Source organism: Equus quagga, chromosome 15 (genome assembly GCF_021613505.1).
Source record: "Equus quagga isolate Etosha38 chromosome 15, UCLA_HA_Equagga_1.0, whole genome shotgun sequence".
Classification (NCBI taxonomy): Eukaryota; Metazoa; Chordata; class Mammalia; order Perissodactyla; family Equidae; genus Equus; species Equus quagga.
Genome location: NC_060281.1, coordinates 73,814,568 through 73,936,236, shown reverse-complemented (window position 1 = coordinate 73,936,236; position 121,669 = coordinate 73,814,568). Strand labels below are relative to the sequence as shown.

At 50.3% G+C, this 121,669-nt stretch overlaps 2 protein-coding genes across 4 annotated transcripts; both read right to left on the bottom strand.

Moving 5' to 3' along the window:
- Window positions 1-6,105: 6,105 nt before the first annotated feature.
- On the bottom strand, window positions 6,106-20,875 carry LOC124227429 (2'-5'-oligoadenylate synthase 1-like). Of its 3 annotated transcripts, XM_046641440.1 has the most exons (7): window positions 20,415-20,868; window positions 19,285-19,573; window positions 18,529-18,618; window positions 11,956-12,140; window positions 8,553-8,785; window positions 7,724-7,877; window positions 6,106-6,599 (listed from the first exon to the last, which is right to left on the bottom strand). In XM_046641440.1, the coding sequence occupies exons 1-7, from the start codon at window positions 20,589-20,591 to the stop codon at window positions 6,441-6,443; spliced, it is 1,287 nt and encodes a 428-aa protein (XP_046497396.1). In that variant the 5' UTR covers window positions 20,592-20,868; the 3' UTR covers window positions 6,106-6,440. The 3 variants fall into 3 exon arrangements, with proteins under 3 accessions (XP_046497396.1, XP_046497398.1, XP_046497397.1); XM_046641442.1 differs by lacking the exon at window positions 18,529-18,618 and having other exon boundaries at window positions 20,415-20,875; XM_046641441.1 differs by lacking the exon at window positions 6,106-6,599 and having other exon boundaries at window positions 7,449-7,877; window positions 20,415-20,855.
- Window positions 20,876-27,035: 6,160 nt separating this feature from the next.
- Window positions 27,036-86,684, bottom strand: RPH3A (rabphilin 3A). The gene is made up of 20 exons (XM_046641282.1): window positions 86,614-86,684; window positions 82,521-82,532; window positions 73,709-73,855; window positions 57,619-57,748; window positions 56,262-56,348; window positions 55,629-55,794; window positions 53,199-53,237; window positions 52,949-53,101; window positions 47,430-47,516; window positions 45,438-45,500; window positions 44,167-44,406; window positions 41,921-42,000; window positions 38,894-38,968; window positions 37,370-37,479; window positions 35,359-35,485; window positions 33,156-33,212; window positions 32,291-32,445; window positions 30,999-31,080; window positions 27,964-28,060; window positions 27,036-27,166 (listed from the first exon to the last, which is right to left on the bottom strand). Exons 1-20 carry the CDS (start codon window positions 86,682-86,684, stop codon window positions 27,036-27,038), a joined length of 2,109 nt encoding a protein of 702 aa, XP_046497238.1.
- Window positions 86,685-121,669: the final 34,985 nt, after the last annotated feature.

The following is a 121,669-nucleotide window of genomic DNA, read 5'->3' as shown; positions in this document are numbered from 1 at the left end:
CCTTTACCCCTTTCGCCTTCTCCCCACCCCCCTCCTCTCTGATAAGCACCGCCTAAAGCAAGGTACAGATTCAGTGCAATCCCGGTCAGAATCCCAATGACATCCTTCCTGGAAACAGAACAAACGATCCTAAAATTGATGTGAAACAGAAGACCCCAAATAGCCAAAGCAATCCTGAGAAAAGGGAACAAAGCTGGAGGTATCACACTCCCTGAGTTCAAAATATACTGCAAAACTATCGTAACCAAAACAGCATGGTACTGGCAGAAAAACGGACACACGGATCAATGGAACAGAATCGAGAGCCCAGAAATAAAACTGCACTCGATTCTTACAGGAGCCAATTCTTCCTAAATAATTCATACATTTAATGCAATTCCCATAAAAATTCCATTTGTAAAACTTCAAGCAAATAAGAAAAGTCTGTCTATAAGAATAAAGAATTTTTTTAAAGAGGAGAAATGAGAAAGGAAAATGAGTTTAGAATGGCACCTCTCACAGCGTGTTCCATGTGTGGTTTTTAACCACCAGTGTGTGGTTATAAAGCCACGAGAGTGAAATCCTTTTGCGACTGGCACAAAGCTAGGCAGATAAGCTGCAGAGCAGAGCCTGCAATCTACACGGCAGTCCCTTGCTGTTTCTATCCTCATGGTCTGGCCTCTCCCTGTTGGGCTGCTTCCCTATTGTCCTGCACCCAGGCGATCAGAATCTGCACATCTGAGCTCTCTCCCAGGCCTGGCCCATGTCAGAGTCCATCCGCTCCTCCATATCTTACTCAAAAACTCATTAGTCTTTTGCTCCATCAGCTCAGGGATCCAGCATGTACTCCGTCTCTGAGTATATCTCAGGCGACACTTCATCTTAACAAGAACTTCCTGAAGTCTGCCTTAACCGAAAGGAAATAGGTGAGGTCAGAGGGTGAAGTTCAGAGGTCGTGGTGAGCTACAGGAGAGCTGGTGGACTGCCAGTGTGTACACCCAGTTTATATTTTGAGTAGTGAGTGCCACATCACTGGGGGTATTCAAGTATAAGAAGAAGACGATTTTGGAGGTTAGATGTTGTGGAGGGGATTCAAGTCAGGTGCCTTCAGCCGTAAAGCCGTGATTTCCTTGCTCGCCCACTAATCCCAGTCATCTTCTTGATTCACACGTCACTTTACAAATTTTCCATTTGAGTTGGCAGACTGAACATACCCTCAAGATCCTACTAAAATGACAACAAAGATAGGTTAAAAGTATCAGGCAACTCAACAGGTCGGAAATTGAGGAAGAGAAGCATCAGGGGAGCAGACATTTGAAGAATTTTTAGAAGGTAGAAAGCAGAAGGGTCAAGCTTGGGTCAAGATGGCGGACTGATCAGATGGTCAAGGCTTCAACTCCCACCCTAGACCTCTGGAAATACCAGGAAAGTGATGAGAAAATTAGTTAATGCTGCTGGATCCTAAGTGCAGGTGCCTTTGTTGAACTGGAGATTTATAATCCCCCTGAAAGAGATATGGGATTGGATGAAGGAGGAAATTACAGCCCAAAACACAGGAAGAAGAGGATACCTCTACCGGGGGGGAAGGGCTCTCAGGAGCTCTGGGGAGGGGCCCCGGCATCTCACAAAGGTGAGTGGTGCTCAAGGAGTGGGTTTGCGTGAGGAAGAGGAGGGGGTAGCTGGCAACGGTCGCCCAGGGCTTCCAAGATGGCAGTACATTAAAATTCACCCCCTCGTGGGGCTGGGGGCCCTCAGCATGGAGCTGAGCACCCTGGAGTTCCCCTCTCTTCCCTGAACCCAAACTGAACATCACACATGTTGCATATGCTTTGACAGCCGGGCAGCTGTGTTCTGACGTCTTCCAGAAGCTCCACCCCCATCTCTGCTGACTAAATAGGAGCTCGTCTAAGTTTCGTTTCCTCGGCAGGAAGTTGCCCAGAGTGGTGCATCATCACGAGCGACTCCAAAACTTATGACTTGGGTGCTTCAGCTTTCACACAGTAATTTCTATCATCCCTTACACACTTGCTTCTGTTTCCAAACCTCGTGAATTTGTCCTTGAACCAGCAGCTCCAAATACCGGCCCCCCAGAGCTTTCCATAACCTGGATCTTCTGGCTTAGCACAAATGATCAGAGCTTAGTTGAGAGAAATACTTATCAAAAAAAATTTGGGGGGGCCAGAAAAATTGCTTTATTATTTATTGTGGTCCTATAAATAATATGAGTTTACTGCAAAAAAATTAATAAAATCAGAAAATTCGGAAAAGTATAAAGGACATTCGTACCGTTGTAATCAGATATACCCACTGACAACACTTAGGTTTTCCAGGAACCTGTCTTTACCAAATGAAATTTAAGAAAACATGCCAAGTACAATGACATAGAAACAAATACCTAGGAATAATATGACAAAAGACACGAGAGACTTATGCAGGGAAAAATTGTGAAACTTTGTTCCAGAGTCATTAAAGAAGGCTAAAACTAATGGAGAGAAATTCCAGATTGATGCATTCTCAATACTGTACAGATGCCACTCTCCCTAAACTAATTTCTGTCATTCCAATCAAATACCTCCCCATATTCTGGGTGGAAGTTCACAAATTGAGTATAAGATTAATACAGAAATAGGGCCAAGAGAAGCCATGGATTTTGATAAAAAGAGGACAGAGTTCCTACAAGATATTAAGAATTATTCTAGGCCTATAGTAATTAAGACAAGGTAGTATTAAGGCAAGGATATGAAAATAGACCAAGGGAACAGAACAGAGCCCAGAAACAGACTCACACATAGATGGGCTCTGGGCACACGTCAGATGTGGCCTTGCAGAGCAGTGGGAAAGGACGGTCACTTCAACAAATGCTGCTGTAATAGCTGGGGCTCCACACAGAGGAATGGGTGCTGGACCCCTACCTCACACCATAGAGAAACAAATGCCCTTCGTTGCCTGTGTTTTGGGGTCGTATCCATGAAATCTTTGTCAAATCCAATGTCGTGAAGCTTCTCCCCTACGTTTTCTTCTAGGAGGTTTCCAGTTTCAGGTCTTATGCTTAAGTCCTTAGTCCATTTTGAGTCAATTTCTGTGTGTAGTGTAAGATAAGGGTCCAATTTCATTCTTTTTCATGTGGATATCCAATTTTCCCAACACATTTGTTGAGAGATATCCCCTCCGCATTGTGTATTCTTGGTGCCCTTGCCAAAGATCAGTTGACTGTATATGCAAAGCATGGGCAACGAAAGCAAAAATAGACAAGTGGGGCTCCATCAAGCTACAAAGTTTCTGCACAGCAAATGAAACTATCACTCAATTGAGTGAAAAGGCAATCGACAGAAAGAGAGAAAATATTTGCAAACCATAAATCTGATAAGCAGTTAATTCCCCAAGGAGCTCCTACAACTCTATAGCAAAAAAAAAAAAAAAAAAAAAAAACTAAGTCGATTAGAAAATGGGCTAAGGACTTGAATAGACATTTTTCCAGAGAAGACATACAAATGGCCAACACGTGTATGAAAAGATGCTCAACATCACTAATCATCAGGGAAATCCAAATCAGAGCCATGAGCTATCACCTCACACCTGTTAGAACGGCTATTATCAAACAGACGAAAGATGCAGGTGTTGGCAAGGATGTGGAGGAGCTGGAGGGGCCGTGCACCGTTGGTGGGAATGTAAATGGTGCAGCCACTGCACAGCAGTCTGGGAGTTCCTCCAAAAACTCAAAAGTACTACCATATGGTCTATGTGGCTTTTCAATTAAGCAACTAATTACCGATTCAATTAATCTACTGACGACTGTAACATTGTTGATGACCATGAAACACTCTCAGAAGACAATGCAGGTGGATTATCCTCATGGTGGAATGCAACGCAGCATTACCCGTGAGCCGGAATTTTTTTATCAGCATGGAGGGAGAAGTATGTAAATGTGACAGAGCAGGTAACAGAACCGGAGAAGGCGTAGGATCCCATTTTTAGAAAAACTCTACATGCACAGGGAGACAGGCGGAGTCAGAGAAAAGGGGCAGAGACAGGCCCCAAATTGGAACGGGTTGGAGGAAGGGACTGTGGGAGCGGTTTTTTTTTTTTTAATGATTTCTTTATTTTGCTGATGTTAAAGACAATAACCAAATATTGTCATGAAGGAGGAGGTTTATCCTCACAGATCCCTAGAAACAGAGGGCACAGCCCGGCCATGCAGGGCCACACGGGGAAGCACCCGTGTCCTTCGTGGGGCGGAGGGAGCCAGCTTGAAAACATGGGCTGGAGCTTTTATGTCGTTTCTGTGGGAAAGGCGGCGCAGGGTCAGCGGGCTTAGGATGGGCTGGTTTGAACAGTCTCAGTGGGCTCTGAGCATAGGGGCTGTCCTGGGCTGGCTAGTGCCTGGTCCTGGGGTGAGCAGGGGAGGTGGATTGCGGCTTGAGTTTAAGAATCCTGAGAAAGCGATAAAGGAGGTGGTTCGGAGCCCGGCTCTGGATTGGTTGGTTTGCCATGAAAAGCGAACTCTCAGGTGAGCTGTTTGCTATCTGCAGGAATCAGCCAGCCCTGGGAGGGGCAGTCTCTCCAGGATCAGCAAGGCCCCAGGTGTCAAAGCATCAGAAAACAGAGAACATAAGAAGGCAAGACCGATAGAGAATCACCGGCCGAGAGGCAGGAATGAGGTTTGAGAGGGGGTGGAGAGGCGGTGAAATGGCGGCTTCTTCCAGGAGCCCAGCTGCAGGCAGGGACAGCAACCGAGAAGAGGTAATGAGCTGGGCGCTTGCGCGCTGTGCTTCAGTTCTGCATCGCAGCCAGGAATCGCTGACCAGCACGCACCGACCTGAAGGTGGGGCAGAGGTGTCGTGCTGGTCTGGGCAACTCCAAGAAGCAGACGCCAATGCAGGATTATTGTGCAAGAGTGGCTGTGACATGAACGCGAGAGGACAAGGGTCCAGTTCCGACTCTGCTTCTCGCTAGCCAGGTGACCCCGAGCCAGTGCCCTAACCTCAATTCATTATTATGAGACTATTAATAAAACCATCTCGCAGCGATGCTGGGGGGTTCAAAGGAGAGATACAACAGGGACAAACCAAAGACTGTCTGCCAGCCACTCAGGTGACCAGTGGCTCAGGTGATAAGAGCATGCTCGGTCCTTTTGTGAGTAATTACAGTAGTTTTGATATTTTGGAGTCTTGTAGATGAAATGTCGTTTCTTGGTACCAAGGACAGTGTGACAGTCAGTAAAGCCTGTTCTTTAACCCCGTGATCCACCCTCTGGGGCAGAGCCAACAATAGAAACACAATGCAAGCCACAGGTGTGGTTTCACAGTTTCTAGCAGCCACGTTAAAAAAGTAAAAAGAAATAAGTGAAATTCATTTTGATTCAATCGATATCTCAAAAAATTGTCAGTTTAACATACGATCAATATAAAAAATGATCAGTTGTCAAGAATGTGATGTTCCTTTTTTCTTTATTGTACAAAGTCTTAGAAACCCAGTATATATCTTACAATTACAGCACATCTCAGTTTGGACCAGCTACATTTCAAGTGCTCAACAGCCCCACGCGACTGGTGACCACTGGGTGAGACAGGGCAGTTCTAGAATTTTCCCTGGATAAATGGTCAGAGATGTAGACAGAGGATGAACCAAAGATGCTTGCCTCAGAATTATTTGTAATTGAAAATTGGAAGAATCCTAAGCTATCCAATATTAAAACGTTCCCCACGAATGCCAGCTCCGCAGGCAGAGGTTTTGAGGATTTTTGTCTGTTTGGTTCTTTGTCGTGTTCCTAGTGCCCAGAACAAGGCTTGGCACATAGTATGTGTTCAATAAATTTTTATTTTATTTTTTTGAGGAAGACTGGCTCTGAGCTAACATCTGTGCCCATCTTCCTCTACTTTATATGTGGGACGCCTGCCACAGCATGGCTTGATGAGCGGTGTGTAGGTCCGCACCCAGGATCCGAACCTGGGGACCCTGGGCCACCAAAGTGAAAGTGTGAACTTAACCACTATGCCACCCGGCTGGCCCCTCAATAAATATTTTTAGTTGAATCAATGAATACACACACAAACACACACACACACACACACACATACTTCTTGGCACTGTGCCCTGAAGTTAATAAACACCCAACAAATGGTATCTGCTATTATTTTTATTGTTATTGATAATAAATTGGACCATAACCCTCTCACCAGGTACACAGAAGAAAGTCAAGGCTGAGTTTCCACTCTTTTGTCTAAACCTCAACTGTTGCCTCTCAGAGAATATTGTCAGAAAACAGGCTGTGGCGGGATGAAGCTGCGGGCAGCGCTACCTAGGGAGGGCGAGAAAGAGGGGAACAGCAGGAAGAGGGGTCAGGAGACCCGGATTCTGGTCCTAGCACTGATGCCAAGTCACAGCCGATAAGATCCCGCCCAGGAAATGAGGGGGCTGGCCCCCCCGACTCTGGAGTCCTCTCCTCCACGCTGCGCCGGCGCTCAGAGGATGGTGCAGGTCCAGTTCTCTTCCGCGTCGGGAGCGGATGCCCTCTGGCGCGTGCTGCCGGTCTGCGGGAATTCAGGGCGCCATCCGTCGTCGCACTGGTAATATGCGCGCTCAGCCCAGGTCAAAGTGTCGTCCTCGCTGTCTTCTTCAGGCTGAAGCAAGCGCACGATCACGTTGGAGAGCTGCCCTGGGTCTCAGCGAGCATTTATGGGGGACACTGTGACGTGCCACCTGCAGCCCCCTCAAGGAAGGACCAGCAAGCCCCGGCTGCCGGGGAGGCCGTGAGCGGACGGACTTCAGCGGCCGCCCCTTGGGGCTGCCTCAGTGGCAGGGCGCCCCGCGCTGAAGACCACGCCCCGCCTGAGCGCCCCGCCCGGTGACCCATCCACGGCGGGTATAAAGGCCTGGCCGCCTCGGTCTGCTAAAGGTCAGCTCCGAGGGCCAGGGCCGTTTGAGCTCCAGGGCTGAGACTGCCCCCGGGCTGCAACCCAGGTGGACTTCTCCCTGTGCCCGCCCGCTCCTGCTTCCTTCCCCTCCCTTCCGCAGGCCTTGATTCCAGTGGATCACCGCTAACATCGTGCGCTCTAAACTCCCAGGGAACCCACCTAGGACGTCATCACCCCCCACCCCCGCATGAGGAAGACCCCTACCCTGGGAGTGGAAAGATCCAAGTTCGAGTCCTTGTGCCCCACTTAGCTGTGTGACACACCCATGTCAGTCAGCTGCTCTGAGTCTCTCATTTGTCACGTTAAGTAGGGGGGGATGCAAGGCAGGCTGTTTAGCATAGTGGGTTGGGCACTGGCGTTGGAGTCCACCGAGTTGGAATCCCAGCTCTACCAGTCCCTAACTGAGTGTCCTCGAGCAGGTGACTTCACCTCTCTGAGCTTCCTTTTCTCATCTGCAAATGGGAGTAGAAAACATACCTCCCGGGGTGTTATGAGGATTTAATGAAACAACGTGTGTTAAAGGTCTGAGGACAGGACCCCAGCCCAAAGCGGATATTCAGTGAGCGGTGGGTATTTATTATTATTATGAGTAGGGTGCGCCAGCAGCAGCTGTTACAGAGTTACCCCAGGCAAGGCAACGTTAATTAAAGAACGAACTCTGGACAAGGGATGTGAAAATTCCAGGAACCCTCCAAACGGGGTCAAAATGACTGTAAAGTATGAAGCACAGCCTGAAACTCAATGAATGTGAGCAACCTCTAGCAAGAAGCAGGCCCCAAGCGGCAGGGAGGCGGGGGGAAGGTCGGCAAGGAGGAAGCAGAAGGTCTCACTCCCACGTCCCAGGAGCCCACTGGAGACTCATCCCAATTCTTAAAGCACGGGTAACTCAGCCAGGCTCTCGCCTCCTGTGCCAGCCGGGGCCAGCTGCATGGGTCTCCACCACCAACGTTTCCTGTGGGGTCAGCCGGGTCCAGAATCACAGGCCTGAAAAGCAATGTTTAGAGAGGGACAAGTGAAGAGGTGGGGCTGCGTCTGAGGAGTGTAGACGCTCCTGCAGAGCAAACGCCAGCCTGGGGCAGGCTGGGACTCGGGGCAGGAGGACCGGCCCAGTGGGGCACTGTTGCCTGGGGTGTGTCCTGAGTGCCCCACCCCACGGTGGGCAGTAAGCATGAGGAGAAGGAGCCTCACACTGGGGCCTGACAGACCTGGGGTTGAATCTCACCTGGGCCCTTTATTAGTGGTGTGCCCTTGGGCAGGTCACTTGACCGCACTAGCCTCAGTTTCCTCATCTGTGAAATGGGGAGAGCTGAACACACCGACCTCAAAGGATGTGGCATGAGGATTGAGACAAGGCGTGTGAAATGCTCAGCACATCTGTGTCAGCTGTTTCACTCACTTTCTCTTAAGGTTTGGACAAGCGCCTTACCTCTCAGAACCTCAGTTTACTCATCTAAACAGTGGTTGGCATGGTGCCTGCCTCACAGGGCTGGAGGTTGTTGTTAAAATCAGATGGTAGCACTAAAGTGTCCAGCTCAATGATTGGCAACAGAAGATGACCAGTAAATGTGGAGCCCTTCCACATCCTCCATTTCCAAGGGGCTGTGTCTGGCTCTGGGCGTTCATTGATGTGGAGAGCTGAGCCATGTGGGGACAGAGTACCTGGGTTTCTTGAGCTGCCTTTTCAGGTATTGTCCAATAACAGGGTCATCAAAGCTGTAATACTTTGTCCAGTAGATGCAAAGCTGCTGGTACTTCAGGACTAGTTCCAAGACAGTCTGAAATCCCTGAGCTGTGTTGAATTCTGTTTGTCTGCTTCCCTGTTCCCAAGCATAGACTGTCAGGAGCTCCAGGGCGTACTGTGCTGGCAGTGGTTTCCCAAGTTTCTCCTTGCACTGAGAAGAGGAAAAACAATTGGGAAAATGGGCTTGCCCAGCTTTTGTGTAAAGCACATTTCCCGTGGGCCAAATTCAGCCTGCCACCTGTTTTAGTAAATAAAGTTTTCTTGGAGCAAAGTCACGCCATTCATTTACGCATCGTCTATGGTGGTTTTCATGCTACAAAGACAGAGTTGAGTAGTTGTGACAGAGACCATGTGGCCCACAAAGTCTAAAATATTTACTTCCTAGCCCTTTATGGAAAAAGTTTACTGACCCCTGGGTAAGGGCTTGGGCTCTAGATTCTGACTGATGTGGGTTTGAATCCCGGCTCCACCATTGTCTGATTCTGAGCAGACAACTTAGACTCTTAGAGCCTCTTTTTTCTCATCTGCCAAGTGAATGGTAATAGCAGCACCTACCTCAGAAGGATACTCGGAGAATTAACCAAGACAAAGGACTTGTAGAGTTCCTAAGAGCTTACAGAAGCCAACAAATTTTTTTCCAAAGGAAGATATATAATCTAAAGCCTCAAACTATTTTCAAGTACAATGACCAGCATGTAAATAACCAGGCACACAAGGAAACAAAATAGCAAGAGCGATAACTAACAGAAAAGAGAGAAAATAGTAATAAACCCACAAAACTTTAAATATTGAAGGATCAAATACAGACTTTAAAATAACTAGGAATATTAAACGAAGAGCTTGAAATAGTAGGGACTCAGAAACCATAAGAAGTAATGTGGCAGATTTGGAAAAGAATGAAATAGAAATCCTAGAACAAAAAATTACAACTAACTGCAATTAATAATTCAACAGCAGATTAGACAGCTAAAATTAATGAATTGGAAGGTAGATTAGAAGAAACTATTCAGAATAAAACATGGAGAGACAAAAAGATGGAAAACATAGAAGAGAGTGTAGAGATATGGAAGATAGTGTGAGGAGGTCTAACGTACATTTACTTGGAGTTCCAGGAGGCAGGGAGAGAAAGATGCAGAGACCATATTTTAGGGGAATGGCTGAGAATTTCTGAAACTGATAAAAGACATCTCTCCACAGATTCAGGAATCCCAATGATGAACCCAATGAACCCCAAGCAGGACAAATGAAAAACAATCATCGTGAAGACACATCAGATTGAAACTAAACAAAATCAAAGACAAACGGAAAAATATAAATGCCCCCAGAGGAATAAGACAGATCACCTAAAAAGGAGCCACAGTTAGACTAACAATTGACTTCTCACTAGTGACACTGAAAGATGGAATGATATATCCATCTACTGAAGTGACCACAAACCCATCAATAATGAGGGTAAAGTCAAGACATTTTCGGAGAAACAAAAACGGAGAGCGTTTACTATTAAAAGACCGTCACCAAAGGAAATCTTAAAGGACACACTTCAGGAAGAAGGAAAGTGATCCTAGATGGGAGGCTAGAGATGTAGGAAAGAATTGATAGTGAAGAAAGATAAATGTGTGGGTAGATTAAATGAATATTGGCTCTGTAAAACAATCATAATGCATTGAGGCACTCGAAAATGGAGAGAGACGTGAAATACATAACCATAGCAGCGTGTCAGTCGGAGGTGGTCATGATGGTGGTTAGTGGAGTTAAAGTGTTGTAAGTTTCTTCTATTATTTTAGAGGATAGAAAGAAGAAAGGATGCAAGGAAGGAAGGAAGTGAGGGAGGGAGGAAAAGAGAAAGAAGGAGAGAAAGAGACAATTCTTTGCTGTGCAAGACTGTCTTGATCATTGTAAAATAACTAGTTTCTTGGTTTTTTTCCATTAATTATCTGTAGCATCCTTGTCCCCCGTCACCATGGTTACCACAACTGTCCTCATGAATGTTCAATATGTCCCTGGGGACAGTGTTGCTCTTGTCAAGAACCACTTTTGTAAGTACTATCATGCTTGGGCTCCCTCATCAAAATGCCTGGAACAGCAAACTGAGATGTCTAGCAAATACTGATTGTCTTGCTTTGCCTAAAGTACTGTTTTTAAAGCAGGAAGGTTATCCTTAATTACTCTCTTTCACTCACTCATTCATCCAAAAATATATAGAATGCTCATTATATATTAGGCAAACTCTTGAGTCAGAAGACCAAAATTAAAGCTTTTAATTTTGAAAGAGCCATCTCTTAGTTTCTCTTTCTGTAAAATGGGTTTAATAATAATACCTACCCTTACCCAGCTCACAGAATCACCATGAAGATTAGATAAGATATAGGACATTTAAAAGTAAACAGAAATGCATATCACACCCAGAAAAGATTAAATACAAATGTGGCACAAGCTAAGCACTCGATACGTGTTAGCTTTTATGATGTGTGCTCTTGTGGTGGCTCAGAGAAACCACATTTATTGGGACCAACATTTTCCCGGGCGCCATGTCATGTGGTTTATTTTGCAAGTGAGAGAACAGGAAGCATGAAGGGGTTAAGTTGCTTGCCCACGGTCAGACAACCAAGAAGTAGATAGAGGAGGATCTGAACACACGTCTGAAGCCCTGGTTTTCCTCTCTCCACCTTGTGAAGAGTGTGGTAGACTCTGTGAGTGAGTGTGTGTGCGTGTTTTGTGTTCGTTAATCCATTCAGCAATTGCTTATGGAGCACCTATTATGTGCCAGGCACTCTTCTAGGTTCTGGGGCTAGAGCAACGAACAATACATACAAATCCCTTCCTTCATGTACATTTTTAGTTAGGAGACAGACAATAAAAACCAAATAGGCAAATGCAAAGGGCTGGAGGCTGGAGCAGGGTTTTCCTCTTGGAGGAACAAGAAGGAGGACAGCGTGGCCTGGGGGGGTGGCCCGCTCAGAGAGGTCGGAGGGCAGAACCCTGTGAGTGGCACAAGGTGACTCAGAGCAGGGGGAGAGTGACAGAGGTGCTGACAATTGATGAATTATGGATCTATTTCAAATATAGGACCAACATCATTTGGTGACTGGTTTGATGGGGGTGTGTGTGAAAAAGTCAAGGAAGATGCATGGTTTTGGCCAGAGCAACTAGAAGGATGAAGTTGCCATTTCTCCTCCCCCTCCTCCCCCTCCTTCCTCTTCCCTGCCCACTCCTCCTTCTCTGCCTCTATCCCCCACCTCTTCCTCTTGTCCTCACTTTCTTCCTTCTCTCCCTCCTCCTCCTCTGCTCCCTCCCTCCCCTAGACTGGATGGAGGGCCATACCTTTTGGTACCAGTGCTTGACCAGGCGGATGAGGCTCTTGAGCTTGGTTGGCCGCTGCCTCAGGAAGGCTCGCTGCAGCTCCGTGAAGCAGGAGGAGAACTCTCCCTCCTTCCCCAGGGACTGGCATTCTTTGATGAGTCGGACATATATGTCAGGGTCAGGTCTGTACGATGTAGTCACCTGACCTGTTAGGGATGAATCCATAACTTTAAGATGCCAGCTCTTGAGAGTTGGTGTCAAGATGGCAGCACAGGTGGACTCTGAAGTCACCTCCTCCCACGGACACAACCAAGTTACAGCTATTCTTGGAACAATTACCCCTGAGAGAGAACTGGAAACTGGATAAAAAGAACCCGTGCAACAAAGGGCAGTCCTGACTGAAGTGGAAGAGGCAGAAATTCCTTTCTGGAGAGAAAAAAGCCACCTTCGCAAGCCAGAGAGATTCATGGCTGGCCAGGAGCAATCCTGAGGTATGCAGCCTTCCCTGGAGGAGCAGGGGAGCTGAGCAGGGAAGTGTTACTGCTATAAGCCTCCTTTGGACTCAGCACAACTGAGAAAGTCTCATAATATCTGGCTTTGCTGTCTATTAACTGCAATGGGGAATACCCCTAGAAAAGCTATTGGACATAAGCAGAAAAAAGCCAGCTCTTAAAGGGCCCAAGCACAAATTGACCCATTTCAGAATGCAAGCTAAAGTCAGCAGAAAGAAAAGTGCACACTTTGGTGAAAAGAGACTCAGCTGATAGGCTCTGGGTGCATCTCAGTGAGAGGTGACACCTCTCCAGGGTTTGAGACATTGGCAGCAGCCAATATTGTGACCTAGTAGAGGTGTAGTGACACAGATGCTGGCAGACACCATTGGAGTTCTTTCTCTGACCTGTTAGCCCAGGGTCTGCCCTGCGCACTAGAGCACTGATTTAATCCAGCTCAGCCAGGACAGGCAGCCCACCCTAGCGACTGGCCCCACCCCACAGGAAGCCCTCGGGCAACTTGTCAGCCTGCATAGACTGGGTGCCCGGATCCTCTGCAGGCAGGCGAGTAGGTCTGCCTCTGTGGGGCAGGGCGTGAGTGAGGAGTGGGTGGAGTGTGTGGGTGTTGGTGGAGTTTGTGGGGGCCTCTGCAGTGGGGCAACTGGGTCAGAATCAGTGGGCTGGGAAGTGTGCATGGGGTAGGACTGTGTTGACGGTGTGTGTGGGCCTGTGAGCTGTGGGGCTTGTCAGCTGCAGAAGACTTTATGCTTCTCAAATAGCCACATAGGGGATCGGCCCCACCTCCCAAAGTCTGAAAGAATTGGGTGCTCCTGTGCCTGGGGCCAGTCCCACTCAGCTGCAATCCTGAGAGAGCTGAAAACAGCCTTGCAGGTGGGAGCCCTTTAGCAATTGTAAGCCCCTGAGCCTAGCAACCAGCTTCGCTGGGGTCCTACTCACTTATCAGAAAAACTGCAACAGGAACTTACTATTAGACCTTGCAGCCACCTGTGCTGGGGCTCCCCACACCCAATAAAGTGACCGAAGGGTCCGTAGCACCCACATGCAGCTGAGCATTACAACCAGCCAGCCAGGTGGACAGCCTAGCCTTCCAGGGCACCTGCAGCAAGCGCAAACCTGTCACAACAGAAGGACACATGTAGCCCACACAGAGGTCACTCCTGGAACATTTGGAACTTGTCATGAGAGGGAAGCACGCTGCTGGGCCTTATAAGGCATTTGTTACATAAGGCCACCTCTCTAAGATCAGGAGATGTAGCTGACCTACCTAATACATAGATATATGCACAGAGAAAGAGGCAAAATGAGGAGACAAAGGAATATGTTCCAACCAAGGGAACAGGAAAAAAACCAGGAAAAAGAACTAAATGAAAGAGAAATAAACAATCTACCTGACAAAGAGTTCAAACAAAAAGTCATAAGGATGCTCACTGATCTTGGGAGAAGAAGGGATGAACTCAGTGAGAATGTCAAAAAAGAATTGGAAAATATATAAAAGAACCAATCAGAAATGAAGAATACAATACTGGGAATGAAAAATTCACTAGAGGGACTCAATGGCAGAGTACATGATACAGAAGAATGGATCAGCGAGCTAGACGAAAGACTAGAGGAAATCACCCGAGCTGAATGGATAAAAGAAAAAAGAACTAAAACAATGAGAGCAGTCTAAGGGAACTCTGGGACAACATCAAGCACACTAACATTCATATTATAGGTGTCCCAGCAGGAAAGGAGAGAGACAAGGGGGCAGACAGTCTATTTGAAGAAATAATAGCTGAAACCTTTCCCAACCTAAGGAAGGAAACAGACATCTAGGTACAGGAAGCACAGAGAGCACCAAACAAGATAAACCCAGAGAGGCCCACACCAAGACACACTATAATTAAAATGTCAAGAATTAAAGATACAGAGAGAATCCTACAAACCACAAGAGAAAGTCAACAAGTGACATACAAAGAAAACCCCATAAGGCTATTAGCTGACTTCTCAGCAGAAATGTTACAGGCTAGAAGGGAGGAACATGATATATTTAAAGTGTTGAAAGGAAAAAACCTATAGCTAAGAATACTCTACCCGGCAAGGTTATCATTCAGAATGGAAGGAGAGATAAAGAGTTTCCCAGAGAAGCAAAAATTGAAGGAGTTTATCACCAAGAAACCAGTTTTACAAGAAATGCTAAAGGGACTTATTTCAGTGGGAAAGAGAAGACCACATATAGGAATAAGAAAATTATTGAAAAAAACAGGGCAATAAAATTACTGGTAAAGGCAAAAATATAGTAAAAGTAGCAGATCAACCACCTATGAAGATAACATGAAGGTCAAAAGACAAATCACTAAAATTACCTATTTCCATGATAAGAAGGTAATGGATACACATACACACAAAATAAGAGGTCAGATATGATATAAAACATAAAATGTGGGAGGAGGGAAGTAAAAGAGTAGAGCTTTTAGAAAGAGGTCAAACTAAAGAGACTATTAACTCAATATAGATTGTTATCTACATAGGTTATTATATATGAACCTCATGGTAATCACAAACCAGAAACCTATAATAAACACACAAATAATTAAGAGAAAGGAACCCAAGCATAATACTAAAGAAAGCCATAAAACCACAACAGAAGAGAGCAAGAGAAGAAGAAAGGAACAGAGGAGAATATCAAAACACCCAGAAAAAAAGTAACAAAATGGCAAGAAGTATATGCTTATCAACAGCTACCTTAAACATCAGTGGGCTAAATGCTCCAATCAAAAGGCCAGTACGATAAAAAAACAAGACCCATATATATGTTGCCTACAAGAGACACATGTCAGGCATAAAGACATAAACTGAAAGTGAAGGGATGGAAAAAGATACTCCATGCAAATAGCAAAGAAAAGAAAGCTGGGGTAGCAACACTTATAGAACACTAATAGATATTAAAACAAAAACTATAACAAGAGACAAAGAAGGCCACTACGTAATGATAAAGGGAACAATCCAATAAGAGGATATAACACTGGTAAATATCTATGCATCCAACATGGGAGCACCTAAATATATAAAACAATTCTTAAGAGATGTAAAAGGAGAAATAGTGACAGACAATAGACACCTCAAAAATACAAACGATTGTAAGAGAATACTGTGAAAAGCTATACGCCAACAAAGTGGATAATCTAGAAGAAATGGATAAATTCTTAGACTTATACAACCTTCCAAAACTGAATCAAGAAGAAATGGAGAATTTGAATAGACCAATTGGCAGTAAAGAGGTCAAAACAGTAAACAAAAACTTCCCAAAAAATAAAAGTCCAGGACCAGATGGCTTCCCTGGTGAATTCTACCAAATGTTCAAAGAACACTTAATATCTATCCTTCTCAAAATCTTCTGAAAAGTTGAAGGCGGAGGGGAGCTTCCTAACTCATTCTAGAAACCCAACATTACCCTGATACAAAACCAGAGAAGGACAACACAAAGAAAATTACAGGCCAATATCACTGATGAACATTGATGCAAAAATCCTCAACAAAATACTAGCAAATCAGATACAACAATACGTTAAAAACACCGTACACTGTGATCAAGTGGGATTTATTCCAGGGATGCAGGGATGGTTCAACATCTGCAAATCTATCAACGTGATACACCACATTAACAAAATGAAGCATAAAAATCACATGATCATCTCAATAGATGCAGAGAAATCATTTGACAAGGTATAGCACCCATTTATGATAAAAACTCTGAATAAAATGGGTATGGAAGGAAAGTACCTCAACATAATAAAGCCCATAGACGACAAACCCACAGCTAATGTCATCCTCAATGGGAGAAAAACTGAAAGCTATCTGTCTAAGAACAGGAACCAGAGAAGCGTGCCTATTTTCTCCACTCTTATTTAACATAGTATTGGAAGTCCTAGCCAGAGCAATTAGGCAAGAAAAAGAAATCAAAAGGATCCAAATTGGAAAGGAAGAAGTGAAACTGTCACTATTTGCAGATGGCATGATTTTATACACAGAAACCCCTAAAGAATCTACTAAAAAAAATTTTAGAAATAATAAATGAATACAGTAAAGTTGCAGGATACAAAATCAATGTACAAAAATCAGTTGCATTTCTATACACTAACAACAAAGTAGCAAAAAGAGAAATTAAGAATACAATCCCATTTACAATTGCAACAAAAAGAACAAAATACCTAGAATAAACTTAACCAAAGAGGTGAAAGAGCTGTACCTGAAAACTATAAAACATTTTTGAAAAAAATTGAAGAAGACAAAGAAATGGACAGGTATTCCATGCTCTTGGATTGGAAGAATGAACATCGTTAAAATGGCCACACTTCCTAAAGCAATCCACAGAGTCAATGCAATCCCTATCAAAGTTCCAACAACATTTTTCATGGAAATAGAACAAAGGATCCTAAAATTTAGATGGAACAACAGAAGACCCCGAATAGCCAAGGAATCCTGAGAAAAAAGAACAAAGCTGGAGGTATCACACTCCCTGATTTCAAAATAGACTACAGAGCCATAGTAACCAAAACAGCATGGTACTGGACAAAAACAGACACACAGATCAATGGAACAGAATAGAGAGCCCAGAAATAAACCCAAACATCTATGGACAGCTAACATTCGACAAGGTAGCCAAGAACATACAATGGAGAAAGGAAAGTCTCTTCAATAAATGGTGTTGAGAAAACTGGACAGCCACATGCAAAAGAATGAAAGTAGACCATTATCTCACACCATACACAAAAATCAACTCAAAATGGATTAAAGACTTGAATGTAAGACCTGAAACCATGGAAATTCTAGAAGAAAACATAGGCAGTACGCTCTTCGACATCAGTCTTAGCAGCATATTTTCAAGTACCATGTCTGACCGGGCAAGGGAAACAATAGAAAAAATAAACAAATGGGACTACATCAAACTAAAAAGCTTTTGCACAGCAAAGGAAATCATTAACAAAACGAAAAGACAACCTAACAATTGGGAGAAGATGTCTGCAAACCACATATCTGATAAGGGGTTAGTATCCAACATATACAAAGAACTCATACATCTCAACAACAAAGAACTAACAACCCGTTTTAAAAATGGGCCAAAGATCTGAACAGAGATTTCTCCAAAGAAGATATACAGATGGCCAACAGGCATGTGAAAAGACGTTCATCATCAATAACTATCAGGGAAATGCAAATCGAAACTACAATGAGGTATCACCTCACTAGGGCCAGAATGGCTGTAATAACAGGACAGGAAACAACAAGTGTTGGAGAGGATGTGGAGAGAAGGGAACCCTTGTACACTGCTGGTGGGAGTGCAAACTGGAGCAGCCACTATGGAAAACAGTATGGAGATTCCTCAAAAAATTAAGAATAGATCTACCATATGATCCAGCTCTTCCACAGCTGGGTATTTATCCAAAGAACATGAAGACACCAATGCATAAAGACACATGCACCCCTGTGTTCATCATACCATTATTCACAGTAGCCAAGACTTGGAAGCAACCTAGGCGCCCATCAGAGACAAATGGATAAAGATGTGGCATATACACAATGGAATACTACTCAGCCATAAGAAACGATGACATCTGGCCATTTGTGACAACATGGATGGACCTTGAGGGTATTATGCTACATGAAATAAGTCACAGGGAGAAAGTCAAATGCTGTATGAAACAACACCAAATACATAGAGACAGATTGGATTGGTGGTCACCAGAGGGGAAGCGGGGATGGAGGAGGGCAGAGGGGGTGACTAGGCACACGTGTGTGGTGATGGATTGTAATTAGTCTTTGGCTGGTGAACCTAATGTACTCTACACAGAATTCAAAATATATTACGATGTACACCTGAAAGTTATATAATGTTATAAACCAATGTCACCGCAATTAAAAAAAAAAAATGTCAGCTCTTCTCTGAGGTTCTTTCAGTTGCTCTGGGGAGACAAGCTCACTGGCCATGGGTGTGGTGGAAAGGGCAGCAGGCTTAGAGCCAGGAAGCCTGAGGTCCATCCCCACTCCTCCCTTCTCCCATCTCCTCTGCCATCGCCCCGTCCCAGCCGCCCTCATCTCTCACCTGGACCACAGCAGAGCCTCCTGGCTGGTTCCTCCACAGCCCACGCAATAGTATTATTTTGCATGGCATCTGACAGATGTCGCTGCTTCCCTGAAAAAGATGGACACTCTGACCTGTGCACCACTGTGAGTTCACTGGGGTGTCCTGGGGTGCCTGGTGCACAGTGGGGGAACTCACATTTGTGAACACCTATAGGTACCGGGCCCCGTGTAAGGGCTTAATGTAGTTGACCATTTAATACTTAAAATAATAGTGTGACACAGGTAATGTAGTTTTATCAGTTTTCCTAATGTAGAAATTGAGCCTCTCAGAGGTTCTGCCTCCTGTCCAAGTGCTCCTGCAGATTACCTAGAGATCCGAACCCCCAACAGAAGTTTGAGGAGGTTTCTTCGTGTTTTGGGTGAAAGATGAAATCAACGTATTGACTTTATGCCAGAGCCGCGCTGCCTCACTTTAGAAAAATAAAATCCACACCCTTTGCCACACGTAGAGCTAGGCAGCCTGGCAGCTGTTCTATAGGAAACGTCTTGCCCCTACATTGTGCCAGTTTGCTGTTTACTGTCACTCCCGTGGCTGATTATAATCCTAGTCATTCTCGCCCCAGGAGAGAGACTAAGATCTCCTCCTCGTTTTGGAAGGATGCTCCGTTTTGGTGATACTCTCAAACTGTGGGAGATTTCTGCTAGAAATACGAAAAGAGAGAAAGGGGCCCCGACATAGGACAAAGGCTGGAGCCTCTGTGCCTGGAGGGCTCACCTAGGACATCAAAGGCAGGCAGGACATCAAATTCCACCCCCTCATTGAGCTGGGGCGACGTGAGCACGAAGCTGAGCGCGCGGGGCCTCGCCCACTGCTGCCCCTGGACCTCGAACTGCACGTCAAACCTCTTCTCTCTTTGACAGGCTTCCAGCTGCCTCCGAATCTCCTCGATGAACTCTGCTCGGCGCTCGAACTGCTCCCGGAAACTCTTGAAGGAGTCAAGGAAGACGACGAGGTCAGCATCGGATCGGCCTTTGAGGGTCGTGCCTTTGCCTGAGGAGCCACCCTAAAGCAGGTGAGAAGGAGAGCTCACCTTTACCGGGAAGAGCCCCCCCTCAGTAAAACGACCATCACCAGACAACAATCACTAACATTCTTGAGCGCCAGCCCCGGTCCGAGGGCATTTCCAGTCTTCACCCCTCTAGCGCCCACGAGGATTCTGCCATCGACCTACGGTTGTTGTGAGTTCCCGCTTTACAGACGAGGAAACATGCTCAGAGAGATCGTGTATTGGCCTGATCACACTGCGAGTAGAGGGGTAGAGATGCAATTTAAACCCTGGCTGCCTTGTTCTGGAGTCTGTGTTCTTTACTCCCTGTCTGCTACCACCTTATACTGTTATACACTGTAGACCAGCCCATGCTGGGTGGTTTCCCCACCTTGTTTTACTGAATCTGCACAATCTATAAGGTACTGGGAATTATGGACCAGGAAACGGAGGCACAGAGAGGTTAAGTGACTCGCTCAAAGTTTCACAGCCATAGGTGCTATCTCCTTTCAAAACTTATCCTCTTAACCAGTTCATGATCCTGTAGAAACAGTGACTCCCCAGCCTGGCTATTAATTAGCAGATGGTTGATCAGAGCTGAGCCTCAGTTTCCCCATCTCTGAAATGGGTGTGGCCTCAGACGGTGGTTTACAAACTTCACCCGGGCATTTGTTAAAAAATTGCAGATGTGGGCGCTCAGCCTGGAGGCTATTTTAACAGCTTGTGGTTCTGCTCTTCGTGTGCTTACATCAGACAGCCCCAGTCCTGCCCCGGACGTTTTGCTCTCTCCCTTCCTCTCTGGAAATTCTTGCCCCTGGAGCCAACCCCTCCCCAGGGAGGCGGGCGGCCCTGAGCTCACCTTCACCACTTTGGACACCTGCACAGGGTGGGCGGCACCTCGGAAACACCTCTCCTTCAGGAAACTGCAGATAATGTCGATGGCTTCTCGGACCTGCCTGCGGAACTGCGTGTCTGGCAAGAGATAGTCTTCAATGAACTTGTCCAGATTCCTGGCTGGGGTCTTTTGGAGCTCCATCGTGACGCCCGGGTGGGGACAGAGGAGCTGGTGGCTGCAGGACTGGCTCCCAGAAACTGTCAGCCTCTCTCTCTTACGTTGCCTGAGTCTGGGCTGCTGTTGGTTTCGTTTCCTTGGAAGCAGGAAGTCGTCTTCCGAGTCTGGGCTGCCGTTTGGTTTCGTTTCCTTTGCCTCTTCGCAAACCAAACATTGCTTTCACCTCTGAGCCGCGTCTGCCCTCCCAGCTCGTTCCTCCACTCCCTGAAATTCGCGGTTCTTTAACCAGCAGCCCGGAGCGTCGAGCCTTTCTTCAGACTGTCCTCGGAAAATGTTGCTTTGTCACCCTCATTAGGATCTCATCCAAGAGAAATCATAATTAAAAACGGATTTTTAAAATTTCCTTCCTTGTCTTTTTTTGTTGCTGACAAAATTGTTTTATAGTCTGCTATGATCTTTACAGCAGCGTGTGCATAAGAGAAAAAGAAAAAAGGCAGAAAAGTCAGGAAGCGTAAAGATCACCCACGATCCTCAAACCCGAAGATGACCACTGCAGACATCTTGGTACCGGCCTTCTCAGACGCGTTTCTAGGTTAAGACACACACACACACACAGAGTTCTCTCTTCTGTTTTATAAAAATGGCATCCCATTATGCTTTTTTTCCTTTTGATTATTAGACATTATTTCTTACAGCAGTTTTATGTTTACAGAAAAACTGAACAGAAAGTACAGACTCCCATATGCCCCCTCTCCTTCCACCCGTAATTTCTCCTGTCATTAACATTGGCGTGGTACATATTTTTACAACTGATGAATTGACATACAGTCATGCACTGAATAACGACGTTTCAGTCAGTGACAGACCATATACACGATGGCGCCCCCATAAGTGCCACACGGTCCAGATGTGTCGGAGGCTGTACCATCCAGGTTTGTGTAAGCAACGCTATGATGTTTGCACAACGACAAAATCACCTAATAAGGCATTTCTCAGAACGTATCCCCGTCGTTAAGCGGTACCTGACTGTAGATACATCATTATTAACTAAAGTTTCTAGTTCCCATTAGGGTTCTCTTTGTGGTGTTCATTCTGTGGGTTTGCCAAATGCATAATGTCATGTATCCACCATTATGAAATGACACGGAATAGTTTCACCACCCTAAAAATTCGTTTGTTCCACCTGTTCATCCCTCTCTGAGTTCAGATCTTCCTTTCTAATCTATGCGTTCAAAGCCAAAAATTTCCCTCAAGCACTGCTTTCACTGCATCTCACAAATTTTAATTGTTTTTTTTTCTGAGGAAGATTCACACTGGGCTAATATCTATGCCAATCTTCCTCTGTTTTTTAGTATGTTGGGCCGCCAGCTCAGCATGGCCACTAACAGAGCAGGGTAGGTCCGTGCTCAGGAACTGAACCCAGGCCGCCAAAGCAGAGCACACTGGACTTAACCACGAGGGCACCAGGGCTGGCCCAAATTGGTTGTTTTTTCTTTTTCTTTTTTTTGGAAGATTAGCCTTGAGCTAACTGCTGCCAATCCTCCTCTTTTTTGCTGAGGAAGACTGGCCCTGAGCTAACATCTGTGCCCATCTTCCTCTACTTTACCTGTGGGACGCCTACCACAGCATGGCTTGCCAAGCAGTGCCATGTCTGCACCCGGGATCCGAATTGGTGAACCCCGGGCCGCCGAAGCGGGACGTGTGAACTTAACCGCTGCGCCACTGGTCCAGCCCCTGTTTTTCCATTTTTATTGTGCAAAATATTTTTAAATTTCTCTTGAGACTTTTTGATCCATGTGTTAGTTAGAAGCGTGTTATTCAATCTCCAAATGTTTTGTAATTTTCCAGATATCTTTCTTTTATTGATTTCTTGTTTAATTCTATTGTAGACAGCATGCTTTGTACGATATCTATTCTTTTGAATTTTTGAGGGTGTGTTTCATGGCCCAGGATGTGGTCTGTCTTGGTGAATGTTGGATGTGAGCTTGAGAAGAATGTGTATTCTGCTGTTGTCGGATGAAGTAGTGTGTTAATGCCAATTAGCTGCCTTTCTGAATCACTCTTCTCTTAGCGAGCTCATCAATTAATTGACACTCCCCACTACTTCTGGATGACATGGTGACTTACGCCTCAAGCAAAATGTAACCACGAAGGGGGTGGGCATCCACCTATGGAACACCCATGGCTCACCAGATGGTGAGCAATATATCGAAGATTCTGTTTGCTCCTAAATGCCTTTATGGCAACTGTACTTATTAATGAAATGTGTACTTTTGACTGAATATATACAAACAGATCCAACATGAGTGCTAATGAGATCTCTCCTTAGAAAACCAACACTGAATTCTTTGGAAAGATGCAATAAAGACGAGTTTCATAAAATGTTGCGTAGAATTAGGGCCAAGCAAGACAACTGTAAAAGATGGAGGAGGTACTTGGAAAAATCCAGAATTATGCCCTCATGCCCCTGCAGGTAGCTTTAAGCTCATTAGAGAACCAGAAACAGGAAATAATCAACGGCTTATTCTTGTGCCGTCTTAGGCAAGACAGATAACACGGGACTCCAGTCAGGGGTCTGCCCTCAGCAGAAAGATCTAGGTATTTACTGAACGATTGGGAAATTAAGATATATTTGCGGCACCTGGAAGCCAAGTCAGAGAATCATGAAAGTCTGATGTCTTACCTACGGAGTCAAAGACCTACAGCGGGAGATGACTTGCTCAAGGCCACACAGCAAGTTTGGGCCAGAGCCAAGCAAAATATACCTCTTGCATGCATGCATGGAGATCTGTGTTTCTATGGTGTGCAGTGTATTATTTAACCTTATTAGGACAATGCCCCTGGCAAACCGCACTGAGCTAAGGAGGGGCCAGTGTTTCCTCCCCTTGGCGCTGTGCCCAGCTTGCATTGCTTTCCCCAGGAACCGCCAGCCGCTTGACCGTCCCCTTTCTGGGCCTCACCCTTGTCAGCCCTGATGGGAGACCAGACCTTGGCAACTGAGTCTCACCCCTTTGAAATATTTATTCTTGTCCCCATTTTCCAGATGAGGAAACTGGGCCTCAGTGCGGTCAGCGTCCACAGCTTGAAGGTGACAGTCAGACTTTGGATGATAGACTGAACGGATTAAAGAGCTGGTGTGCTTTCTCGGTCAGGGGCTCTCTACCACTCCACCGTGTCTCTTGCAAAGTGTTTTGTTTATTAGCCAAGTCGGGTGTACGAATATTTACGAGAACTTTCCTCATGTGTATTCATCGCAGCCTATTAGGCCTGTTCCCTTGCCCAGGGAAGGAGATCAACCATTACAGATGGAAATCAGGTTTCTTTTCAATTGCCCGTGACTGACAGCTGGTGGCTGCTGTGTAGAATGCGGTGTTGAGAAGGATTCAGAGGCTGCTAGTCGGCTCTGTGGGAAAGGTGCCATATTGATTAGTGATGTCTGCCGTGAGCACAGGGAGAGATTAGTGATGTCTGCCGTGAGCACAGGGAAAGAGAGTGGCAACAACTGTCTCCCGCCGTCCCTTGGAGCCTGGTGTGACCCTAACTGGTCCCTCTCTCCACCCGGTGGCAGCTGGCTAAACTGTAGGCAAAATGGATGGGCTTTAGGGCGGTGGTTTGCAAAGTCACGGTGAGGTGGAAGAATGGGGCACCAACCAGGAAGTATTTTCAAACAGACCCCTCGTCCACAGGGTGCAGCAGAATCCAAGGGGAGGAGAGGGGACAGGGAGAGCAATAGTATTTTGAAAAAAAGGTCTCCCCAGGTGATTCTAATCTGCCGACTTCTGCCCCTAACCTTGAGCATCACCCTTTTGGGGGTGAGAAAGAAAATTGTCTCAAACTTGGCTCAAAAGAGAAGTTTCTGTTGGTTGGAATGGAGGCTCCTTCTGGGAAGCAACCAATGTCCCTGGTAAATTGCCTCAACACTTTTGGGCTATGTTATAGATCACTTTCAGGACCGCTGAGAATCTCAAGTGACGGGCTATCCGTGAAGGCTCCTTACAGGACGGAAGATTCTAGAACACAAAGGAGCTGTTTGATGAGCTGTGTTACTGTTAATCAGCGTGTTAAGAGTGCTGCATGAGGAGTTCCACAATCTAGATTCTTTCCTGGCATCGCTGCCCTGAGACATCGGTGTGTCCGTCCCTTCTCCAGGCTTTGGGTTGCCCACCTGTCAGGTGAGTGAGTGGACGGAACTCTGGGGCCCCTTTCAGCCTTGGCTTGTTGCCCGCCGGCCCCAGGTGAGCTCCACGGGAAGACCAACTCCACGTGAGCCGTGAGCACATCTGCCTTGCTCGCCGCACTGTCCTCAGTGGCTGGAGCACAATGACGCTCACTGCATGTGACTCTCCAGACAGCACGTGTCCTGGTGGGGAGGGGGACCACCCAGAAACCAGAAAGGAAGAGCACAGGCCACCAGCGTTCTTGGGTATTCCTACTTTATTTTTGGCTACATCATCACAAAGAGAGGCGGGGTGGCTCTGCATGCACCGGAGGGCGTGTGTGTATTCTAGGCAGGAAGGTGGTTACATTTGTCAGAGGGGGAGAGGGGGCCAGGGCTGGGGGCGCTGTGAGCCTGCCGCATGCTGGTCCCAGCACCAACACCAGCGTCAGGCCTGGGCCACACAGCCAGTGTGCTGTCTCCCAGGGGCGAACGTGGAAAGGTGAGCTGAGGGTGGGCGCCAAGGGGCCCTGGACAGAGAGAGGGTCAGGAGGGAAGATGGCAGCCAGGAAGCTATTGGCCATCTTGGGGAAGGCAAAGAGCTAGATGCTTAGAAAATGGTTATTAAAGGCAACAAATCAGTAACTTCCAATGAATTGTGAAGGGAGCTGGCGGAGGAGGGCATTGAGAGGGCAGGTCAACAGGTGTGTGTTTGGAGAAAGTGAGCGTTTTAGTGTCCATCTGATGACTTCTCCAGACAATGGTGGGGTCTTGGGCACAGGGGGGTGATTTTCACTGGGAAAGACTTAACGGAAATTGGGAAAAACCAAGCCTTTCTCATAGGGCACTGAGGATTGCCTGGCCCCAACCTCAAATTCATACTGTTTGTCCTCCTTGCTTTTTCATCCTTTTTATTTTTTAGGAAGGAAGACTAAACAATTTGTGATGGAACCATAGCCTTTGGTGTCAGGACCTGTCCCTCTCTGAAGTTTTTGATCCACGATGCCATTTCATTCTCCCAACACACTTGGTGAAGAGGGTGTGAGAGAGAGAGAGACCGAGACAGAGAGAGATGAGGAGAGACAGAGAGACTGGAGGCAATTCTGAGTGAGAGACAGGAGGTGAGAGGGTCAGAGAAGCAGGGAATCAGAGTGCCAGGGCGGGGGCTCATTGAGTCATGTCACTAAGACCAGAGGGAGGAGCAAGGCTGGGGGCTTTGGCGAGGCCCCCTCGGACCCAGAACTCTGGTTTCTAAATGCCTTCTGGGCCCACTTGGGGAGGCTAGTGGCTGAGAAAGCCCCTCTGCGGGGCGTCTACACAGCTCGCGGGATGCTGCTATGCACCTGGGGCCGCGCCAGCAGCTGGCCCAGGCCTGAAGACCTCTGGCTCTGCCGGCAGGAGAAGTGGGTGGTCTTAAGGACCACGGGCCTAAGTGGAGCTTCAGGGTTTTGCCCGTTTCTCAGAGTTTGCTGGTCAGGCTGGCGAGAGAAGGCGAGGGGTGAGGCTGTGTTGGGATATTTTTTGCTTTTGCTATTTTACTCCCTTAGAGAGGGAGGGGAAAGGAAGGGAGAGGTTAAGGTGGTGCAAGGAGAAGGAGAGAGGAGGAGGAGGGAGCAGGAGGTGGGTAGAGACGGGGGTTATTTTTTGCTAGGAAGCAAATAGTGACATCCTGAAAGACGAGGGCTACCAAGGCCCTTTGTGTTTTCTGCGTGTCCACTTCTGGATGCATCTGGAGCCGGGGGGGTGTGTTCCTAGTCACCGGGGAGTTAAACACAGCTGTCTGTTCTCCTGGCCATTGGGGTGCATGTCACGGAGAGGCGGTGGGAGCCTGGGTGCTCTATTTCTGCCCCAATGCCCGTCCTCACAGTCTTGTCCGGGTCTGCGGACAACTGAGGACATACACAGACACGACACAGGAAATGCAAGTTGTGTGTGTGTGTGTGTGTGTGTGTGTGTCCAAGGCCAGGAGGGTCTAAAAACAGTCCCAAATGAAGAGGAACCTCTGTAATTTACCTGAACTGAGAGGTTAAGTTAGCAAGCTCCCTGTAAAAATCTCCCCAGCCCTATCCCAATTGCTCGTCCTGGAGCGACAAGAGAGGGGCAGCATTCAGAACCTGCATCGCAGCATCACGGAGCAAGGAGGAAGGTCTTTGGCAGCAGTGCCCAAGGTGAGGGGGAGACCTCACAGGCAGGCTCAGGGGTGGATGGGGGAGGGGAGGAGTAGGGCAGAGAGACCGGAGTACACGGGCGGCTGGGGTAGGCTGGGAGGTGACCTGGGCATGGGGCGGGGACCTGGGGACCTGGGCGCCATCCTAATCGCTCGACACGTGGTTCTCGTTCTGCAGCTGGTGCCAGCGCTCGATCTTCTTGTCCTTGTTTTTCAGACACTCGTACCAGTGTTTTAAGCGCTCTCCCTTCGCTGAGATCCCCAGCTGGCAGCCCCCTAGAGGACAAGATGGCAAGAGAGGGGCAGTGGTCAGAGTGGAGGGCCGTAGGGGACTCTCCTTCCGGACCCAACTGTCTCGTTGGAGAAAATCTGCCACCAAGGAGGGACGCCCTCCAAGCGACTTGGGATCCATTCTCTATGGAGGGTTGTTGTTATGATGCTATTCTGACTCCTGGCTTCTCTGCCTGCAGGACACCTAGGCGGGAACCTGCTGCAGCGCGAAGTCATAGCTGCACTGTCTGGTTTTAAAGACCTTCCGCCAATCACCACCCCTCTCACTGAAACTTTTCTCCCACTGCTTCTGGGTGCTCATTGTCTATTTCCAGTCGGTGCCATCACCCCGCTCCCTCCTGCCTCCATACCTTCGCCCATGCTGCGTCCCTTGCCTGGAGGTCCCTCCCTGCCCCATCTTTAATGACTATTCTTCCCCATCACCTGGAGGGGGACTGGGAAATCTAGAACCTTCATCCTGGACTTGCAAAGCGATTAAGACTTTGCTCCCTATTTTCTGCGGACACTGCACATCCGCATCTCCTGTGATTTCGTTATTCCCCTGGAAGGGATCTGGCAGCAAATAACCGATTACGACCCAATCTTCCCCGCTTTGTAAGCCCTTTCATAGACAGGCATTCCCAAATTGGACTCAAATCAGGACCACGGGTCCGGCCGTAGCATTTAGACAACGTGGTTGCCAGAATAAGGGCGTTTCCTCAACCCTGTGCAGGCCTGGGTGAGGCTCTCCTCTCCTGGGAGCACAGAGGACGGGGTTTTCTCTGGGAGCCGGGAGCACTCACCGATGTAATCGTTGGACTTGCCGATGTCATAGTCCCAGACCGAGATGTCCAGTGACTTCTTCGCCAGGTCACTATGTTTGATGTCATAGAAAAACTCCTGGATGCCGCAGAGGAAGACGTGTGAGTGAGAGGGGCCTCTGAGCCTTGGCATCAGGAGCTAAGATGCTGAGTCCTGGGGCTCATGGACCGAGGGGAGGCCTTTGAACTGGGCAGCCGGGAGCAAGGGGGCCTTCCGGCTCTGAGCCTTTCCCCCCAGGCCAACAATCCTCTTTCAACAAACACTCTGTATAACAAAGTCCCTCAACCCTGTAATTCTCTTTTCAGTGACTCTCTGCTTGAAATTGGGAAGGCTGGTGGGGTTTTTCTAAGAGCTGGTCCTGGTCAATTTCCTTGAAGCAGACAGCCATGAGCTCAGTCTTTCCATTCTGGTAGCTTCTGCAGTGGGCTTTCCCCTCTCCATCATTTAGAGATTAAAGGTAGTTGAGGCAGCTGAGACTGACACAAGGGGTCGCTGCTTATATTTCCCAACAATCTGATTTTTTAAAATAACTTCTCTGCCTAATTATAAAAATCATTCGTGTTCATTGTTAAAACAAACAAGGAAGAAAAAAGAACCCCAAAAAACTTGCAATCTAACTACCCAAGAATAACCACTGTCAACATTCCCAGGCGTGACCACATCAATGTACGTTTTTAAAAATTGATATGAATATTTTTGATTATATGAAATATAATATGAATATACTGTATTTTGGCCTTCTTTTTCCATTTTACACATAAGGTAAAAACCAGCTTGGCATGTTAGCAAGCATCACCATTCCGATGGCTTCATTTAATAACCGTGTGGCTATCTCAGAGCCTAATGCCCAACAGATGAGTATCTAGCTTGTTTCCAATGTTTTACTGCCATAAATGATATGATAAAAGGCACCCTTGTGGCTAAGTCATTGCGTCCATCCACGATGATTTATTTAGGATAAATTCCAAGAAGTGTTTTCCTGAGTTTGCAAAATTTTCAGGTGGAGAACAGTGGGTACATACTTTGATGCTATTTGTGTACAATAAGAAAGCCGGCCACACACATATTTGCTTTGTGTGTATTTATATAAATCCTGGAAATGGATAATATTGTGCTTCAGAAGCAAAGAAGTGGGTGCTGGAGGCTGGCAAAGGAGGGGATGTTAAGTGGATATCCTTTGGCGCATTTGGAATTTTTCAAATATGTGACTATATTACCTGTTGCCGAAATAAATGGAATTTAAATTAAAAAATTTTAAGGTTTTGAAGTGTTTTGACAAACTTCCCTTCAGAAGCTGGACCAGCTTGCTTCCTCACCCACAGTGTGTGCATTTCCCCACATGCTCAAAAACCTGGGGACCAACAGATTACAATATTTGTGCGCCAGACTGCTCTGAGATACGGTATCTGGTCTCAGTTCTTATTTTCTCCATTGCTAATGAGTTTCTTGGCTATGTGGAGTTCTGCTTTTGTGATGTGTTCCGACTCTAGGAGAGGGGAGGGCAGGACAGCAGGAAGTGGCTTCTTACTCAAATTCTTGAGTCAGAGTTAGGAAACCAGAGGTCCAGCTGAGAGATGGAGCTGGGAATCCGAGGGCTGCGCTGACCAGCCAGCGATTGCCAGCCAGCGACTGCTCTGGGCTCTGTTGACATAGTACCTTCCCCGCCTACGCACACGTGGGCGGATGTTGTTAAGAAATGAAACAACACCAACACACTGTATTGTAGCTTCCCTTTCTCACTTTGTAACATTTGCTGAAAACCAGTACTAGCTGGCTCTGACCCAACACAGATCTCTAAGGGCGGGGACCAAGAAGGGAGAATTCAGCGCTGGGATAGCGCCCAGGGCTGCTCCAGGGCAGGGCATGGAGATTAAAACATGGAAGAATGTCTGCCCTGGGCGTGGAGTGAGGCTGAGGGATGGGGTCCGGGCCAGGACTGGTGTCTTTCACGGTGCCTGTGTGCATTTCTTCTTTCTCTTTATTTTGGGATATTTGAGAAGGGAACCACGTATACGGGTTAGCTTAGAACTCATCTCTTTTTCCACACTTTCCTTTATTCGACCCTCTCTTAGTTCAACAGATATTTCTGGACCCCTAGTCTCTGACACGCTTGTCAACAGATAATTGAAATCCAGAGGGACCGCACAGGACGGAGGGACGCACAAAGCCTGGATGCACAGAGGAAGCGTATCGGCAGGGGTCAGCACCCACACGGAGTCTTGAGGGATGGCTAGGAGTTTGCTAGAGAGGAAAGGAGAGAGAGAGAAGCCCAGGAAAAAGGAGGAGCAGATGCAGAGGCTGAGAGGTGTGCCAAGGGCCTGCACTGAGTTTAGTGTGACTTGAGAAAGGGGTGCGTGTGACATGGGGCAGGGGTGGGAGGTGAGTTTGAAAGGGCTTGATTGTCACAAAGTTAGGGAGCCATTGTTGGATTAAGCAAAGGGGTGACAAATGCAGATGCATGATTTAGAAAGCTCCTGCTTCTGTAGAGGATGGATCAAGCACAGGGAAGTGACTCAGGAGTTTACTGCAATAGTCCAGGCGTGAAATGCCAGGATCCGAGCTAAAGCAGTAACAGTGAGAACACAGAGGAAGGGGCACATTCAGTGGGTATGTAGACAGTGTTAGCAGGACCTGATGCACTGGATAGACAAGGGGAGTAAGGAGAAGGACAGGACAGCGCTGAGTAGGGGTATGGTAAAGGGCACCACTGCCTTTATTTATTTTCTCAAATTCCAGTATTATAGACTACTAGAATTGGTAAAGATATCGGAGATGATTTAATTCCATCCCTCCCCAGAAGCAGCTTCCTCCTTATGACATTCTTAATCTGTTGGCTTTTGTCTTAGACTTGATTCCCTCTGGTGACAAGGAACTCATTACCTCTCCTTTAGATAATTCAAGGTGATCTATGAGAAAAAGTTCTTTCGATGTGCTTTATAACATTCTAGTAGGGAGTTTGTTCCTCTCTCACATACAGGAAATACCCCAAAGTATGACAAAAATGGGTCAGCCTTACCTCGTTAAATTCAGGATTCAAGGTTTTCTTCTTAATTTGAGTCTTGTGTTTGGCCTTCTTTCCCATGTCTGGTTTCAGCCAGCTGAGAGGAGACACAAGAGGCTTCTATGGATGGGGTTTAATGAGTAAGAACAGCCCCTTGATGACCCCAAAGGCTCCTTCCAGTGTCCTTCCAAACAAGTTGGAAAGCGAATCAACATCATAATGACCAGTGTGCATCAGAGCATCCACTTGATGCCAGGCGCTGCACTAAGCACCCTAGGTGTACTTAATCCTCAACAAACCCTAGATGGTAGAACCACCACCCATTTTACATACAAGGACTGAGGGTCCAGAGAAGTTGAGACACGTGCCTAAAGTCACACAGCTGGGACTGAACCCAGCTGTTGTCTCTGGAGTCTGTGCTCTTAGCCAGTGCTTTCTCACAATGGATCAAACTGAGAGCCTGGATGGCGGAGCCTGGCACTTCACCATCCATCACCCCTTAGGCTGCCCCCAACTCCTGGGGAGATGCCACGAGTGCAGACAAAAAGGAGAAGATGCAAATCTGATTACTGTCTCTCCTCTGGTGAAAATTATCCAGTAGCTTCCCTTTGACCTCAGGGTAAAGTTCAAAATCCTTGATGTGGCCTCTAGAGTGTGTTGGTTGGGTCCCTGCCTCAGTCTAGCCAAATCCTGTGTCATGCTCTTCACCCCGCTCCCTGCTCACTCTACTTTCAACCCCTGGGCCTTTGCACAATGCCTGGCACATAGTAGGTACTCAATCAATATCTTCTGGGCAAATAAATAAAGTGGGCTAAAAACTCCTAAGAGCTGGGACACTTGAATTCTGATTCAAGCTGTCACCTGCTATGCAACTTTGAACCTGAGCGTGAAACTGACGGACAAGCTGCTGGGCTTGTCTACGGTCTCGTCTTGGAGCATTTCCAGACTGAATCTGGAAAAAGCCAGACTGCCTCTTTCGTGGTGGCTCTGGACAGCTGGAGGGGTGTGTCGCTGATTCCAAATGGCTACAGATGGGGCTACTGCAACTTGCTGACCGCCCCTCTCCCACAGGAGGGACAGAGCCACAAAACTGCTCCTATGGGTGAGTGACACACCAGCCTGACTGTGCCCCATTCTCACCGTCCAGCCAGTCCTGGGCATCCATCTCACTGTGTGACCTTGGGCAGGTTCCTTTGTTTCTCTGGGCCTCAGTGTACAATGATCTTAGGGAAGTTCTCTGGTTGTCCCTTTGCAAGGGTCTAGGACCCTCTCTGGGGCCTGTTCATGGTCCCAAGGCATTGACTTACAGCTTGACGAATGGATCTGAGTAGCCATTGGCGTCCATGGCGGCCAGGTGCACACAGCGTATGATGCCCACGATGAGGCCTCCCTGCTGGGTGCTGTACATAAGGGACACCAGGATCTTGCCGCGTTCCTCTATGTCACCAATACGCTCCACCTGCTGCAGTAGAAGAGGGCGTGTGGGCCTAGGAAGGGGCGGGGACCCGGCAATGCGGATGGCGGGCACTGGGGAAGAGCCCGTGTGAGGTAGGAGGAGCTGGGCCAGCGCAGGCGCAACCAGAACCACGGACAGCAGCCTCCAGGGAGGAGCAGACGGTGGAAGCCAAGGGGACCGGCCCCAGGGACATGGGACCAGTGGCTTCACCTGACTTAGACGTGGACTGACTGGCTCTGATCACAGGTTGAGCTTGACCCTGGTTCCAGCCCGACTCTGAGTTCAGACTCCCGTGACCCAACCAGTCCTCTCAGAAGTGGGGTCGGACGAGGGACCCAGGCTGAGGGCGTGGATGTGCAGCCCAACCCCAGCCTCTGCCAGACACACAGCTCAAAGAGCATGCCCTGCATCCCCCACAGATGGAGTGTGGCCTTGCCCTGTTCCTGCAGAGCTGCCCGCAGAGGATCTGCCAACAAGGCCGAGAAACTCAAGGGTGTGTCCCGGGAGTGAGAGCGTGGGGCTTCCCCCACCCTGGGGGCTCCAGGTGTGAAGAGCACCCACCTGGTCTCATGTTCTAGGGCCTGGGGCAAGGGCATCTCTCCTGGTGAACCAACAGGAAGGTGGTTTGAGGAGAAAGAGTGGGGAAGGGGCCGGGGAGGGAGAGAAAAGGGAGATGGGCAGACCCCGACTGTGGCTTCAGCACCCTCAGTGCTCACCTCCTCCTCATAAAGGGCCATTCCTCGGGCTGCCCCGGTGGTCCCAGCACGCTTCATCTTAAAGGAGACAGAAAGGGAAGAGAACATTGTCTATGGGGCTCACCTCCCGACACAAGAAGGACCAGAAACCCTGCACGCCTCCATCAGCATCCAGAGCCATGAGGGTGGGTTCTCCAAGCTACTGAGGCTAGCTTTCTCCCTTACAGTGAAAATTTATATAACGCTAAACATTTGACAGACACTAACGCACAATAGCCTATGATGTATGCTGTATTACTATCTCTGTTTTACAGATGACGACACTGAGGGTCTGAGTGGTTAAGCCACTTGCCCAAGGTCACACAGCCAATAAGTTGCAAAGCATCCCCTACATAAAGCAGATAGGATTTCACCCACTCTGGTTGAAGTGATGCAGGGGTCTTGGGGTTTGGCCCACCAGCTGCTTTCCCCCCACCCCAATTATTTATTGATCCTGGTGTCCCTCATGTACAAGGTCCTTCTGTGGGACTCTAAGGCTCTGGGGGGACACAATGTGAAAACCACTGGTTAAATCCAGCTTCCCCACTTTAGAGATGAGGAAAACTGAGGTCTGGGGGGGAGGGGAGAGCTCTCACAAGACCCCTGACCTTGGCCGGGCATATGGGAGGAATCGGTGGTAGGAGGGTTAAAGGCAAAGAGCACAAGAAGATGACGAGCAGAGTTCTGCGGCCGCTGCCTGTCTGGCCATCTCCGTGCCTCTGGTGCTGGCTGCGTCCATCACAGCGAGAGGGGCAGACCGAGGAGCTGATGCTCCAGGGCGGGGCCTGGCCACTTCCTGACCAACTGGACTCTCTGAGTGAGGGAAGGAAGAAGGAGCCCGAGGAACCAGCTGCGGCAAAGACGCAGAGGAAACGCTTCCCTCCTAGGGTGTCTGCAATGATTTATTTGGAGCCTGGCATTCGGGGTAAATCCCTCCGTGCAGTTTTCCTTATGTGTCTCGTTCCTTCGCCTGTGCTATAAAAATATGGCGTGGCACACAGATAGTCCCTCCCCGGGCCGGCCATCTGCTGGGGGGATGCCGCAGGATTTCCCCTCCCGCTCCCCGTGGCTTCCCCGTGGGGAGCTGGCCCGATGGCCGGGGGGAGCAGGCGCACTGGTGGCTGCAGGAGAGCTGGGCTCTGGCTGGTGCCCAAGAGCATAGCCACGGACTCGTGGGGTGACCCTGGCGACCTGTTCCCCTCTCTGGGCCCAAGGTGGCCCATATGTAAAAAAGGGCAACTTAGATTATCTCTCAAATTGCAGAAGGCTGGTGCCCACCTACATCAACAATTTCAAGGAGAAATCTCCACAAATTGGAGTGTGGAAAGCTCTGATTTTAAAATCTCCAGTTGATTCTGAGGTGTAGGCCAATTGGAGAACCTCGATTTGGTCCTCGTTCTTTCTCAGAAGGCGAGTACCGCATCTAACAGGAACACTTCTAACGCTTTATATGCACTCACATTTAATCCTTAAAAGACCCCATCAGATCGGCACTACATTATCCCATTTTACAGATGAGAAAACAGAGGCCCAGAGAGGTTAAGTAATTTGCCTCAGGCTATACTGTATGTGGCAGAGCCAGGATTCAAACCCAGGGAGTCCGGCACCAGAGCCCATGCTCTTAAGCACCACACTATCCTGCCTCCTGTTCATCTGCGTGGGGCTCTGTGACCTCATGACTGACAGGTGGGTACGGCAGTATTCTTTCCCAGGAGAACAACGGTTAATTTTTGAGTGCTTATTATGTACTAGGTTCTGTGCTGATTATGTCTTGCACACAACCCTCCTATGAGGTGGGTACTATTATAACAGCCATTTTACAGACAAGCAAAACTGAGGCTCAGAATGGTTCAGTCCCTTGGCCAAGGCCAGGGAGCAGGGAAGTGGCCGAGTTGGACTCTGAACCCAGGCAGGCCACCCTGCCACACCACACTGCCTTTCCCAGTTTTACCAAAGAGGACCCTACATTCAGAGAAGTGATGCCAACACAGGGTTGGGAAGGGAAGGGCAGAGCCAGGATGCAGCCCCGATGTTCTGACCCAAAATCTCCACCCTCCCCTCGACAGCTACCGTCGTCCCTCTGCTGCTGCACCCTCCAGACCTATCTCCCCTTTGCAGGCCCAGAGAAGGCAGCACCTCCCAAACTCCTCTCCCGCCACGGAGCCCTCGGGGCAAAGCCATTCACCGGGATCACTCGCTCCAGACAGATGTTGAAATTCTTCCTCTGGTTGGGCTTCAGTTTCTTGAGCGAGAATCTGGTCTCACCAATAAACTCATTATGGCCAAATTTGTCCTCATCACAAACAGAGATCCTGTGGTCAACATAACAGATGGAGAGAGAAAGAAGAGCATTTATTAAGCTTCTACCATGTACCAAGAGCTGTGATTGATGCTGGCAAGGAATGTGGAATGTGAATAGGAGTATTTCAGTGTCCTATTATTGAGTACTGGCCAGGTACTTTTTATTTCCTCCTTGTTGAGGGATAATTTAGAAGCAGTAAGGTGCACAAATCTCAAGTTTATAGCCACTTAAATTTTTGCAAATTCATATACCCATGTAACCACAACCCGTCAAGATATAGAACATTCCAGCGTCCAGAAGACCCTCATGACCCCTCCTAGTCAATACCTCCCTCAAAGATAACCACTATCTTTGACCTCTGGCCCCATGGATCCATTGTCCTGTTTTTGACCTTCACATAAATGGAACTGGATGGTATACACTCTTTTACGTTTGGCTTATTTTGCTCAACATTATGTCTGTGAGACTCATCCACGTCTACAGTAATTTGTCCTTTTCACTGCTGTATAGTATTCCATTGCATCAAGAGACCATAATTATGCTACTGATGGGCATTTGGTTTTGACCTATTCCGAGTTTAGGGTTATTATAAATAAAGCTGCTATGGAACATTGATGTTCGCATCTTTTCTTATCCTCGTGCACATATTTCTACTGGGGATCTTCCCTGGAGTAGGATGTTGACTCACGGACTGTGCATAAGGTCAGCTTCAGTAGAAACTTCTAAATGTTTTTCCAAAGTGGTTCTGCAGGTTATACTCACACCAGCGGTTTACGCAAGTTCCGGTTGCTCTTCATTCTCCCTAAATTTGATTTAGCCAGCCTTTAGTCTTAGCCTTTCTGAGTGGCAATAGCATGTCCTTGAAGTGTTAATTTCCATTTCCCTGATGATTAGTGGAGTCTCCTTTTTATAAACTTTATGGCCATTTGAGCATCATCTTTTGCAAAACTGGTCTAGGAACTTACCTGACTTCTTCTCAATTAATTTTTCTTCCCCTAAAACATCTGAGTTTCCCACTTTATTTTTTTCAGATTGGTGCCAGAGCTAACATCTGTTGCCAATATTTCTTTATTTTTTTTCTTCTCCCCAAAGCCCCCCAGTACATAGTGTATATTCTAGTTGTGGGTCCCTCTAGTTGTGCTACGTGGGGTGCCATGTCAGCATAGCCTGATGAGTGGCGCCATGTCCGTGCCCAGGATCTGAACTGGCGAAACCCTGGGCTGCCACAACACAGCGCACGGACTTAACCACTCGGCCCCGGGGCTGGCCCCTGAGTTTCCCACTTTAGAGAGGAAGCTGGGGCCCAGAGAGGTTGAATAATTTTTCCCCAGTAAGAGGCAGAATAAGGATTTGGGTCCGGGTGTCCTTGAATCCTAAAACACCGTATTGTCCTTCGTCACTGACATTGCAGAGCACTGAGTAGACCAGAGGCAGACAGGGCAGGTCCCGAGAAAGGTCCCTCAGGAGGCCAGAAGGACCGGTCAAGGCACGACTGACCCTGACATATGCAAAGGGGAAGAAAGGACTTGTACCCCCAAGGCATGGGAGGCCGTCTGGGGGACTAATGGCACCTCACTCCTCAGCCATCAACATTTGTTGAACAATGGTGAAAGTTCCAGAAGGGCCAGAACACCCTTGGGGCTGAGCCCACCCTGCAGAGACTGGAGAAAGAAGTTGTCTGCACCCCACAGATGGGGGTGGAACCCACGCCGTCCTTCTGCAGGGCAAAGTGTCTCCAATGACTTAAGGATCATCACTGGTTTTGATATGGTAGTGATGCTTCTAGGATTAAATCTCAAAGACAGAGAACTTTTTCAAGGGTGGCCCCGGGAGCTGCGCGTGTCTCGGTCTGCCCGGCCTCAGTCCCCGCTCTGCCCAGCTGCCCTGTAGTTACCTAAGTGTCTTCCTCTGCATGTCCTCATCCGTGATGCCGTGATAGACGAGAGTCTCATTCCAGACAGGGTTCCGGGTGTTCCGCAGGGTTTTCGTACGAAGCTTGTTGGACTACAGCCAGAGAGACAGACGGACAGACACCCGCCTCGGTGGGGAGCCAGCCCTGCAGCCCTGTCTTTTGGGCTGATTTGGGGTAGATGGGTAAATTAGGGGTCCACTCCCCTCAGAAGTGTCCAGGGCTGAGTTTCTCCCAAATGCATGGTCTCAACAAGTGGGGGACACCCTCTAGGGTGACAGCTACTGCCATCACCAATGCAGGACACTGGGCCACCCCTCCCTCCACGCACTGGGCTCTCTCTCTGAACTTTCCACTAAGATTAGAAAGCAGAGCCATCTTCCTTTGAGAACAAAAATATCATTTACAGGCCAGGAAGGCAGAAATAAGAGCACCCACTCCTGGGCAGTGAAGGGACAATTTCTGGGGGTGTTGGGATGGTTCCTTCTGTTTCCCCAAATAGCATCCTCCATGCCTGAAATTCCTTAGAGGGGACCAAGTTTTTCATTTTACTCTAAGAGAGAATGCTAGAAATGCACTAGACTCAGAAGAGGTGGCCTGGTGACAAATCTAATTCATACTAACATGTAAATGACTCATTGGACTCTTTGACAAAGCAAGTTTGCATTTAGAGGGGAGCAAAGCAGAGAGTCTCAAGGAGAAGCAGACGGCACTGGGGATTTAGAAGGAGCCGTGGGCAAGCCCTTCAGTTTAGCCATGACCAGGCGAGGGCCTGTCTGCCCTCGATCCAAAGAAAGAAAGAAAGCGTGCATGCGCATGCACACACGGGTGTCCTCCTTCAGGGGGCACTTGATACTTGTAGAGATTTTTAACGGTGTTTTCCCGAGCTCACGGAACCAAGTGTGTGGTCACCCTTGTTTCTAAGACATTCACGTCCAGTTAACACAACGCAAAAAATAAAACCCAAAAAAGGCAGCTCCCTTCCCAGCTGTGTGCTCTGAGTGGGTCAATCCAGAGAGGAGAGTGAACCCCTCTTCCCCTCGTCCCCCTGCCCCCGAGCCCAGTGGTGATCTGCAGGCCAGCAGGAAGCAGAGGGAAAGGAGGGCGGGACGTGGGAACATTCTCTCTCAGTGACAGAACTTATCTCCAGCGCTCAGCCCTAAAGCCTGGAGAGAGCCCTTCGTTTCTACTGAGACACGAGGAGTGTCTGGTTGGGACGTAAACGGGGGGGAGGAGGACCGTGGTCAGCCCTGGGGAGCCACTGAGGGTATTTGAGCAGGTGGAGGATGCAATTAGGGCGATTGCCTCCCTCCTGCCTTTGGCAGCGGCCCAGATGTCAGTTTTCTGGGTTGGAGAAAGGAGCAGAGCCCCGGCCCCTTGACGGAGAACCACTCCTGGCCCACCCCGCACTCCACCTCCGCTCAGGGAGGAGGGGCTTGGGGGCAGATAGGGCTATTTTAGGCTCTGAGCTGGGAACCTTGCCTAGAGGCCATCCAGGCCATATGGTACCTTGCTGGCTCCCGGGAGGAGGTGCAGCTTGACATAGGGATCGGCCAAGCCGTTGGAATCCATAGGCTTCAGTCCCTGCAAGAGAAAAGGCAAGGGCATGAGGGCCCCGGGAGGGCCGGGTGCTCAGCTGTCACAGGCAAAGGGGCACAGCCCCTGGCACCTGTCCTGCTCATTGGGACACCCTCTGTGCTTCCTCCTCCAAAGAGAAGGGAAATGCAGTATTGTGCATCAGGCAGACAGGGTTTAAAGTCTGGCCATGTCACTTGCTGGCTGTGTGACCTTAGGTAAGTTTCTTCACCTCTCTGAGCCTCATGTTCCTCACCTGTCAAACGGGATGAGAACAGTACCCGCTTCGAGGAGTGGTGAGACTGAAACATGATTTCGCCTGTTAAGTGCGTGGCACAGTGCCTGGCTCAGAGCGAGCGCTCCATCAAGGTTGGACTGTCATTGCTGAGGTGGGAGGAGCTGCGTCAGAATAGGAAGGGTGGGAGAGGATGGGAGCCAAGGGAAAGGAGGCCTCACTCTGAGACCTCAGCGTCTCCATCTGTGTGATGGGGATCAGTCAGTTCCCGGCCCCTCAGATGGCTGAGATGAGCTCAAATGGACCCCGTAGGGGAGGGGAGTTTGTCCGGGGTGGGAGCTAAGTGGGGCTTGTTAACAGGAGCAACTCCAGAATTCCCGAGGCTCAGATATACCCTGCCCACCCCCTACGCCCCGGGCGAGGCAGGGGTCCCGCCTTGGGCTCCCACTGTCCCCTCTCACAGCGCTAATCCCGGATCCCACATGTTGTGTCCTGTGGCCGCTGGGGGCCTCAGTTTCCTCATCTGTTCAATGGGGCCCATGCAGCCCTGCTTCTTGGGGTTCTCGGAGGATTAAGCGAGATCGCAGCTGTGAAGGCTGAGCTCTGACCTGGCACAAGGAGAGTGAACGATGTTTCTACCGCTGGGCGGAAGAGGAGCCACAAGATGGGGGGCAAAGGAGGGAGCTGGCAGGGGAGGCTAGTGGGTAAGGGTACAGGCTTTTGAGTCGGACTATATGGGTTCAAGTCCCAGCTGCACCACTTCCTCGATGTGTGGTGCAGTCACTCAATGGCTCCGTGCCTCAGTTTCCCCATGTGTAAAATGGGAACGATGATAGAACCTTCCTCATAGGTTGTTGTGAAGATTAAATGGGACAAAATAGTCTGTAGAAAGTTCTAGAGGGTGTATAACAGTCAGGAAATGCTCCGGTCCCCAATTTCCCCAATGACAGTCCACGTGGGCAGGGCCTGCTCTGGCTCACGCTGCATCCCAGGGTCTGGGGTGGGGCCTTGGACGGACCAGGCATTGATAGATGGTTCTGGAATGAACGTTTGGATTGTGAGGTTGCCAATGGGCGGACACCGCGTCTTTACACATTTTGAATGTCCCTGGGCGGGGACCACTCGCTTGGTTTATCAGTTACTAGGACTCCCTAATGTCTCTCACCCAGCCCACTTTTCTGTCTCTGTTACCAGCCCCACCCGCGAGCACTGAGCTTTCCGTACCCTGTCCCCGGGGGCTAATGGGGTCCTTTCCCCTGTTCCTGGAGCTGGAGGAGGAGACCATGTGAAGGAGTGGTTAGCGCGCAGAGCGAGACTGTTCCACTGGACGCAGACCCAGCTCTCGCTCTCTGAGCCTCAGCTTTCCCCTCTGTACAGCGGAGCTAACAGTGACCCCGACCTCAGAGGGTCCCGTGAAGACGGCACAGGACAGCGTGTGGCCCACTCCCTGTGTTCTAGGGGGGCGGGAAATGCGTCTAAGCGCTCGCCACAGTGATACACACACACAGCAGGTGCACAATAAATGCTCACTGAAGAAGTGACGGGGCCAGGAGGTGTCTTGATCTGGGAGTTGTGTTACACATTTTACGCCTCATTTATCATCCAAACGGGGACATTTTATGAGTGGCAGGGGGAGCTCTTAATTATTCCAGCAAGGCAACAGGCACGGCTGGGGACTGTCCTGGGCAAGCTGGCACCTGGGGCCACCTCACTTTTAATACAGTCATCCTTGTGGGAGAGGCACTCTTATTATCCTCAGTTTACAAATGGGCATACTGAGGCACAGAGAGGTGAAGCAGCTTCCCCCAGGTCACACAGCTGGGAGCAGCGGAGCTGGTCTTTGAACCCAGGAAGTCTGGTTCCTGAGTCTTGGATGTTCTTCTACAGGGACCAGACTTGGGGTGTGGGGACTCCTAGTCCGTTACTTCCTGGGATTGCACTGGCATCATCCAGCTTTCCTGGGGGTCTGCAGTTGAGCCGGCTCAGTCCCCCGGAGGCTGCAGTGTGGAGACGCCCTTCCACCCGGGTGTGCCTTTCCCGCCCCTCGGACGCCCACGTTAGTGTCCCTGTGTCTGCAACAACAGGCCGCGCTCCGGCTCCACAGCCACATCAGCAGAAGGAGCCTTTCGGAGGGCATGTCGCTGTCAGTCAGGCTGTCACTGCCTCCCGGCGGCACCTCTGTGGTCCCCTCCAGAGGCCGTGGACGGGGCTGGGCAGATCCCGGCTCTTGAAGCTGGCTGTCTCCACTCTCGGGAGGCAGCTGCAGTTAAGTGAAACCCCTGTGGGACCATCCCCCAAGGAAGTCCCCCCACAAAGGAATCAGCCGTGGCTAATTTTTTTTTTGAGGAAGATTAGCCCTGAGTTAACTTCTGCCAATCCTCCTCTTTCTTGCTGAGGAAGACTGGCCCTGAGCTAACATCCGTGCCCATCTTCCTCTACTTTATACGTGGGACACCTACCACAGCATGGCTTGCCAAGCAGTGCCATGTCTGCACCCGGGATCTGAACCAGCGAACCCCGGGCCGCCGAAGCAGAACATGCGCACTTAACTGCTGCACCCCTGGGCTGGCCCCCCGTGGCTAATTTTTGCCCTCTTCTCATCACTGTCACTGTCACAGATGGATAAAGCAACAGACAGGAGCTAGGCCTAGTCCCCCATGCCCTCCCTGAGTCCCTTAGTCATGCCAGAGAGCCTGAGTGGTCCCCAGCTCGGCCCCCGCACCCACCTTGGCCTTTATGATGGTGCAGTGCAGGGAGCTGTTGTCCTGGTCATAGAGAAGGCTGAACTCCAGGGCACCCAGGGTGGCTGAAGGAACAAAGAGAACATTCATTCAGTCATTCAACAAACATTTCCTGAACACTTATTGTGTGTGTCTGGGCTAGGCGTTGAGCCTACGGAGGAGAAGAGACTCAGTCCCTGCCCTGGACACCTCCTCCTGGTAGACGCTCCTCTTCTTTGGAGCCCTTAGCACATCTGCCATCAGTTAATCATTTGTGCAGTTGCCTAGCTAATGACTTCCCATCCTGCCGGATTGAGGGCCCCACCAGGGCAAGGGCTGTGACTGTCTTATTCACTGCTGTGAACCACTGGGCACAGGACCGGGAACAGAGTCAGTATTTGCAGAAGGAAAAAATGAGTCTTTGCATTTGCTGCCTGGAATGCTCTCCTTCTCGATCCTCACGTGGCTGACACCTTCTCATTATCTATGTCTCAGCTTAAAGGTCACCTCCTCAGAGAAGCCGCCCTGATTGCTCCATCTAAAGCAGCCACCACCATGGTCAATCGCCCTATTTCACCTCCTTCGCGGTGCTCTATCTCTATTTGGAATGAACTCGTTGGCATGTTTCCTGTTTCTCTCCACCAGAATGGTGGTTCCATTAGATCAGCCACCCGGTGTGTCATTTTTCTGCCGTGGGATCCCCAGCCCGAAGACTAGTTTGGGCGCCTAGTAGACGCTCAGTAAATCCTTGTCAACTATAGAGATGAGTGAGTGAGTGAGGAGTAGAGAGTTGAACACGGAGGCGGCTTGTGATAAAGCACCGGGGACGGCTCATCACAGGGACAGACACGGGCCGGGGGGGTCATCCAGGCTTGGCAGGTCAGCAAAGACACTTAAGGCAGATGGAAGGAGCCATGGGTGCTGTTCCGGGTGGAAGGACCAGGATGCAGAAAGGCAGGACAGAGATGGTGCATTTCCAGAGCAGAAACAGCCCATGGCTGATGGCGGGGAGGACCCCTTAGGCTCCTCTCCCCGAGACTGCAGGCCCGGGACCCGTGAGGAGCACAGAGGACAGAGCGGACAGCTGTTCTCACCCGGGTCTGGCCTCTGATCTGCTACAGCCCCTCCACTCACTGGCCGTGCGAGCCTGGACAAGTTCCTGCGCCTCTCCGCGCCCCGCCTCCCTCTCTGTGACACCTGAATGCTAAAAGCAGTGAGCCCAGGCCCCCTGGGACGAATAAATGATCTCATGCACACGACACACTCAGAAAGGCACCCGGCACAAAATAAGTGCTCAACAAGCCCTGACTATTATGACTTCTGTTGTGCGCACCACATCTTCATAATTCCGCAGGCGTGTTTAGCACCATAGAGTAAGACAGATTTCCACGATTAATTATGACACACTTTACAGCGGTACCTCAATTTACCCTCCCCTCAGCCCTGCGTGAGAGGCCGGACTCGCTTCCCATTTTACAACGAGGAGAGGTGACAGGACGGGCCAAACTCATGCCACTGTTTACAGCCACTGGTTCATGTCTTCTGAGCGGGTCCAGTCTTTCTGCCTGACCAGGAGCTCCCGGAACGTCCCCCCAACCCCACAACACGCATCGGGTCCAGACACTTGCCCATCCCTGCTCCCTCCAGCTCATGAAGCCCCCCGAGCTGTCCCCTGCTGCCCCCAGCCACACCCAGGAGAAGAGCCACTGCTGTGTGTGTGCGTGCGCGTGTGTGTCCCTAGGACTCGGGGTCCCAGGGGAGGGGCACGAGCGGGCACTTTGTAAATCATTGAATTGATGGACACAAGAGGAAATGTCCAGGAATTTTTAAATCATGGTTAAAAAAATTACTTTCAGAAGATACATGTTAAAGAGTTTTGGAAATTATTAAAACACACATATGCATCCCTGAGAGTGGAATTGCTGGGTCATACGATAATTCCGTTTGACTTGTTGAGGAACCGCCAGAATGCACATGACGAATGTAGTTTTATCCTCTTTAAAATGATTTAAATGGTAGCTCTGATGTTTTGTGTATTTTACCACAATAAAAAAATATATACAGCACCTCATCTTCAGAGAGCTGATGTCCTTTGTGAATTTAGTAACACAGATTTGTATTTTAATAATTGGCTAATACATAGATAAGGTTTGGCATTTTGGGAGCCCCGGGGTGTACTGGCCTGTCCCCGAGCCACTCCTGATTTCCCGAGGTGGCTTTTCCCAGACACCCCTCCATGAAGCGCCACCTACTTGCTTCATCCGAATCGTAGCTGTCGGCTTCTTCCTCCTCCTCCTCCGGGGCTGGGGGCTGGCGGGCAGGGGATGCGGCGGGCTGGACGACAGCGGCAGACGCTTGGGAATAGGTGCCCGGTGGGTGGCCCGTCCGGTCCTCCCTGGTTGCAACTGCAGGGTAGCCGCCAGCTGCCCCCGTCCTCTCCTCCCGGGGTGGGGCAGGGGCCCCGGGATAGCCGGGGTCGCTCGGAGCCACCTCTGCAGGGGAGACGGGGAGAGGGCAGGAAAGCAGCAGCTGAGTCCCTGTGTCCTACTGCTACAGCACTACCCGAGTGATGAGAGCCTACTGTGTGCCAGGCTCCCATCGAGCCTTGCCCACAGCCCTGCAATGGAGGAGCGCCACTCCCAGGCGATGGGGGGGGGCCACGGCATGCCATCACTCTTCTCAGAATGTTGCCCTTGTCAAAGCCACCTAGGGAAGCTGGCAAAAATGCAGGCTCCCGGGGTTCCCCCCAGAACCAGTAGGCCGTGTGGTGGGGCCTTGGAATCTGTATTTTATAACAAGTCGCAAGAGCTGATCTGGATGCGGGCAAAACAGACCTCACGGTGGGAAGGATCGGTGGGGCCGGCTCTTCAGCCTGGCAGCCTGGGTCTGAGTCACAGCTGTGTGACCTGCGGCAAGTTAACGTCTGTGAGCTCAGTTTCCTCGTCTACAAAATGGGAATTCTGACACCTGAACATGCTCAAATACTAGTTCCATTACTTTTAAAATTATCTAGTATGTGTATCGCACTTACAACAGTGCCCCGTGTGTCAGAAAGCAACACACAGGTTGCAGCTTGGTGACTGCTGGTGATGGTACATATACATTCTGTGTAATACTCACTGTCACTTAGTGTGGACTGAATACGTTCCAGGCCATGTGCTAAGGTTTTGTACGTATTAGTTTGTTTAATCCTCCCAACAACCCTGAGAGGTAGGTTCTATATTATTCCCATTTTAAAGATAAGGAAACTGAGGTTCAGAGAGTGAAGTGACTGGCCCATGGTCACACAGCGAGGAAGTGAAGGAGCAGCGTGTGCTCCTAACTACTCCCCGTGTTGTGGTTTTCCAGCTCTCTGGTCTGGTATGGGCTATCCAGAGGTTTGGAATCAGAGGGGCCCCTGAGAGCTCATCACACAGGTCTCAGGGTGCAGACCGGGCGGAGGTCGGGCAGCCCCCCGCTCTGTCATGGGGAAGCAGGGGAGAGGCGGCCACTCAGGCAGGCATGCGGAGAAGTGTACGCTTGCCTGGTCTCTGGTCGGGAAGACGTCCTGCTGGCCCAGGGCTGGGTCTGCTGCCTCCTGGGGGCCCTGAGGGGGGAAGAGAGAGAAAGGAGGATGAAGCAGAGAAGGTGGCAGCATTTGGGGTTCGCCCTCACCCCCCCCCTTTCCTGGGCTTGAACACAGGCCTGGCACAGCAGGTGATGGGCAGAGGCATCCAGGGCTGCAGGAATGGCCCCACTGGGGAATTCTGGGGTCAGAAAGGCCCCAAAGCTTCCTTCCTGGGCCCCAGCTGCCTCCTGTGTGGAATGGGAGTGGTGGCCCCCGTTCTCTGTGTTTCACTGGCTGCCATGATGTTGATGAGCAAACAGAGTGAGACTTGCTTGCGAGGTGAGGGCAAGGTTACACTCTGAGTCCACCACTGCTGTAGGGTCATTACCTGTCCAGGGGATTCTCTACATTTCCCGAGGGGCGGGGCGTGGGGGAGAGCCACAGGGATGGGGCACGAACTAAGGTCAACGACACAGTGAGAAAGTCTCTCCCGTTCCCATTGCCTTTCAACACTGATTCCATCACGGAGAAAGTCTGTTAGCGCTACTTGGTCTGTAACAATTCTTTACTCTTTGTGACTTTCCCTTTTGAACAAAAGAGAACAGGCCTCCGGCTCAGAACCCTCAGGAGGCCAGAGTGCCCAGAAATTCACTGCATTGTTTTATTTCCATTACATTAATTTTTTTTTTTTTAAGATTTTATTTTTTCCTTTTTCTCCCCAAAGCCCCCCCGGTACATAGTTGTGTATTCTTTGTTGTGGGTTCTTCTAGTTGTGGCATGTGGGACGCTGCCTCAGCGTGGTCTGATGAGCAGTGCCATGTCCGCGCCCAGGATTCGAACTAACGAAACACTGGGCCGCCTGCAGCGGAGCGCGCGAACTTAACCACTCGGCCACGGGGCCAGCCCCTCCATTACATTAATTTTTATTATTACTCCTGCAACAGGCTGAATCGTGTTTCCCAAAAGATGTTCAGGTCCTAACCCCCAGCATCTGTAAATGTGACCTTGTTTGGAAAGCGGGTCTTTGCAGATGACCAAGTTAAGCTGAGGTCATTAGGGTGGGCCCTAATTCAATAGGACTATGTCCTTATATGAAAAGGGGAAATTGGGACACAGAGAGAGACCTGCGTGGAAGGAAGACGCTGTGAAGACACAGGGAGAATGCCATCCACAAGCCAAGGAGGGCCGGAGGCCCCCAGGAGCTGGGAGGGGCCTGGCGCAGCATCTCCGTCACGGCCTCAGAAGGAGCTGACCCTGCCCTGCTTTGATTTCGGGCTTTCTGCCTCCAGAACCGAGAGACTATACATTTCTGTTATTTTAAGCTGCCCAGTTTGTGGTACGTTGTCACTGCAGCTCCAGCAAATGAATTCACTCTCTCTTTACGGCATGGAATACTGGTTTCCCGTGTATACCACGACTATAGGTTTTTTAAAAAATATCACATTTTTGACTGCACCAATTAGGCACTATCTCTACTGTTTTACACAAGCCGTGTTTGTTTAGATTGTCCCACGTTACTCATCTCTTTGGCCCCCCCCCCCCTTCTTCTGGAACCCCACACACCCTCTGGGAGCATTTGCCTCTTTACTAAAGTCCCACGTCCTTAAAATTTCCCTGATGAGTTTGTGACAGCAACTTGTCTCAGTTATGGTTTGAAAGTGAGTCAATTTGAAGAAAGATATTCAGGAAATAAGAGGGCAGGTGGCAGGAGCGTGTGGTAAAAACTGTGACAGTGCGGTGACGATGCCTGAGCTGGGACACACTGGGGAAGGAAGCGTGGTCACTTCTCGCATTGCCCGCCCCGCCCGGCTGCCCAGCCCAGAGGGCTCCCCAGCGTCAGGGCCTCAGGAGAGCTTGGGGTGTGGTGGTGGCTGCAGCTCTGCGGAAACCCCAGGGGCTCTACAAGCACAGCCAGGTGGTGTCGGGGTCACAGCTGAGTGACGGCCCGGGCGGGTGGGTGGCAGGTACCTGGCTGCCCAGGCTGAGGGGGCGCTGGGCTCTGCGTCGAGGCGGGGGCAGGTCTGGAGGCCTGGACTGAGTTGGCCCGTCTCAAACCTGCAGGGGGAGGGAGAGGAAACAGCCCGTCATGTCGCACACACACACAGAGGGAGCAGGAAGAAGCAGGGGACCGCTCAGCCGGCAGCAGGCAGGGCCCTCTGGATTTGAACTGAATGCGCCCCCGACACTCCCAGCTCTGTGAGACCCTCTTCTCCTCCCCCCGTGCGTTCTCTCTCTCCAATACTCAGACCCTCCAGCAAGTCACAGCCACACGGGTGCTGAAAGCACAGGTTCATGTGATGTTGCTTCCACCTGTGTGACCTTGCACAAATGACCTACCCTCTCTGGGCCTCAGCCTCCTCATCTGTTCAGTGGGGATAATAGTCCCACCCTCACAGGGTGGTGGAGGAGACACAACATACAATACAGGCCAAGTGCTCAGAACAGCACCTGGTTGCAGTTAACACTCCACTCTGTCAGGTGTTGATATTACTGTACTGTTACTAAGAGCCTCTGGGCTCCAGCTGCACGGGGACCCAGCTTTGCATCCCAGCTTTTCTTTTATAAGCTGTGTGACTTTGGACTGGTCATTCACCCTCTCTGAACCTCAGACGCCTCTTGGAGGCAACAACTCTACTCACTTGATAATAATGAGTTAACATTTATTTAATCTTACGATGTGCCAGGGCCTTTACATATAAGAATCTATTTAATGTCTACACCCCCAGAGGTGGGCGCTTTATTATCTCCACTTTACAAATGGGGAAACTAGGGTACAGAGGGTATGAGGGGCTCACCTACTGCCCCTTGGCTGGTCAGTGGCTGAGGCAGGGTTTGAACTCAGGCATTTGGTGGAGTCGACCTGAGAGCACTGGGTGCCACCACCTCCTGCAGAGCTGCTAGGGGACTGATGGGATGATGCACACGGCAGTTCCTGGCACACAGAAGGTGTGACATTCCTGGAACGAGGCGCCACCCTCTCTCATCTCACTGGGATGGATCCCACCTTTCCTGAATCCAGCCTTTTTCCCTGGAGAGAGGCTTGAATGCTAAGGACAGACAGCGCTTTGCCACCTCTGGCTGGGGGCTTACCAATCCCCAGGTCCCATCCCAGGGTCCTGCAGTGGCACTACTGTTTGCTCATTTGGGTCCTTGCTCATTCACTCACTCATTCATTCAACAAGTATTCATTGAATGTCTACCAGGTGCCAGTCCCTGTGCAAAGATGGAGAAAACACCACCTTCGTTCCTCCAGGAACGCATGGCCTGTCACCCAGGGCCAGTTTAGAGAACAAGAATAGCTGACATCCGCTGAGCGCTTCAGACGCATTCGGCCCTGAGCATCAGCTCATGCAACTCTCACAACGTGATGTCGCCTGTGGTAGTACGGTGCCCATTTGGCAGTTGAGGGACTGCAGGTTAAGTGTGCTCAAGGTCACACAGCCAGGAAGCCGTTAGGACCTCTGTCCAGGTCTATCTGACTCCAGAAGCCACGTCCTTAGCGATTATCCTGCTCCAGGAGGTGGACAGAGAGTAGGCGGCACGCGGCCCCACCGTGCGCCAGGCTCTGCTGAGCCCTTTACCAGCATTGGTCGCTTAAACCTTTAGAGCAGCCCAAGGAGATAAGAATGCTTACTGCTCTTATTTCCATTTTACACATAAATGGAAGCCCGGTGCCTTGAACTGTCAAATGGGAACACGCGGCTGGTAAGCGGCAGAGGTTGGACCTGACCCCACAGTCTTTGTTCTGGTGTTTGCGCACTTAGCGTTGGACTGGAATGACCAGGTATGTAAATAAGTAACATCGCAGGGGATGGGGGCAGAAGAGGCGACCTCCAGCTGGCGGATGGGGACAGCTTCATGAGGAGGTGGCCTTTGTGCTCGTCCTGGAAGATGCACAGAGTTGGGGTGTGCCAAAGGGAAAGGGACATTGATGCAGAAAAGACCTCTTAGTGGCATAAAGAAAAGTCAGAACAATTCTGGTTTATGCTGCGGCCCTCATTCCAGGTCGCAGACCTTGGAGAAGGGGGCGCTGGGGGCATCGGGATACCAAGTGGAAAATGCAGAGCTGAGCTGATCCTTGTCAAGGGGCCAGGACTGGAGTGGGAAGCCATCCTTGGCACTCCCGACGGGACTCTGGCTCTATTCTGGCTCCCCACTGAGGGCTGCCGGCGTGACTGATATTCCACGGCAAGGGTGTCTGGACTCCAGTAGATCAGGAAGGGGTGCAATCACGCCTCCTCAGATGGCAGAAGAGGGTGGCAGAGACACGTGTCTTGGAGCACCAGGCCCCTTTGACCAACCTCAGTGCCACCAGGATCTGAATGCCTATTACATGGCCATCTGTGTGCTGAGTGAGTGATATAAAAATATAAGATGGTGGCCCCTCCTCTGCTCAAAATCCTTCTGTGGCTCCCTAGCACCCTCGGGAAAAAGTCCAAACTCATTAATCTGTCTTTTCAGGCTCTAAGCAGTGGTTCTCAAGCTTCAGCCTTCACTGAGATCAGTCGAGGAGCTTGTTTAAGGAATGAGGAGTCTGGAGCCCTAACCCCAGGAATTCTGATTTACACGGTCTGGAATGGGGCAGAGGAAGCAAGAGTTTTAACCCGCACTAAGGCACGTGGATCTGCTGCTCCCCTGTCTTCGTGTTCCTGACGTTCGACCAGGAGAGAGATGCAGGCTGCAAGCTGTTGGAGTTACAGTGAGAAATGCAGACTAGGGACATGTGCTGGGACCCTGGGAGCTCAGAGGAGGGAGCGATGAACTCGGCCCAGGGTGGGGCAGGCAGATGCTGGAAGCTTCACAGATGAGAGGAACATTTATGCTGACTCCCAAGGGACAGAGGATCCAAACCTGGCTTAGGAATGTCATTTGGCTGTCATTTCCTTCAGGAGGCAAAAATAATACAGAGTCTAAAAGCACAGGCTTTGCTCTCCAAAAATTAACTCAAAATGGATCAAAGATCTAAATGTAAGAGCTAAAACTAGAAAATGCTTAAAAGAAAATATAGAGGGGAAACTCCATGACGTTGGCTTTGGCATGATATGATATACCAAAAGCACAGAAAACAAGAGAAAAAATAGATAAACTGGACTTGATCAAAATTTAAAATGTCTGTGCATCAAAGGACACAATCAACAGAGTGAAGGGCAACAGAATAGGAGAAAATATTTGGAAATCATATATCTGATGAGGAATTAATATCCAGAATATATAAAGAACTCCTGTAACTCAACAAGAAAGAAAATGAACAACCCCATTTCAAAATGGGCCAAGGGCTCAAACAGATATCTCTCCAAAGAAGATATACAAATGGCCAGTCAGCACGTAAAAAGATGCTCAATATCACTAATCGTTCCAGAAATGCAAATCAAAACCACAACGAGACACAGCTTCACGTCCATTAGGATGGTTCTATACAGACAGACAGAAAAAAACAAGTGTTGGTGAAGGTGTGGAGAAACTGGAACCCTTGTGTGTTGCTGGTGAGAATGTGAAAATGGTGAAGCTGATGTGGTAAACAGCATGGTGGTTCCTCAAAAAATTAAGCATAGAATTATGTGATCCAGCTGTTTCACTCCTAGGTATATACCCAAAAGAATTGACAGCAGGAACTCAAGTAGATATTGGTACACCCATGTTCATGGCAGCACTATTCACAATAGCCGAAAGTGGAAAGAGCCCAAATGTCCATCAGTGGATGAATGGATAAACGAAATGTGGGCTATGCCTACAACGGAATGTTATTCAGCCTTAAAAGGAGTAAAATTCTGACACACACTACAACACGGCAGAACCTCAGAAACCGTATGCTAAGTGAAACAAGCCAGCCACAAAAGCCCACATACTGTGTGATTCCATTTACATGAAACGTCTAGAACAAGCAAACCCTTAGAGATGGAAAGTCGATTAGTTGCAGGGGTGAAGGGGAGGGAGGTGCGGGGAGTCAGTGCTTAATGGGGACAAAGTTTCACTCTGGGGTGACGAAAGAGCTCTGGAGATGGATGGTGGGGACGGTTGCCCAACGATGTGAACATACTCAACGCCACTAAATTGCACACTTAAAAAAAGCTAAATGGTAAATTTTGTATTGTGTATATTTAGTCACAATAAAAAAAGATTTAAAAAAAGCATTGCCAATAAAAACTTCACTTCTGGGGGCCGGCCCCGTGGCCGAGTGGTTAAGTTTGCGCGCTGCGCTTTGGTGGCCCAGGGTTTCGCCAGTTCGAATCCTGGGTGTGGACATGGCACCGCTCATGAAGCCATGCTGAGGCAGCGTCCCACATGCCACAGCTGGAAGGACCCACCACTAAAGATACACAACTATGTAGCGGGGGGCTTTGGGAAGAAAAAGGAAAAAAAAAAAATCTGAAACCCCCCCCCCCCAAAAAACCCACAAAACTTCACCTCTGGAAGAGAAAAACAAAAAGCACAGGCTTTAGTGTTGGACAGACATGGGTTTAATTTCCATTTTAACCAGCTGTCAGCTGTGTGGCCTAGAGCAAGTGGCATCACTTCTCTGGGCTCAGTTTCTCCATCTCTAAAATGGGAATAAGAAAAGTCTTCGTACCTGCATTTTGGGGCTGTGATAAGAATTAAATGAGATAACGCGTGAAGAGCTGGGAACAGCATCTGGCACATAGTAAGCACTCAGTAAACATTCTCTGATGTGGTGGATCTGAGAAATTCATCTTTCTTTGCCCACCTGAGTCTTAGGTTCGTTAGAGGGCCTGGGCTGTCAATTCAGCACAGAGCATGTGCCTAGCTCTCTTGCCAAGAAGAAAAGGAACTGAGGTGCTAAGCCACGAACCCACTATCAAGGAAGAGAAGGCCAGAGGTCAACATGGGACTGAAATAGTCAGCCCGTCTAACTCAGGTCCGGTCTCATGCCCTCACTACGAAGAAATGAAGCTGCTCTGAGATCTCCCAAAAGGGGTCAAGGAGCAGAGATCTGCCCCGTCTAGTAACATCTCTTTCAAAGTCCGGGATTGAAGGACTCCCACTGGTGGGCACTCTTGCCACACCAATGCACCGTGAGTGAGGCCAGAGGTGCTGGGCACCCAGGGAGATGGGAGCACCTGTGAGGGACATCTGGCCGTACTGACCCCACCATCTTCACAGACCAGCAGAGGCCGCTTGTCAAGGGAAGAAAGAACTTGGATGGAGCTGTGAGAGGGCAGTGTTTTTACTTCGCTCAAAGCCGAGGGGCATTTCCCCCAGAGCTTTTGAGGAGGAGGGCAAAAACGTCATGTTGTTCTTACACATGGCGTTGGAGCGAGAAAAGGATATAAGCAAAACTGTGAGACAGAATTGTTTCCGATCCTGGCTTTCCTCTACCATAGACTAGAACCAGTATCTAAAACAGAATGTGGCACACAGTTGGTGCTCAATAAATACTGAAGGAACAAATGAATAAAAACACTGTCCTCTCCATTCCCGTTGATTCTCCTCATCCAGGAAGCCTGTCTGGATTTGCCCATCTCTCTCACCTGCTGGGCTCCGGCTGGAGTCACCGGCAGCCCCGCCGTGGCCCTGGTCCCAGCTCTCTGAGTCGCGGCTAGAAGAGCTCATTCGCGCCTCGGAGGCCCTGCGCACGGGAGGCCCATAGCTTCCTCGCCCAGGAGCCGAGGCCAGGTCGGGGCCTGGAAGGGAAAGTGTGAATTGAGTGCAAGAAGGGTAGCGGGGGAATGGACGGAAGGGACTCCTGTCCCAAAGTAGAAGAGAGTCGGCAGGACCCACCTGTCTTCTGGCCTGGGCCCTTCCTGTCTTCAGTGTCACCTGGAGAGAGAGAAAATGGGTGAGGGGCACTGTTCAACGGTTTCTGGAAAGCCATTACTCAAGGAGCTCACAAAGGGGCCACCCACCAGCCCCAAGAACTTTTTATTAATTAAAATCTCCCCTCCCAACCCCCAGTTAATGGAGTCCCCATTTACAGGCTCATGGTATTTCCTTTCATGCACAAACACATATGAGCACACACAGCCCTAAGAAAGAACAAACTGGGGTTGTCGGCTACAAATGGTTCTAGAATCTGCTTTGTTTGCTTAATTTGCTTTCCCCAGGATTCACTGAGCCGGCTCCAGCCTCAAGCCCTTTGCACACGATACGGGCCCGCTCTACCACTCTAGTCAGAGGTCTCCCCAAAGATCCCCTCCCCGTCAGCCCTTCTCTGGCCATTCTATCCCACATGGAGCCTCCAGTCACCATCTGTCCCCTTTACCTGCTGCATTTTCCTCTGGGCGCGTATCACTATCTCATATTATATTGTATGGGTATTTGCTGTTTGCTGAGCATGATTCCTCTACTAGAATTTTGGCTGCATGAGGGCAGGGATCTTGTCTGTTCCATTGACCCCTGTATCCCTCGGGCATAGAGCAGACCCTGGAACTCAATTGGTGTCGGGTAAATGTTTGCTAAAAGAATATTGAAAGCACTTATCTTGGACGTAATTCCAAAACTAGAAAGTACGTTTACACCATTCCATTTTAAAAGATGCTTACTATAGTATGGTGTGGATATATCATAATCCATTCAACAATTCCTTTATTTCTGAATATTTAGGTTTTTCCAGTGTTTTTGCTACCACAAATAATGATGCGACAAATATACTTATGCATGTATCTTTTCATGTTGGTACTTGTACTGCTGTTAGATATAGTCCCAGAGAGGAATCGCTGGATCAAATGGTATATACACTTCAAATTTTAATAAATCTGCCATATTACTCTCCAAAAGGCTGGCGGTGACTTATTGTCCTCCCCACAGACACAGAGTCCCCACTTCTGCACACACTCGCCAGCACCGCATCTTACTACCAATAAGTTCTTAGGTGTCACCATGCCACAGTGGTGATGTTACTTCTTCCTTGTGAGGTGCATGGGTGTTACGTCAACTACATTTTCAGAGTCATTTGTTTTGTCCAGAGTTTATCCAATAAGCTAATTCATACTGTTTACATGTGCATCTTTATGAGTCTGTACATAGATGATTAACATTACATAATATTAGCCAACCCTTACTAAGTACTTCACTCTGCAGATCAGTTTACATGTAGTATCTCATTTAATCCTCAAAATAACCCTACGAGTTATTAACTCCATTTTATAATGAGGAATGAATCTCAGAGAGGTTAGGCTACTTGCCCGAGCTCACAGGGCTAGTCAATGGCACAGCTAGAATTCAAATTCAGGCCCTCCTGGCCTCAGATGTCCAAGCTCTTGACAGATATGCTGCGCAATCTTCTTAGCCTAGAGAGAGTAACTCTTAACCAGAAAGAAGGATGCTCCAGTGGTGGAACAGGGGGCTCCTCAGGGACGCAGTGTGTATTGACAATTTGACGATTCTCTGCAAGGAGCAGAAATTGCTCAAGCCCTCTCAGGAGGAAAGCATTTGCTGGATGCCTTCTGAGTGCCAGGCATTGCACTGGGTACCTTGAGAAGTTATCTTATGGGAAATATGGTTGGGCACTTCAATTTCTGAGACCTTCAACTCTGATCTTCCTTTCAGAAGCACTGCCTGCGCTCAATGCCAGAACTGTCATTCAGACCTGATGATTTATCACTTAGTGTTAACGGAAATTATTGCGAGGATCTTATCTGGTCAGTCCCCATTCAATTAAAATGTGTTTTTATTGTGGTTGCTTTTTTTCTTTTTACTCTTTTGCCTCTCCCTTTTTATGATAAATTTAATAATTAATAATGACACTTGGATAATAGTGATAATATCTACAGTAGTGGGAATTTTCTTTTACTAATTTCCTTTCTATTCATCTTTCACTTTTAATTAGTTCAATTTCAGATTTGTCCATGATTGATAGAAGAAACATCAGGGGCCCCTAATCTCTCGTGGGTTCCATGTGTATTTTGGTTGTAGGAGTCTCTATCAGTTCCTAATTCTAGTTTCCACCTCCTCTGTACCTCTAAATACTCCATCAGGGATGACAACAAAGCCTTTTGGCAGCCTGGCATTGCTGGCGAGTTCCCTGTGCTGCCCTCTTGATAATGATTCATGGTGAGTTGTGAAGGGGCCGGAGATGTCCTAGACCCCAGGCCAGAGGCTGGCTGTCCACCAACTGGGTAGAAAAACAGATCTGACGATGTCAGGACGTCCTCCAGGTAGACCAGTTACCAAGATCTGTCCTTGGTCCTGAAAGAAGCTGTTTTGTCTTACCTCGCGTTGGAGCGCGGGCTGTGTGCTTGGGCTCGGGGACAGGCTGCTCAGGAGCGGCGGGCTCGCTGACGGGCTGCTGGGGCTTGGTCTTCTTTATAGGCATAGGCTGTGGGAGGACCTGTTTGGGGAAGCCCTTGAAGAACCACGCCCCAGAACGCTTCCACACCTGGGGGTGGAGACGTAGAGGATGAAGACATGCAGCCAAGCACTGTTGCCCCTGCCTCCGTGACTGCGGACTTGGAATTGTGCTCCCTGCCCACAGCACACTGGCACAATAGCCAGGACACTTTTCTTACCACTACACTGTCTTTTACAATTTTTATTTGATTTACACAATATCCCTGAACACTCAAGAGAGAGGGCCTGAGTATACGCATTTTCTTGATGGAGAAAGTTGAATATCAGAAAGGTTATGAACTGGTATAAGGTGGCATGGCCAAATTCACTCAAAAACTCAGGGACTTTTTCTGCCAGGGTTCACAGCTGAACTGGTTCCCTTTATACCAACCCTTTAAGACACATACCTGACCAGGTTCCCCAGACCCCAACTGCCACCCTGTCTCCCTGGTCCCAGAGAGGAAGGGAGAACTTGACAAAGACTGGAGGGCCTCCAGATGGGGCCAGTGCACTCACCTCTCTCTGCTCGATGCAGATTTTGCAGAGCCACACGGAATGCGGGCGGTTGTTGGAGGTCTCCACCCCACACTTGGTGCAGACATTCTAGGGACAAAACATAGTCCAGTGCACACTCACATAGGCCAGGCTCTGAGCTGCCAGTGAGCAGGAAAAGTGGCCGGGAAGGGTAGCAATGGAGATACATTCTGTGTTGGTGGATGTAAAGAGCTAGAATTCTCCTTGTCTCACCTCCCTCCCATGACAAAGGCCGGTTGGAATAGTTACAATTTGGGTCTTAATTTTCAATAACAAGAACTGGAATGACCCCCAAGCACTGGATGAAGGAATTCTCCAAGAGTCCCCGTGGGGTCTGAGTTTTCAGCACCCATACAGGGGAGATCATTGTCACGATTTTTTTAAGAGGAGAGGCCATATATCCATTTTGTTTACTAATTTATTTTTCTTCCTTTCCCAAATGAATCTGAGACAACTCAGACTACAGGTTCAACTCTTCAAGGAGAAGGAAGTTATGTGAGTAAATGCCACGGCTGTGTGATGCAGCATCACACTTTTGGCTGAGTTCCTGGAGTCAAGGCAGATAGGAAAGCCTACTAGGTGACAAAATTCTCACTATCTGGGTGCAACAGACAAGTTTTTTAGGAATAAACTCTCCCCAGTATCTCATTCTAAATAGATAAACTTTCCCCAATATTGCATTCTAAATGCTTGGACCACAAGCAGGAATTGCCAAGTGATGTTATGGACGTCTCCAGCTGGGTTGTTCCCTGAATTCCTTTCCTGGGAATTAGACAGACCAAGGATAGTCGTATCTCTGTCCTAGAATTGTTGAGGGCAGACAGCCTGAGGAGAGGGTACAGGGTGGAGAAGTACAGGGAGGCCCCTTCACAAATGAAGGCTCAAGAAGCCCGGTGGTCCTCACATGGCTGGAGAAGGGTTTTCTAAGTCACTCGCACTATAACCCAGGGTAAGAGAATGCTGGGTAAGCCTTCCACATACACAGAGGTGTAGACGCATGCCCAGCATGCTCTTTAGCCTGAGGCATAACTTGCTAAGCCACACCCAGGAGGCTTGCATGCTCAACTGTAACTCATGTCCTACTTCAAGCTCCCAAGTGCATCCTGGATAGAGCTGAGCTCCAAGAGGACAGAAGGGTCACAGTGACTCCCAGGGGAGGAACCAGGATCAGGGTACCTCGGAAGACAGCCAGGCATGGCAGCATCCCAGAAGGAATCACATTCTGGCAACTACTCTTCAGGATCCAAGCACCATCCCCAAGACCCAGGGACCCTCAGGGCTCAAGCCCAGGCCTGGCCCTTCTGCACGTGATGAGCAGGGAAGAGGAGGGCGCTGGTACCTTCTTGCAGTCCTCACACACTACGCAGGCAGAGCCCAGCATCCCCAGCTGTTCTCCACACAGTATGCAGCGGTTCACCCCGTCCCCAGCCACATTCTTCCTCATGTTCTCCAGACGGTCCACCAGGCGCCTGGAAGCAAAGACAGGGTAATAAGCACCTTATTACCAGGAAGCACCAGCATCTCCCACAGGATCAGGCTGACGGTCTTACCCTTCTTTGAGTCACGGACTCTTGAGCATCTAATGATGACTGTTGGACCCCTGCCCAGAAAGAGGCACATGCACATGACATTCTGATGCATTTTCAGATCACAGAACCCATATCCCATATCTCCCACCTATTCTGTTGACTGCAGATTAAGAACCTTATCTAGTCCTCTCTATCTCCTGTCACCTCCTCCAAGGAAACTGCCTCCTGGGCTCCAGATCTCCTCATCTAATTGTCTACATGATGTCTTCCCTTCGATGTCTTCACAGGCGTATCAAACTTGTGCTTTCAACTGAACTCCATCTCGGCTGCTCCCCATCCTCTAATGTACCTCCTCCTGTTCTCAAGAAATGGCACCAACTTGCTCAAACCAGGAATCTGGGGGTCTTCCTTGACCCCCTCCTCCCCGATAATCAGTGATCCAACCAAATTCTATTGCATCTTCCTCCCTAACATGTCTAGAATCCACCCATTTCTCTCCATCTTCAAGTCACCGTCATCTCCCCTAGGGGACCGTAGTAACCTCTTAATAATCTCCCTGCTTTCATTCACCGCCTTCTGTGATCTGTTCTCCCCACCACAGCCACGGTGCTATTCCTAAAACATAAATCTGATTATGCCACTCCCACTCCACTCTCTAAAACCTTTAATTGGTTCCCATTTCACGAGGTTTCCACACCCTATGTGATCTGACCCCAAGTGAAACCTTAAACCTCTTCTCCCTCTTGGTCTTTTTTGAGGAAGATTAGCCCTGAGCTAACTACTGCCAGTCCTCCTCTTTTTTGCTGAGGAAGACTGGCCCTGAGCTAACATCCGTGTCCATCTTCCCGTGCTTTATATGTGGGACGCCTACCACAGCATGGCTTGACAAGCGGTGCCATGTCCACACCTGGAACCTGAACCAGTGAACCCCGGGCCGCTGAAGGGGAACATGCGAACTTAACCGCTGCGCCACTGGGCCAGCCCCCTCCCTCTTGGTCTTGCTTTCAACGCTCTCCTTCAATGGTTCTCTCAGTGTACTCACCAGACCGTCAGCATCAGGCTCACCTGGGAACGTGTTAGAAACACACATCTTTGGGCCCCTGCCCCAGACTAACCGGATCAGAGTTTCTGAGGGTGGAGCCCAACAATCTATTTTAACGAGGCCTCCTGTGGATCCTGATGCACACGCAAGATCGAGAACCATTGCTCTGGTTACTCAGGTCTTGGAGTTCCAGTTCTATCTGCCTCAGTACTTTTGCACATTCTGCTCCTTGTGCTTGGAATACAGTCTCCACCCCAACACACGTATTTGTGATCTCTCTCACACACACACACATACGTACTTTACTGGCCAAGATTCCCCTCATGCTTCAAAATTCCAGCTGAATTATCACTTCCTCTTGGAAGCCTCTCTGACCGTCCATTTTATTTCTTCTAATAACAACCCTGTACTTCCGCACAGCGCTTGTCACATGTATAAGTAACTGTGAGATTATCCGCATTGACTACTTAGTTAATTGTGAGTCCATCTCTGGCTGCCCCTTGAACTATGGGGTCCTGGGTCAGGGACCTCGTCTGTCCCATTCCTTGCTATGTCCCTTGGCCCAGAGCGAGTGTTCACACATGATGGTTGAACCAATGAGTGAATGAATGAATGAATGAGGGCAGCCCACTTTCCACATTTGTATCCAGCCAGCGCAGGCTGACCTGAGCATCAAGTGACTTATGATGACAGCTTGTACTTATACAGCACTTACGATACGCCTGGCAGGGTACGAAGTGCTTTGCCTCCCAACCCTAGGAGGTAGACACTGCTATTTTATGCGTGAGGAAAGCAAGGCACAGAGAAGTTAAATGACTTGCCCAAGGTCACACAGCTAGAAAGTGGCAGAGACAAAATTAGAAGCCGGTTTCATGTGCATCACATCAGGGCTTCTCAAACTTCACATGCACACAGATCACGTGGCCATCTTGTCAAAATGCAGATTCTGAAACTCCAGGTCTGGAGGAGGGCTGGGGTTTCTAGAAAGCTCCCAGGTTCCCAAGTGCTCCCGCATGATGCCACTGGTCCCTGGGCATACCCTAAATGGCAAGGCTGTATAACAAGCACAGCTGCAGGGCATCCTGGGCCAGTCTCAGGTGGTTTTTTTGACACTTCCCACCAGCTTGAAGTCACTTCCTTGCCCTTCCCTCCAACAAGATGTCACTATCCCCACTCCAGCCACAGCCAGAGGACACGGATGGAGCTGGCCCCTGCCCAGCCCTCCACGGCCTGGATCCCAGCTGAGGACACAGTGGGATAGCGTGAGAGCCACTGGGATGGGACACGGGCATCGCGGGTTCCCTCCCAGCACTGCCTGGCAGCTACATGATGCTCACTCTCTCCACAGGCCCCCCGTGCTCCTGCCCGCCCCTGAAAGCGCTCTGCTAGCGAGTTATAAACAGCAGCTTCTCCCTTCGTCTTCCATTCAGCACCCAAGGAAGAGCCAACAGCAGCCTGTGGGCTCCGGGGCCCCCGCTGTGACCAGATGGAACAGAGCTGCTCAGGGAGCAGGGGGTGCAGACCCGAGGGCAGCCCGCTCTTCCCTTTCTCCCCTCCCCCATGCCCTGACCCCCTCCCCCTGTTTTCCCTAGAAATCGCTTTCATAGGAGGATGGAGGCGGTAGCAACCAGGAGCGAGCCCCCATCCGAGGTCTCAGAACACCCAGAATAACAGTGGCCAACGTTTACCAAGCCCCTCACTGTGTGCCAGGCGTGGAGACAGGCACTCCATCTGGATTTTCTTAACGAGTCCCTCCAGCAGCACTATAAGATAAGGAACATTCTTGTCTCCATTTTCCAAGTGAGAAAACTGAGGCACAGGGAGGTTAAGAGGTTTACCCAAGTCACACAGCTGGGAGGTAGAGAAAGCTGGGGTTCAGAGCCAGGCAGCCTGGCTCCTGAGTCCCTGTCCTTCACTGCTCCACCTCGTGCCACCACCGCCGAGCAGAGCCACGGGAGCTTCTGGAGCAGTCCAGTCCTACTCTGCTCAGTGGCCCTGCCTTCCACACCCTAAGGGACCCTCCAGCACTGGGAGTACCATGTCACACACACACTGTCGCCCCAGACGGCTCTGCCCCACCCGCCTCTCGCTCCCTGAGGTTGGCACAATGCACCACCAGCTGAGCCATCATCTTGTTCTCCCAAGAATCCTCAAGATGGGTCGAGAAATCTGGATTTTACCCCCAGATTTTGCCTCTCTGGGCTTCAATTTCCTCATCTACGAAACAGAAGATGTTAGGCGAAACCAGCTGTTGTCAAACTGTGCTTGATGGCACCCCAGGGTTCCTTCGAGGCAGTTTAGGGGCCGCCCACTGTCGTGGTGTGTTAGGAAGGATTCTGAGGGGCCAGGAGACCCCATTTCAGCCAGAGCCTGTCTGCACTTGTCACTTTGGTTTGTTTGGGCTATTGAATTAGATTTCCTTTGGAAAGTTGGTTCCATGGTTTAAAGAAACAGTTGGAAGTTGTCTGGAACAGGTGAAATTCAGGATACCTTTCAATAAGACACTGAAGTGAGCTAACAGAAGCCGAGGATGGTAATTACGTGGTGACATTTTTCTTGTACACACCTACTTTCTTGCTCTCACCTCTTTTCTCCTTCCCCCACTGCCCTCATGAGGAAATGGTTAGAGTTTGTTCTTCCCACTCTATCATTAGGGGTCCCAAAGCACAGAGAGGGTGAGAGGCTTGCCTGAGGTCACTCAGCCAGGGCGGGAATCTACTTCTCTGCTTCAGTAAATCACCTTTCTTTCCACGACGCCCCCAGGGCCTCCTGCCTCAGGTCAAGCCTTGCCGACCCAGCTCGGGAAGAGAGAGTGGGACAAAAGATCCAGTTCTGAACTGTGGTGTGCTTTGCTTGGGAACTCAGAAGGCTCCCTGACTCCCCTCGGAAAATAAGGGTCCTGGATTCACCCACCACTTGCAAACCCCCATTCTAGCCTCTCTACCAAGATGCCCGCTCCTTCCACCATTCAATCCTAAATGGCGAAAAGCCCTATTAACACGCCTTGTACTGGGAGTGTCTCATTAGCTTCTATCAGTGGCAGCAAATGGCACGGAAAAACAACAGATTTAAGATCATTATTCAGATGTCTCAGCTCGGGCACCCTTGTTATTTGTGGATTCGGTACAGACCAAGAAAGAGAGAAGCGTGTGGGGGCCACGGGCAGCCCTTTCTCTGCTCGAAGACGGTGGTGAGCAGCCTGCCCCTTGCACACCTTCTCTGAAGCCCCAGACGCTGGGACCTCAACATGGAGGGCCCCAACCGCCAAGGAGTATAAACTTGGAAATAAACTTTGCAGGAAGCTAAATCGAAATGATGTTACGGGAGATCATGAGTCACAAATGGGTCTTTATCCTGGTGATAAGGCAGCTCAGCTTCTTTGCCCCAGAAGCCACGTTTGTTGTTCCCAGTCTTGGCAGGAGGGCCCTAAATGCATCACGGAAGATGCTCTCAATCCTCAATTCAAGTCAATCTCCCAGAGATCATTAAGAGAATATCAATGCATGGGGCCCCATCAAAACCCTCTCAGCCACGGGTACCAGCATTTCAGCCTGCAGCCCTGTTGAGATCTGCTGTGTGGAGGGATGTTGCCAAAATTTACGGTGTACTTCTAGATCACCTGGGGAGAGCATTCAACATTCAGACACTGATGCTGCGGGGCTGGGGTGAGGCCTGGGAGTCTGCGTTTGGGAGCGGCTCCCTGTAGGGTCCTGATGCTGGTGAATCCCTGGCCACACATGGAGAAATGCTGCAGGAAGGAGGTTGCGGGACAAATCACATGGAAAATGCTCTCCATATTATAAGTGGGGAAAAGACCCCAAACCCAGGATGCAGAGCTATGATCAGCGTGTGAGCATGGTTTGGACATGGTCATGTGGACATCCTCCTTGTGTGCACTGGACAAAATAAACAAACAAACAAATCAGGAAGGGAACACACTAAAATATTCAGAGTGATTACCACTGGTGGTGGGATTATAAGTAACTTCTATTTCCTTCTCTAATGCCTCTACCACCCCCTCTCCTTAATAACCCAATTAGCTGGACTTCCCTATACTTCCTTAACTTTCCACAGTGAATGTGTATTATCCTTACATTAGAAGATAAAGTGCTTGGGGTTTTTTTGGCTTTTTTGCTGAGGAAGATTCGCCCTGAGCTAACATCTGTGCCAGTCTTCCTCTATTATGTATGTGGGTCACTGCCACAGCATGGCCACCGACAAGCGGTGTAGGCCCGTGCCCAGGATCTGAACCCATGAACCTGGGCTGCCAAAGTGGAAAGTGCTGAACTTAACCAGTAAGCCTGGGGTTGGCCCCAAGAAAGTACATTTTTGAAGGAAGGGAAAACATAAGCCAATGGTTAGAGGACATGGGTTTGAATCCTACCTTTTATCCAGTTAATGACCTTGAAAAGTCTTTGTTCCCCGGGCGCCCTCTTTCTAGACTATAATGTGAGGGGTTCGATGAGATGCACCTCAAGTTTCCTCCTGGGGCAACATTCAGGGGTCCTCAGATTCTGAGGCCGAAACACCGAGAATTCCCCTTGTGCTTTGACATCGAGGGACCCTCAATGACTAAGAGAAGACCTGTCTGCACGGGTGGGCCGGTTTTGTCTGCCTGCCTCATGTTTCCACGTTAAGTGCCCAATTCCCTGGACACTGTAAGTGGCTGTCACTCTGCTTCTGTCTCTACATCCCGACTAGCTTTACACCTACGACCCTTGCCTCGCATCCAGGAAGCACACCCGTCACCGGGCTGTGTGCTTGGGGGGAGCTGTTGGTGACTCAGTGAAGTTGGGAGGGTACCTCCCATTCCCCACGATGCTCCCAAAGGAGCCAGAAAGGGTCTGTCCCCTCCTCTGGGCACCAGCAGATGACTCTGGAGGTGGTGGGAAGTGCATTCCCACCTCAGAGTGAGCTTGCTGTCCAAATGCACACAGACGGGCTCTTCATTCACTGGACAAACGTTTATGGAGCACCTGCCATGGGCAAGTAGACAGTGAGGACCCGACAGGGAGCACAACAGATGTGGTCCCTGCCCTCGTGGAGCTGGCCTTCTAGGGAGGGTCTCAGACATCATTTAAACAATCACATAGAGCATCATAATTACACTCCTAGTAAGTACCCTGAAGGACAAGGACAGGCAGCTGTGAGAACTCATAAGGGAGGGACATGAGCAGTCGGGAAGGGGCCTCAGAGGAAGCGACTATTAAGTTGAGACCCGAGGATAAAGACGAGCCGACCCACTAAAGAGGATGAGGAAAAGCACTGGGAGAAGAAGGCAAAGCATGTGCAAAGGACCTGCGAGATGTTCGGTGTGGCTGCTGGGCTGGATGGCAGGAGGTGAGGCTGGAGCGGTGGGAGGGGCCACTCCAAACAGGGTCTCGAGTCTGAGTGATGTGACGGCATTAGACGGCTTTGAGCCGCGGAGGCTCAGCTTCCCGCATTTTGAGACGACATGTGGACACGTGAATGGAGCCCTGGAGGCTCGGAGCAGGCAGTTTCCGATGCTGCCATGGTTCCAGTTAGAAGGAGGCAGGCAGGTCCTTGGGCTTTGTCCACACATGAGGTGGGACCAGGGCTCTTGAAACTACAAGACCGTCCCGAATGTGTCTAACTCAGTAGTGGTAAAGAGTATGCCGGGAGGGGGACCACAAAATGCCACTGCACTAGAGGCTTCAAGGAGCCAACCCCTGTGTCCGTTTCCTTTTGCTGCTGTAACAAATTACCACAAACTTAGTAGCTTAAGACAACACATATTTACTATCTGAACAGTTTGGAGATCAGACATCTGGCACAGGGCTCTCTGGGCCCAAGGCAAGCTGTTGGCAGGGCTGCGCTCCTTCTGGAAGCTCTAGGGGGAAATCCGTTCTCTTGCCTTTCCCAGTTTCTAGAAGCTGCTCGTATCCTTGGCTTGTGACCCCTTCCCTCCATCTTCAAAGCCAGCAGTTGCATTTTCCAATCTTGCTGGGCCTCTGACCCTCCTGCCTCCGGCTTACAAGGACCCAGGTGATGACATTGGGCCCAGTGGATCATCCAGGACAATCTCCCATCTCAAGATTCTTAACTTAATCGCATCTGCCAAGTCCCTTGGGCCATGTAAGGTCACGTACTCAGGGACTGGGATGTGGATGTATGGGGGGGCATGTTCTCCCCACCACACCCGCATTCCTGCCCCATCCGATTCCACCTCATTCAGGTGTGAATCAGGCTCCAGCCCTCCTCTCCAGGCCAGGTTTGGGCAATTCCTCCCTGCCTGGCTGGGACACCAGGAAAGCCAGGTTTTGGACACCACGAGGTTCAAGTCACCTTTTCCAGGTGCTCAACCCCAGCGAAGCCTAGACTCCCTACACACAAGCACACACCTGCACACATACACTTTCAGAATTTAGAAATAGGAGGCAGTTACGACGCAGGTGTCGAGTGCCAATTCTGGAGCGAGCTTGCCTGGGTCCGCATGCGGACGTTGCTACTTCTTAGCTCTGTGACCTCAAGAGAGTTACTCAACCTTTCTGAGCCTCCATTTTTCTCCTGTAAATTAGGGGAACAAAGTCTTTACCTCCTAGGATTTTTTTGCAAAGATAAAATGAGAGTGTTTGTAAAATGCCCAGAACATGGTACCTGCACAGTAATGGTTGCTGCTAATCATTTCTTCTGGAAATTTGTGGCTTTTATAACTCCCCTTACTCACATTTTTTCTATGTAACCAGAGTACTATAATTTGCCCATGAAATCCGTCTTTCTAAAGCTTTTAAAGTGGCTGCAGAGACTGGAAATTGACGAGATTCACGTGCCCATCTCAAAATACACACGGATGGCACGGCGACTCACACAGGCACGTGGTAGAGGCACATGTCCATGTGCACCTGCGAGTGCACACACACACACATGCACGTGTGTGCTCGGCACCTGCATACGGAATGCACGCAAGGCTGCCCGTCCTCCGCCCTTGCAGGGAGGCCAGCCCCGTTTGGCCACCTTCTGCAGACAAGGATATAAGCCAACGGCGGGCCTGACCGTGCCTGTTTGCTAAGCTCAGGCTCCCTGAAAAAGTCCCAGCTGGCCTCGGAAACATTCGGGCAACTGCTCTGAGTTTTCAAACAAACCAGTAGAGCCGCAGCATCCCGGTGAATGTCGACGGATCTACGATGGCGCCAGGAAGCAGGCTTAACGTGGCGCGCTGCAGAGCCGAGAGATAGCCTGTCAAGGTACGATGGGTTTGTGCACCGATGCCTGAGTCGGCGAGGGAAATGGCCAAACCCGGGCTTCCACCACTGACAGCATGGGGCCGGAGCAGCTGCCTTAGAGCAGCGGTCGACCACGGCTGCACGACTCATAAAAACACAGCAAAGCGGGAGAGAGGATGCCATGTTGTCTCTTTGTCTGTCTGACTCTCACACACACGTACACACACACACACTCCATCAATTCCAGAATCATGCTGCTTTTCTCCTCACCCTAATCGCTGGTGGGGGGGGGGGGGGGGGGATATTACCGTCAAGTTTATTAAACTTGGCACTCTCGGAAGTTCAGATCGGGCCACTCGCTGTGAACAGGGACACGGCTACTGTGGCGGGGGCTGGCTTGAGGCCCCAGTGCCAGGCTCTCTCAGGAGCCTGTCCTTAAGTGACCGAGCCGCTCTGTCATGAAGCGATGCAGCTGGCACGCAGGGGGCGTGCATCTCAGACTCATTAATTCTCGCTGTTGTTGGTTACTGCCGCCACCCGGGGAGCCGTAGATCCTAACCCCTCTCCTTGACGGATTGTGAATGGGATTGCTGCCTGGGCCTCCGCTCTGCAGGGAAGGGGGTCACCCAGCTCAGAGCTGGAAACGAGGGAACCAAGACAGAAAGACAGTTAGAGAAGTCAGCCGAGCCAAGGCAGTCAAGGCCAGGCAAGGTGCTGGCCATTACCAACCCAGAAATAGCAACGGTACCCAGGAACTATGCTAAGCACCCTACGCATATAGTTTCTTTAAGCCACCTACAACCTGTGAGATCAGTTCTATTATTCATCCTCTTTTTACAGATGGGGAAACCGAGGCACACAGAGGGGAAGTCACCTGCCCAAGGACACAGAGCCTGCGAGCAGCAGAGATGGGATTGGAGGCCAGGTCCAGCTGCCCAGATGCTGCCGCCAGCTGTAGGAGAACGAAGTCTGTATTTCATGGCAGTGCTTGCCACTGGGGCTCTTTCGAACCCTCCACTGGCCCTTTCCCGTTGTAGAAAGTGGAGTCGAGAGAGCATGGTGCTGAGCCGCGGGGCCCAAGGGTCATTGCAGGGGAGAGGGATGAACCATCCCACTGGAGGAGGAAGTGTGTAAGATGGCACAGTTAACCTGAGTGAATACCTCAGACACCCCGTAAATTACTGACCTCTGAAACCCCTGCAGGCGTCTGTCAGTTGCCTCCCTACCTGCACCCCAAAAGGCAACAGGATGAGGGGGAATGACACGTTCGAGTTCAGAGTCTGACTTGGCCGTGAAACAGCTGTGTGCCCCTGAGCGTGCGTCTTACCTCTCCAAGTCCTCTCGGCCATGAAGGAGAGACCACAGTCTGCCTCTCGGCAAGAACGTTATGAGGACTAAAGGAACGTGACATATTGGGAAGTTCCTAACAGTGCCTGCCATAAACGTTTGTCTCTCTCAAGCAGCAGAACAGGACTCTAACCCTGGAGCCCGCTGACCTGGGTTCGTAATCCCAATTCTGTTGCTTATTAACTGTGTGGCCCTGGGCAAGTAGCTTAAACTCTCTATGCCTCAGTTTCTTCATCTGTAAAGTGGGGATGATAATAACATGGCCTAATGCACAGCGTCGTTGTGAGGATTACATAAATGAATCTACCTAAGCTCTGAGTGCAGAGCCGGCACGTGGGGCTCTTGTTAAGAGTTCCCCAGAAGGTGAGTGTGGTTGCAGGAAAATTCTGGAGTTTGTTTCTTCTCCCTTTTTTGAACCACTCAACAAAAGGCTAGAGCAGTGGTTCTCAACAGGCGGTGATGTCGCTCCCTAGGAAGCAATGGGGATGTCTGGAGACATTTTGGGTTGTCATTGCTGGACGGGGGTTACTACAGGGACGCTGCTAAAAAATCCTATAATGCACAGGACAGTCCCACCACAAAGAATTATCTGTCCCCAAATGTAAATAGTGCTGAGTTGGAAAAACCCTGGGCTAAGAGTCTCAGAGACCACATGGTCCAGCCTCACCCCCTGAGGTCAGTGATCCCATGAGAGGCTCCGTCAGCTGGGTTTAGGGTTCACTCACCGTGAATTATTCATTCAACACATATTCATTTGTTCTCCAGGCACTGGGCTAATTAAGGAATTAAGCAGATTTCCATGATCATCTCGTCCGAGCCGATTCCATAAGGTACTAAGTCTGGAGGACATTAGAAAGCGTTGATCCAATCCCTGGGAAAACTGGGGTACTCAGGATTTCTGAACATTGGGGCGTTCCGAGTCTCCCCCAAACCTGATGAAATCTATGAATATTTCTTCTCAAAAAATGTACATAGGCACATGCATAAATGTGTCTATAATATCAGGAGGCTCGAGCAGCCCGGAACCCTATCCACAGAATGTCTAGGAATCCAGTTCAAAAAAGAAAAAAGTTGGGCGGTCCTTTAGAAAGAGGAGAGTGGCATCTGGCTTACTGTTGGCTTGTCGAACCACAGGAAAGACACCTGCCTAATGAGAAGCAGCAAGTTCCAAGCATTATTACTCACTTCTCCCTCTGGCCACATTTTGGAAAAATTCTGTGCCAACAATACAGAGGATGGTGGAACTGAGATGGGAGGTGCTAGGAGTCCAACAGATTCTGTCAATAACAGGTCTGCCCCTGTCTCTCTGACTTCCTCCTCCATCACAGCATCTGGACACCCAGGTTAATGACAAATCCTAATTACTTTTTTGGGCCCATCTGTTTAGAGAAGTTGACCTCGAATGGAAGCCACCTGGCTGCCTCTCCCTCTGCAGGCAGGATAGTGAGCAAACGCCTTTGAGAGGCTCTGGACAGAAGGAAATGTAATAAGGATGCAGGACCTACTATGGGAAAAACAAAAACAAAATCCGCAAACACAGATTTCCCCAGGCAAGGGTTTAATTCCAGACTTAATACATTCTAAAACTCCCCTGTCCACGCCATGGGTGTCTGCCCAAGTCACAGAGGCCCTCTGCAGACTCAGGACGAGCACTGCCAGCCGTGTGTGCACAGCCTGGCACCTCCGGCCACAGCTGATTGGATGAGGGGTGGGCACTCAGGGTGAGCTGGGCCAATCAGAGTTCTTCCCTGGGAACTTGGAATTAGGACTAAGAAAAGCTATGACAACTGGGGACATAGAATGGGTTAGGATTTTCTAACATGTGGGACGGGAAGCAGACCTTTCATGAGGCTAGGCTGTGTTCCCTTCTCGGATCCCTTGAGATATCTCTGTGGCCTGATATTAAATTCTCCTTTTTGCAGAAAGTGCTGGAGTCTGCAAAGGTGGTCACCGTAAATGCCTCCCTTCCCTGGACATGTAAGTCATTCTTCCCCGCAGGAGACGGGATCCATTCCCTCCTCCAACAGAACGTGGTGGAGCGCTGCCCTACCAGGTCTGTACCTAGCTGTTAAGAATCCTGGCAACTTCCATCTTTGCTCACTCGGGATCCAGCTGCCAGGTAAAGGAGCTGAGGCCAGGCTACTGAATCAGAAAAGATCCCATGGAGAGAGAGGACCACTTAGAGAGCAACGAAGCACAGACATGGGACCCAGGCACCAGCTGAATGCAGCCAAGTGCAGACCCCAGCTCATGCCACATGGATCAGAAAACCCACCCAGTGGAGCCCTGCCAGAATCCCCAACCCCCAGAATCATGAAAAGTAATACTCTATTGTGGCTTTCAGTCACTAAGTTTTGGGTGTTTTGTTAGGCAGCAGTAGGTGAAATAATTCAGCTGGATTAAATTCCTTTCTTGCAGGCGAAGTGTCCTAACTAATATAGAAAGTCTGCAGCAGGAAGGGCATGCAAAATAAACTCTGAGATCCCACTTAGCACTAGAACACAGAACACAGGGGCAAAATGAGGCTGTTTGATGAGTTTCCCTCTGGCCATCGTCTCTCCCTCCGGGGATGCTGGAGCGAGCAGAGCTGGGTTGAGGGCTGAGGGGAGAGTGCAGGTTTAGAGAACCCCTCGGGTAGAAGCAATGAGCCTCCAGGGAGAGAACCAGCTCGGGTCTGCTGCAGGGCCTGGTGCTCCCCGGGGCTGCCTGGGGTGGCTGACTCCTGCCGAGCTGCCCCAGGGAGGCAGCGCCCCCGGGAGGCCTGAGGGCCATTCTCCCCTCGCACTCTCAGAGCCCCAGGAGCCTGGAGACCAGTTCTGGTAGCTCTGGGGGTACAAACAGATTAATACCATCTGGAAGAAATCACTGGCCCAGCACAGAAGGGGTTCTAGATCCCCAAACGTCTCCTCCAAACCTGAGCTTTTAAAATTTCCAAGTTCTGCAGAGTCTAAGAGTTTGGGGCCAAGACTTCCGGAACGACACCTAATAGTTAAGAGCAATATTCTGAGGGTCAGCCAGACAGGGCTGTGTATCTTGGCCCTGTGTGACCTTGGGCGAGCGACCTAACCTCTCTCAGCCTCAGTTTGCTCACCTGCAAAATGGGGATAATAATGCCACCTACTTGATAAGGTTGAGAGGAGCAGTTACTGAGTTAGCCCATAGGAAGGTTTTAGGTTCAGAGGTTGGCACGCAGTAGGTGCTCAGTAAATGATACCCACTATGGTGATTATTTATTACGTTTATTAACAACGATTTCACACCTCTCCCAGGTGGCTTTCCCGTGTAATAGAAAAGAAGCTTCAGCCTCACAGAGCTGGTGTCTGGACCCAGAAGGGTCCCCAGATACATCTGCCATTTTAACAGTTAGAAGGAGCTCGTTTACTCTGAGAGGGGCAGCCAGCAACACAGTACGGGGTCCTCCCCCAGCCACCCCCAAATGCCACAGAGTCTGAGCAGGAAGGTCCTGAGAATCAGACTGACCGGCCTCATTGGATGGGTGGGGAAACTGAGGCCGCCAAGCCTCACTAACCGAGAGCCTCGGATTCTGAAGAGGGAGCCCTGACGGCATCCCGTTTGCAGCCTCGCTTCTTGTCTGATGCGTGGCTTTGCGTTCATCTGACTCTGCTCTGATCCCGCTCCAGGGAACCATGGGTAGAACAGAGTGAGGGCGGGTTGGCGCTTACAGGACACAAACAGCGCTGGGTTTGCCTCTGGCGATGCTGCCAGCGAGGGCTGGCTGCTGGAGGTGCAGGGAACCGGCCACAGCCAGAATCCCCCGGGAACGCCCTCCCCGCTCTAGCGGCAAGCACCCCATCTCAGCAGAGGGACACACTCTGTCACCAAGGCTTGGCCCTGCTTCCTTGGAAGCCTCTCAGATCCCTTGCCGCGGAAGCCAGGGGCTGCCAGAATTCCAGGGCTCGCCAAACAGGAGTCTCGGCGCATAATTCTAGAGCGGAGGCCTTGGCCAGGGGCAAAAACTGAGCTTCCTGAGCAAATGCACTGTTAGATGATTGCCACCACTCATTGACATGCGCTCTGTGCCAGGCACCACGATGATCCTTCATGTGCTAACTAAACACTCACCAAGAAGGACAGCTCATGCTATCCCTGTTATGCAGATGAGGAAACTGAGTCACAGAGAGGTAAAGTGGCTTACCTAAGGCCACACAGGGAGTAAGTGGCAGAGCTGGAATTTGAACCCAGGTCTCTCTGACTCTGGGGCCCCAGGTATCAACCACTGGCTATTCCACCATGTCATCAGGTTACTCGAGGCAATGTGGGAAGACATGGAAGACAAGGCAGAGACCCCACCTACTCTGTTCTAGAATGTTCAAGCTGGAATCTGCTCAGGCCACAGAGACCCCCTTAACTTTGCCCCCAGAGGCAGCCCAGTGGCTGTGTTTGTACAACACAGCCGGCACCCCTGGCCACAGCTCACTGGACGAGGGATAGCCCCTGACATCAGCCAGCCAATCAGAGTGCCTTCCCTGGGAACCTGGACTCTGGACTCTCCAGCCTCTTGGCCACAGGAAACGTAGAAAGAAATTGGGGGCAGCATCGTCCGCCATCGTCACTCATTGACTCAACAAATATTTTACTGCACACCTACTATGTGCCAGGCTCTGCGGATTCAGTGGTGAACAAAACAGGCAAAAATCTCTACCCTCAGGAATGCTATAATCTAACGGGGAGAGACATACAATAGTCAAACGAAATGTGTAAAACACAAAATGTGTTAGCTGGTGGCAAGTGCCATGCAGGAAAAAGGTGGAGGGGAGTTCTTGCTTCCAAGCGTTTACCCTTCACATCCATGTCCCTCCTTTCTGAGGCTGAGGCCCACTGTTGGGTGAAGTGAACACACACGCATACACACACACTCACACTCACACACATGTTCCAAGACCTCCAGCCTAGACAACTGCTCACTCCCGATATATCTTTTAAAAAGCAAAACAAAAGCTGAACCCTATAAGCAGGCCTCTCGAGATCCATCCCTTCAGCAAGTTCCTGAAGATGCTGACGGAGGGTCGAGCATGAAGCCGACAGGCTGTGGTGGGTGTTTGTCAACTGTCAACAGTGCCTTGGATCTCCCCAGCGCGCCCTGAGCAAAATTATCTGCAGAGGCTCAAAGCAAAGGGACTCACTTCCTGCATGTTCGCAGCATCATTTTCCACTCAAGAACCTTGTTAAGCCCTAGCTGACTGTGTGGGGAGAGAGATAAACGGGTACCTCGGGACCTAAATCAGTTGTAAGCAGTTGGCAAAGGCTGCCCCTGGCTGAAGGGCCTGGGTGGGAGGACGCACCCCAGACCCCCTCCATTTCCCAGTGGAGATCCAATCTCTGAGGACCACTCTAGGGGCCTGGCATGCGGGCAGCTGAAGTTCCCAACCCGGCCAGGAGCTCCCCTTACACACAGACGGCCTCTCCTCCCATCCCCTCTCACTCCTCCTCACTGATGATCACCCGACCCCCGCTCCTCGCTTCTCAAGCCCACCCACACGCCACTCCCTCTCTCTAGCACCGTCCTTGCTCACTGATGTCGTCACTCTCTGACACACATGTCACACATCCTTCTTACAGCCCTTGCTTCTCTCCTATACACATTTTTAAATGTCTACCCTCCAAACCCCATTTTTTCCTTCCTCTTACTATTTATTAAACATGACGTATTACCAGGACCTGGGCCAGGTTGCACACGCATCATTTCACTTACTGCTTACAACACCCCATGGGATAGTTACTGTTATTTCTCCCACTCTAGTAGTGGGCACACCAAGCTCAGAGAGACAACGCGGCAGGCTCAGAATGGACAGCGGGCAAGCGGGGAGCTGGACAGAACCCGGGTTCTTCGAGTCCAGACCCACCAGGTTAACCTCTGTGGCCCTCCTCCCATGCTGGCTCCCCTTTCCGGATTGATTTCTCCAGCTCTCTTATATAATTCATTTCAATGTGCCATTCTGCGCACTGTCCCTCAGACATGCACTCGCTCCTTCGGCTGCACGTTCCAGCATCCACATGGCCAACGTCTCTACAGCATATTTCTGTGTAGCTGAAATGGGCAAAGACACCCTGTGCTTGCACACACATCCAGCCTCCGATGACACTCTCCCATTTCCTCATCAGATGATGCCCCCTCCCCCAGGAAGGAAGCCCCCACCCAGGCCAGTCCCCAGCCCCCTTGTGCAACAAGGATTCCATTCTGCCTGGGTGGGTGGCCTGGCGTGTCACAGATGACAAGCCCCACTGGCAGCCCAGCCCCGCCCCAGCACAGCCCCTGAGCATCACGGCCTCGGGGCCTCTCGGAACGCCAGGAATGGCAGGCCTCACCCGATCCGCTCCTGCTCCATCTCTTCCATCTTCTCGGCGCGAGCGATCACCCTGTTGATGATCTCCTTCTCCTCATCTGTCAGCTCTTCCTGCTTCCTCTGTCTGTCGGGCTGGCCGCTGGGGTGGACGGACCAGCCTGTCTGGAGCCTGAAAGGTAATTTGGGAAGGAGTGAGGCTAGAGAGAAGCCCAGTAGGCAAGGTGGAGTAGTGGTTAGGCTGAAGCCCCTGGAGTCTGGTAAGTCAGTTCGAATCCCTCCTGGGGGACTCTGGGCAAAAGGCTCATGTCTCACAGAGCCTCAGTTTGCTCATCTGTACAACGGGACACACGTCCCCTCCTCACACGGTCCTAATGAGTTTATTTTTATTAAGGGTGTAGCACGTGGGAGACACCCCATAAGCGGCATTTGCAGGAAGCCCGTGGGAACCTGCAGGGTGACGGTGTTCTCAGGAAAAGAAGCCAGAACAGTAGACTTCACAGCTGGAGCGGAAGCAATTCTGGGAGGGCTGTCTGAAGCCCTGGGCCCCAGGTGGACCCCAGCCCCAGCCTGGCACAGACATTTTTTTGGACCACAGACATTTTTCTTAAATAGAAATTTAAACTAGTTGCCAATTAGGTTTATACCTCTCTTTTTTTTTTTTTTTTTTTTTAGGAAGATTAGCCCTGAGCTAACACCTGCTGCCAGTCCTCCTCTTTTTGATGAGGAAGACTGGCCCTGAGCTACCATCCGTGCCCGTCTTCCTCTACTTTATATGTGGGACGCCTACCACAGCATGGCTTGCCAAGCAGTGCCATGTCCACACCCAGGATCCAAACCGGCAAAACCCGGGCTGCTGAAGTGGAACGTGCGCACTTAACCACTGCGCCACCAGGCCGGCCCCTGGAAATCTCTCTTGACTTCACATAAACATCCAGATTTCCAGCCTCATTAGCTCCTGCAGCATTTTGAGTTCCATCCTGTGCTCTTATGGCTTTTCCTTTTTTTAAAGCAAACACTTACATAGCACCTACTGGATGCCCACATTACTGTATTTAGTCCTCACATCATCCCTACTGTGTGCACACATTACCTCATTATCCCTCACCTCATCCCTACTACGTGCCCGAATTTCCTCTTTTAACCCTCACAGCATCCCTACAGGCAGGGATTGTCATTGTCTACTTACTGGTGAGGAGAGTCAGAAGTGGAGAAATCAGACCTCTTGCCCGAGGTCACGTGGCCGGAAGCGCAGAGGCGGGCTTCAGCCCCAGGTAGGCTGTGTGCTGACCCTCCACAGCAGCAGAATGGGGCACCTGCCCGCAGAGCCCGTGATGGTGCCGGGACCAGAGGCTGCTGGGCAGAGGGTGAGGGCTGCGTGGAATCGCCTTTTGACACTCAAAGTTGGAAATGAAAGGCCCCATGCTCCCACCTTAGCTGGTCTGCTCTGAAAAGCAGGGAAGGAAGACGGTGGAAGCAGAGGGAGCAGATGCCTTGGGGCGAGTCTTGCTGTGAGAAAGTGAAGGAGGCAGCGGAAATGCTGGTGGAAACGCACCTCGCCCAGGAGCAGGGACCTCCGGAGATGAACAGATGCTAAAGATGCTCAACCCCCTTCTCAGAACCCTCCAGTGGCTTCTCATTGACTCAGAATAAAACCCAGAACTACACAGAGTGGTGGGTGCACAACATTGTGAATATGCGAAATGCCACTGAATTGCACACTCTAAAATGGCTAATTTATGTTATGTGAATCTGACCTTAATAAAAATAAAACCTAGTCTTCTCGCCTATCTGCAAAATCCTACCTGATCTGACCTTAACCTGCCTCTTCATCCTCTTTGCCCCCTGCTCTCCCTTCACTCCAGCCACACTGGCCTCCCTGCTCAATCTTGAACACTGAAACCTTGTTTTTGCCTCAGGGCCTTTGCACTTGCTGTGCCCCCTTCCAGGAACACTTATCCCCCCAGATCTCCCATGGCTGGCTCCTTCTCGTCATTCAGAGAGGCCTTCTCTGGTCTCCCATTGCCCAGGTTCACTTTCTGTACTGCAGCCATCACTAATTGAAATTATCTTTTTAAAGATTTTTGTAATTTACCCGTTTGTTGCCTCTCTTCCTCCACCAGAATGTAGGTTCCAGGAGGGCAGGTAGGGACGTGTCTGGGTCTGGGTCACTATTATGTCAATGGCATTTAGAATAGTGTCTGAGAGAAAGCACGTAGAGTTTTTGAATAAGATACGGTGCCTTGTGGCCAAAAGGTTTGTTAAACATCTAATTGTATGTGTGACCCATGGAGAGACCAAAGCAGTGAAAGTTACTTAGTCTAGGGGACCAAGGAACACTCCCTGAGGAGGTGACATCGCCTCTGAGACGCTGAACAGGATTTACTGTGATGCTGGCAAAGCTTAAATTCAGGAACTTTTGTGGGCACAGGCACCTTCCAAGACTGAGAAGGGCCCTAGTAATGGTCATGTGATCTGAAAAATTTGCAAAAGCAAGACATTTTGTCTTCTTTATCTTGAAGAGGGCCCTAAACTTTATAAGCTTCAGGCCCCACAAAGCTATGGCTGGCTCCTACAGAGACCTTGAAGATAAGCTGGAGCTGGCAAGGGAAAGCAGAGGAAGAGACTGGACCTGGCAGAGGGGGTCGTCTTCGCAAAGGCCTGGAGCTGAGAGAGTGGGCAGCGTGTCTGAGGAGGTGAAGGGAGATCGATAGGGAGGCAGCCTACAGGATCATCTCCAAGGATCTCTGCCTCCTGGCAGTCACACCCTCCCTGTGTGGTCCCCTCCCACACTGAATCCCAGCTGGTCCTGTGTGACCAACTAAATATGCTGAAAGTGGCTGTGTATGACCTCCAGGGCTGTGCCATAAAAGACATCATGGCTTCTGCCTTGGTCTCTCGGGTCATACACTCTGGGGACAGCCAGCTGCCGTATCATGAGGGCACTCAGACATCTCTGTGGAGAGGCCATGTGGAGAGGAACTGAGGCCCCCAGCCAACAGCCAACACCAACTTGAGTGGATCCTCCAGCCCAATGTCAAACCCTCGATGACGGCAGCCCCAGCTGACATATGACACAATTGCATGAGTCACTGTGTGCCAGAACCACCCAGCCAAGCCACTCTCAAATTCCTATCAATGGAAACTGAGATGCAATGAACGGTTTCTGTCGTTTTAAGCCACTAAGTCTGAGGTATTTGTCCTGGAGCGTGGATAACTGGAGAACCAGCCCAGCTGGAGGAGAGAGACTGGGGACATAGAGCCCCATCCACAGTGTCTGTCCTCATTTTCTATTGCTGCATCACAAATTATTACAAATGTAGGGCCTTCCCCCACACACGTCTATTATCTCACAGTTTATGCCAGGAGTCCAGGCCCCTATCTGGGTCCTCCGCTCAGCGTCTCACAAGACTGCAATCAGGTGTCGGCTGGGCTGCGTTCTCATCAGAGGCTTGACTGGAGAAGAATCGGCTTCCAGACAAATTTGGGTTAGTGGCAGAATTCATTTCCTTGCAGTGGTGTGGCTGAGGGCCTAGCTTTTTGCTAGCTGGTGGCAGGAGGCCACCCCAGGTGCTGGAGGCAGCCTGCAATTCCTAACCAAGTGGACTTTCCCAACTTCATCCCCTGGGCTGCTTCCTTCGTCAAGCCTGCAAGGTGAATCTCTAGCTCCTGTTGACAGAGACGGAGTCTTAGGTAACACAACGTAATCATGAGGGTGACCTCCCATCCTATTCACCGTGTTCTATAGCTTAGAAGCACATCCCAGGTCCTGCCCACACTTAAGGTGAGGGGATTACAAAGGCACGAACCCCAGGAGGTGGGGACCATTGGGAATCACCTGAAAGTCTATCTGCCGCAGCCTCCCTAGCAGGGGTCCTTCCAGCCTCGCTTGAATGCTCCCCACAATGGAGACCTCACTCTCTTATAAGGAGTCTGTGCTGTTCTGTTGGAAAGATCTCCCCTATGGTGCAGTAATATCCCTCTTATGTTTCTTTCTGTTATTTTGAAAGGATACCCCTGACTCCTGCATAATGAAGACCACTTGTCCTTCCCAAATTGCCTTGGCCATAACCTAACCCAGCCTCCTCCCCAGGTCCCTCTGGTTTCCAGGGAAATGGATGTCTCAGCTGCCCCTATTCTTCCTTCCTTCATTCCTACCTTTCTTCCTTCCTTCCCTTCTGACCCCCCTCCATTTATTTCCTGCCTTTGCAAAGCAGCTCAGTGACCAACACAGAGCACAGATGAGATGCTGGGCCTCATACCCAGCAGAGACCTCTCCAAGGGCCTGTTCCTGCAGCTCACAATCTGGTCATGGGCATGGTCAGCCATTGGCCAGACCTGAAGCCAATGCCCCTCACCCCACCACACAACTCACTGGGGTCAGCGCGTGCAGGAAACAGTGCTGCTGGATACACATGGCTCCAAAACCATAAGCAGGGATGGAGGTTCCCAAGACGGCCCGCCTAGGATAATTGCCTCCATCTGCAGACGAGCAGACCGTCTGCTGGAGGCTGCCGGCCCCGCTCCAAGCCCTTCCCCCATCCGCTGCTCCAAACACACAGTTGACAAACAGCTCATCCAGTGTTTGAAAATGTCGCCGACTGGTCTCAGTGGGGACTCACAAGCCTCCTGTGGATTTTCCTGTTTTAATTCCAAAAGCAAACAGAGGGAAACGAGATGGCTTTTCAAAGCAAAGCCTTTGCTCTCAAGGGAGAGAACGGGGCTGACCGCGCCTCCCCGGGACCGGGGAACACTGTGAGCCTGGGGCCTCGAGAATGTCCCTGTGACAGGACGGTGGCTCTCTCGCCAAAGGACTCTGGGCACAGGATTCCAGCTCCACGTCCTTAAGACCAGAATCCAGTGTTGGAACCTTGTCAAAGACCAAAGCTAGAGACCAAAGTATTGCTTCTTTGGACAAGTGACTCAGAGCATCGTGTCCAATCCAGAAAGCACCCAGAGAGCCTACTGTGGGTCCGCTTGAGCCCTCCTTGAGCCGGCGGAGTTCAAGATTGGAGCCCTGGACCTGCCAGCTACTAGCAGTGTGTACTGGGCTCTGCGCCACCCTGAATGTTGGTCTCCCAATCTGTTAAGTAGGAAAGATTTCATGTCTGTTTCCTGCTGGGACCCTCAGAGGCCACTCCTGACCCTCGAAGGCTGCAGAAGGAGAGACCCCTGGCTTACTGGCTGAGCCAGCTCAGGGCAAAGAGGGCTGGCTGTCTCCACTCTTACTCACACACTTAGGACAATGATTACTGGAGAAACACTGACAGGCAGCTGCCTCCTCTTCCCCACGACTCTCTACGCCACGGTTCTCAAACTGCTCTGCAGCTCCCCAGAGGGATCTCCCAGGGCTGCTGGGGAGCGGGGCAAAGAGGGACAGGGCGGGAGGGAACCAGGCCCTCCACCCTCGCTTCAGCCAGATGGCAATGCTGGCTTCGCAGCACTAGCAAGGCAAGGATGCCAGCAAAGAAAATAAACAGAAAAAATGTTAAATGATTTAATAGTTGATATTTAATAAAGGCATGATTTTTTGCATTGAAAACCTCAATGCTTCATCCTTCTAAGCATCCTTGTGCCTTCCCATGTGAATTTGAAATGGCTCCCAACAGAGGGTCAGAGTCTATTTCCCTACCCTTCAAATCCTTCCCAAACTGACGACCTGCTTGTCAATAAAATGCAGGGCAGTGGTGGTGTGCCCGTCCCAAGGCTAAGCCTGCCAAGGCCGAGTGCATCTCTGCTTGCTCTCTTATAGCCCTGCCATCACCATGGCAACAAGCCCAGGACAGCACGCCGCGGGGGCGAGAGGCATGTGGAGCAGAGCTGAGCCGTTCTAGTGACAGCCATCCTGGATCAGCTCTTTGACACGTGAGCAAGCCCAGCAAGATCAGCAGAGCCGCCAGCCAAGCCCAGATCCCTGAGAATAAACCACTGTTCTACGCCGCCGACTTTTAAGATGGTTTGTTACACAGCAAAAGCTAACTGATACAGTATCCACGATGGCAACAGCAACACAAGTGTGAAGCTTGTTTGACTCCCTGCGTTTATTTTACAGTTTGGTATTATTTTAAATCACAGTTGCATGAAGTTTACCATGACTTGTTCAATGCTTTCAACCACTAAAGGTCTTTAGCCAGTGCCACTTGTCTGTCTTATATATTTAGCTTCTGAATAAAATATTATTCAGAGGAAGAGTTTTGCTGCTAACAAAAAGTCTAAAGATAATCGTGGTTGACCTGCTCATTTTCCAGATGCCTGTGCTCAGAAGAGGGCAGGGGGTTGCAGAGAAACATGTGGTGGCAGCACAGTCAGAGGCTCGAAAAAGCAGCATTCTAGAAACGCTTCCACTCCCCCGTGCATGCACCTGCTTAGGTCATCCAGAGAGGGTCAGAAGCGGCCTCTCCTAAGGACATTGGTCCTGACTCCGGATTGAAGCCCCTCACAGATGTGTCTCCCTAAAATATCGCAAAGCACACCCTCCCAGCCCCTTTTGCCTCCCACCTCAATCCTTCATTTCACACGCACTATAGTCACGTAATAAATACCCAGCAGATGTCTCTATTAATCAGTGATAACTCCCACAGGAGCAGGAGGACGGAAGTGCTGTCGGGGCACGAAGACTCTGAAGCATTAAGCAGCAGTGGTGTGCGGAAAATTCATCCTTTTTCTTTCCTTTCTCCTCCTTCTCCCCTCCCTCCCCCGAGGATGCCCACAAGAGCAGGTGTCAGCAGGAAATCTCTTTACAGCTCAGTGAATGAGATTTTAATGAATCCTGAAGGAAAGGACGGGGAAGGAAGAGCAGCTGCACCACAAAATGTCTTACACACGCCTGCTGGGACAAAGGCCCTTTTGCCTGAAATCTACCCCTACCAGACTAAAGGGGGTGCAGGAGGGATGCTGTGGCCCCCACCCCTTTCAGAATGTTAAGGGAATCTTGCGTCCTGCTAATCTTTCAAGCCAGTCTGTGTTCCATCAGTTCTTCTAAAATTCCATGCTATCATCTTTGGACTTAGCACATGCTGTTCCCCTACCTGGAACTCCTCTGTCTTGTCTCCATCTTGCTTCTCCTTCACCTGGTCTCAGCTTACACATCACTTCTTCCAGGAAGCTCTCCCATCATGACCCCCAAGTCTGGGCTAGGTGCCTGTCCTTGTGCTCCCACAGCCCGCTGCTATTATAGCAACTTGCACACTGGAGTGTATTTGCTGGTGACTGGCTATTTATTTGTTTTTAGACCCCACTGGACACATACTTGTATTTTTGGCTATCTCTGTATCTTTGGAGCCTAGCACCGTGCTTGATACATAGTGGGAACTCGGTGAGTATTTGTTAATGAAGGAAGGAAGGAAGGAAGGAAGGATGAACATACACTCTACCTTTCAACTTTCAGCATTCAGGAAGCCTGCTAGAGCCTTGGGACCCTCTGGACCATGAACTTCTCTCTTCCCATGTTCATATTTATAATCTGACAACGTCTGGGTCTCTCTCCCTGGCATGTCTGAACAATAGACTCACGATATTCATAAGAAGCAGCTGTCGCCTGGCCAGAGTCTTCCCAGCCAACAACAGAGACTGCAGAACATTCAAATGGTCTTTAGCAATCAGCTTGTTCAAAGCTCCCATTTTACAGATGGAGAAACTGAGGCACAGAGCCTAGTTAAGTGTTTATCAGTGTTAAGAAAATCTTTAGAGGATTCTGGGCCCGATGATGTGGTCATTTGGGTCCAAAAAAGCTGGATGCATTATGTCAGTGCTATATGCATATACATACACACACACACACAATGTATACATATAAGGTATATATGTAAAACGTATGTATACAATGTATTTATATAATGTGTGTGTGTGTGTATATATATATCCACACACATACACACACACAATGTATATATATACAGAAGGGTAAGGCAAGGTTGTGATTCACACCTTCCTCTGGCTGTGTTTGGTGCTCTACAGTTAGCAAAGCTTTCCTGTGCATCTCGTTTGATCCTACCACCACCTGGCGAGGGAGGAAGGGCAGGGCCATCATACCCATTTTACAAAAGAGAGCACCAGAGCTCAAGGAGGTGAAGGGCAGTGCCCAAGGACGCACTGACACTGAACATCAGAGCAGGACTCAGACCTGGGGCTTCTGACGCCAGACCCAGGGCTCTGCTGTGGCTCTGAGGTAGGCTCTCCATCATGGGGAGGGTAAAAATGACTTTCCATAGTTTCTAAATGTGCACACGCAACCGAAGCCCAGTCTGCATTGCAGCCCGATTGTTCATTCATTGGACCCAGCGCCCAATCTGTCACGCATATTTAGGAAATGAATCCAATTTCAAACACAAAAGTTGTGAGCAAAGATAGGACCTCTGTGTGGAAGGCACCCCCCTGGGAGATCAGGCTGACTTCCCGAGGTGACAGAGACCATATGCACTGCTCATCACTTCCCATTAGCTCTGTTCTGTTCATCATCATCTTTTGTTAATGACAGCGGTTATCTGAGTTAACATTTTCTTCATCTAAAAACACTGTTACCACGCAAAATGCTGCAGAAACAGGGGCACAGAAAGTGGTCAATACACTTGCTGAAAACCACATATTACTAACAAGATTTAAATCGAGGGCTCTCCTAAGGAACACTTGCCATCCTTTTATCAAGATATTTTTCTGAAACTTCATAATTTTTTTCTCAAGAGGCATGTGTGTGTGTTTTTAATAGCTTGGAATTTTTTTAGATATGTAAAATTTGCTAGTTCCTTTTTTAACCATCTCTCCTTAGGGGCAAGCCATATTGATCAGAAAAGAGACAAAACTCAGCTCATAGAGAAATAAAAGTGTCATAAAATACTCACTGTTCTTTATCACTGAAGGAAGGCAAAGAAAAGAGAGAAAGAAAAAAGTGAATAAAGTTGGGAAAGAAATCTGATAACACCACCAATACTGTCTAGATGCAACAACCACACAGTTTAAATATGAAGACCTACTTCCAAATTTTTTGCTCATTATTATCTTATTCTAGCACATCTAAAACAAGGCTGCTCGAGTGTAGGGTTGTAAAATCCACAGCGTTGATTAAAATGACCAATTAGTTCAGTTCATTAATTAATCGAGCTGATCATTTACATATTTGAATAATGGGTTTGGCGCACCAAAGAGAAATCACTTCATGATAACACGGCCCACTTCAATCTTGGCTCCTGTTTTCAGACAATGGGGGACTAGAAGCCCTTTGAGGAGGGCAATGAGCCCTGAACGATAACTGGATTATCCAGAAGGAAAACTTGCAGTGCCCCAGTTTGGAGAAGCAAGTCCTTCCATTCTAGAAAGGGGACGAGCATCTCTATTCACCAGGTGCACAACCACAGACAGGTCACGTCTCCTCTTTCTGCCTCAGTTTCCACCTCCGATCTCTGGGACTCTCATGCTTGCAGACTTGCAAGCTATGGAAGAATCAACTTTCCAGTATTTCTCCCCATTTATTCCCATTATAAAGAGCTGAACCACTGCCCTACCCTTGCAAGAAGCAGACACATTCAGTTCTTTCTAACACAATCGCAATTGTGTTTCAAACACCGTGGTGGGATTCAAGGAGCTTGAGAGAGCAAGGCATTGGAAAATCACAAAAGCCTGAAGTGTATCTGGCTAGCCAGCAGTTAATTAAGACTCGGCTTCTTAATTTACTGGAGAAAGACATTAGAAGCGTCTGCATTCGCACATTACCCCTGCAGCAGACTAGAAATCATGTGCGATGACTATAATTCACCCATTAGCATTTATTGGAAAATAATTTTAATATCTGAAGAAAATGCAGTTGCAATCAAGCCGGTCGGATGAGTTCAGAATGCCAAGATGCATCACAGGGGCCCAGGAGCACCTTAATGAAGCGGCGTCCAGGCTGCTTGAATCATTCTAATTTAATTGTAAGGTAAATTGTTTGGCTTCATATTGACTAAAGTAAACTCCGATGGATGGGATTTTAATTAACTGACATTTCTGAAATAAGATAAATATTTTACCCTACACATCCTTCAGGCAACCGTTTATCTTACAAAGACATGCTTTTTGGCTGATAGAATATTCTCTGCAAAGAAGTTTGGCTCCAAGAGGACATCAAGGAAGGGGCTTGGGAAACTGGGCGTTTGCTTTTGAAAAGGAGACCCACAGAGTTCAACAGTGTCTTCAAAACTGTAAAACTCAGGACTGGAGGAGGTTTCAGGTCAAAGTAGGAAACAGCAGGGGTTCTTGCTTCAGAGAATGTGAGCATGCTGAATATTCAGAAAGACCTTCTCCAATATATAATTAGCTCCTTGATAAATCAAGGCGAACATTTTTTACTGCAGTTCTGGGATTTCTAGAAAGTAAGGGAATTCTCCAATACCCTTTTCAAAACCAAAAAATAGACTTCATCAAAATAAAAAATTGTTCCTGGGCCAGCCTGGTGGCACAGTGGTTAAGTCAGCTTCAGTGGCCCGGGGTTTGCCGGTTCAGATCCTGGGTGCGGGCATGGCACTGCTTGGTGCACCATGCTGTGGTAGGTGTCCCACATATAAAGTAGAGGAAGATGGGCACGGATGTTAGCTCAGGGCCAGTCTTCCTCAGCAAAAAGAGGAGGATTGGCAGCAGATGTTAGCTCAGGGCTGATCTTCCTCAAAAAAACCAAACCAAAACAACAAAACTATTCCTCTTTAAAAGACTCTGTTATAAAAAAGAAAAGACAAGTCATAGACTGAGAGAAAGTATATCCAACAAAGGACTTTTATCTATAACATATGAAGAAAACCTGTAAAACTTAATAATGAGAAGATAAAGGACCTGATTTAAAAATGGGCAAAAGTTTTAAACAGACACTTCAGCAAACATGTTGTATGAATGGCAAAACTACATAAGAAGATGATTGACATCATTAACCATTAGGGAAATGCAAATTAAAACCACAAAGAAATACCTCTATGCACGTACTAGAATGGTTACAATTGAAAACACTGATCGTATCAAGTGCTGGTGAGGAGGCAGAGAAGCTGGAACTCTCATACACTCGTGGTGGAAATCTAAAATGGTACAACCAATTCGGAAAACAGTTTGGCAGTTTCTTAAAAAGTTAAACACACACCTACATATAACCAAGACATTCTACTGCTAGGTGTTTACTGAAGAGAAATGGAAGCAGACATCTATACAAAGCTTTATTTGTACTCACTCAAAACGGTAAACACCCAAATGTCCATCAAAAGATGAATAAACAAATTGTGGTCTATCCACACAATGAAATACTATTTAGTAATGAAAAGAAACAAACTGTTAATGTGAAAATAATATGGATGGATGGTGAAATAATTATGCTGAGTGAAAGAAGAGAGGCCTCTCTCCCCAAAAAAGAGGACACACTGTACGATTCCACTTATACAAAATTCTAGAAAATGCAAACTACTTTGTAGTTACAGAAAGAAGGTTAGTGACTACCCGGGGATGCATGGAGAGAGGGGGGAGAAAGGGGCGCAAGGAAGCTTTTGGGTGAGTGACTTTATCCATGATGCAGATCGTGACAGTTTCATGAGTATATACATATGTCTTTAAATTACCAAATTGTACTCTAAATGCATTCTGTTGAAGGTACATTCATTATACCTTCAGAAGGCAATTTTTTAGAAAAGAAAATGAAAACCCAGCAAACTGAATCCAGAACCGGGAGCTGTGAGCCGTAAGCCCATGCAAACACCAGCACCACGTTCCAGAGTCCGACCCTGAGCTCCCAACCAGGCGTGGGAGCCGAGTCTGAGACCCCTGCAGTGAGCCGGGACCCTCCAAGGGAGCTGAGGTCCTCCTGGCTGAGCAGCACACCTGACTCCTGGCCAAGCAAGTGCAAATCTCTCTGCAGGAAACTATTCCCAAAGCAGATCCCCAGGAGCCTCAGATCGAGCTCACAATAAAAAATGACCAAGCGTCCAAAGAAACAAGTCCTTATGAGTGAAACTCTGCAGGAACAATAAACAACAGACTTAGATTGTCAAGGACTTCAGGCAGTGGTGTGCTGGCAGATTTTAACCATTGAATCTCTGGGGAAAAAGCCCCACTGTGGCTGATTTCACATACCAACAGGATGTCACCGAATGCAGAACTGGGAAGAAATATTCAGTAGCATGCCATTATATATAGTATTTTACCCTACACGTATAGCAGACATACTTAACATAGAGAATAATGAAATGCAGTAAAAGAATTAAGAAGTGATGAATTTTGAGTATTTATATCCTTCATATTTAATAGAATTTAATTGTAAAATTAGATAACTTAATTTTTAATAATGGCTGTGTTTAACCACTGGCTCGCAAAGTTCCTGAAAATTTGACATCAGCGTTCCTGAGCCACAATCATGCAGACCCAGCACGCCACTGATTCAAGTCTAGTAATTTCTTATAAATAAGAAATTATTTATAAGTAAATTCTTGATACAGAAATGGGAAGTTACTTTGACGTGAAATTTCCCAATTTTCAAACGATCGGGCCAAAAATCAAAAACATACTTCCATGAGTCAGAGTCAGCTGGAGGCCAGTGTGAACCTCTGATCTAGCCCAGTTTCCTTATTTGATTCATGGGGAAACTGAGGCCCAGAGAGGGGAAGAGATTCACCTGTGATCACACAGTAAATTAGCTCAGATCTAAAACCAGGGCCTAAAACCAGGTGGTTCTAACCACCGGGGTCAGCGGGCCCACCACTCCCCAGGCCACCTCTAATCTGGGGCATGGACCTCGAAATTTGATCTGGTTATTCCACCCTTGCAAAGCAGTAAGATCAGTGGAGAGGTTTCCAAGACAAAATTTCCACCAGCTTCCTTTTCCCCGACCCCTATTTCTTTCCTTGCCATTCCTTTTCTCCTTTAAGCGTAGATCTATCGGGACCTCAGGGGCCCCAAACAAGCCACTCCCCAAAAGACCCAGTGACTTACTTTGATTGAAGAGGTCGGTCACTGGGACACATCCAGCGGCTTGAGCTGCTGCTCAACACGGTGTCCGTCATGGCAGAAGTCAGGCGTTCCTGCAAAACAGCAACCCAGGCAGGATGTCACCCAGTCATTCAGCCACTCAGTATCTCTCAAGTCCCCGCTCTCTGCTGGGCGCTCAGGAGATCCAGAGAAGAAAGAGAACTTCACCCAGCGTCGCCACTTTCCGGATGGGGAATCTCAGGCCCCGAGCAGGAAAGTTCCTACTGGAACTCACAGCTCCCCAGTGGCAGAAAAGGGTCACCACGGAGAGTCCCGTCCCAAAGCCCTCAGCCACGTGTTGTGGGAAGCTGAATGGTTGAGAAGTTGGGAGGGGAATGGGGAGAGGACCCTTTCCCATCCTGCAGGCTTTGGAATTGCTCAATCTTCAGGTGGGTGAAGCTGGAGGGGGCTGATGGTGGACACGTGGGAGGGAGGCCCATCACTGACAAGCCTTTTCATCTGCTCCCGTGGGGCTAACATAACCTTCTCAGATTAATATGACCATTTCACCGTTTCCACTTCAAAATGAAAGGAGAGTGGCTCCCGTTGCGAAGGAAACCTGCTGAAAAGAACCGTAGCATCTCATTATTGCCTGCACCGAGAGCTGAGGAGGCGGCCCTGGGCCCTGGGTCCCCTGGCCCAGCTGGGCTCCGAGGGCCTCATTCCCTGCTAGCGAGCATCCCTGGCTGCCCCTGGTCTGCATGGCCGAACATTCATCCCAATGCCTCCCCTCGTGCTTTGCAGCAGAGATGAAACACAGCCCTTGGAGGACCTGGAAGGGAGGGAGGATGGAGGCAAGGGATCCACAGTGCCCTGGCAGGAACTCTGATCACCACATTCTGCTGCCCTCGAGGCGGAGCCTGGCCTGCTGCCAGTCCTGCGCACCAGAGTTCACTTCCTATTGAAAGTCCGCCTGCAAAGTCAAAACTCCCTGGCTGACCGCCCCATGGAAACCATCCATCTCTGTCCCTCCAGGCCAGGAGCCCCCCCGGACAGCACTGATTATTTCAGCTTTGGCCACTCAGGCCTCTCAAAGCACTTAACACCCAGGGCTGGCCTGGTCGAGCAGGCCTGGGCCAGGCGAGGGGACGCCTGAGTAATGGAGGCCATTTGGGCAACTGGAGGAGGAGGCCCAGAGAAAGGAGGTCGTGTGTGGACAGCAGACCCGGGCTGGGGTGGAGAGGCAGGTGGAGTGGAGGGGGCGTGGCAGACACTGCTGGTGCCCTTGACAGGTGGTGTGCCCACCCTCAGCCTCTAGGCATGTTAGTAGCTAAGGGCTCGCGGCAACACCATTTTCCAGAGAACTGCCCTCAGCAACAAGAGCAGCTGCCTTGCTCAGAGATACCCAGGAGCTACTCCTGCTGCAGGGAGCAGCCCAAAGCCGGTGACTGACTGACAAGGGGAGAACATAAAAGCGCAGCCCCCGTGTCTCCAGGCGGGACAGCTGTGTGGGGCCAGCACGCTCCAGAGTGCCCCGTGGGATCAGGCTGACGCCAGACTCCAGCTGAAGCCACATCCTTGCCTAGAGTCCTCCACTGCCCTGCCCTGCTTCCCCGAGTCCACCACCAGCACCAGAAACCTCACCTCACGTTCTGATTGTGGAGAACGTGACCGCATGCTGGAGTAGAAGGGAGACTGTTATGAAAGCAGGGCTCTGATCGCCCGGGCATTGTCACCCTGGGCAAGCCACCTCACCATTGTCCAATCTGACAGAGCGTGGCCCTAAGATTTCTCCTACCTGGCTGCAGACGACACTACGTGAAGTCTAGCCCAGATGTTGGATTTAGGGGGAGTTAAGAGAAATGGAGAAAGTCTCTGGCGTTTTCAGACCGTCCCTGCCTCTCCCATTGCCCACTGCAGAGAAACCATCGCCATCCTGGACAGGAGGCCTGAGGCCCAGGGAGGACCAGCAGAGGGAATCCAGCCACTGACAAAGGAGCAAGAGCAGAGATGTGTGTGGTCGGGTAAATAGTGCAGGATTCCAGCCCTAGACCATGGCAGGACATTGGTGTCACCGAGCCGATGAGTTTAAGCACCTGTCACGGACCCTGACACCCAGGAAGCACTTTGTAGAAAGGTAATTCCGTTTTCTTACTTCTCCTATGGTTTATCCAACAAGAGTAACTGATATTTCTTGAGCGCCTGCTTTGTGCCACATTCCATACCTTCGTTATGTACTTCAATCCTTCCAATCCTACTCCCAGGTTTGTAGTGTTATCCTCATTTTACAGGGGAGAAAGCTGAGGCTCAGAGTGATGAAGCCATCTGCTCAAAATCACACAGCTGCCAAGCAGCCAAGCCGGGACTCGAACACCACCTCCCAAGCCCGTCTGCCGTCCATCACTCTGTTCACACCCGCACTGCCTTCCTCCCTGGCTTCAGGTTGCTGGGTTCTGACGAGTGTCTGGTGACTGGTGGCCCCCCGGGCCGTATTCCCACCTCTCAGCCTCAGAAACAAGCAGAGCCCTGCCCACCCCGAGCCCCGCCCGGAGACGCTGCGAGATCACAGGCTTGGCTCGGTCAGGCCTGCAGGCCTGGCTTCAATGTGGTTCTACAGCTGCAACTTCAGGAAGCGTAAGCTAATGCCTGCCCTGGAAGCCAGAGGCTCCAGCTCTTTCCTGGGCTCAGGTACCCCCCAGTCCTGTGCAGGTTCCAAGGAACCATCAACTTTCAGAAACAAAAGCAACAGCGGCAACAATCGCCGGCTGGAATTTCACAGGTGTGCTACATGCTCAGCGCCTTTCAAATTTATCTCGTTCAATCCTCACAACAGCCTTACGTGGTAGATGTTCTCATCCCGTTTTACAGTTGAGCAACTGAGTCACAGAGAGGTTAAGTGGGTTCCCCAAGGTCCTGCTTAAAATCTTTCAATGAAGCAACCTAAACGCCTAATAACAAGCACTGGCCAGCTGCAGGATCAGGATGGTGCATTGTGTGGTGGAATATTACACAGCCGTGAAGAAGAACGCAACGCTTTATGATGGACATGCATTGCTCACCAAGATAAATTGTCTACAGAAAAGACCAAGATGTAGGACAAGGTTCTAAAACAACACTGTTGTGTGCATGAGGGAAAGTAAGATGTGTGTGTAATTTGGGGTTGTATATGCATAAAACATTTCTGCAAAGAATGCAGGAGGAACTGATAACGCTGCTTGCCTCTGGGGAGGGGAACCGGGTAGTGGGACTGAGATGGGAGGGAGACTCACAACATACCCCTTTGTGCCTACAACCGTGTGGATATGTTAGCTATTCAAAAACAAACATTTATTTTTATTTTATTTTATTTTTTTTGAGGAAGATTAGCCCTGAGCTAACATCTACTGCCAATCCTCCTCTTTTTGCTGAGGAAGGCTGGCCCTGATCTAACCTCCATGCCCATCTTCCTCTACGTTATATGTGGGACGCCTGCCACAGCATGGCTTTTTGCCGAGCAGTGCCATGTCCGCACCCGGGATCTGAACCAGCTATTTTTTAAAAACATATAATGTTAAGATAATGAAGTGCTTCAGAGGCTACCTGATACACGTAAGATTTAAGACCCTCTCTGTGACCTCAGAGAACCGTCGTGATCCCCTGCCTGCTACTCTCCCTGCGTCTCTGACCACGCTCCAGTCCCATTGGCCTTTCCAGCCATCAGGCCTTGGCCTCCGCTGTGCTCTCTGCCCCGATAGAGTCTTCTCTCACTCTTGCATGGCTGCTTCCTCCTCATGCTCTGCCCATCTCTGCTCAAACACCACCTCCTCCAAGACGCCCTCCCTGACTATACTCACTATACTCTCTAAATTACCGCCTCTCACCCTGTTACTTACTCTCACTGCATCTTGCTTGTTTCCTTTATAATATTTATCAGGATCTGCAATTATTATTTTTTGTGTGCTCTTTGTCCGTCCACCTATCCTGTAAGATTCCCTACAGCAGGGCCCGGGTCTGTATTTGTTCAACAGTTGCACCTCCAGCACACGCAGGGTTGGCTTCAGGGACCTGCCACCCAGGCAGAGAAGGACCCTGAGCTTAGGAGGACCCTGCCCTTGGCTTAATGCTGTCCTGTCACCGTCTTGAAATTCTTAATAATATTTGAACAAGAGGCCCTGCATTTTCACCTTGCAGCCAGTCCTGAGTGTGGTATACAGTAGGTGCTCAATAAATGTTCACATAAGTCATAGAGCTCAGGGGGTGCAGTGGGGACTCAATAAATCTGTGTAAGTGGCAGAGCGAGGCGTTGTTTCCCATCTGCCCACCTCCACAGCCTGCCACTAACCCTTAGGCAACCCTGCGTCTTAACCGCGGCGAAGACCCTGCCCTGGCTCCTGCGAGCACTGTTTGCTGAGGATCTGTGCCTCCACCCCCTGGAATCTCCAAGGCCTTCTGCTGGTTTGAGTTGAACTGAAAAAACAGCTCTTAAAGCCCATTTGGCTGCAGAGCTGCAGCAGGTGTCTAAGCGCGCCTGGGCGGGGCTGCGCTGGGCTGGCGGGGGCTGCACGCGCGCTTCAGGGCGCCGCAGGGAACCGGCGAGAGCGGCAGCTGTCTGCGCGGCGCTCGACGCCACGCTCGGCCTCCCGGCCCCGCAGTCATGGAATTAAACCAGGTGCTTCGCAGCGGAACCTGCAGCCATGATGGTGCCCAGTCCCTTCCATCTCCCCTGTTTCTTTTCCGGCCCCCTCCTCCTCCCCTGAGTCCAGTCCATCGCGGCCCAGTTGGGAATCTGGAAAAACTCTCAGACGATCTGATGGGGTGGGAGACACAATGGGCCTCAAACGGGGGTAGAGTGGGGGTGCTCGAACAGGATCCAGGCTGAAAAGATGTTTTCCTTGGCCCATGCAGTATTGTTTGAAAGTAAATTTAAGCCAATATTTTAAAAGCACAGGATTTAATTAAAAATACGGACTGCCAGCTTCTCTTGAGAAATGGGAAGAATCAAAGAATATTTACAGAACATCTGTTACTCTGGGCCACACACTGTTCTAGCATTAAAACAAACAAAAGAGGCGGAAAATCACTGTTGCCATGCTGCTTGCCTTCTGAGGGGAAGACAACAATAACCAAACAAGTCAAATATGAAATGTGTCAGCTGGTGATGAGCGCTTTAGAGAAAAATAAAACAGGGAAGGGGGATTGGTAGTTGAGAAGGAAGGTTGGTTTTAAATAGCCAGTCAGACGGGGCCTCACTGAGAGATGATATTTGAGCAAAGACATGGAGAGAGTAAAGGACGGAGCCATGTGGATAACTGAGGCAGAGCTTTCCAGGCAGAGGGGAAAGCAAGTGCAAAGGCCCTGGGGTGGGCATGTGCTTGGTAAGTTGGAGAAACAGCAAGGAGGGCAAAGTGGTTGGAGTGGAGTGAGCAAGGGGGAGATAGATGGGAGCTGAGATCAGAGTAGGGGTGGGGGTGAGGGCCTCAGCTCCTGAGACCCATTCAGACTTTCACACTGAATGATGTGGGAGCCACGGAAGGGCTTTGAGAAGTGACGTGAGTGGAATACGTTCTGTTCTGTCTCACCATGCATCCAGCTTTGACTGTGTGCCAGGCACGTAGGGTTCCTACACACCGCTTGCCAAGGCAGGGACACTGGACCAGCAGAGAAAGATGGCAGCCTCCCGCCCTGCCTAGTAGACTTGACGGAGCCGAGCGCCCCCCCCCCGCCTCGCCCCCCCCCCCCGTTGCCTGCACACCCTGCCATCCAGCCTGCTCGCTCAGAGCCCCAGCATCCCTTACACGTCCAGCTGCTCCCAGAGGGTGCAGGCTGCTGCTCGCTTCTCTTTGTTCCTAGAGGTTCCAGGACATCCCCAGCCCCCCTGAACCTGGGCTTCTTCCACGCTGAGCAGACTGGTGCCCGAGACAAGGACAGAGACAGGCCTGAGAGACGCTCCAGACAAAGGCACCTTTGTGTCCCTGACCTTGAAACAGAGCAAACTCAGTGTCACCTCCACGTGGTTCTCCCATCGCCATATAGCAGTAACAGATGGCTCCTGCCATGAGCCTTCAAAGAATCCCACAGGACAGTCCCCGTTTACAGGCGTTTAAGGCGGGCGGAGCCCCTCCCCCACTCCTCTGCCACTTACAATCTTCACGTCTTGGGCAAGGACTTCCCATCTGCGGGTCTGTTTCCTTGTTGCTAAAATGAGGATGGTAATCGCAGCTCTGCCCCCCACCCCCTCATCACGGCTGCTTAAGATGTGCCCGGTCCTGGGCTGAGCGCTTCCCATGGATGACCTCGTTTAACTCTCCCAACCCCCCGTTAAGGAGGGTTTAGTATTATTTCCATTTTGCAGGGGATACTGAGGCTCAGAAAGGTTAAGTGACTTGCCTACCCAGCTGGTGATTGGCAGAGCTGGAACTGGTACCCACAGGGTCTGACACGAGACCCTGCATGCTTAATCGCTTTACTATACTGTCTCTAAGAGCGTTGTGAAGAATAAGGTATGATAATGCAGGCAAGACACTCAACATGGTCTTTGGAACATAGTGTGTTCTCAGTGGATGCTAATTATTGTCACCACGATCATCATCAGCATTACCATCACCATCATCCTCATCCTCATCATTTCTTCTCTCTACTAGCAAAAGTGGACCATAACTCCCAGGACGTGCTTTGAAGGGCACCGAACGCCTCACAGCTACCCTGGTACTTCCACTTCCTCTGCCAGCATCACTCGCCAAAGGTGCGTCTTGCCCCACTCTTTCCCACCTAGCTCAGGAACTAGAGCATTAAGCTGATGTAGATGCGGTGGATTGATTGCAAAAAACAGCCCCAATTCGTCCCTACCTGCCTCCATGCTTCTTTCAGCTCCTCCCATTGAGAGGTGAAATCTATTTTTCTACCCTTTGAATCTGAGATGGCGATGAGGTTTTCTGTGGCTGACGGGACAGTAGGAAATGCGATGCAATCAGAGGCTTGAAAAGTGCCAGCAGTTTAGAGCTTGGCCTCCATTGCCACCCTGGGAACCCTGCAGTCACCGTAGGAAAAGCCCAGGCTGGCCTGCTGGAGGATGCGAGACCGTGTGGTGGGGACCCACGGCTGTCCTGGCTACTGCAGCTGACGCGGCACAAACCAGCCAGTCCCAGCCAACAGGCAAGCTGACCACAGACGTGAACAAGCCTAGCCAAGATCACCCAAGTGTGGGCTAGACCAGAAGAACCACCCAGCTGAGCTCAGCCCAGTCGCTGACCTAAACGACCATGAGATAAACAAATGGTGGTAGTTTTAGGCTACTAATCTGTGGGGTGCTTTGTTAGGCAGCAAAAGCTGACTGATAGAGCCACCTATTGTTATAGGACAATTGCCAGCCTTGAATCCAGAGTCTTGGGAACCAACCCTGGCTCCCCTATTCATTTCCTTTTCTGTGTGACTCTGGCAAGTCACTTAGTCATTCTGAGCCTCAGTTTTTGCATCTGTAAAATGAGGACGTAAATATTCCTCTCTTGGTTGTGCCTACCTTGCAGGGTTGTTGGGAAGAGTGGGTGAGTTAACAGTTGCACAGGGACCTTGGAATCTAAGAGCTTTTCAAATGTCGGGCAAGGAGGTCACTGTCACTGTGATTTGAGCGTGGGCCAGGGAGGAGAGCAAAGGTCTACATTCCAGGTGCTTGTCCAGGCCTGAGTGAGACGCCACAGTGGATATCTGCCGTGGGGATTTCTTGTTTTTGCCTGTCTGGTATTTATCTCCCCTTTTTTTGGTAACAGCACCCCAATTTTCCTTTGGGAGACCATCCCTCTCTGTGTCAATCTGTGTGGCTCAGGTGGGGCTCACCCAAACCTGGTCCCTAGAGGTGGGCCAGTGACCATTTCCTGGCCAATCAGTGTATCACACCCCGTGGGCTACAGTGACTGGTTCGGGGATAGGCACCAGACCCAATCTGGACCACTGAAGGCCTGCTCTAAGACTTTCGCTGGAACTCCATGGAAGGAAGCGTTCTCTTTCCACTGGGATTGCTCAGCTGGTAGAACTGAAGCCCGGAGCCACTATGGGCCACTTTTGCCACCACGTGGGAAAGGCCCGTCAAAGGACGAAAGTAGAGCTGAGAGATAGAGAAAGATTGATTCCTCATTATGCTGTTGGGATGCTGGATCCAGCCAGGCCTGAATCTATCCTGGCCTTTTTGACTATCATGAGCCAATATGTTCCTTATTTTTTTATCCTCAGGTCAAATACGAATTGAACTTGTACCATTGCAACCCTCCTGAGCTCTCTGTGTGTGTCTTCACAGACCAGCCTCCTTGAAGCACACAGGGATCTCAAAGGCAGCCAGCACTGGCTGAGGCCTGGAGGGAAACACACCGGCCTTCAGCCACCCCCTGGAACCTCCCCGTCCTCTGCTTCAGAGGCACTGCCACCTAAGCTCAGGCCTTGCAGGAGGATGGGAAACACCTGCAAAGCATCCCCACCAAGGCCTGCTGAGACCCTGCACTGACAATTAAAATTCAGCGAGAATAAAAAGCACTAAGGAAAAGCAAAACTAAGTACTTAATAAGACAAATGAGGCAGCAGTATTGAAAGTTGGCATGAGAGAGCTGGCATTAATTAAAAAGAAAGACTAATTCCTTGCCTCCTCCAAAAAGGCTGTGTGTGTGTGTTTCCAGAGAAGGCTTAGATTTGTGAATGTACGAAATGGCAGGGGAGCACACAGACTACGGGATTGGTTCTGCCTGGCGGTGGGGTTCTGCCCAGCGGGAGGAACCTTTGGGCTGGGCCTTGAAGGATGGGCTGGGGTGTGCAAGACATAAAGGATGGAGGAAAGGATGAGAGAACTGAGTGAGCAAAGGCTCAGAAACTCCCACGGACATGGACTGTTTGGGGAATGGACGAGTTCATGGGGATGGAGCCCGGGGTGACTGGAGAGCTGGGAGGAGGGGAACACAGGACTGAAAAGAGCGTGGGGCCCGATGGTGAACCCCCATTTCTGCGGGTCAGCAATGACAGTGCAGAGCATCTCCAGCGCACTCCACCCAGACAACCCTACTTCCATTTAAGGGTCCGGAGGCCGAGACCACGTGCCCTTGGCAAGGTAACTCAGGGCATGGGGCTGGGAGCCAAGCCCATTCTGCCATTTATGAGCCTGACAAGGGTATTCACCTTCCTGAAGCTCAGTTTCCTCATCTGTAGAGTGGGGCCAATAATAAGACCCATCTCAAAATAGAATTATAGTCATATGTCGCTTCACGATGGGGATATGTCCCGAGAAATGCGTTGTTAGGCAATTCCATCCTTGTGTGAACATCATAGAGTGCACTTACACAAACCTAGACGGTACAGCCCGCTACACAGCTAGGCAACATGGTACTCATCTTACGGGACCACCACCGCACATGTGCTCCATCATTGACCGAAATATCGTTATGCAGCACATGACCATATTGCGAGGATTAAATGAGATAATATATGTGAAGTCCTTCATCCAGGGCTTGGCACAAAACACCGCCTTGTCAAGTGGGAGCTATCATTAATTTATGTGGTTATTAATAATAATTATCTCAGTTATGTTTTCCTAAAGAGATGGGAGACCAGCTTCGGCACTAGAAGGAAATGTCTCAGGGTTTCGAAGCTGGAGTAAGTACATGAAGCATGACAGTGATGAATGATGGAAATAACAACAACGTGTATTACGTTGTGATAATAACAATATAATTGTACCAAAGCAAGGGTCATTTGTGGAGTGCTGTGGTTGTCCTTAAGGCTGATGACTAAATATTTCTGTCTTTCCACCACGTGACAGGACAGCCCCTCCCTCACCCTGGGAAGCTGGGAGTGACCCTATGACCTGTTTTGGCCAATGAGAGTCCCCAGGTGGAAACCCTGCAGCTGGTGTGTCCTCACCACGTTCCTCTTTACTTGTCATGACGGTCACGGATGTACGAAGATGGAATCCCCTCGGTCTGGGTCCCTGTGAGGACAAATACAGAGCAGACACCCTGCTGACCACCAGATCCAGGCAGCACGAGCCGGAAGCAAATCTCTGTTGTTCCAGCCACTGGCACTTTGGGCACTGCTTGCTGTTACAGCACAAACTGACCCATCCCGTCTGTGCTCCCTACGGGCCAGGAGCCATGCTAAGAGTTTCACAGGCAACAGCTCGTTTATCTTCATAAGGATCCCAGAAATAGTATCTTTCATTACCCGGCTTTACAGATGAGGAAACTGAAGTCCAGAGAGGTTAAGTCATTTGCCCAAGGACACACAGCCAGTAAGTCACAACAGGGTGTGCGTTCTAAATGAGGGCACGGAGGTAAACACATGACACGCGCTAAGGCAGGACAGAGCACCCAGAACAGATCTTCCTGGGGAGAGTGTCTCCTGCTGGACAGGGGTGTGCCAGACTTTTCCTTCCTCGCCTGAGTTTTGAATCCGTCTGAGCCCTGAGTCTACAAATCCAAATATCGACTGACGAAATGCAGCCGCAGACCCTGTGAACAGAATACTGTTTGGGGCTTATGACACAGTCTTATGGCCAGACCTGTCACCAACAGCTGAAAGGTATAGTGAGGGAGAGTCTGGATTAAGGGGAAAAACAGATTTCTAGCCATCAGAGGTATCAAAAGGAGAATGTGCTGCTTTGAGGGGTAATGAGTTCCTAGTCACTAGAAGTAATCAAGCAGAAACAGCAAGCCAAGTACTTGATTCCTTGATGAAGTGGAAACTTGCCTTTGCTGTGTTGCTACAAGCTTATCTCTGCTTCAGCTACAGCGTGGTGAGCGAGGACAGGGGGAAAAACTCGCACTGACTTCTGCATCTGCGCGTGCGCGCACAGACACACACGCTGCCCCAAACAGGAAAATGCGATTAGACAGGTCTGCGGAGGAAAACAAGCCATTTAGCCTAATGGCCCCTGGCCACCACTCAGGCCCGGGCTGCAATGAAGCTTCTTCTGGTTAAAACTCAGCTGGAACTGACTCTCTGCAGCCCTAACTCTCAAGATGCCAGGGAGACCACGGGCGTCGTCCTGATCCCTCCTGTGGCTCCGGGATGAGATCCTCAGAGCAGAGAGGGCCATTTATCACCTGAAAACAACGGCGGCAGGCCCCATCCTCGCATCAGAGGAGCATCTTCATAAACCACACGTGGTTGCCCTTGACCTTGCTGGTTTGCTCAAGTCTGTAAATAGCCTCTTCATTAAACTCTCCCCATTTACTCCTTTGGGTGTGTGACCAGTTTCTGAGGGCCTACCATATGCCAGGCGCTTTCCAGATACTTAACTCACCTAATCCTCACAATGACCCAATGAACGACGATTGTTCCCCTCTCACAGGTGAGGCACCTGGAGCACAGAGAGGTTGGGTAACTTCTCCCAAGTCACACAGCTAGTAAATGATGGGGCCCCACTTGGCATCCCAGTGGTCTAGCTCCAGAACCTGTGCCCTTGACTAGCTCACTATCCTGCCCTGAGGATCTGTCCTTAGCAAAGGTGGGGTGGCATAGAAATTAACAGCACCAGCCTGCAGATGGGCAATTTCCATATCCCACCTCATTCCATCTTCACCACCATCTTATGAGGCAGGCTCTGAAGTTATTCCTATTCCTAAGACTCAGAGGGGTGCATTAACTTGTCCAAGGTCACCAGCCAGGAATGGTGGAGCCAGCCAAGGCATAAACCCAGGAGGTCTCCCTTTAATACCAACTGTCTTAACCACTGCTCTGGACAACCACTCTTACGACACAGTCGCCTGGCCAGACCTGTCACCAACAGCTGAAAGGTATAGTGAGGGAGAGTCTGGATTAAGGGGAAAAACAGATTTCTAGCCATCAGAGGTATCAAAAAGAGGATGTGCTGCTTTGAGGGGTAATGAGTTCCTAGTCACTAGAAGTAATCAAGCACAAACAGCAAAACTACTTGTTGGGGCCGTTGTGAAGATGTGCTTTTCTGAAATGCCCTCTTTCTGCATTTGGAAAGGAATGGCTCAAGCTCACAGACTCCTCCCTCTCATGTGTGGGCAAGACTCCTTGACTTTGCTTAAGTCTCTCATCAAGCAGGCAGAGCCAGCCTCCGGTGACAGGAAAGGAAGATGAAGTACTCTGGCCTTAGATGCTCCCTGCCCTGGGAAAACGCATCATTCACTTCATCCTTGGGAAGAAGAGGCCATTAGGGCCCCCAGGAAGGGCTCCACGTGCCTTTTCTCCTTGCCATGACACGCACACACTTGGGCACACACATCCCCGCTCCACCGTCGCCCACACTCCTGCAGCCTCCACACCTCCCCGCCATCCACCTGCGCCTGCCCACTCACACCTGCCCACACCACACACCGTACTCACCCACCCCTCCTGAGAACAGGCTCCACACGCTTACTCCTGCACACTCCCACTGCACGCCCCTCTACCACACACACTCACACAGCCTCCACACTGCCCTCCTCCCCCGCCCGCAGCGCCATCCCCACCCACAGCACCCCCGCACCTCTGCCAGTTTACCCCACGCCAGTCACACCTACACCTCCAGCCCCACCACGCACACACACACACACACGCAGACACACATGGGTCACCATCATTTTCACCCACGGTACAAATTTCATGACAGAATCTTCCATCAAAAGCTCAGGCTTTGTTGTCACATGGACGTGGGTTGAACCCCCAGCTCAGCTCAAGCTGGGTGAGCCCAGGCTAGTGACTTGACTTCGCAGAGCATCTGTTTCCTCGTCTGTAGAATGGAGGCTGTGACGGCACCTGCCTCACGGCGCTGTCGAGGGGCTGGAGGGGACGACAGGGGAGTGAAAGGTACCGAGCCCAGGCTTTACAGGGCCAACCCTCCCGAGGCGGGTGCCACCCAGGCCTTCCCCCAGAACCTCTGCCCCCCAAAATAATGTGGGTCACAGAGTCTCTGGCCAGGAAGGACACCTCTCATCTCACACAGTCCGGCCACAGCCGTTCCCTGGAGTGTGGATTCCAAGAAATCCGAGACCACTTCAGACGGAACGGAAAGCTTCTCTTCGTTCCCATGAATAATAGATCTTGACGCTCCACCGCCGTCCTCCCCCTCTCCTGCCCAGGCCCTCCTGGCGCCGAGCGGGGCAAGTGACAGGAAAATGAATCTCGGACAGTGTCGGCTGGAGACCAGGAAAGGGCCACAAAGTCCCTGGCCCTCGCCCTGTCCCCACAGAAACAGCCATCAGAACATCACGTCCAGATGAAGCGCTCCGCAGTTGACGAGGCCCTTGGTCTTCAGCATCACCGGGCCGGCGGGCGTGACGACCCTCGTCACTGAGGCAGAGGGGCTGCCAGGGTTCAGACCCCAGCTCGGCCTCTCTCTAGCTGGATGATGTTAGGACAGTCACTAACCCTCTCTATGCCTCAGTTTCCTCATGTGAAACCAGAGATGATAATAATGGCGATAACAGCACCTGCCTCCCAGGGACATTGAAGGATTAACGGAGTGAATACTTGCAAAGTGTTTAGAACAGTGCCTGGCACGCAGCTAGAACTCAATAGAGAGGAGTTTGTTACCCTCATCCCACCTCCGGCATCCACAGGCTGATGACAACAGCAGTAATGGTATTTGCCGTCACCTACGTGCCCGGGCCCACACCAAGCGATTGACACACGTGGGCTCTTTAACACTTGCAGAGACACCACTGAGTGCATTTCACAGATAGAAAACTTGAGGTTTATAGAGGTTAATTGGCTCTCCCCAGGACGGAATCAGAGCCCGTAAGTCGTAGGGCTGGGAAGCAAGCACAGCGTGCCTCTAAACGCCCCGAGCATCTTCTTCCTCCTCCCCAACCTTCTTCATTGGACCCCGAACAAATAGAGAGCATTCCTCCTGTTCCAGGCCCGGCGCTGAGAGCTTTACATGTGTTGGTACTTGGCATGGCGCTCCCTAACTTAACTCTCAACTCAGTCATTAGCCCCACTTTACACCAGGAAACCGAGGCGGGAAAGGTTAAGGATTGGCTCAAAGTCACCCACTAAACAAACGGCAGAGCCAGTATTCAAACCCCAGATGTCAGGGTCTGTATCTACATACAGCACGCATATGCCACACCACACACACACACACACACGCACACGCGGCGCCTTCAAGCTGCCTTAGCGAAGTCGCCGCCCGTCCCCTGACTTGAAGACCTTCTGGGGAGACCTCACATGCAAACCCCATCTGAAGCGGGGCTGGTGTCTCCTCCTTTCAAAGCCACTCAGTCTAGTTGTAAAGCATTTGTACCACCTTAGGGGCAGACACGGACACACGCCCCTTCTCCACAGCCAGCTTCCCAGGGACTTGCATGAGTTGTCAAAAGCATGTGAAGCCAGCGGGAAAAATGTGGACCATAGGCCTTGATTCTGGGGCAGCGTGGCGGACTGTTAAGTTGACGTCCTCATGAACATGCCCTCCACGTTGGTCGTCCCTTCCACACGCACGCTGGCTTAGCATGTGACCTTCTTTGGCCAATGGGAAGCCAGTAAATATGACAGCAGCAGAGAGGAGGTCAGCCCCTGCTGAACCCCGTGGACTGAGACACGGAAAAGACGGGTCGCTAGAAGAAAGTTGGAGAGTTGGTTCCAGGAGAAGGAGGAGCCGTGTCCACTCCTTTCCCCCACGGAACTTTCAGTCTCGTGAAGGACGATTCCTGTGAACTATGGGGGGCTAAGCCCTGAGTTTCCGAATTCCAAGCACGTTGGTGGGGTCCTTCCAGGCGGAGAAAGCCGGCCCGAGAGCGAGGCCTACCTGGAAGAAAGCAGCACTAAGAGACGATCAGAGCTCAGGGCCAGCACCATTTTTGAGCCACTAGAAACCGTCGGGCCTTGGCCAGGTGGTGGACTCAGGTTACACTAAGGAGGAAAAGTCCCTTTGTGTCGCTTGAACTAGTCTGAGACGCGTTTACCATCATTGTCGTCCTCATTGACACACACACAGAGTCGATTCTCCTTATTTGCAGATTCCATATTTGCCAATTTGCCTGCTCCCTGAAATTTATCTGTCATCCCAAAAGGAAGCGGGGCAGCCCTTTCACGGTCATCCGCAGACGCGCACAGAGCAGCCGAAAAACAGAGAGCTGCCCGACATGCGTGTTCCGAGCCGAGGTCCCTCTCATGCCCGCTCTCAGACTGGAAACAAGCCTCTTGTTTGAGGTCTGTTTAGTGTCGTGTTGTTTGCATTGTTCTGGTGATTTCACTGTTCACAACGGCCCCCGAGCACAGTGCTGAAGTGCCATCTGGGGTTCCCAAGAGCGAGAAGGCTGTGATGCATCTTACAGAGAAAATACGTTTGTTAGACGAGCTTTGTTATGGCCTGAGTTCCAGTGCCGTTTGCCATGCGTTCAGCGTTCCTGAATCAACAATATATGTTGTTATGGACTGAATGTTCGTGCCCCCCACAAATTCCTGTCTTGAAGCTCGCCCCCACAATGTGATGGTATGAGCACGTGGAGCCTTTGGCAGGTGACGAGGATTAGAGGAGCTCATGGAGTGGGACCCTCGTGATGGGACTGCTGCCCTTAGAAGGGTCGAGAGAGAGTTCGCTTCCTCTCTCTGCTCCCTGCCATGCGAGGACACATTGAGAGGTCAGCAGTCTGCGGCCCAGGAGCGGGATCCCACCAGAACCCGACCACGCCAGCACCCTGATAGCGGACTTCCAGCCTCCAGAGTGAGAAATACATTTCTGTTGCTCATCGACCGCCCAGGCTAAGGTAGTTTGTTATCTCAGCGCAAGCAGACTGAGACGTATATTAGACCAGGCGTCTTCAAATAGACACACATGTAAAACACGGATACGTGGATTGGCTGATGAACTGGGACCAGAGGCTCATAGAACTAACCCTGCGCTCCCCCCGGGAGCAACGGGTCAGGATTTGCTAGTTCGGTGATCATGTAGAACCTTTATAGAACGGAACCACTGCAAACAGTGAGAATCAACTAGTCTGTCTGTCCGTCTACACACATACTGGGTAATGATATGAAATATACAATACCTTATGTATATGCACGTGTGTATATAAGGGTGTATACATTTGTATACTAATCAGCAAGTGCTCCTAGCCTTCTGCTTTCCCCTCCTGCAACGAGGACCATGAAGTGTGACAAATGCTTAGGAGTTTGGTCTGTTTTCTATTTTATTTTTCACAGTGTGGTAGAGGCAAGGGGCAAATAATGAGATAATTGGCGCAAAGAAGCAATTTGGGAGGAAAAGTGCCACGGACCTCTGAAGTACTGTCATTACAGCTTGTTCCCTGGCCAGCTTCTCCCACGAGAAACCGAAGGTGCATTTCAAACCCCATTCCTCCACCACCACCTTTCTGGGGCAAAACGAGGTGAAGAGGAAGGGTGGAAACCTACCGAGAGTGAACATACTGGCTCGGGGGTTCACCAGGGACGGCAAACTGACAGGAATCATCTAGCACGCAGCCTTTCTGGAGCCGGATCACACAGCGAGCCAGGACTGGGAGCAAATGGGTTTATTTTATATTTTCAATCTCTAGCATCCATAGAGTATACTCAGAGGAGAAAGGTTTGCAGCCAGCTGGGGGTGTTGCAAGCGGTTCCTCTCGAGCCAGCCTGTCAGCTCAGTTTCTGCAATAAACTGGGTCACTGGTGAGGGCTGATTTGAGGGGGCAGGGAGGCCCTCATCTTTCAAAGCTGAGGACAGGTGAGGATGGAGTCTCCTTGGCCCTGATTACCAGCCCTTTCTTGAGGAAAGGAAAGCTGGAGGGTCATTTCTCTCTAAAAGAGGAGTCAAGGGTTTGCAGTTGTTTCTGAGTTTTCGGTCTGGTTTTGCATGGCGAAGCCGCCAGATGAGAATCGAGAAAGGAAGCTGAAGTGTCCCCAACAAGTTTTCACGGGACCTGGGGACGTAGACGCCTTGAGTGGAAAACCAGGCTCGTATGATGAAGAGCTGAAACAAGCAGGAGGCGCTGTGTTAAGGGTCTGAATCCAGAGGCAAGAGGAGGAGGAGAGGATGCTTACTGGTCCCACAGTCGCTTCACCTGGTGCTTCTGGAGACATCTTCAGAACGCCTCCTCAGTAATCACCACTTCTGGGACTCCAGCCTGAGTCCAGCTTAGGGACCCGTTTAATACGAAGTGGCTAAATGCAGACACTTCCCTGGGGCTGGTCCTGGCTCTGTCCCTCGCTGGCCTGGGACCTTGGACGAGTTCCTTGGCCCCTCTGCAGCTCCCTTTCCTTGTCTGGAAAATGGGGGTTAAAGTTTACCTTCTTCTCAGGGCTGACGGAAGACTCGGATGAAGCGAGGCATGTGGGCTCTCGGGACACTGCTGGCCCACATTACTGTGTAGCCGTCCTCTCAGAATAATGGTAATTCTAGCCTGAAGTCCTTGTTGCCAACAACCACAGCGCTAAGCTTGAACTTATACCCACCTTCTTGTTTTTCTGCCTCTAGCATCTGCCATCAACCTTTCCTCTCCCACGTGCAGTAACCTCCGAACTGAGGAGCCTCTTGAAAATCCTCCAATGGTGACTGCTCTTGTGGCCCTGGTCCCCCACGATGATGAGGGGGCGGCTGGGGCAACCAGAAGGGAATGGGCAAGAACCGCTGAAAGGCGCTGCCCATCCCGGGAGACCCTCGTCAACTCCTCCATTCACACTGCACTTCCACGTCCCACAGAGATTTCACAATAGCATCTCTCTTAACCTTCATAACATCCTCGCAGGTGACGTAAGATGAGAGTTTAGGTCCCTCTTCAAAGATGCCCCAAATGAGGACACGTGAGGACAGATGACTCTCCAAGATACGCCAGTGGTAGACAGAGGGGTTTCCTTAGAACAAAGGGGCACATCGCTGGCTGCATCCTAGAATCGTGGGGGGTGGGAGAGTTAAAAAGGCTAATTCCAGGATCCCAACCAAACCAACTAAAGCAGAGCTTCGTGGCGCACACCTGCATCACACGTTTTGAAAGTCCTCCTGTGATGATCACGTGCAGCTGGGGCTGAGGACCATCCGCTCAGAAGCACCTGCCCCAGTCCGCACCCTCCTCAGGGCCCCTGCCCTCTGCCAGCGCATCTTAACTTGAACGAGCATCCGAGGCCCCCGGGGGGCTCGTGAAAGCAGACTGACGCTTACTTCCCGGCCATTCCCCGAGTTTCTGCTGTGGGAGGTCTGCGACACAGCCCGAGAATTTGCATTTCTAATACGTTCCAGGGAACGCTGATGCTGTGGCCTGGGGACCACACTCTGAGAACCACGGCTTTATGCAACGCTAGAAAAACAGGACCCAGGAGACCAAATTCCCTGGTTCGCGTTTCCCTTCTCCTGGCTCTCTCTTGCCCTGAGTCAGGGCGAAAACTCTGGGGTGTGCTGTTCAAAGTTACCAGAAATCGGGGAAGGCCGGGGCTTTGGGGCTGTTCCTTCTCTTTTCCTCTCCTTTTAAAAATAATCCACCACTTAAGAGACTGTCCCTGAGCATTTGCGGCTTGTTCTTCCATACGCGGCCCAAACCCTCCGCCTGCAATGCAGGTCTTCTTAAATATTGAATAAGTCTGCTGCTCCACCAGCTGCCGGCCGGGCTGAGGTAATGTTGATATTGACAGAGGCTTAATGCGATTAATCGGGTTTAAAAGATCAGGCTGCTGAGCTGGTTTTGTAAGAGACCTTCAATTTCTTCCCCATCACCAGAATCTCTGGTGTCTCAACCCCTTCCCCATCCACCTCCCACCCCCCACCCTGCTCCTAGGGTTTGGGGATCTTTTTCCTTTTGCTGCTTTTGGTGTGTAACGAACCGACAAGTAAGTGCGAGCAGCCTCGGGAGCGGGTGAGGTTTTGAAGGAGAGCAAGGAGCATTAGAATGGCATTGTCTGCGTTCATTTATCCAAGCAACACTTATTGAGCACCTGCTGTGTGCCAGATGCTGTGGGATGCAGTGCCCTGAGCAGACAGCGGTAAATAAAACAGTCAAATATCCCTGTTCCGGTGGATCCGACCATCTAGTGGGGGGAGACAGACAAGGAACAAAATAAATAAGTAATAGAGAGTGTGTCACATGGTGCTGAGTGCTAGGGAGAAATAGGAAACAGAAGGAGGAAGTGGCTTTCTGGAGCAAGGGTGCGATTTTAAATAAGATGATCAGCAAAGGCCTCCCCGAGGAGGTTTCCTTTTGAGGAAAGGCCTGAAGGAGCTGAAGCAGGGGGCAGAGGGTGGAAAGGATAAACAGGATCCTTTCTAGAATGTTCAGCTCTGAGATTTCATCGTCATCAAAATAATAATGACTAATGTTTACTGAGCACCTCTCACGTGCCGTGGGTGTTCCAGGCAAAGACCATGTGTATTGCCTTGTTAAATTCCCAAGACAACCCAATGAGGGAGATGGGATTGTTGTCCTTCATTTTCCAGATGGAGAAACTGAGGCACTGGGAGATTTAGTCACTTGCTCCCAGTCACACAGCAGCACAGCTGGGGTTAAAGCCAGGGAGACCGGCAACCATCCCTCCCTCCTCTCTCCACTCTCATCCTCCATATTTTCAGGGAGGAGCTCACACGATGGTTAAATGCTGAACGCAACCTCTCCCTGCTTAGGGTCCCTCTGTCCTCCTTCCCAGGGAGTCAGCGCTGTAAAGAGGGTGGGATGGGGGTGGCAGGCTTGGCCAATGCACGAAGCTGTTTCTGGGTCAGAGTATTTGTCAGATCTCCCCAAGTCCTTCCTCTGTGCTGCAATGAGGGAGGCCTTTTCAAAACAGATCTTCTTGGGTCATCCTTTTGCTTGTGACACCCCATTGCCCTCAGAATAAAGACAAGTTGCCACACCATGGCCTTGCAGGTACCACCAACCTCATCTCACACTGAGCTACCCCCGACCCTGTGTTCCAGCCATGCTGGCCTTTGTTCAGATCCTTGAATGCCACCTCAGGGCCTTTGCACATGCTGTTCTCACTGCCGCGAATGTTCTTTTCTCGTCCCTTTACTCAGTTAACTCCTATTCATGCGTCAGCTCCCAGATCAAATGTCACTTCCTCAGGGAAGCCCTCCCAGATTAGGTCAGATTTCTTTGTGACATGCTTTCATAGATTTGTGCTCGTCCATTTGCATGATTACTGATTCATGTCTACTTCCTTGATGGAAGATACCAAATTTAAATTACTTTCTACTATATTCCAGCAGTGGGCACAGTGCCTGACAAATACTGTAAAAAGACCAAATAGAAGACGAGGATGCCCCAACCAAATACTCCTCAGGTAGGAAGCAGAAGCAGAAATTCACCTTCTATCCAGGTCCTTAAAATGTTTTCCATACTGCCAAGCCACCTGTCCCAATTTACTTTGTTCTGAATAACCAAATAGTTTACATGAATTCTTTCTAAGCTTTTCAACCATCAGGCAACTCCAAATGATATCTCTTCCTCTTCCCATTCTTTGCCAAAAGTTATTTGCAGTAGACAACTTTGATTAAAGTTATAAAACTCTCTTTACTTTTCTGGTTTGTTAATTTTTTTCGATATATATCGAGGGCAGAAAAGCACAGTTTTTATGGACTCACTGATTATTTTATATAACGTGATTTTAAGTATGTGTGTGATACAATTAACGGGTCAAATATTATAAATGGGCATTTGACCATTTCATCTACATCCCTGAAAGGTTATTTATTTAAGTCTGAAAAACATTTCATGGGGTTGGGGGAAATTGATCGTTTTATGAGGAAAACGTGGAAACTGAGTCCACCTTGCATCTGAAGTCATCGGACTTCCATGGTAACAGAGGGTCAATAAATATTTATTGACTGAATGAACGAACGATTGTATGTTGGTTGAGGGGGGCCCAAATTACAACACAGAGGAGGCTAGACCGTCACTTCTGAGTTCTCCCTCTAATGAAAACGAGCTCAGACTCTTAGCCTCATGCAATCACCTCCTAACGTGCGTTTAACTCTTAAGGATCAGGCTGTGTCTTAGGAATTTTATTTCTGCAGTTAAGCTCCAGGAGGAAGAATGATCAGAAGCGACAGGGGTCAGATCTAAGTCCACCTCAGGAAGGACGCATGCTCACCGGGCCTGTCCGACAACGTGCGTGGTGCTGATCCTCCCTCACTGGAGGCATTCAAGCCCATTGCCCAGGGAGTGGGGAGGAAGCTTCACGTGGTAAAGAACCAGAAAGAGCAGCGTTCCTCCCAGAACGACCCGTGGACCGGCTGCCACTGAATCATCAAGAAACTCTTTATACTGCAAATTCCTGCGCACAATCCCAAACCTTCTGAACCAGAATTTCTGCGGATAGGCCTCGAGGATCTGCATTTAAAAAACACCCCAGGAGATTCTCGCACACACTGAGGTTAATGATGGGACCAAATTAGCCCTCTCAAATGAGTGGAATTCCCTCCCACATTTAAGGGGGCCTCTGTAGGGTTGGCAATTTTTGTTATTTGCCTAGGAGGGCCCTCAAAGTTTTCTTAGAAAAAGAAACTACCACCAACTATTGCCAATGCTTCATTTTTAAAGGATATATTTTAACACTAAATGAGCTGAAAAGACTTAATATCAAGCTAAGGGAGAATCCGTTCTAGGAAAATTTAGTTGGGGACATTTTTCCCATCTGTAAACGCCTAACTCTCCTGCTTTCTCCAGGGCCAGTGGGAACTTTATTATGGGCCAGATCCGAGTTTGGGAACCACTAGCATAGGTGAGTGGCCTCCCAGAACTTTCCTGAATTAGGAAGATCCAAAGATCTGAGAATGAGTCTGTACTGGCTGCTAAGAAATAATCCCAATGGTGACAACGACAGTGTCCTGGGAGCTCAGCCCGTGAACCCATTTGATCCTTACGAGAACCCTACAAAATATGTGCTATGAACAGCACCCCTATTTTACAGTTGGAAAAAGCTAGGGGACGAGGACCTTGGGTAACTGGCCAAGTCTGCGCAACTAGAAAGGGGTGAACGGGAGGTCTGAATCCGAGGAGTGTTGCCCTCTCAATGCTGAGCTCCTAATGCTGGGCTATCCCACCGACTAGTCGGGTCTTATAGTGCCGGGTACTGACGACACTGAGAACAGACAGCCCTGAGGTTTGCTGATGGCACATGCAGGGGGGTCGGCACAGAAGCTTGAGGGGCCCCAACTTCCAAAAAAGCATGAGAAGTAGCCCCCTGGCCCCAGATTGTCCAAGCTGGAGCGCCGCAGATCCCCTCTTGCTGGCGGCCCGCCCTCGGGAGAGAGGGTGCTCCCGGTGACCAGGCGTGCTGCGGCCAGGCGTGCTGCGGCTTGGAGCAGGTGTGGTGTCCACTTGCACCACCGGGAAGCGCTCACAGCTCCAGCTGCTGGTCCCATCGGGAGGGATCCTGAGGCCACCAAATGAACTGTCTGCTTTTCTTCCAGCCTGTCCGTGACTGTCACTGTGTTGCTTTTGTTGGATTTACCCTTTGTCGTTGACCTGGTGCACCTGCTATGCTTTGGAACTTTGTGGCTTGGCCATTGTCATCTGGGGACACTAAACATTTTTCTGGTCCCTAACTCAGCTTGGGAGCTTGGGAAATTGGTTGATCTGTAGGGGGCTTCCTTCCTTCCTCTGCAAATGGAGGTGCTAATTCCAACTCTCCTCTCTAGGAGGTTACTGTGACACAATGTTGACTCTAGAGGTAATTCTTTTTTAATTTAAGTTCTGCACAATAACGAACAGCTGACGTTTACACAGTGTGCCACGTGCTGGGCGCTGTTCCAGGTGCTTCATATAAATATATATAAAGTCATGTAATCCTCAGGGCAACTCTATGAGGGAGGTGTTATTATTATTCCTATCTTACAGGCGAGTAAACTGAGGCCAGAGAGGCCAAGTGACTTGCCCAAGGTCACCGGCGGGCCAGTGGCTCAGCCAGAATTCCAAGGAGGTCTGGAGACAGCGGCTGTGCGTCTAACCACTGAGCACACCGCCTGCCACTGATCAGTGTGGCCCAGTCCTTCATTGGAAGGGCATTCACGCTTTAAATCCAAACCAGGAGGAGCTGAACCCTAGAGAATCCACTTCTACGCAGTTTTAGATTTAAAAAAGAAAATCTCTAAGTTGCTTGATCTTCACACCAACTCTGAGCAGGTGATTGATCACACCCCATTTCACAGAGCAGAAGGAGGCCCTGGGAGATTCACTTCCTTGCTACAAAAGTTCAATATTTGACTTTGGTGTCCAGAAGATCTGGGTGCGAGTCCCTGACTCTATCCTTTATTGACAGCGTGGATTTGGGGGAACTGAGGCCTCTCCGTTCTCTGGGGCCTCAGAGTCCTGGTCTGCGTAATGGGCATAATCATGACGCCTCCTTCCCACGGCTTTGTGAGGATTAAAGGAGGTGACTCACGAAATGCAAAGCGCAGGGTCTTGGCCCCATGACTGCTTTGTGCCTTGGTGGACAAGCCCTCGATTCATTTGCTTCCAGACAAAACCACAGCTCCAGGATGCAACTACCATGTGGCACGGCTGGGACTTCAACCCACTCGGATAGACTTTTAGCTCAGTGATCTTTCTAGCAAGAGGGTGATGGAGTGCTGAAGGCAGGTGGGAAGCCGGCCAGGGCATCAGAGACCACCCTACAGTGGAGACGTGAGGCCGCCCTGACAGGCCGTGTCAACCAGAACAGCCCTGTGGTGGCCCACTGAGACTCAGGCTCCCAGACCTGCTGCCATGACAACCAGGATTTTCCAGAGCTGAGTCTGCTCCATGCCAGGCCTTCGGGTGTCTCTGGGGGCCTCTCTGGCCACTTGAGGTCTCCCACCACAGCGTCTGTAGTGTCTTACACTTTGAGCAGATTCGGGGCCAAGAGGAGCCTTTCCGTTGCCACCAGTCCATTTCGAGAGGCCACCTCAGTGTTCAAGGAGGAGCCCAGGCCTACCGAGGTGGCTCGTGCGGCTGACTCGAGAGGAGGACCAGGGCCTCCACGTGGATCAGGAAATGACTACTCAACGGGGTGGGCACTGTCTCAGCCTCAGTCAGGAAACCGCCCCCCAACACACAGACATGCCCCCCCAGAATAAGTCTGGCAGAATGTGGGGGGGATGTAAACACCTAATTATCTGACGCCCCCCACATTTATATAGACTAAAAGTACATGTTTTGAAGGTGCGTATACAAACAAAAGAGATGTCCATTAAACAGAATAGAAGGGTTGCCTGGGAGGGGAGGGGAATGGAGTATGGGGATAAAAGAGAATAAATAACGAAAAATTGAGACAGAGGGCAGCGAGGATCAACACGGGTCACGTACCAGGAAAGGAGAGAGGAGGATGACTCTCAGAGCCTCATGCCAAAACCCACATTCCGTGCGGATGAGTTCTCCATGGAAAACTGAGAGGCCACACAGGAGGCCAGCTCTCCTCAGGCTATAATCAGGTGCCAAGGCCCTCCTGGTCCCCGACATGCGAGCGCTAGTTATTTTTCCCTGGAGATTTCTCTCCAGAGAGCTAATGCACCGTTCGGGAGATGACATGTGCCCAGACCCCTCTGCAGAGGATGCACAGACGCCACAGAGGCCTGGCCCGGCCAGAGAAATGTTCCAAGGGAAGAAAGAGAAACAAATCTAAAGAAACAGCAGCGGCTCTGTTTCTGAAAAGCAAAGGACAGGTGGCGCCGTCTGCAGGTTGCAGTCTCCCACCTGAGGGGCGGCCCGCCCCAGAACAAGTGCCATTCTCCAGTGGCGCATGCCCAATGCTGATGGTTCCCTTCTGGCGCTGGTAAACAACAGGTAGGTCTCTAACGATTAGAGGGCAAGCTGCAGACGCCAGGAGCTCGTATCTTCCGTCCTGCCAATCAGCCTTTCCTACAAGCCCCCCATCTCCAGACCTCTGGGAGAAAGACTTGGCCAGACACCCCGGCCTGACACAGCGGCGGCAGCCACTTCCAGTGGCTTCATCGTCTTCGCCAAGTTCCAATATCCTGCTTAACGCTGACAGATTAATCCAGCCACTGCTCAGGGGAGGAAGAAACCCCGAGCTGCTCCTTTTCCCCCGGGGAGAGGCGGATGCACATGGTAGCCAGCGTGGGACGGGCATTGCAGACCCCCCTGAAAGGCCCCGCACTCAGCTCGTCCTGTGGGTCTTGCCTCTTAACCCCCCAGCCCCTGGTTGCAGCCAAGGCCCCAGAATCACAACTGAGGAACCACTGCCAAGAACGGGTCCTTGTCCCCAGAGTGGACCCCGACTCTCCCCACCCCCCCACCCCACGTCTGACCCAGGGGTGAGACCCGTCTGCGCTAATGCAGAGCACAGCCCAAACCTGACCCCCTTTGTCCCTGCCACCACCTGGCCCATGGCCCCATCACGGGGCCCCCCTGCTGGTCTCCCGGCTTCCACCCCTGCCCACTGCAGTCCGTTCTCCACTCAGAAACCCAAGTGATCATTACCAAAACTGTAAATTAGGTCATGTCACTCTCCTGAATAAGGCCTTCCCCCCACATAAAACCAAATCCAGACTCCTCGTCTATGCTGGCAGGTCCCACGTGACCCCGCCCCGGCCCCCCAACCACCTTGTCGCCCTCACTTCCCCTCACCCCACTCACTGGCCTTGTCGCTGTTCCTTCAAGACACCACCGTTGTCTCTGCCTTTGCACTTGCTGTTCCCCCCACCTGAATTGTTCTGGCTCCTTCTAGAAACTCAGCTCTCAACCCAAACTTTACCATCTCCAAAAACCTCCCCGGCCACCCATTTTTAACTAAATTCACTATCTCCGCCCAACCCACCACTTGTCACTCTCTGCTGTCACACCGTTGCCTTCACAGCACTAGACACGGTCTGAGATCATCTTGCTGATTATTCACTTGCGTACTGCCTCTGTCGCTCACCGGACTGTAAGCTCGAGGATGGCAGGGAACTGCCCACTGCCGAGTCCCACTGCCTAGAACAGAGCCTGGCACATGGCAGTATCCGGTCCGTACTTGGGGATGAATGAACAGGGAAGGGAGTTTGCAGAAAGCAGCGGTTCTCAAAGTGGGGTTCCTGGAGCAGCAGCATCCACATCACCCGGGAATGATGCGTTAAACGTGCAAATCCTTGGGCCCCATCCTGGTCCCTTGACATCAGAAACTCCATGTTTTAGTTGTCCTCCGGGGGATTCGGACACAGGCTCAAGTTTGAGAACGTCTGGCATGGAGGCACCTGCAATGTCTCGCCACATCGCCTCTTGTGACAAAGGAACGAACACCTGGCTGAGCGGTCAGTCTGGTCAGGGGAGGAGATTGGGGAAGGAGGAGGCGGTTGGCGCCCTGCCCTTGACTGGCCTGGGGCCTCTGGTGCCCGGGTCATCTTCACGCCCCGGAGCCATGCAGAGAATGCCAAGGCTGGGGAGGGCTGCAGAGACCACCATGTCCCTCTCCCAAGCAGGAGGGCAGGGGACTCGCCCAGAAAGCTGCCTCTCTGGGCTCTGGAAAGTTCTACAAAATTCCAAGCATTCAACGCAGAGGTTTGCCCGAGCCTGTCCCAGGTTTAACACACAGGGTCCTGTGGGCCAAAAACCCCCTCAGGGCCAGGCCAACTGGGACGATTGGTCACCCTACTTGGAGGCCTGACTCGGGGTCTCGGAGACTCACAAATGCATTTCCTTCACAAGCCCCATGGGCATGTCTGCACAGACGGGCTGACGAAGGGCAGGAGCAGGAGAGGCAGATAGCGGGAGGAAAGGAAGCGGAGAGGCCAGCAGCAGGGCCCAGAGAGATGGGGAGAGAGAAAGAAGGGGAGGAAAGAGGGAACACAAGAAGGGAGATGGGGAATTTCTGAAGGGTGAGAAAGATAGGGAAGGGATCCGGGGCAGTGAAAAGGGGAGAGAGAGCCAGAGATGCAGAGACACAGGCCACTGTGACAGAGAGAGGCCAACAGGCAGAGGGAGACGGAGAGAGCGGGGCAGCTGTGGGACAGAATGGACCACGCAGATGCTTTGGGGCAGCATCTCACACTGAGGGCCTCCCCACGAACTTCGGGAAATCCCCTCTCTTCTCAGCAGCCCCAGAACGCCGGCCCGCCATCAAGGCTGGCAGCGAAACCTGCTTACATAATCTGTTCTCTACTGAAAGCTGCTTCCATTCACGAGTTGCTGCTTGTCGTTGTGCAGATGCATTAAAGAGGGAAAAAAGGAAAGAAAGGAAGAAAAAAGACAAAAAGATAGGAAAAGGCAGCTGAACGAATTCAAGCAGATTATATTGAAAGATGAGGAGATTTTTCCCCCCCGTCTCTCCAAATAAATCTTTCACAAACCAAACGGCATTAGGATGCTGTCAGCTGGGTTTCCTCTTGCTGATTAACTGCAGAGGGGTGGGCAGAAACACCAGCTTCCTGAGCCATGTCATCCCGCTCCCTAGCCGGATTCCTAAGCCCGAGTCTGACACGGCTCCATCACAATGAGATTTAAGCGCGCATTATGTCATTAAAACTAATGACAGCAAGACAATTACTTCGAGGAAACCACAATGACATTGCATACGGCAGCCTGGTGCCTCGGCACCACCGCCTCCCACATTTCCCTGCCCCAAACGGAGGGCCGAGTTGGGTTAAGAAGAGCCAGCTCTGTGCCCTCAAGCCCCAAAGGCCTGGCCAGGCTGGAGAGCTGGTCACTGCGGCCTCGCCACGGAGCATCTGATAAGCTAAGTCCCCAGGTCCCCCCTGAGAAAGAAGCGACTCCCTGGAGTGCTCTGAGGTTAGCAAGGAACAGGGTCAGCCCTGCTGGGGCCAGCTCCTGTGGGAAACTGAGGCAGCCAGTAGCAGAAAGTAAATGGGGTATGCCCAGGAGGCAACAGCTCAATTCTTACCCTGCTCAGCCCCCTGGGGGATGATGGGTGGGCTGGGGGTTGGGGGACCTTGGCAAAGAGTCTGAGGCTCGAAACACAGCTAGAACTGTTATAACTAACAGCTGTAAAAGTGTTTTCACATTTCAAAAAAACTCCTTTAGCAGCGGAGGCTTGTGAAAACACGGGTCCCAGGGCCCCGCACTCAGAGCTTCAGAGGGAGCAGGTCGAGGGTACAACCCAAGAATTTGCCTTGGGTTCCTTAGGGCACCGAGAGCTTTTCAGCCCCCAGCAGGATGTGAGTCCAGCCACGGCTGCCTTTCTCTGCCTTCCGCCCTCTCTTCCACCCGCAAGCTTAGCATGCGCAGACTCCACGCCCCGCTCCGGAAAGGCTCTCCCCTCACTCTTCACAGAGGATTTCACAGCTCCTCCTCATCGAAGGGAAATGCCCAAGAAGGCCGGATGCCTCATCCCACCCCAGAGCATCTGCTCTTCGTCCAAGAGCAAAGCCTTAAGATAAGGAACAAAATTTTAATGACGGCATTTCAGAGAGCCGTGGGCTGAGTGAAGACACCCTAAAAAGGGCGACTAAGGAAGCCCTCTTGGCACCACCCCCCAAAAGATCACATTTTGTACACAGTGACTTACTTTATCTAAATCCCCAGGGATTGTGTCTTTGTCACCATTTTATTCCCAATACCCACCATGGTGCCAGGCATACCATAAGTACTCAATAAGTGTACAACACGTGAATAAACGTCAGTGGATGCTCTGGCAGGAGGAGAGAGAGGCCTGTCCTTAGCCTGTAGCAGATTCGAGATGAAAGCCTTCCAAACTCTTCACCAGTGACACTTCATAATCAACAAACACTAATTAAGTGCCTACTGCATGCTGGTCTCTGGCTGGACCCTAGTCCAAAGACACCTCCCCAAACTGACCCGTCCACTAGTCCATCACTTGAGGTTTCATTCGTTCATTCATTCATTCATGCAAGTCATTGCTGAGCCCCTGCTGTGTGCTAACCTCGACTCCAAAAATGAAGACAGCACAGCCGTGGCCTTGGAGGAGCTGGCCTTGCAGCCCCTCGGGAGCCCTGTGCAGGAGCGCCGTGGAAGGCAGGGCATGCCCCATGGCAGGAAAGAGGGGGAAAGCTCGGCTCCTAGGAAAAATCCACAGGCTCTGGGCTGGAGAGGGGATGACTCATCGAAAGCCTCCCCAGGATTTGGAGGAACAAAGACTCACAGTTCAGCGGGGCTTCCCCTCCTGGGCCCCTCCCTCCAGGGCTTGCCCACCACCCTCACAGCCGCTGTCTCTCCTCGGGGCCTCATAAGCTTTAAGGAAAGAAGGTCATTATGCCCATTTCACAGATGGAGAAACTGAGGTCTGGGACCTCCAGCAACTGCACGCAGCCCACGGAGGGAATAAGCGGACGGGAAGCCTCCTGTCTGCAAGGCACGGCGTCTCTCCTGGGTCCCAAAGCTGCTCAGCTGGCCCGAAGGATCCACCTTCCTCCACCTCACCCCACTCCTGTTTCAGCCAGGGGTAATTTCACTGTCACTATCATCAATATCGTCCCCATTGCTAACGTGTGTTGGCTATTTACTCCTGGCCAGCTCAGTCCTAAGCACCGTGCAAGCATTAACTTAAAACTCCCACATCTTCTTTATTATCCTCACTTTACAGATGGAAAATTGAGGCCAAGAGAGGTAAACTGACACAATGGAAAGTACTAGAACCAGGATCTAAACCTAAGAGGTCTATCCCCAGAGCCCACACTCTTAGCCACCACACCATACTACCTTAATATAACTAACTGAGGAAACAGGCTTAGAGAGGTTAAGAGTCTTGCCTGAAGTCATCCAGCAAGGAAGCACTGGAGTCAGAATTCGAACTCGGGTCTGGCTGTTCCCAGAGTCCCACACCACAGCCCCTCGAGGGGCTGGTTGAGGAGGCAGACGAGGCGGGGTGGGGGGGCAGGAAGGAGAGGAGGCTATTTCTGTGGTGCCTCCTTCACTCTCCAGCACGTCAAGGATCTCCATCCTGGGTGGCAGCTGAGTAATTGAAGCTCGCTGGCTCCAGCCCACCACTACTGGGTCCCGGATTTATTTTTATCCCAGGTTACATCCACAGCGCTCAACAGAAATAAACCGTGCTGTTTGCTTCTCATCGTCTTCACATCGACTCCTGATTTGTCTGCATTTACCACCAGCTCCCCGCTCCAAGGGGATAAAGAGCGGAAGACAGGTCCATATGTCAGGGTGGTTTTTATTAGAAAGTCACAAACCCTCTGTGACCCACAGAGAGAGAGAGAGGGTTAAGTACCACATCCTACAAATAACCCCCAGAGCAGCCGGCCCAACCAGAACACGCAGCCTGGAACGGGCAGCCTGGATGTGTAGGAGCAGCGAGAACAGGGAAAAAGGCAGAGCGAGCCGGTGAGACGGCCTCTCCAGGCCACCCTGCTGGAACTGCATTATCTCGGGCTGCTGCCTGTCTCCTGCCAGTGAGGAAGGAAATGTCCACATTTGTTGCCACAATTATGCTTCCCGATCACCAGCGCAGGCTGGAGAGGGCTGCTGAAACCTTCCGTGTGCACCCCACCTGGGTGGGGGAGGTGGGAGGCAGCCAGAGGCAGGAGTGCGGGGTGAGGCCCTGTCTTCATGATGGTAGATGCTGGTGTTGCTGTGCCATAACTTACTGGGCAAGTTGCTTTCTCTCTCTGAGACCCGTGAAGCCTAGATCAGAGGTTCTGAACTTGGGGTGCTCGGATAGGCATCAGGGAGAGTCCACGAACCTCCTGATGCTGTGTGTTTGCGTGAATAAGCATCATTCAGAGTGGAGGTTCTCAAAGGGGTCCTGGCCGCCACCCCTGGGATAAGTCTCTAGAGGGCCTTCAAGGGCCGCAGATCTGCATGTCTGTGAATCGGAGGCCATGAATAAAGCAGGTCTCTCTCCAGCTGAGCACCGGATTCTAGGAACCCGGCAAAGATCTGATAAGAGACCCCCATCCCCCTTCACCCCAAACAGGAGCTCCTCAATACTCATGACAAATTCCCAAACACTGGGCTGATGCTTCCTAGAAGTGTGCAAGCACACACACACCCCCATCACACAGTCACAGGATCTCAGAGCTAAAAGGGGCCTAGGGGCCACCTAGACCAACCTCCTCATCGCACAGATGGGGAAACGGAGGCCTGGAAAGGGGAGGCAGAGCTGGGGCTGCAAGCCGAGTCTCCTGATCCAAGTCTAAGGTTCTTTCCAGAAGCCTCCGTTTCCCTCTGCCTGGTGCACCACAATGCACCATTTCAAATGTGCTGGGGAGGAGGGAGGGCAGCCTCCTGGATCTCAGCCACCCCCAAGGAAGTAAGGCTGCAAGGAGGTGTTTGAAAAGCACCCACATGCGGACGACGAGTCCCGGCTACCTCAGCTGGGCCGGCACGTACTGCATGGCTAACCCAGTCATTAAAACACTAAAATACGCCCGCGCTGGATGGAGACGCTGCACTGAGGTCCCCGTGGTCCCCCTGATGCCCCCCCCAGGCTCCCCCAAACCTCCCCTTAATCCAGCAATTAAAGGGTTAACACTCAGCACAGCAGGGGACCCCTAAGATCCCCCACGCCAGGGCCCCACCATGGTCCATCCTGATCCCGTTAGTGCCCAAAGTTCAATATTTTAAATATCACCCACGGCCAGATCTGTGGCTCCTTATTTAAACCAAATTTCCTCACATTCATCATTCACACTTGAGACTTCCCAAGGAGGAGACTAAGGCAACTTCCTCCTTGAGGTCACCTAGCGAGGGAAACCTGGGATTTTGAGGACCAAATCTTTGGCACTAACCACCCAGCAACCTTCCCCTCTGCCTCACATGTTCTGCCTGACCAGGCGCACGCCCTGGGATTTTGGCGTCCCCACTTGGCTCTGGGGCTGGAGAAAATTGCAGAGTGAGCCCGGCTCCCATTTCAGGCTTTCTGGTCTCTGGGGCTGATGTTTTACTCCTCCCACCTCTAAGTGCAAGAACCTAAAGAGGAAATCCTTGGGGCTGCAGAAGCCTGAGGTGGCCCCTGAGATAATGACGAAGATGCTAAAAATAAGGACGTTCATTTCCAGAAAGGTAGATGTAATCAAAGCAGACCGCAAAGAGAAATCCCCTTTTGATGGGTCACAGATTAGCAGCAAAGGCATTTTAAAATTAAATGTGGGTTTCTGGATTCGGTCACAAAGACCTCCACTTCCTCCTCACTAACAGGTTGGTGCAGGCTTATTCCATCAGGATCTCAGAAACAGAAGCTAGAGCGGAGCACGGCCTGCCCTGGAACGGATCTGAAGCTGGAGCCCTTCCCCAGAATCTGAACAAACCCTGTTCCCTTCTTTTCCCACTCAGAGACAGGCTCAAGGATGCCAGGATATACTCCCCCATACCTGAACTTACAGGTTACACCACCTGTGAAAATAAAACACCGTCTGCTCAGCAGACAGCTGGCTGCTCCCCTCTGGCCTGCCTGACCACTCACGCCAAGCAAACTGTGGTCCTTTCATGACTCCCAGGAAGCTTAGAACAGCCAAGCTTGCAAAAAACACCACAATTAAATTATTCTTTTACCTACCTGGAAGATGGTACCATCCAAGCCCTGTCCTATACAAGCTTCACCTGGTGTGCCTAGGTGACCTTCCAACCTCGGGTGACCCTTTCCCATCCAGGGCCAAGGTGCCCACTCACTAGATCAGAACACACAGGGACCCTCTATGCCAGGCTGGCCAGCACCACAAAGGGTTAACTCTTTCAGAGAACTGCCGGCTACTTTCCCAGCTTCTGCTGCAAGGAAGAGGGCAAACTGGGCAGAAGCCACAAATTTTATTCCATTGCCTAAAATATGAGCATCTCTTACCCCCTCCTTGGGCACTGAGCTGAAATCTCATCTGGCTTTGGGGTACCATTTAGGCAATAAAACACTGCAGAACGTGGGCAAATAAATGTGGCTATTCCTCCATACCCCTCTCCTCCCACCTCCCCTCCATCCCATCGGCTCATGTACACACATCATCGCAACTGGGATTCCAATACCCCTAACTCATTTGCACAACTGAGAAGAATATCACTTACCACAACACCAGCAGATTTCAGGTGGAATGGGCGAGATGAATTCTTGCCAACTCCTCCCTTCCCTGCTGGGTAGGAAGATGCTAACTCCCAATGACTTGGTTTGAAAGCTCGGTGGAGGTGCCTGAAAAAAAATTGTTCATTTGACTCTCCTACTCTTCCCAAAATAAAATCAAAGCACGAGCACTCTTTCTCTCTCCCTCTCTCTCTCCCCCCCCACCCCACACACACACAACTACCCCTAAATTGTGCAGGACCAAGATGAAAAGAAATACCACTGCTAGAAGAGGAGAAAACTGAAACCCGTCGGTGGACAAGGCAAAGACAGTGGCTTCCTCAGACTGCCTTCCACATGGAAGAAGGTTTTCGCTCTGTGAGCCTCTCCCTCCCTCCCTCTCTCTCTCTCTCTCTCTCTCTCTCTCTTTCTCTCTGTCGTCCGCGTCCGCGTAGGCAACTCCAGGCTGCTAGCGGTAGACGAATCAATTGCCTCCCCAGTGCCCGAATCAGTGGCGGCTGCCACCACTGCTGCAAAACCCTGTGTGAGCGAGGGAGGGGTCAGCAGCTTCCCGGCGCAGGGGGAACCAAGCCTGCCTCCCCCCCCCCCCCCCCCCCCCCCCCCCCCGTTTTTTCTGGGGGAGGTGCCTGGAGAGGGGGGGGGGGGGGGCCGGGCGGAGAGGTTGGGCGCGCCAGAGATCCCAGCTGGTGGAAACGGCGATCAGGAGATTGGCGATCAGCACCGCGGACAGCGCTAAGATGCGGGGAGGCGGGGACCGGCGGGAAGCGAAGCCTCAGGCAGCGAAGTTAAGTTATTGGATGCTTAGAGCAGAGAGGGGGAGTCCACGGAAGTGGGGGACGGGACTTCTCGACACCACACAGTGAAATCAGTGACAGCCTACCTACCCCACACTTGTTCTAATATTGTCGCTCGCTCTCAGAGCAAAGGAGCTGTGACTTCGAAGCACCTTCCCCACACACGCCCCCAGACCTTCACTACCCCTCTCGGCTCAGAGAAGAGTTTGACCCCAGTGTGGGAGCCTCCAAGTGGTTTTTCCCCCCAAATCAGCCCAGCTGACCTGTCCTCATTCACATTGCTGCAGATTTCTGACCTGGACCTTGGGTGCCTCGGAATTCAGAGCAGGAAAGATGAGGCTTAGGAAACGGAAATTTCTAAGGGGTAGGATGGCTTCATTGAATAAGGACCTGACAAGTTTCTGGGAACCAAGTCCAGCCCCAGCACAACCTTGGAAAAGACGTTTAATGTCCCCAAGTCCCATCTGTAAAATGAGGATGTGGTTACCCGATTTTCCTAAAGAGAGGAAGCAAGAGGTTAAAAAGCAACAATTAAGAGCACTCAAATTGCAGGGTGCTATGATCCCATGATCCACAACCCCTCCTACAATTCAAATGTTTTGACAGAGGGAGAAAGGAGTTGACAGCCACCCCAGGGTGGAATGTGCCAGCCTCACCTTTCAGCACGTGGTTTCAGCAGGATGAGTTGGGAGATTCTAGGAGGTCTAAACCAGACAAGTGAGCTTTGGCCAAAGGCCCATCCTCAAAAGATCCATGCTGGCCTTCTGAAGTGAAATCACTGTATGGACATGAAAACAAAGTCATTAAAAGGAGAAATACACAAAGAGAAATGGATTCCCATGGCTTCCAGTGTGCCAGATCTCAAGGGTCCTATTCTTGCTGACTGTGGGGAAGGAACAGGAAATCTCCAGTGGATCGGGATCTGTTTACAGCTTCTCTGCAAAATGAAGGAGAACTCTCTCTACTGGGGCCCCTCCTCCAAAGTGTCTCACTGAGATGGCCCAGGGTGAGCTACCATATTGTCACTTAATTCTTCCCTTGAAAAGTAGGATCTTAGAGAGCATTTAGAGCTCACGTTATAGATGATGATCATGATGATGATGACGGTGATGATGATGGAGATGGTGGTGATGATGGCAGCTATCATTTATTGAGAACTGACTATGTGCCAGCCATTCTGCTAGGAACTTTACAGGTATCCTCTCCTTGAATCCTCATCATGACCCTTTGAGGGTACTATTATCATCCCAACTTTACAGACGAGGAAGCTGAGACTCAAGAAATTAAGTCCCTTGCATAAGCTTACACAGTAGGTGGCAGATGCAGGATTCAAACCCAGGGTTATATGATCCCAAAGCTCATACCTCAGAATGTCTCTTTCTCAGAGTCAAGTTCAAAGGCATTCTACAATTTTTTGGCAGGATCTCATTCAATCTTTTCTGGGGAGACCCTATGACATAAGTTCAATCCCCTCACTTTACGCACGGAGAAACTGA

What these genes read in the sequence shown, in the direction of transcription:
- LOC124227429 (XM_046641440.1), bottom strand. Translation starts at nt 20,591, where the DNA reads ATGGAGCTCCAAAAGACCCCAGCCAGGAATCTGGACAAGTTCATTGAA. An exon ending in GCCTGCCTTTGATGTCCTAG is followed by an intron (nt 18,619 to 19,284) that starts GTGAGCCCTCCA and finishes CATCTTTTTCAG; the next exon opens with GGAAGCAGCGACATCTGTCA. An exon ending in TCAAGCACTGGTACCAAAAG is followed by an intron (nt 8,786 to 11,955) that starts GTATGGCCCTCC and finishes TCCTCTTCTCAG; the next exon opens with TGCAAGGAGAAACTTGGGAA.
- RPH3A (XM_046641282.1), bottom strand. Translation starts at nt 86,684, where the DNA reads ATGACGGACACCGTGTTGAGCAGCAGCTCAAGCCGCTGGATGTGTCCC. An exon ending in GGGCCCAGGCCAGAAGACAG is followed by an intron (nt 53,102 to 53,198) that starts GTGGGTCCTGCC and finishes TTTCCCTTCCAG; the next exon opens with GCCCCGACCTGGCCTCGGCT. An exon ending in CCCTCAGCCTGGGCAGCCAG is followed by an intron (nt 45,501 to 47,429) that starts GTACCTGCCACC and finishes TTCCCCCCTCAG; the next exon opens with GGCCCCCAGGAGGCAGCAGA.